This window comes from Manis pentadactyla, chromosome 9, assembly GCF_030020395.1.
Source record: "Manis pentadactyla isolate mManPen7 chromosome 9, mManPen7.hap1, whole genome shotgun sequence".
Classification (NCBI taxonomy): domain Eukaryota; kingdom Metazoa; phylum Chordata; class Mammalia; order Pholidota; family Manidae; genus Manis; species Manis pentadactyla.
The window spans coordinates 127,681,158-127,825,336 of record NC_080027.1 but is presented as its reverse complement, the minus strand read 5'-3'; the positions used below and the strand labels follow the sequence as shown (position 1 = coordinate 127,825,336).

At 42.1% G+C, this 144,179-nt stretch overlaps 1 protein-coding gene and 2 long non-coding RNA genes across 3 annotated transcripts; all 3 read left to right on the top strand.

Moving 5' to 3' along the window:
• Positions 1 to 16,145: 16,145 nt before the first annotated feature.
• On the top strand, positions 16,146 to 17,309 carry LOC118924574 (uncharacterized). The gene is made up of 3 exons (XR_005029660.2): positions 16,146 to 16,198; positions 16,514 to 16,659; positions 16,992 to 17,309. It is a non-coding gene; the product is annotated as an uncharacterized LOC118924574 (long non-coding RNA).
• Positions 17,310 to 35,088: 17,779 nt separating this feature from the next.
• On the top strand, positions 35,089 to 85,411 carry LOC130684991 (uncharacterized). Its single transcript, XR_008999470.1, has 3 exons — positions 35,089 to 35,566; positions 35,648 to 35,763; positions 83,731 to 85,411. It is a non-coding gene; the product is annotated as an uncharacterized LOC130684991 (long non-coding RNA).
• Positions 85,412 to 85,605: 194 nt separating this feature from the next.
• Positions 85,606 to 141,777, top strand: PTPRC (protein tyrosine phosphatase receptor type C). The gene is made up of 29 exons (XM_036909451.2): positions 85,606 to 87,226; positions 90,659 to 90,802; positions 91,539 to 91,619; positions 92,558 to 92,584; positions 94,343 to 94,561; positions 95,706 to 95,831; positions 96,964 to 97,110; positions 103,010 to 103,165; positions 104,675 to 104,836; positions 106,138 to 106,346; positions 110,117 to 110,177; positions 114,405 to 114,513; positions 115,205 to 115,239; positions 117,924 to 118,033; positions 118,536 to 118,626; positions 118,741 to 118,817; positions 122,198 to 122,234; positions 122,332 to 122,429; positions 123,137 to 123,262; positions 124,816 to 124,973; positions 125,152 to 125,287; positions 126,511 to 126,660; positions 130,223 to 130,313; positions 131,532 to 131,665; positions 132,271 to 132,405; positions 133,959 to 134,081; positions 134,287 to 134,465; positions 136,545 to 136,680; positions 138,126 to 141,777. Exons 1-29 carry the CDS (start codon positions 87,016 to 87,018, stop codon positions 138,393 to 138,395), a joined length of 3,738 nt encoding a protein of 1,245 aa, XP_036765346.2. The 5' UTR covers positions 85,606 to 87,015; the 3' UTR covers positions 138,396 to 141,777.
• The last annotated feature ends 2,402 nt before the right edge of the window (positions 141,778 to 144,179 follow it).

Sequence of the window (144,179 nt, the reverse complement as noted above, 5' to 3'; positions counted from 1 at the left end):
AGATAATTTTTTGGGTGGTTATGAGGGAATATGTTTAATCTGTAGTAGAAACAGTTAAATTAGATATTAAACAGCACTGCTGAATTATGTATTGTAAGAAAGGATAAAGTATTACTCATGTTACGCTAAATTTTGAAGCAAAGGCAGTTTAAGAATAATTCTAGCCTGGGTCTACAAATTAAACATTTTTTTCAAAAACAGGGCCTGTCTACCCCTCCAAAAGAAATAATAGTTTTACCTGGGATAATATAGAATATTATTCTATATTATTAGAATTGCTGAAAATAATAAAAGAGAAGAAAGAAAAAAAAACTTAGAGCTCAGTTATGATAAATCCTCAACTCCAATAAATTCCAATTTTGGAATGTCTTCTAAATATCTCAGATAGATAATTGTACAGACACTGAGTTTTTAGCACACCATTTGGTGGAAATTTTTAAGCATTCACCTCTGATTTCTGAATATTACTTATTTAGAAATTTTATAGATTTTCAATGTACTCAAATACAACAAAACATTCACAAAACCTAAAAAATAAATGAAGTAATCCCTTTTACTCTATTTGCAAATGATTCCAAACATTTTAATTTTCCTTGAAATTTTATTAACATGTAAACTAAAATATCAAAACTGCTTTGTTTTCATGAAGGTATATAAGAATATTTTCATATGTGAAAAATATGAAAGTTTCACTATTATCAAAAAATTTTCTGATAAATCAATTCTGATTCTTGGTGGTAACAGCTGTCATAACTGAAAAATATATGCTACACTGATGTATAGGTCCAACAGCAGAAACTGCTTATTAGTAACTGTGCTTATTAAATTATGGTCCTAAATTTCATCTACCAGTTGAGCAAAGGCTTTTGCTGAAATTTATCCATTAAATTCCTTCCATCCCTAATATCCATGACTAGTTGTTGCACAATAATTAGGAAGATTTATAGTCTGGTATTTTTAAATATGAATTTAAAGTACAGAAATTGTGTGGGAAAATCTGTTTAGAAAATGATGCTTATACATTTTTAACAATGCCCTGTCCTGTGTGTCAAAGTAAAGCACAAAAACCAGAAACATTTCATCCGCCCACTCTCATAGTGCAGAGAATCAGCATGTGTGTTGTTGAACCCCCACGTGGTGAGATGTCAGAGGTCTTCAGGATGCAGCCGCCTCCTGGCGGAGACAGAACTCCAGGCCCAATTCTTCTATGAAATAATAGTGTCACACTTCTTTCTCATTTACAAATGGAACGTTCTCGTGTTTCCTTTACCTTAGTGGGCTGCCTGGAGTGTCCCCTGCGTAGGCGCACCCCAATGGACAGACCTCTAGACTGCATGTGAGTCATGGGGTGCTGACTAAATGAATCATACTTTGGGGGTACAATTCTGTGTAAATAGCAAATTTCTTCTTCTACTGAATCAATATCTCCCATCTCTTAAACTCTACTCTTTGGTCTTGGTTTGATTTACTGGAAATGGTAAAACCACATCTAGACTGAGTATGCCAGGGTTAGATGCCACTTTAAAAATCATACAGCTCAGTTTCCATTCAGTTAAGGTATCATGTTGCCAAATTTAGAATGAAAACACAGGGCACCCCATTAAATTTGAATTTTGAATAAAGTGTATTTTGAAGTATATAAATATGTCCTAACTATTTGCAAATAATCAGTGCCTTTATTTTATCTGGTGGCCTTATGCAGGTGACCAGTCTGCAAGGCTTCCAACCTGTGGGTAGCCAGTGTCTCCCTTCTCTAAACAGAAATATTTCTTGGTATATAGGGGAATAGTTGCTTATAAATCAAGTATATGTGTATGTAAACATCAAAATTGGCTAAAGTGACATTTTAACTTTTTCTTGCTCTTTGTTATCAAGTGTAAATTATCTAGTATCCTGACATGGTAGGTCCTCAGAAGCTTTGTGGACTGGGAGCGAAGATAATATGAAAAGTGGATTTAGGTCCCGAAGGTCCATACCTCACATGTCACCAGAGAGGAAGATGAGCTATTGTTCGAGTTGATTATGGGCACAACACAGCGGTGGCTAAGCCGGACCCACAGCATGTGCTTCTGGCCTTCTGGCCAGAGAAAGTCCGCCTCACTGAGCATGGAACAGTCTGCAAGCTCCTGAGTGGATCTAGCCGTCCGTCCAGGACCTCTGCAGCCCCACAGCCGGCTGCCCAGGACTCTGGAGCTCGCATTCACTCTCAAAGTGGCCTCCGAAGGCACCTGTCCACTCAATGCACAGGGAGAAACTCACCTTCAAGAGGCATTCTCAGCTAGTCATGGGGATGGCATACTGCCATCCTAAGTCGTGAATGTGAGTTGGGGGAAGAAGAAAACCTCCTCTAAACTGAAATCATCATTGCAGCACAGCTACATATTCTATGTGACAAATTTGGAGACTAACAGAAATGGGCTATGGAGGCATGTTAAAATGTTATGACCCCAATAAAAATGTCCCATAGTTATCAGCATAATAAAGCCAGTACACCAGGGGAGAACACTCCTGAAATCGGCGAGGCAGAAGAAACATAACCAGAGGTTCAGTTTTGCAAACGAAGCAGGCTCTGGAATCACAGTAGCCGACCCAGGTGGGAGATGGGGGCAGGGGTAGATTCATGGTCTTGTGGCCTGTGCAGCTGCAGAAAACCCAGGACTTGGAAAGGCTCTGGGCTTGGTTTAATGCTCTACTGTTCTTGCTTTGAAAATCTTAACAATTGGATAAGGGGACCCCACATGTCCATTTGTTTTGCAGTGGGTCCAGGAAATCATGTAACCTGTCCTGTGTGGAGGGGATCGATTGGTCAGAGCTGCGGTTCACAGTCAGAGAGCAGAGTTTTCCCATGCACTAAGTCTGCTCCGTGACAGCTCCATGCACACACGGTTTCCCTCATCCAGTGGGAGAACCACATGCACATTAATATCCAAATCAGATCTAAGCTCTGGCTCCTCGTTATCTCTTCTTCCGATCCAGTTGTCACTAGACCTGTAGTTTCTATCTCCTACTATATTTAAATCTATTCCCTCCTCTCTGTTTCCCCTGCTAATGGTTTCCTTCACCTTAGAAGAGATCAACAAAATTAAGAGCTGGGCTTTTGAAAAGATAAATAAAATTGACAAACCTTTAGCTAAGTTTACCAAGAAAAAAAGAGAACTCAAAATTATAACTGAAAAGGAGAATCATTACAACTGATACCATAGAAATACAAATGATGAAAGAGACTATGAACAATTACATGCCAGTAAATTGGACAACCTTGGACAAATGAATAAATTCCCAGAAACATGCAACCTACCAAGGCTGAATCCTGAAGAAAGAGAAAATTTGAATTGACCTGTAACTAGTAAGGATATTGAATCAATTATCAAAAATCTGCCAACAGAGAAAAAAAGTCCAGGACCAGATGGTTTCATGTGTGACTTCTACCAAATATTTAAAGAATTAATGCCAAGTATCCTCAAACTCTTCCAAAAAATTCCCAAACTCATTTTGTGAGGCCAGCATTACCCTGATACCAAAGCCAGAGATGGATACTACAAGAAAATAAAACTATTTTTACATTGTCCCTCATACATACAGATGTAAAAATTCTGTATGAAATATGAGCAAACTAAATTCAACAGCAAATTAAAAGGATCAGACATCATGACCAAAGTGAGGTTTATTCCTTCGATGCAAGAATGTTTTAACATATACAAAGCAATAAATGTGATATACCAAATTAATATAATAAAGATAAAAATCATATGATCAGCTCAGTAGGTAAAGAAAAATCTTTTGACAAAATTCAACATCTTTTCCATGATAAAAACTCTTAGCAAGTGGGTATAGAAGGAATATATCTCAACATAATAAAGTCCATTTATTATACAAGCTCACATACATAGTTAGAATCATATTCAACAGTGAAAGATTGAAAGCTTTTCCTCTAAGATCAGGAATAAGACAAGGGTGCCTATTCCCATCACTCTTGTTTAACACAGCACTGGAAGTCCTAGCCAGAGAAATGAAGCAAGAAAGAGAAACAAAATGCATCCAAGTCAGAAGGAAGAAGTAAAACTGTCTCTGTTTGCTAATGACATGATTTTGCACATACAAAATTCTGAAGACTCCACCTGTTTTATAAAAAACTGTAACAACTAATAAACACACTTAGTAAATTTTCAGAATACAAAATCAACATTAAAAAATCAGTGGTCTCACTGAAAAAGAAATAAAGAAAACAATGCCATTCAGAATAGCATAAAAAAGATAAAAATAATTAGCAATTTAGCCAAAAAAGTGAAAAATCCATATTTTGCAAACTGTAAGATACTGATGAAAGAAACTGAAGAAGATATGAATTAACAGAAAGACATCCCATGGTCGTGGATTGGGAATGTTAATATTGTTAAAATGTCTGTATTGCCCAAAGCCATCTATAGATCCAATGCAGTTCCTATCAGAATTCCAATGGGATTTTCATAGAAACAGAAAAAACATCCTAAAGTTCATATTGAACCAAAAAAGATCCCAAATAGCCAAAGAAATATTGAGAAAGAACAAAACTAGAGGCATTGCATCTCCTGATTTCAAACTACATTACAAAGCTAGAGTGATCAAGCAGACACATGGGCCTCTTGGACAGAGTGGAGAACTCAGAAATGAACCCACACATCCATGGACAACTGATAGTAGAGAAGACAAGAAAACTCGATGGAGAAAGCATAGTCCCTTTAATGAGTGGTGATGGAAAAAGTACATATTCACATGAGAATGAATGAAATTGGACCCCCAAGGTTACACCACTCACAAAAACTTACTCAGCATTGGTTAAGACCTTAAATTAAGACTTTGAACCATAAAATTCCTAGGAGAAAACAAGGAAAATCTCCGTGACATAAGTCTTGGCAATTCTTTTTTTGGATATGACACCAAAAGCAAGCTAACAATCTCTGTACAGCAACAGAGATAATCAACAAAATGAAAAGACAGCCTATGGAAAGGGAGAAAGTATTTGTAATTTATATATCTGATAGTGTTAATATCCAAAATATATAAGCAATTCAAACAGTCAGTAGCAAAACAAAAACAAACAAATAAACAGAAAATAGGATTTTAAAAATGGGTAAAGGGCCTGAATTAACATTTTCCCAAAGAAGGCAAACAAATGGCTGATTAAAATGTGAAAAATTGTTCAACTTCATTAATCATCAGGGAAATGCAAATCCAAACCACACTGATAAATCACCTCACAATTGTTAGATTGCCTGTTATAAAATGATAAGAGATAAGCGTTGGTGAAGATATGGAAAAAAAGGAACCCTTGTGCATGTTGGTAAGAACAAAATCGGAGCAGCCACAATGTGAAACAGTATGGACGGTCTCCAGAAAATTAAGAATAGAACCAGCATATGACCCAACAATACAACTTCAGGTTTTATATTCAAAGGAAATGAAATCTTTATTCAAAGAATGTCTACACTTCCATGTTCATTTCAGCATCATTTACAGTAGCCAAGATATGGAAACACCCTGTATCTATCAAAAGATGAATAGATATAGAAAGTGTGGTACATACAAAGGAATATTATTCAGCCATAAAAAAGAGGTGAAGGCTGTATTAACTAACACCACTGTAATAAGCATTTCTCGATATATAAGTGTATCAAATTATCACACTGTGTACCATAAATTTATACAATGTTACATCTCAATTATATCCTAATGAAGCCAGAAAAATGCATATTAGGCTTCTTGAAGTTATTTCACATTCATAGATGCTATTTTAATTTTTTTAAATTACCTTTCACTGTGTGCTTCATTTTGGATAGTTTTCATTGGCCTGTGTTCTAGTTCATTAATGCCTAATCATCAGCTTACCATATCCAGCGAATTTCTATTGCACACATTAGAGTTTCCATCTCTGCACATTTGACTTGGGTCTTTTTAAATATAATCTATATCTCTACTAAACTTTTTGAATGAATGGAATGCAATTTAATAACTATTTTAATGCTTTTGCCTGCTGATTCTGTCATCTACATTAGTTCTGCATCACGTTTTGCTCAGTATGCCATCTATACTTTTATTTATTTGTTTATTCATTAAGGTATCATTGATATACAAACTTGTGGATGTTTCACATGAGCAATATTGTGGTCACAACATTCATCCATATTATCAAGTCCACCCCACACCCCAGTGCAGTCACTGCCCATCAGTGTAGTAAGATGCCACAGAATCACTACTTGTCTTCTCCATGCTGTACTGCCTTCCCCATGACCCATCTACAGTATGTGTGCTAATCATAATGCCCCTTAATCTCCTCTCCCTGCCTCCCCCTCCCCTCCCCTTTGGTAACCACTAGGCCCTTCTTGGAGTCTGTGAGTCTGCTGCTGTTTTGTTCCTTCAGTTCTGCTTTCTTTTGCTCCACAGATGAGTGAATTCATTTGGTACTTGTCTTTCTCCACCTGGCTTATTTCACTGAGCATAATACCCTCTAGCTCCATCCATGTTGTTTCAAATGGTAGGATTTGTTTTCTTCTTACGGCTCGACAATATTCCATTGTGTATATGTACCACCTCTTCTTTATCCATTCATCTACTGATGGACACTTAGGTAGTTTTCATTGACTAACTTTTATTCTCATCACCAGCTATATTTTCCTGAATTTTGTATATATAGTAAACTTCAGTTCAGTGCCAGACACTGAATTTATCTTGTTGGTGCTGGGTATTTTTATTTCTGCAGCTTACTGAGATTTGTTCTAAGATTCAGTTTCTTAGAAATAATTTTGTATGTTTGAGTCTTGCTTTTCAGATTTGTTAGTTGGCACCAGACTAGTATGTAGTCTAGGGCTGATCATTCTTTTCAAGAAAAGGATCTTTTCTGCACACTCCAGGATGGCTAGTCCTGACCTGGAGATCTGAATTCTTGAGCTAGGGGGTGAGCTTCCTTAAGGGGAGTTTTTGTCTGGATAGGGTAGGTTATGCAGTGCAAACCTATGCCTCAGCATCTCAGAAAAGAGGTTCAGTTTCTTGCTCATACTGCGTGGGCGGCTGGGAATCCATTTCTCTCTGCCCTTTGCAGCCACTCAGAGACCCACATGGACGGCCCCCAGCATCTGTGCAGGGAGGAGGTGACCTGGTGAAGCACACGCTGGCCCTTAACGCTGCCTCCCAGAGGCCACACATCCCTTGCACTCGTTTTATGGACACAACCATGTATGACGGTGGAACTCTTCAGGCTTGAGTAGAGAACAGCAAAACCACATCGTTACACAGATGGTGGTTCTCAGGGTTCATGGCTGGGTTACCGGGCCATGGTTAGAAAAATAGCTGCCGATATCTGGGGCTCTAACAGCTACAGGCTCAATGATCCGAGACCAGAAACACAGGTCAGGAAAGCACCCCGAGAGGGAGAACCCCAAGTGGGACCGAGCTGGGATAAGTTCAAACGCCTGAACTAATAGATGGAAGAGCAGATAGAGCCTCCCAAGGGTGCCTAGAAGCTTCCTGTGCTCATCTCCTCCTCCACCTGATATTTATTCAAATGTTAATTCCAGTGGACGAAGAAGGTCTAGGTAGTCAGAGCCCCCTCGTATTCAAGTCCAGATCCGGACTTCAAAGAACTTTAAACTAATTCTGACACTTTCCAAAGTGTTTCATCATATTGTAAAAATGGACATTTTATTTGACTGTAAATTTTATTTCCACCAGAAATCATTTATCAAGACAGTTATATTTCAGCATCTCCTAATGTTCTCATAATGTGGTTATTGTTCTAGCAATGGAGTGATGAATATTTATGGAGAATTTTCTCTGTTAGACGTTTGATATGAATTATACCACTTGATTCTTGCATAAAGCCTGTGAATTCATCCTGAGGAGTTTGATGCTCAGAGGCTGCTCACCACCTACATACCAGGCTCCAGGCCCTGCACATTCCCTCTTTACATGGCTTATTTCATTTACTTTCACAGCAACCTTAGACAGCTAGGTGACTACACACAGGTGAAGGCACAGAGGCACACAACTGCTTTTCCAGAAGTTACTAAGTTAAAACATAGTGGAGTGGCGTTTTAGGTTAAGTTTGTCCACTTGGTGAACCCTATTATTTACTTCAAGCTTCTTTGTTTATTGGGAAAATATATTAAACTAAGAATAACTAAAAACAATCCAGTTCACCTCATCCTGTGCTGTCCGGTAAGAGCTCGGTCAGGCAGGGCACCTGCCGCATTATCCATGACTTAGCTGCCGCCACTTACTTTCTTGCCTCGGTTGCCACTTGGATGGTCTGCTCTCTATCAGCAAGAGTTTATTTGTAACAGAAACCCCTACCAACTGTCATTTTAAACATGAAGGTATTTATTGCTTTCTTAACAAGAAGTCTGGAAGAGGTGACTTCAGCTTTGATTCATCAAAATCCTGGGTTGGTAGCTTATAATTCTGCAGGGTTTCTTAAGGCCGCCACCCAGAAATGAGGCATCTTTTCTCATCATTAACAACAATGGCTTCTGTACCAGTTTCCATTTATTTCACTCACAGTTTACAGACCCAAGCGAGAATAATGGTGGGCTAGTAGTTTGAGTAAAGACAAGCTAAACCACATTACTGAACCAGATGGTGGCTCCTGGCTCACCCCTCAGAGGCCATGGGCAGAAAGCAACGGGGCATCTAAGAAGGGGCACTGGGAGGAGGAGGCAGCTCTTCTGGCTCTTCTACCAGGTAAGAAACATGTTTTCTAGAAGCGCATGCAGAGGAGCATGCTTTCACTTGCCTCTTATTGGTGACGACAAGTCCACATTACGATCCCCACCTGTAAACGAGGCTGCAAAAGGTAGAATTGGACTGTTTTAAAACTTGCTGTGGGTGGTACTTTTCCAGAACTTGTGGGTGGTGGAAAAGGGGGAAGGCTTAGGGAACCACCTGTGCAGAGCTTAACCAGTTATGACTACCACACGCCTCCCACCCAGTGTTACACCTTTCAGAATGAGTTTATGTTGTTCAGTCCTGGAATACACCCCATTACCTAATTTCAATATTGTAACTATCTTTCAATTCAATCTTCAAAACATTTTGTCATCCAGTTTACCAACAAGTGCTTCCAGTTCTAGTATTTTCTTTTGGTTCCTGAGGTCCTAACATGCCATGAAATTAAGTTTTAATTTCAGCGCAAAAGACTTCCAATTTGAACTTTTCTACCCACAAATCTCACCTCACCCTATCTCTACCATCACATTCCAAGTGGCAGTGTCAAGTCCTGTCAGTCCAACTCAAAATCATATTTACATCCTGTCCATTTCACTCCCCCAACTCTGCCATCCGTATCTCCAGGCACCACCATTTCTTGTTCTGACTACTGTGATTGTGTCTGCGCTGATGTCCTATTTCTGTTCAGGGCTTTTTACTGCAGAGTAGTTAAAGGAGATTTGAAAATGTAAGTTGCTCTTTGCTTAAAACTCTTAATGACCTTCCCACTGTTCAAGTTTCATTCCTTACCGTGGACTACACCCCTCCTGGACGGAGCATTTCTTGAGGGAAGATATTGGGACTCTTTTTGTTCACATCCTACATTTAGCAAAAAGGACAGTGCCAACGATGCATATGTGTGTGTGTGTTAGATGAAAGAATGAGTGATAAAATTGTTATTATTATGATAGTGTAAGATTTGTATGAGGAACTATGAACAAGTTCTTTCTTATCATAGAAAAGATATTGCAAAAAATATTGCAAAGGCCCGTTTGCAATATCCTTTGAATAACGGGGTTATATAGCCAAGGAGACAAAACAGTGTTGACTGACTTAGGCCACGTTAACATTGAGATAATAATGTATATGAGAGCATAACATATCTAAGTAACAGGCTATCTTCAGTTCTGTTATTTTAAAAGACCTTCCTACTTTAAGCATTGAAATCTAAAAATATTAGTTGAACCCACCATTTTACTATTTTAAAATGATACTTCAAAGTTATTCTTTCAACTTTTGATGGAATAAAGCCAATAAAGTAACTAGTCAGGCCGAAAGAAACCTCTACTGTGAAATTCTACTGTCTAGTTGACGAAACAATTTTGCCTGGAATGAACACGCTTTTACTATCTACATAATATAAAAGTTTAACAACAATGGCCTCTGTATTGGTTTCCATTCATTCTCACTAGATTATGGGTAAAAATCTTAGAAGCAATTAATGCAACTTTTTTGTTCACAGCCTGTGATTTTCTTCTTGACGTCGCTCTGTTTGTCTTTTGCGTTGTTCTCTGATCTACACCCCACGTGAACCCAACACGACTCACATGGATGGAGATTTACCTCGGAATCAGTACAAGAATTAAAGGTGATTCTTTGTCTCTCCGCACTTACTCCCAAGTCAGTCCTTTAAAATGCAGCGTCTTCATAAACCCTGAACTCTCCTGTTTTTATCCCGCTTCTCTGCTCTGTTTGGCACCTCACAGGCCAGGCAATAGAATCTCCAGCTGCAGCTGCCGGACACGGAGAGCCTGTGAGTCAAGCGCATCCTTCTTACGTCTGCAAAAGAGGTTTTACTGAGACCGACGTTCATTCCAGCTGCTGTCTGGGGGACCTCTCCCGTTCTCACCCTAGTTCATCTCACCTGTTGCTGACAAAGCTCATTCTCTCGATGCTGCTCCTGCCCTCATAACAGGCACAATAATTAAAAACTACCTGTTTGTAGTTTGTAGTTTGCTGGGATCTGACTATTCAATTTCTGTCCTCTGTCATGTGGTGACAAAAGTGTCCTCTAAGACGCAAAGCTATCACGTGTGGAATGTCGTTGTGGTTGGGAGGGTCACTGTTTCTTTTGATTTCTTATTTTCCCGTTTTTGTGATTATTCCGCTTGTTATGTCACCCCCATCCTCTCCACCATAGTTTTTCTTATGGATTATAGCAAACCCCCTTCTTTAAAGTTTATGTGCCAAGGATAACGCTTGCGAAATGCAATAGGTAAGCTCTATTTTAATTCTTTACTTGAATTAAATCAGAAATTACTCAGTTGCATTGACATCTGTACCATTTAAAAAAATTAAAATGCTCTTAGTAAAAAATATTTTTTAAAGCTGCACCATGTGTACTAGAGATATAAGGTCTACATTAATTGGTTTAATTTTGAAGGCTTCTCTGTGGTATAATTTCAAAGCTGGTTCCTTTTATTCCATCACAAATGAGTGATTGACCTTATCTCATTAAAAAAAAAAATCCACTTCTGATTAAACTCTCCCAAAAAATGAAAAACCCTGACTTCCTACTGAATGGGTTTCTTGTCATCAAGATATTTGGCAAAATTTAAAAATTTGGCCTATAAGAAATTTGGGAAAAAGAAAAACCATCTGATTTTGTGGCTGTCATTGTTTCTTAGAGTACATGGACAAAAATCCTGAAGTTCTAGCCCATAACTAGATGACAAGCACTTATTTTGTGCTAAACTCCATCAAAGGCTCTCAGTCCAGGCAGGGGAGCGTGTAACAATGTCTGGAGACAGTTGGTTTGTGGTGCTGGGGATGGAGGGTAGGTGGTGCCCAGTGGCATCCTAGGGTAAAGGCCAGGGGCCTTCCTGCACACCTCACGTGCCCAGGAAAGAGTCCCCAGTGCAGACTCAGCCAACCGAAACATAAACGATGAGAAAACCTGTATTTGACTGGGCAAAACTACCACTTAAAGTCATCAGAATGTGAGATTTCTGTGGAAATAGTTTGTTCCAAACAAAAGTCTTTTTTTTTCTTTCCTAGATTACTTGGTCGAAATCCAGGTTAAAAGCTGCTCAGAATGTCTGAGTCTCATAAATAGGAAACAAATTGAAGGAGGTGACATCACAGGGGGTGTTTGACCGCGGAGGGGACACAGGACGCCCTGGGGGCAGCCTTTTGAAGAAGGAAAAACCTGCATCTCAAGCACAGTGAGTGTGGCTCATTAGTTAGCTGGCTGGACCCTGCTCTTTACAGGAGGAACTTCCTCTGGGGGTGGGAATGGGGGAAGGGGCGCCCTGGGATGGTGTGGGGGTCAGTTTGCCGTCTGAGGAATACAAATCTTTGAGGTGATTAAATTAAAAACATGTTCTAAAGCTATAAACTCACTGCCCGACCCTGTGGCCTTGGGTCAGAATCCCTGCAGGAGAGCCGGGTCCTCAATGCCTACGCTTGTTAACATTTTCTGGAAGGAGCTGCCCAGGGCTAAGTGAGCTCTGAGCAGGACTCTGCAAGCCCACCTCCCAACAGGACAGCAGGCAGGCCTGTGATGGGGCCGAGGCGGGAGGCGCCCCGGGCACCAGGGTTCTGCCTGGCGCAGTGTGCACAGGCTCAGGGACAAATGGGGATGTTCCGTCTCACTGAAATCACCTTGGGTTCACAAAGCCTATTCTGTTTCACATGAAAAGCAACCAGTTTCTTCCTATGTGTAGGAGGTGGAGATTTCCGTGGGCCACAGAACAACCCAGCCACAATTCCCGTGCATGTGGGGCCAGTTGGCAGTGCCCCGTCCCCCGGGCCCGGTAGCTCAGTGTCCCTTTCTCTTCCTCCTGTGACTATGCTTCATAGCTTTGGAGAAAGAGGAGACAGAATTCCATCGTTGCCCTATGTGAATGGAAAGTGGTTTTAAACCTATGGAAAGTGGTTTTAAACCTATGCTAGGGAAAAGACAGCGCTCTGTTTCTACTGTGTTTGTTTTTTTTAAAAGTCCTAATGCCCAGTCCAGTGGTTTCAGCTGGGGGCAGTTTTACCTCACTCTCTCCCCTATCTGGAGACATTTTGAGTTATTGCAACTGGAAAATCTTACTGGCATCAAGTGGAAAGAGGCCAGGAATTTGCTACAGTGCTCAGGACGGCCCCTTACCACAGTTACCTGACCACAAGGTCCGTGGTATGGGGACCAAGAAACCCTGGCCTAACCCAGTATTAAAACATGAATGGAGTTCAGTGCTTGTCAGTCACCGAATTATTAATATATCAAGTACATATCCCATCTACCTAAGGAAACTTGGTAATAGTACTGAGGTCAAAAGATTTTGCTCCAAACTTCCTGGGCCTTTCAAACATAATATTGTTATAGATCTTGAATATGAAATTAGTTGAGAACTATTTGCAATTCACACTTTTTCAGGCACAGTGCTTCAAGAACACCACTCAGTCAAAACCAGAAAATTAGTTTAAGTTTGTAATAAAGTTATAATAAAGAAAGCTCCGGAACACCAACTTCCATATGCAAACAAAGTCATCACCGAGCCCGTAAGTAAGTTATGTTGTGTGAACTGGAAATGGCAATTTTAACTATAATGCCAGCAATGCCATATTTAAATCCCTTTGTGGCATCATTATTGTGTTCAACTCAAAAGTCTCAGATACTTCAAATAAACCTAGACTATTATTATTTTCAGGACACCCAGTTCAAACCTCAAAAGAATAAATGCTAACTTAAAAATGTAAGTGAACATCCTATGAGCTTGTTCTTATTTTCTGGTTGCTTCCTTTTGAATTATGTGTCTGCATTTTCATAGAGAAAACTGAATGTAAAAGCACAGAAAGCTTGAGAAGAACATTCTTTAGGAAAATACGTACTCTAAATCATTTTGAGTAAAGATTTGTGCACCGTTTTCTTGAACCAAATTGAAGGTCGTGATCCTATAAACTATAAAACTCAGCCGGCATGGCTGGATTAATTATGAATTCCATCAGTGCCCTCTGATGGCTGTGCCTTAGGTGACAGGCTGGCACTGGTTACATGACATCACGATAAAAAATATGTACTTTATGCAATTCATCATGCTTTTGGCATTTTCTTACCGTTGAGTGTTTATCTTTACTTTTATATTTGGAAGTGCTGAAGTACATGACACACATTTTTTTTGCCAGATTTAGCAAAAGCTCTCCATTAATAGTTTCTTTTACACTATATACATAAAGTCTTTGTGCTGATGGGAAGTGTTCTTAGCAACTTTCAGATCCCCACAGGTGGAAGCACATTACTTAGTATGATACTGAAATCATCACCTGTCAAGTGGGCACATGCCATGCCCTGTAATGTGAGGATAGCACTGGCTGTGTAAACTGAACAGCCATTTGTAACATTGTTCTTACTGGCAGACCTTGTTATTAGAGCCTTTCAAGATACTTTGTTTTATGAAATGTTTGAGAAGCAGCCTGTGAGCTCTAAGAATCCGCTGTCTCTATTTACTGCCTGGTGGGTGGGCACTGTAACCATCTCCCCCTCCCCGAGTGTTCTGATCATCCCTGAAGAGACAACGGTCTCTCCAGTTACATCAGATTAAAGGAAAAGGAGAAGTCTAAAATGTTTGCTTGAGATTAGTAGCTAGAAATGGCACAGAAACGTGATTTCACTTCAGACCTGACAGTGATTAGCCATTAGCCATGTACCTTTGGGGGAGACCATTGTTGGGTGTCAGTTGCCTCCTATGTAAAATGAAATAGCTACATAAACCTGTCAGCCCGTGTCATTAAGCATATGCCTTAGAAAACAGTTGAGTGTTTGGGAAGTTATTTTAAATATGGTGGAACTATTGTATTCTTGCTGTCATTATGTATCTATGCACAATCGATATATAACAGTTAATCGTGACACGTAAAACTCTTGTAATGGCTAGCTTTTTAAAAAAAACTGTTATAATTTTGAAATTTTAGGGCTTCCTGCATACTTTTAAGAGATCGACAAAATATTTTATATGCACCATGTAGACATTATTTGTGCTCATTTCTAAAGAGTTCTTCATTGATTGCTTTACTCATACAATGTAAGCAACTAATTTATCAGCCTTTGGTATTTAAACCTGACCTGCCCAAAATAATAATTAAATATGAATAATGAGAGAACTTTCCACTTAGGCTTTTGAGTGAGAATTGTTAAGACTGTTATTTCCCAATACTATTAATTCGTGATGAATTACCTGGTGCCATCAAACACAGCTCTGCTACCTGAGAATCACTATATGCTACCGCCTCAGAAACAGAGCCAAAGATTAAAAAGCTGAAAACAACAAAAAAGGAAGAGGCTTCCAGCTTTCAGTGTGGCTGGAAAGAGGTCCTGTTGTAACAGGCCCTGGACTCTGTGTGACACTGAGGTTCATCTTAGGGACAGAAGGGCATAAAACTGAAACACCTGGGGTGCTGAGGTCCCTTCCCTCCACCTCATGCCCCCTGAACTTCCCCCTCTGCACACTTGCCCAGAGGAATTGTTAGCAAACCTGAACCGGCCTCTCTGGCCTGCTCGCACACCTCTGTCCAAGCCCTGTCCTTGTGCCGGGGGACCCAGCCTCTCTGTTTGCTGAGGGCGATCATCTGTTATCTCCGCTCCTTGGAATTCCAGGCGGTGGACTGGACACGGCCTAGTTCCTTCTCAACTGGAGCCTGGAGAAGAACAAGGTGGGGAGAGGGCTTCCTTCTCCTCTGTTCCCTGTTGTTTCAGCTTCTGTGGTGCCTTTATTTTGTGAGGCACAGGAAATCACAGGGGGAATTTGCGTGAAGACAGAGATTAAAGTCCAGGCTGACAGCAACGACCTCCAGGCCTCGTAGAGCAGGTTTCTGAAACGCTGCGGGCTTGCAGGGGGTACTGGGGGGATGATGGGGAGTGAGCCCAGGGCACCGGCCCCATCCATGCTGTACACTCCCCCATCTAGGCCTCTCTACCCTCTGGCTCTGAATCCTACTTGCTCTTCCTCCGTCAGGAAAACGCTCTGCCTGCACAGAGGAAGGGTTCTCATCTTCGTTCCTTCAGGATCCAAGCAGTCTTGGGATTCCCTTCATGTTCCTTTTCACACGGGAGGTTTGTGTGCACTACAGCGCATCTAAGTCAGCTGGCGGATCTCACTGGCTGCTCTGTGTCTTCCCCTGCACCAGCCCCTTGGGACGGTGCTTCATGAACGTGGTTGTTATTTTAACTCAGAATCTTTTAGCAATAAGGATGTTTGGGGTTGTCATTACCCTCTGCCACACAGCCTAATATATTTATGAGAATGAATGAATTGCATGTAAATAGTGATCCATGCATTTTTGCTGAAATACTCTTGGTATATGAAAGCCAGAAGAATATGTACCTATTGTTTCATGATTTAAACTCCTAAAATTTGCCATTTTCAAAAACAGTGTTTTCAAAAGATTGTACCATTGTAATAATTGTGCTATTTTCTTTTTGGCTGGCACTATCTAAATGCGTGAAGTAAATGTATACGGAAGAAAAGCAGGTGCATCAGTGAGCTATTTCCTGACAGTCTTTTCAGTTGGGTGTCAAGAATTCAGGTCATTTGGGTAACTGAATTTCCTATTTCAAGGCAGGAATTTGAAAAGTTATTCTCTCCTAAGAGATTGTAGTAGCTATTTTCGGAAAGTGCCTACTTTCTGATGAAAATCCTGTCTCTGGAGCATGAATGCAGGGTCTCCTCTCACTTTTTCTCTCTCTTGCTGTTTCTCTTTGTCCTTTCTCAGGAGACGCCTCAAGCTTTTATGATTTGGTTGGTCCTGTTGATCAAAAGGAATACAGAAAGATCTTCTTTTGCAAATTTTACAGAAGAACACAGCCACATAAACACCCTCCTGGGATCACGGAAGGGGCCTGCGCAGGCCAGGGGCGTGAAGCTCCGACCCGAGCAGCCGCAGAGCGCCTCTGCCTCTGACATGAACAGAGGGGTCAATCGCTGCCTGTATTTCCTCCAGGTGAGGGCATGCACCTATATGGGACACTGTCTGGCTCCACAAAGTGACTGGGAGGTAGACAAAAGGGCCCCGGGGTAAGGGGCCCTCCCAGTGTCTGGAGGGTGGCCTTGACCCGGCTGTCCCCGCTTCCCTGGCAGCGGAACCCGCCTCTGCCACACTACACTTGCCCCTCTGGGACCAGACTCGGGTGAGCCAGGCTGGGTGAGAAGGTTCTCTGCCTCGAGATGTGCTGTCCAGTCCCAGCCGGTGCGGCTCTGGACTCAGACCTGGTATATGTTTGGGAAATACAAGTAAAACAAAGACATCTCCGAACCCAAACGCTCTCCACACAGGCAGTGGGGGAAGCAGGCGTGTTTATGATGACAAAGGCCTTACACCAGTGTCCCAGGCTGTCCTCACCATCGCAGGATGTAGAGCCAGCTCCCTCCGGGGACAGCTGTGTAGGTACAGCACCATCACCTACGCACCTTTAAGAGTCAAGACAAAGGGTAACTAGTCTTTAACAGAACTTGGCAGTTACACAGAGTTCCTTCTAACTTTACTGTGATGACTGGAGCCGCCATCTATGGTGCCTGAGTGGCCTTATCCAGAGAAGAGAGAAACCTCTAGCATCTCCGTGGTTGGAGAGCTTTGCGACTTGGACACCCACCAGTCAGGCCCCTGCCCCCCACAGAGATGGGGAGATGGGGTACAATCTCCCTGGATGTTTACATTTCAACAGGGGCTCCCGAGTTCTTGGGGGGGACAGTCCTGGGTCATAAAGCTGACAAGGATCTACCTACTTTCAAAAGGATTCATACACACATTTCAAAAAGGAGAGAAAGGATTGAAAATCACAAGTTTTCAAGGTAGATACTCTAGGGAAAAAGTTGGCAAGGGAAACTCCCCTTCCTTTTGACAGGGAGAATTAAGCCTCTTATGTTTAATCTGCATTTGCCTTACAATGTCACGGATGAAAACCCTAGGTCAGTGAGAGAAGTCTGTCATAACTGCCTCCTGAATTGTCTTTGGGCCAGGACCCTTGCCTCATCTATGTAAGATGTTTATCTTAGATTTTTTTTACAACCACTTCTTTCCAGGTACTCTTTTGATGTTAAAAGCCAAATTACTTATCTTTTTTTTTTTTTTGCTATGGAATTATATAACCTGTCTTTTAAAATGTATTTTAATTATCCCTTATTTTGATGGACATTTCTAGTGACTCTCACATCACTCCTGTAACAGGATCACATCTAACATAGGGTAGATGTTCAATCCAAACTTGTGACTTAAATATGTGTGGATTGATTGATTAATAATGTCCTATATTTATACACTGTAGAGTTTCAGCCTTTTTGATGTATTATCTCAATGGCATGTACTGTGTCATGGAATACTGTATTAGCATTAAGATTCTATAGATCATGGAAAATTTAGAGGCTAGTTATAGATGATTTAGGAGGGTTATTGATGAAGTACAGGCAGGTGGAGTTAAATAAGTGTGTTGTGAAAATACACATGAAGTGTGTTTCCTGTTCCATCTGAAGCAGATGGTCAGAGACACAGGCCCCTTCTACCTGTGAACTCAGCTAGCCTTCCGACGCTCCTTCCAAATTGTTCTGAGTGTCACCAAGGGGCAGAGGCTCCCTCTGCCCTTGACTTGCGTTCATAGCCCCTCGCCCCCAGGCACCTTCAGTTTTCCTTCTTTTCAGCTCTGATGTCATCTCTCCTTCATTCTCATCCTTGTTGAAAATTCCAGTGTCAGTGGTACCTGCCCCTGCTGCTGAAATCCACGGTGTGCACCCCAAGGTGGCTGATGTACACTGTTGAGGATGTTAATGTGTATGTCGAGGACCCTGCGTGTTATCAGAGCTGAAACTACAGGCACCACATCCTCTTGCAGGGGCAGCAATGGGGAGTGGGGCTGTGACACCTTGTATCACACCCTTGTGGGCTTTGGTAGTGTGTTCACTTGTAACCCTTTCACCATTTACAGGAACCCAAGAGATCTAAGCTGAGCTAGATCTGAGCAACAGCATGTGATATTATACAGGGGACAGGACGATGGCCAGGGGGAGATGCAGAAGAAAACGATACAGGAACCCTGGAAACAAGGAAGGATGGAAAGACCTCATTAGCTGCAGGGACGCAGAACAGCCTCCAGAGGAAATTGAAATCACACTGTCATGTGCTGACTGCAAGCAGGCTGTGCACTGGGTCTGCCACAAACAGCCACAGAGAAGAGATCCTTGTAGGAGGGGCTCAGACCTCTGTCATCCTGGTACTATTACAGAAGAGCTGACGGCATCGGAGGAACTGATGTATCTGCCAGGCCCCCAGGCCCCCAGGCCAGATGCCCTTGGGCCCCAGGCTCCCCATTCAGGGAGATGGGCCCTTTGGTTCACCAGTTCTCTGGAGCTGAACAGTGGTTCTTAGACACTTGCCAAGTCCGAATCCCATGTTTTGCAGGTAACAAAATCCACACTTAGGTAAGTTAAATAATGTGTAGAACTCACTCAACTAATTAATAGCAGAAATAAGGTATTTTAAATCTTTGATTTTTCATTGAGGACCCCACCCACCATATCACCAAATAGGGAGCTTTCTTGAAAATGGGTTTGCTCAGAAGGATGGCTGGAGCACATCTAAAGGAAAGGCAGGAATAATGGGGCCATTTCCCTATTTTTTGTGTGAATGACCTGGAGTAACGTCAGATGTACATTTCAATCCACTGAGGAAGCAGCCTGCGAACGTCACCACCTGTTCCAGAAACAGCCATGAGCTCATTGTGCTCGCTGATGGTCGCTGATTTGTGAAATATTTAAGTGTACTCCTTTGTAAGTGGGGTCCAAGTCTAGCCACGGTGAGCGCCCAGTACCTATGGCTGCAGATGTCAAAAATTAAGACGAATTCTATCACTTGAGTAAACATGATGAGGAAAAGTATCAGCTATAATAACATGTTTTTGAGCTCACTGTTTTTCATAATTACTTTCACCTATATGGAATGATGCACGTGCAGTTCATTTATAAGCCCCGCCACGAGGTGAGAACGAAAGCCGAGGACGTCTCTCTGGTTATGCAGGGCTTGCCTTGCCAATGATGCTTCAAATGAGTGCAGAGAGACTCTCACTAAAAATGTAATAGTTTGACTTATTTCTCTGGCTTACTCTGCCTACAGTAGATGAATAATTCTTTCCATAGACATGGAGGAAAATACAGTGTAAGGGGAAGTTATTTATCTTGAATTTCATATTCTTTGAAACAAAACCTCATACTCAAATGCTATCCTACGTGGAAAAGAAACACGAATTTAAAACATAACCTAAAAAGAGCTTAAAGCCAGTGCATTTTTCTTGAGAAAGTCAGTATATCATGTGTGTGTACTGTGTACATAAGACAAGTTTCTGGCCAACAAGTTCATGTATTTCTCAAATGGGACGGGACTAAAGTCAGTGTGTCTATTGTTTACTGTAATATACTTCTGTGTTTTAAAGTGATATAACACTCGATTAAGAAATACAAGACAAAAATGTACAGAAAATAAATCAACTGACAGTACAACACTGCAGATAATCACTGTTTTCCTCTTGTCAAACCTATTTCTGGACATCTCTCTGTGTGTACATCTGTGTTCATGTACATACCATATGCCCACACATTCACAAAATCTTACAAAATGTGCTCTACGGAACCTACTTTTTCCATCCATCACTAAACTTGCCTATTTCACAGGAAGATGGAGAAGTTCATTGCAGTCGTACGTGCTTTTAACCTAGTGGCAAAGTGAGTAATACTGGAAAATATAATACTGAAAAACAATATTTTGAAGGACAAATGTCAAACAGTACAGATAAGATGCCATTAACTGGAAAGCCCAACCTGACAGGTAAATTTGCATGTTTGTTACACTTACTCTTTCCTTAAGATTTATATTGTGAACCTGCCCGACGCACACACCGGTTTTCCTCTTCCGTCATCTCGTTTACCATCGGGGAGTCAATCAGCGCCCCGGCCCAGGGAAAACGCCCTCCCGTCCTCGCCTGTTTCCGCCGCGGCGCGCAGGGATCGCAGGGGTCCCCTCCCCGCCTGAAGGGGGGGCCCGGGCTCCGCGGCGCGCGCAGTAGCCGGGGCTCCGGGCGGGGCGGCAGGGGCGGCGCGGAGGGCGGGTGGAGGGCGCCCACGCCCTGCACCGGGGGCGCCGGGGTTCAGCCCCTGCCGCGGCCCCCCCCACCCCGCTCGGGCCGGGCACCCCACCCCCCACCCCCCCCGGGGCCTCCGCGGTCGTGGTGCCGGGCGCACCCGAGGGCCTGGAGGGCCGGGATTGGAGAGGCGGGAGGGCCTGACGTCAGGAAGGTGGCGTCTAAACACGGGGTGCCCCCGAGGCGCACGTCCCCTCTGGGCGGGGACGGAACGCGCTGGCAGCACAGAGGGGGTCCGGGGGGGCAGGTGCACGGCCGCGGCGGAGGCTGGGATCCCGCGGGGGGAGGCGGCCTGGGCCCCGCCCGCCTCCCGCGCCCCTCGGGCCTGACCGGCGCGGGGCCCTCGTGTCACTCCCTCCCGTGGGCCTGGGGTCCTCGCTGCGCCCCCCGCCGTGCGCCCCGCGGCCTTTCCTCGCCCCACCCCCCACCCCCCGGCTCCCGGCCCTGCACCGGTTCCCGGCGGCCCTCCCCGCCCGCGGCCACCCCCCGCCGCCCGAGCCCCGGCGTCGCTTCCTCCTTCAGGCCGCAGTGTGGCCGCGCTTCCATCGCGCTGCGTTTTGATTATTTGTTTCTAAGTCTGTTTTCACTGCTGGACGGTGAGCCGCTGGTCGGCAGGGACTTTTTCCTGCTCATTTTTGTGCTCTGATGCCCCCTTACCAGGTCTGGCATATGCTTGACAGAACTCTAAAAACATTCGTCAAAAGAGTAAATAAGAAAAATGCCCATTGCTGGCAAGTCTTTTCCCACGTGGTGACTCAGGGCACTGTCTGCGACAACTGCCACAGACTGTGACGGTCTCATTTAAGCAAAGAAGTCAAGTGCTGGCTTACACAAGATTAAAGATTTCGGGGTGTCACCGGAGTGGATCTAAGGGGACTGGGCGCTCAGCGGGGTCGCGTTCTCCCTCCCCCCTCCGTTCCCGGGCCTGCGGGCGCACCGAGGCTGCCGAGGCTGGCTGTCGATCAGATCGGGCTGCTACAGGAGCAGGAGGGGGTCCCCCCCACCCCAGGGGTGCCCTGTTGCTTCAGTTTTCCATCCAGCAGACAGAGAACAAGCCAAGAGTTCTTTGCCAGCAACACCAGTTAGAGCTGCCCAGGCGGACGGGCCCGGAGCGGGTCACACGCCGTGTGGAGCCCATTTCTCCGGCCGAGAGCGGGCTCTGCTCGGGTGGACGTGCCCAGCAGCAAGCGTGTGCAGAGCCACGGGGGCTGAGAGTGGAGGGGCACGTTTCCTACCAGAAGGAGGAAGAATTAAAGCTGGGTGACAAAAACAATAGGTCATATAGGGGGATGAAGGGAACGCTGTTTTTAAACCTAGATTTGGGAAGTGAGGGGCTTCATTAGTTGCCTTAATTTTTAATGTCAATATCAGAAAACTCATCTCCTATTTGGTTTTAGCATAACCTATACCTTTTTTTTTCAAAGGAAAACCTCACTCACTTTGCTAATGGAACTGTATCTATGGCATGAACAAAATGAATTATTTTGATCAATACAGTAAAAATTGTTGGTTCTTATGGCCTGATGAGAAGGGGCATTTTTAAGGGAAAAGAGGAGTGAGGTAGGACAGTGCTTTCAAAAAGTTAAATCGGCTTTTCATCATCATTTTGTGATTAGTTATTTCTGCTATTTATGGCTGTTCAACCAACTATCCCCAAAATTAGGGCTTCAGACTCTTTATTATCATCATATTGTGATTCTGGGGACCAAGAATTTGGATGGGGCGCCGTGCAGACGGCTCATCCTGCCCTCACGTGGGGGCCTCGGCGGGGCAGCACGAGCGTCTGAGGGCTGGAGACGGAGGACCGGCCGGGCCACTCTCTCCCGCCCCCTCTCCTCTGCCCAGTCCCGTCTGAAGCCTGTTATTGTCCAGCCACGGAACTAAGAAAGATTATATTTGTTGATGTTTGAAAAAAATCTGAAGAAGAAAAATGCCCCATGAGGTCTGAAACTTACATGAAATTCACATTTGTACCCATAAATAAAGCTTTATTGGAACCCAGTGACAAATACTTGTTTAGATGTTACCTGCTCTTCATGTCTCACAAAACCTAAAATGCTTGCTCTCTGGTCCTTTGCAGAAAAGGTTGCTGATCTCTGCTTTAAATGATTTCTACATGTGGCTACCTTAGGCTCAAGGCTTCACGAGGGAGTATTCAAGAGACGGGTAATGGAAACTGCCTTTTTCTTTAGGCTTTTTGTATTGTTCAAGTCCTGTGAAAGACTGTACGGCCATCTTTAATCTCTCACACTTGACCAACAACCTCTTTCTAAAAGGTGAATATTTTGTATGGCAGAGGGCATTTGCTGAGTTATTTTTTCTAAGTCAGTGAACATTTTCACAATTATCCTTAGATTATTTAAGTGATGATATCTCTTTCATATTTCAGACTTGGAAAGAAAAATCTAGTATTATCTTACTTTCGCCTTTAGTTTGGAAATGGCCAAATGTAGAATGGAAGATTTTAGAATTCTAATAGCTCTTACAAACTTTAAAACCTTCTGTTTCATCTTACCATACAATATGTTCATTATTTATCCAGATGTTTCCAAACAAGGATAACAGCTTCCTTTTTAATGAAGAAGTTATTGATTATTAAATACTGTCCCCTTGATTTTCATGCCAAATCACAATGAAATGGAATTTTATTACCTGGTTACCCTTTTGTGTTTTCAGACTGGAAATGATGTCTCAGGATGATTCCTTTAACCATTTCCCCCAAACATAATGCTTCCCTCCAACGTTACAAAAGTCAAAACCCCTAACAGTCCATCTGAGCCAATGGATTATATCTGAAAACAAAGTCCACTGGTTGAAAACACAGGTGCCATTGACAGACATGGCGGCCGGTTCTCCAGGTCAGCGATTCTCCAGAACTCACACACGGTTATGAAATTGTTAAGTAAGAAGTTGGAGAAGATGGGCTTGCAGATGTTTGAAACCCATGTTTAAAGATGGTTACTAATTATGGATTGAAGTATTTTGGAAATTGAACTAGAATCTTATTTGGAAAAAGCATTTTAGTTTTTGCCCTTCTAGCCACTATTAAGGTTCAGTAAGAAACTATCCTCATCTTTTTCCAATTGAGGTAATGATGGATTGTCCAATCATTAGCTGAAGAAGCTGTGATGTGTCAGAGATAATCTTACAGGTAAAGAGGTAGAGAGTTTCCCTTAAACAGGAAAAGAGTGGCTAAGTGGTCAGAGAGCCAAGTGGGAGACCCAAGAACAGGAGGAAGGTCTTCTGGTTCCTGGATCAGGGTCCAGATCACAGGCTATGTTTTCTAAGGAACCAGCATTTCTTGATCCCCTTCTGTGTATAAGCTGTTGCCTGGATGCCTGACAAATCATCTCATTTAGTTTACCTCTGAATTCTGTAACATAGTATCCACCCTTTTAAACGGAGGAAACTGCTTAGGAAAGGTGCCAGTAAATGTAGGTAACAAAATAACAATTTGTTTTGACCTCAAAACTTAGTGGCAGCAGTTAAAGTTTTATAAAGTCGACTCAAAATTGTAAGCTGTCTACATGTTATGCTGAATCTCTAAAATTATTTGAATCTTAAAGTTTTCTCATAGGGGAAAAATAAATGTACAACTTTCATTTATTCATTTACTCATCTACTTGTCCATTTATATCATCATTCTCTCCTTTACTAACAGATATGTGCCGGGTGACTTCTAGAACACAGACCTGCTCCTTCCCAGCCACTCAGTGGTGGACAGGCAAGCAGGGCCTTACATTCAAGATGAAAGGCTGGTAACAGACCAATAAAATGTCACAACTATGGAAAAGTGTTACAAAGGAAACAGGAGGGGGTGACGGCCAAGTGGGGTCACACACACTATTCCCACCATCGAGGAAACAAGGCTAATTAAAACTGAAACCTCCCCCTTGGTACTTTAAATGGTATCTTGTCCTGTGGAATTGTACAGGTAGGTGATGCTTTTCCATTTTCAGTCCAGTTCGTTCCTTACTACAGTGTCTTGTTATATTGCTTGGTTCATAATTATCTTTTTTTTAACCACAAATATTTACCGCTTTACATATTAAATATATCAGCTAGCCATAAAAAACTAACATGTCAGGATTATTTGACAGGGAATAAGGTAGCACAAATGTTATGTTTCTCCTATAAAATCGTTAATTTTTAAGGTGATATTCCTTTTGGCACCAAAAACCCCAGTACTTGGTAATCATCTCAAAGGGAACTAAGATAAATTCTTAAGACCTAATCATGAGGGTTTGAACAATCTAATATTCATCAAAAAATTGAACACAGACACAGATGCATGAGTACACACACGTTTGTCCTTGCATATATCCCACACATTGTTTCACAGTCACCTGCATTGCCATTCGCCCCCGGCCCAAACTCCTAGACACACGGATGACACCCTACTTCTTTCATGTGCACTGCACTCTACACAGAGCTGAATGTTTGCACAGTCTCTTGTTTCAACTGCCCAGTTCTCATGGACGTTGCTTCTCTTATCCAAATCCAGGGTATTTGGGGCAGAAATGTCTAGCTGTCTCCTGCCACGTTCACTGATTCTCTGTCCCGTCGTGTCATTGCTGGCTGGTAGACGCCCACCTAGAGCCCACATTTCCCATTAGCCCTCCCCTGAAGCTGGGTCTGACAAGGTGACAAGGTGCTGTCAGTGGATGGTGGCAGTGACGTGTCACTTCCAGGCGTAGGCCTTTAAGAACTGCGTGTGCCTTATCCACGCTCTTTCCCCTTCTGCCGCTAAATGCAGACCCCAGAAAGGGCAGAGAGCGGTGACGCCTCCAGACAGAAAGGACTTGGTCCTGAGTCCCTGTGTGGAGAAAGTCAGCTGCCAGCTCTTTGGTAAAAGAAGCTTCCACTGAGCGGGAGTCTTTATAAATGTGAGGGTCTATTTGTCCCAACAAGCAGTGTTAACCCCACTTAACACAGTGCTTCCAAGAGCATCTGCTAGAGCAGAGCTGTGTGTCTGCAAGATAATTTTTGTTTTCCTTCTCATTATGTTTCCTCCTGCATGCACTGCAGTGACTGTGTCTGTGTAAACAGGAAGAATAAGGTTGCCATACTAAGCGAGCAAAGGAGATCTGACTTTGTGACCGTAATCCAGGGGTCCAAGATTGTCACACTTCATTTTTTTCTGTAACTCAAATTAGAGCTAACCTTCTGCCCATTTTATGCAGGAAAGACAGGCAACAATCCTTATCTCAGGGTTTCAAAAAGGCCCCGAGAATCTTAGGCCTCAAGAAGCATCAGGAAGGGTGCTGTGGTTATGCACACATTTAACAGCTGATCACAGCTCACCTCTGCCCGTGGCTGGAGGAGCAGGCCTCACGGAACACGCAGCTTGGTGGGGGAGGCAGAAATTAATCAAAGAACACCCAAGCCGTGGGACAGGCACCATGAAAAAGAAGCAGCAGCACTGGAAGAACAATGGTCAGCTGTCTGGTCTAATTGGAATCTGGGACGGTCGATGCCGCCTGGGCCATCAGAGGGATGTTGCTAGATAGGGGGGGGCGACATTGTGCGAAGTCCCCTGCTTCGGGAAGGCTTCAGTGAATGGGGCTCCGAGCCCAGGCTTTGCAGCTGAGACGAAGTGATGCTGAAGACGGGCTGGAGGCAGACGAGCCTTGGCCTCTGGGCGCCTTGGCGGTCCTCTTGAATGTGTCTCTTGTCATCCTAAACTTGGTGGGAAAATATTGACAGGCTGGGGTCAGTGCAGTGGATACAACTTGGTTTAGAAAAGACCTCAGTGATTGAAGGGTGGAAAAAGGCCTGGTGAGCGAGAAATCACGTTAAAGCTGGTACAGGGAAGACTGTTAGAAGGCCATTCTAGTGGTTTATTGGAAAAAATGTTGGTAGTTTGGACCGAGATGATGTAGATGGTGAGAAATTGATGGAATTTCAGAAATACTTAGAAGTGGCATGGAGAGAAGTCAGCAATGCCTTGAGGAGGGGAGTTAGGAGCGTCGTCCCAGGGTCTCTGTTCTCACGGCCAGGAGGCTGTGGTGTCCCACCTGCTGGAAGAGACACCGGGACAGAATCATATTTGGGGAGAAAGACAGCACATTTATCTTCATCTTTTCCTGCTGGTTGTGTCCCTTGTGGGCACTGGGCCCGTTTCTAAGCCTGTAAGTCCCTTGAGTCAAGCTGTGTGGCCGGAGGACCAGTTATTGTACCAGGCACTTTCATGACACCTCGGGGCGCTCCTGTTTTAACCACGCCGGGCAGAGTAAATCAGAATCGGGGTAAGAAGTAAACATCATAAAAGGACAGACCTCAGGGAAAGATCAGTGTGGGCTCCCCCACAGGTGACTCACAAAGCCGTGAACCCACACAGTGCTCCCGACTCTCCAAAGGAAGCTGGCTTCTCAGAAACCGCATGCGCACCAGGAAGCCCCTTGGCCCGACTCCGCGGCCCGAGCAGGTGTTACCGCCCTGTTTATTCTCAGAAGCAGCCTGACCTCAGAGTGAGGTCGTGAAGCTGCTACAACTCCCTGTTGGCCACTCTGTCAGACCACGTGTGGTGCTTACACGTGGCATCGTCCTAGTTCCTGTGGGTGAAGTAACCCACGCAGGGTTTGGCATGAAGCGCTTCCTCTTGGCGTGGCCTCAGGCATAATATGACTAAAATACTGCAAAGAGGGGCTGTAGGGAGAGGGTGGGGTGACGCGGATGCCCCAGAGGCGGTGGCATTAGATCTTTGCACAAGTGGGCTTTGGAGAAGCAAAGAAAATGGTGAATTTATGAGAAATTTATGTTTTCCTAATTGTCTTTTTTTAAATACAGGATTCCTTGCCACACACACACCAGCGTATCCCATTTTGTCAACCTAAAGACAGACACAGGATTGCATCTAACTAAAGCCAGCATAAGCAGTATGTGTTGAGGACTTTGGACAGCGTAGAAAATGAGTTTTATACATGTGGCTTAGGGATTGGCCAAAGCAATATGCAAAGGCTCTAAGATGCCGGAACACGAACGTTGAGACATGAGCACACTGAGGTCCTGGGGACCATCCCATCAAATTCATACGTTCTCTCCCGTGTCCAATTTCCTTCAGTTTCACCTAAGTCAGCTGAGTGGGGTCCGATCCATAGCTTGTCTAACACGGTTTACTATGTGACTCGGTGTTTTAACCTTGGGACGCCTGAATGCCTATATTCTTTGAAGTTTTGAGATTTGATATTAGGTTTTTGAAATAATTTTTCTGTTTTTTGTCATTTTTTATTTGGAATAGTTTCAAGTTGCACTCAGAAATTTTAGATGGAAGTGCATATTTTGCAATATTTGCTCCACAGGCTGCAGGTCATTTCCTGGTGTCATGCTGCTGCCCCCAGTGTGGTCCAAACCCCTGCATGATTCAAACATGGGCTTTTAGAGACCTTTTCAATGAAAAGACAGGTAAAACACAGGCTATTATTTAATGCCATTTTCAAACAGTCAGAGTTATCAAGAAAGAAACCGTGTTGAATGGGTGATGAGGAGGTTGAGTCCGATGGTAAGTGATGGAGAGAAGTGCCCGGGCTCAGCAGACCCGGGCAGGTGGGTGGGGCACCTGCTGGCCAGATGCAGTGCGAGAAGCATCAACGGCAGCTGAGATACAGCCGAGGGTGAGTCCTCTTTTGTTTTCTACTTTCTATCTTGTTGACAAAATAATAAAAATATCTTAGTGTTGTTGTGAAACTAAATCAATTCAGCAAGTATCCAATAAATGGTTTAAAGTGAACATATCACACTGTAATTAAAGCATATACAATAGACCTACATAGAGTTGTGATTTCTATTTGATATTATCATATTTTCCAGCATTATGGTTCATCACAAATTTGGAAGCTAGTGCATCTCCTGGGCTGTATTTGCTGCATGTTTCTTTTCAAATGCATCCAGTTACACAACTGGAATAGGCCAGAAAGGAAGTTATCGGTTGCCAGGAGCTGGTGCTGAAAGGGAGGCAGAGAGAGAGAGAGAGAGAGAGAGAGAGAGAGAAAGCTGACTTCCTGCAGCCTTCAGAGGGATCGCCAACAGTTAAGTAAGGCTTGTGATCCGTGGTGTGGGGCCTGAACTGAAACACACTCATCTCAGCTGAGACCTTTTGAGGCAAGAGCAATGTCCCCTCCACAGGAGGCCAGGCCCAGTGGAATACTGACTTGGTTTGTTCCAAGCTGGGAGACTGTCCCAGGGAGGCGGGTTGGGAAACTGGTATTAGAACTCATTCCCTGTATCATAGTTCTTTACACCTATTCCTGGTTATTAAACAGTCTGAACTTATTGAGAGGCAAACATAAAATAATTATACTTTTCTCTTACCTCTGGTCAGATATATGACTGTATTGCATCCATTGTAAGATACACATTTTATAAAATGTATTTTAACATCCCTGAAATCAGGATGTATTCTGCAATTGACAGCGCTTTTAAGTCAACTAAGGAAAACACAAAGTTGAATTTCTCTTTTCTTAAAAATATACAGGGCAGGTCCCCAAACTCCCAAGTTACTCTTGGATAAGAAATAAAATATTCATTCCAGTCAAGTTAAATTCTCCAATGTCATATTCAGTGTAACCCCTTAACCTCTGCTCTTCCTTCTAGATCTTTCCTGGGTGCTTTGCAAAAGGGAGTCAGTACAGTCAGACTCTAGGGGAGTCCCTCTCTTCTTCACTCAGGCTGGAAGGAGTGATAGGATTGGATACTTTATTGTATGTGCTTTTAATTATGACCCAGTGTGTTTGCACAGCACCATTAGTTGAATGCGTGTTTCATTAATCCTAGGCATACCCCTCTAAAAAATGCTTCACTTTATTGCACTTCGTAGATAAAAATTGAAGGTTGGGCAACCCTGCACAGAGCCAGCCCATTGGCACTATTTTCCCAACAGCATTTGATCACTTGGTGTCTCTGTGTCACTTTTAGGTAGTTCTCACAATATTCCCCATTTTTTCATTGTGATTATTATATTTGTTCTGGTGACCAGTGCTATCTGATGTTCCTATTGTAACTGTTTTGGACGCCACTGGCTGCACCTATGTAAGATGAAGAACTGAATGGAGACGTGTATGTGTTGATGGCTCCATTGCTGGCTGTGCCCCCGCCCTCTCCTCAGACCTCCCTATAACCTGAGAAACAACAATACCGAAATTAGGCCAATTAATAACCCAGCGATAGCCTCTCAGTGTTCAAACGGAAGAAGAATTTCACGTCTCTTCAAATCAAAACTAGAAATGGTGAAGCTAAATGAGGGTGGTGTGATCAGCGATGAAGACTCACTGAAAGTTCAGATGATGGTTAGCAGAGCAGCTTTTAGCAATTAAGTGTTTTTTAATTAAGGTGTGTACATGGTTTTGTTTTTAGGCAGCATAGTATCGCACACTTAATAGTCTACAGTGTATTATAAACATAACTTTTATATGCACTGGGAAACCAAACAGCTCCTTCGGCTCGCTTTCCTGGGATATCACTGTGATATTCACTTTGCTATGATACTTGCATTTTTATGGTGGCCTCACTCCAACACTACAATATCTCCGAGGTGAGCTTGTAGGTTAGCTCTTACAGCAACCCCAAGGTAATGCAGTTAGCTCTGTATCTCAGAGATGAAATAACTGCTAGGGTTAGATTTTAGCCCTGTTTCTTGGCCACTAGGCAAAATGTCTTTTTCTTTTTTACATGAGTGCTGTGTTTTTTAATCAGTTGGCATTGATGTGTAGGAACACAGGGGCCAGGACCACCTGAGGCCACCAGGATGTTAAGGGTCTGCTGCCGAATGGGAACATCTGTCGAAGCAACATTGCCTCCCCACCCACGCAGCTTGAAGCTGGTGAGACTTCTTTTTGTCTGGATTTGCATTTTACACAAGACAGAGGCGCCAATTTAGTAAGTAACACTGATTTCTTTGCTCGGTACCTCAGTCTTCAAAAGGCAATATGACAGAAGGCAAGTATGCATTTTTAGAGCAAATCATAAAATTGTAGGAATAGCCCCTCATTTGTACTCTTAGACTATTTTGTTCCTTGACAGCCATGTGTCTCAGCTTTTATAACTGCTGGTGTTAACGTGCTCTGTCATTTATTTAGCTGGTGAACATACCCTCCCTCGCGTGTTTCACAGAGCGAAGTTCCTGGCCGTTCTGCCAGCTCCTGCCCTTGGCCTTCCCCAGTATGGGCCACACCACAGCCACATGTGTAGGTCTTTTCATCCTTTCATTCATTCAACAAATATTATGTATGGTGACAAGGTGTGAAGCACTCCTTAGACCTCATGGTTGACCATCCAGAATACACGTTTTGTTCTAGTGAGGCAGGTGCATGTGAATAAACAAATGCACCCCTAGATTTGGAGAGAACACACAAAATTCTGAAATAGAAAGGAACAGAGGGGCATCTTTTAAGTGGAACTGTCAGGAAACATCAGTGATAAAGGGACAACTAAGCTGCTCCCTGCAGGAAGCTATGTAAAGAGTGGATGGTGGGGTGGGTCGGGAAGTGTCCTGGACAGAATGAAGGGAGGCCCTGCAGTGGGACAGAGAGTGGCATTCAAAGAAGAAGAAGACCCTATGGCCAGAGTAGAGTGTGGATGGGGTGGAGAGAAGCATTCAGTAGCTTGAGGAATGTATGTGGGGATCAGATTCTATTCAACATGTAAAGTAGAAGAATAGTGAGAGGTCTTAAGTCTCTATCACAGCCTGATTTGTGTTGAGAGAAGATCAAGGTGATCGGAAATACTGGGGGGAGATCAGTTGAAATCACCCACACAGGTGTGGAGAGAGAATGAATGGGACTTCTCAGTCAGTCGCACGGAGTCGCCACAGTAAGGGAGAGATGAGAACAAAGCACAGGCTTCCGACGTGAGGAACCGGCTGCGTGCTGGTGTGCTGCAGATATGGACGAGATCGGGAGCTGGGGCAGGTTTAAGGAGCGGCTGGGTCAAGGCTGAGGCGATCCAGTGGACGCGTCAGGGGTGGAGGAGCAAATGTGAGTCCAGAGACATGTGTGAGCCTCAGCAGGAGGGCGCTCCCCAGGGGCAGCGCAGTGGGCCCGGGCCGGGCCTTCTCGCCTCGCAGTTCTTAGAGGCCGGAGCACTAGGACCCTGTACGGCAGCCCCTGAGGTCAAGGGAAATGAGTAGATAATGGTGTTTCGAAGCTGACAAAGATCAAGGCTGGAGAAGGAGAGGTTTAGATTAATGCTGCTGGGAAATCATCTAAGATGAGAAAAGAGAAATAAGTGATGGCACAGAATCCGGCAATCTGGGTGACCTGGCAAGAAGATTCAAGACCAGTGCCTGAAATCCCTCCATAGCTCCCCATTTCTTAGGATGAACACGAATCTTTCAGACCCAACCGGCCCCTGGAAGTCTGGTCCCCAGCCCCCTCTGAGGCCTCACCTTTTTTTTTCTTTTTTATGTCTGATTTCTTCTTTGTAATTGAGATATAATTGGCATATAACATTGTATAAGTTTAAGGTGTGCATTGTGTTGATTTGATGTGTTCTATGTCGGAATATTCCAGGACCTGCTTCTCTGTCTGCCCACCAAACACACCTCTCCTTTAAATACATGATCCTTTCTCCCGGTTCTGTTCCTCATGTCTCCTCACGCCCGCTTAACTTCTGTCATTTTTTCAGGTTTTGCTTCACTGTTCTCTATTTCAGGCAAATTTTCCTGGCCTCACATTGAGACCAGCTCCCCTGTTAGATGTGTAAATCATCACATCAAGGTCTTCCTGGGCACTGGACTAGTCATGGTGATTAATTAGTTATTGTCTTTTCCTCTAAAATAGATTCTACCAGGGCAGGGGACATGTCTGATTTTGCTCAGCGTTTTTTCTTCATATCAGGAAAAATGATTGTCTTATATTAGGAGATGACTATGTATTTATTGAATGAATGACACCTAACATCTGCTTCTGCAGTTAATCTCATGCAATTTGTTTCTCTCTTTATGTAACTTTTACTCCGTGCAACAAAATATGTGAGAAATGGTTAATTTACATAAAATATTTGAAACTTAACATTACAGCTTTAAATAATCTATTGCAAGTCAATCAGCTATGGGTGTGTTGGAATCGTATTGCTCAGACTTTGAGTTTTTTTCGGTGGTAATGTTTCAACCATTCAAAAGGTGCCACATGGTTACTACAGATAAGCTCTGATGTTTCTTCTCAGTCCTTTCCCAGCTTCAGATGTTCTTAAAAAACTACCCCTTTGCAGCCTGACCCACCGTCTCAGAATCAGTGAGAGCGGGTCACATAGGTGGGGCGCAATCATTCCTTCGGTTTCCGTGAGCGTTTCCTGCTACTGGGCGCCGAGGCACCAAGGCTCATGGGGATCGATAGAGCAGGGCGGTGTCCTCGGAGGCCCCGTGGAAGAGCCGGCTGCTCACCAGGCCTAGACATCCAGTCTGGTCCCCTGTGAAAGGGGGAGTGTGCTCTGTCCCCTGGCAGGCTGCTAGGGCCTCCCTGCAGGCCTCCCTCCTGACAGCTTGCATCTGAAATGCAGACTTGAATCTCAAACCTCTGGCTCCCCCTTGCCTCCATTCTGGAGCATCTGAACTGCGCGCACATCTGTCCGCTGCTGTCTCACATTTGCCCCTATTTCTTCACACCTTTATAATATATACAATATAATGTTTCCTAATATTTCCTGTAGACACTCAACTCAATTTTGACACATTAAAATAAAACACATACTCCGATGCATTTGTTGCTGTTTCATGCTTGGGTAGCCTCTCTCCCTACCTGCTTGCAGTGGAATTAAATCTCCTAAGTTACTATTTCTTCAAAGCCATGATTTGCAAAGCCCTGTTTTGAATGTCTTTTTAGGGCTTCTAAACCCCTGTCTTTAGCTTGTTACAGTGTGTTTTATATACTTAACTCCTTTTTAAAGATTATATGTCACACACTTTCTCCCTGGCTTCTTGTTTTACCAAACATGCTTCTGTAACAGCAAGTTAGCAGAACACCTGTATCTGCTTAAATATATCCAGAGCTAAGCCCCAGACAGGTTTCCATTGTGAGTGTATTTTTGGAAACAGGCTGTGGAGCCGAGAGCTTACATCTGTGACCTTGGACACATACTCTTCCTTCGGCCTTCCCACTGAAGAGTAGTGACTCCGTTCACAGCTATTTCATTTAAACACACATTTGTCAAAATGAGAGCAACACCAATTTTGTGGAATCAGTGTGTGATCTTTTGGACATGAAAAGTTATAAAAATACATAGGAAACAAGACTGGGGAGAGAGGTGAGAAAAAGGAAGGAAGATGGGAAGTCAGGAAAGGAAGACGATCTTGGAGGCGGCGTCTGCCCCAGCTGTGAGGCCTTGGACGGGTCCCAGGCCCCCTGAACTCCACTGGCCCAGTGAGGGGCAGAGGCGGGCTGCATCTCAAGCGTTGTTACACGAATTAGACTGTGCAGTTAAAGTGCTCAGCATATTCCTGAACGTGGTAACAGCCCCGTGAACTAGCTATGGTGACAAACCATAATCACAGCAAAAAATCTTATTATCCTGTCGTTATGCAGGATTTAATATGGGGGATTCATTTCCATCTGCACTAAGGGGCGGTGTGCCAGTCAGGCCCTCCTAGCAGCCAAAGGGAGAGTGAAACAAGTAAATTTGTAAATATCAAAAGACTTATTTACTTAAATAGAAGACACCTACAATATTGCTTCCTACCTGGGGTCTGTAGGGTCTCTTCATGGGCTCTGTAAGTCCCCTAAGCATCACCTGTGGTTCAGATAGTGATGCCTTGTGTATGTGTGTGCTATTATTGTTCAGTGAATGAGATACTGTGATGATGACACCAGTTCATCTCATGGCATTGCTAAATTCACGGTACCTGTAGCCGGTCTGCATTTCCTTAATTCACGGGCTTACAAAGAATGCCATCAGAATTATGAAGAGCATTGTAATTTGTTATCTTTTAATCAAAAAGGGTAGGAAAGTATTGCTGGGGGAAAAAAAGGTTAACTTTTGTAAAAGATAGCTCTGGGTTTTCACTGCTCCTCTTTGCTCACCCACAGCGCTCCGTCCGTCCCAAGCCACAGACGCATCGCCCTTTGGCAGCAGGATCCGCGCCCCTAGAAGGGACTTGCTGCTCGCAGTCGCCCGCCACACGGCTCCCTGCGCAGGTCTGGGGCAAACTGGCTAAGTTCTCTGAGGGCACTTTGCATAGGAAATAGGTTTGCCTGCTAACGCGGCCGCATTGCTGGCTCTGATGCCCTCGCGGCGAACGGTACTAGCTGCCAAAAGTAGTCAGACATGTAGCTGCTTATTTGTTCATTAGGTCATTTAAAATCCAACGCAGATATTTTCTACTACCTCAGTGTGTCATCTTGCCCACCCTCCATTCGCTGTACCCACGCTGAACCTGTTCTGTCATCTCTTCAGGAAGAAAGTTATTGATTATTTTGAAAGGATACCATATTGTTTTAAAGTTGTATGAATATTGTTAACAGTGTTGTTTGGATGCTTAAGAAACATCTACCTTGAAGGGGAAAAATGTTACAGGCCTCCTAACTTAGTCTAATTACTGAATTAAGGAAGTCAGATGCCTTCACACTGACTGTGAACAACTTTCTTGACTTCCTGCAAAGAGGACCCTTTACAGTATTTTTGGAGAAGTTACTAAAACCGAACCTGACATCACTACCTAGTGGTGCTGCTGGCAAGTGGTTTGTTCTTAGGGTGACAGAGGAGGAAATTGCTCCCCTTCTGATAAGATAACAGAGAAGAGTATGCGTTCATTTCTTTTATTTTGGATTCAGTTTCACAGAGAAAAACTTTTACAGAGATAACCATTATTCTGCCTTTCAGAAGGACGCATGCTGGTTCCTGGGAATACGGCTGATTTCCAGATATGACCATGTATTTGTGGCTTAAACTTCTGGCATTTGGCTTTGCATTTCTGGACACAGGAGAGTTCGTTACGGGTAAGTACAAGAATATTAATGTTTCCTTCGATATTTTTTACCTTGTAGAGGGACATTGGTTTGCAACAGACGTAGAAGTAAGTGGAGTGTTGGGGACGAGAAGGGAGGAAGTCCACAGAAAAACGGCCACGGCTGCCGTAGCTCAGAAAGACATGGCTTGTTAGGTGAAGAAACAATTGCTTCTGTTTAAAGAGGCACAAATGTTTGGGGGTGGAAATTGCAATTTAAAAGGAAAACATAGTCTGTCTGTACCTTTGTTTAAAAACTGTTCAGTGTTACAACAGCACTTACTTAACTCTCAACGTGCATGTACATTAAGTTTAGGAAAGTCTGAGGAAAGTTAAGTCATGATAAAGTAAGTGACTTTTTATCCTTTTAACAAAAAAATGATTTTTTAAAAAAAGTCATAAAATGGCTTTGGTTGTGTGACGCCACCCCCTCTTTCGGACCAGGAGTTTGCTTCCTCAAATTTTGATTGTTACTGAAATGTTTTATTAAATAATCGACTATATGGTACTTTAAAATAATCTTGGTATTTAATAAACTTTTAACTTTTTGCATATTTTTATCACAGAACGTATTTTTAAATCAAGTTTTTTTGTTCCTGACTAGAAGTTTCAATGACAATTTGCTTTAGAAATTCTGTGGGGCCACCGCCCTTCCTGGGTGATGTGTAAATAGTACAACCCTAACGAGATAAAAATGCCCAACTGTCAGGAATCATGCAAATGCTGTATTCTATAGGAAAATGTAGCAGTTGGACCTCAGGTGCCTACTTAAGCTTGAGATCTTTGTATCTTACAGTCTATTTGATGGACATTTTTTGAACAGTTTCAGTTTGGGTCTTGAGCACATTTCAGCTGCTTATTACATGTAACTAATAAATTGGCATTTTATATTATTACTTATGATGTGGTACCCCAAACCTGCTTTTTATTACTGAAAGGACACTGAAATTGGCATTTTTGTAGAAATTGCAAATAAGTAAAAATTAAAATGAAAAGAGAAAAATTAATTTTTAAAATGTTGCTTATTGGAATTCACTTTGAGACCTTTTTTGAATTTTTCTGTCAATCTCCTTTCCTCTAAAAGGTAAGTCAGTAGTTACCTCCTTATCATGTCACATTGTCAATTTATATTTTGTGTAACCGAGGAGAGTAGAAAGCAGCATAAGATTGTGTTTTTTTTTACTGGCAAAGATGAATTTTTACTTATGAATTTTATTATGAATTTATGTATCTACAGTGTTTTGTCTTAGCACAGAAAATGTTTACCAAGTTACCATCCCTGAAGGTTATAATCAAAAGAAAGTCATAAAGAAAAAATATTAATAAGGTGATAATATGTGCATTATCATAAATAAGAGTGAATTTCCATTAAAAATTCCCACTCAAAAACTTGTGCAAAGCACTTCAGAATGAGAATAAAGAAATACTGAAATATTTTGTAGATCACAGTAAACCACTAAAAATTCAAGTCAGTCTATTAAGGATTTTTACAAAAAGACATATGTTTGAATTTATAATCAAAAAAAGTATAAAGACATCGAGAAACCTTTAAGTCAATTCTGCTGAATATGCACAGTATAAATAAATGGATAGATAAAAAAGATTTATTTAGAAAGTTTAAGTTTAATTTAAATTGTTCACATAAATATTGAGAGCAAACACTTTTCCAAAAGGCACTGATAGTCTTCCTGAAATACACACTTATTTTTTTGGGAAAATTAGAGATATAATTATCTGTGTCTGCAAATCTTATCCTTTTAAGTTCCAGGAGACATTTTGTGATTCAGTGCATAATTTGGGAAGTTATTAATGCTTTCAATATGTATTTTTCTTTAGTAGCAACAAGTGAATCAGATTATTTTATTTTAATGTATTAAAACTGAGTTTAGTGTTTATAGGGAATATTAGACTTTTGGACATCAAATTTGCGTGCTCTTAATGGAATAAAGAAATAGAGCCACATGTATAGAGTGACATCAATGCATAAAACGGGCACAATCTAGATGTGTTATTTCAGAAACACAAATATGGGCAAGGCCGACGCTAGACTTCTCCACAGCAGTGATGGGTCTAGTTTTACACAAAAGTTTGTGATCACTTTGCTCTGTGCGCCTCTTTGCCGTGATAACTGGGAACCAAAGTGTTGTTCAGATCTTCTAATTCTGGAGGACAGAGTGGTTTTGAGAAAAGGTAGAGATGAATGTTCGCAGGCATCACAAAAGGTGTAACACCAGGTGAATCTATTGTCTGTCATGCAACAGTGATGAGAATGTGAGCTGTGTTGTGAGTTACGAGTAACGGTTGAGATTCATTTCCTGGACACAGTTCTTCATTTTTCCACCTACATTAAAAAGAAATAGCTCCTGTAAGAAATACATACTACACCTTGCACATCCCAAGTGTTTGAAACAATTGTAAATTTGATTTGATAAGCAATTGTGTTAAGTTCCAAATACTTTACAATTTAGAGATTTTTGGGGTGTGACTGATTATTTATTGATTGTTTAAAAGTATTTTTCTTATAAAAATCTGCCTGTGGCCCTTCTCATTGCTAGAATTTACAATGCTTTTAGTTAGAAAAAGGGTAGGGTGAAGTGAGGGGCCTGTGTCTCCTCTTCCTCGTGTGCTCTGGGTGACTGAGCTCCGGGTCAGGGCGGCTGCCCTGGTCTTTTCTCTGTTCTGGGCTCTGTGAGAACCTTTCACTGTGACAATAAGCTAGTGTAGGAGTAGAGATATTTCTATGCTGTTCCTATACATAAACATACACATAAATACTCCACTCGTTATTGACTTGTATACAATAGTACAAAATGCAGCCCCACAAATGTGTACGGGTCCATCTCTTTGTCATCCATCGACTGCTTCTCTGTATGTATCTGCTTTTAAGTATTGGGGTTCTATGGGCTTTATCCTGGACTGGTTTTATCCTTGTTTTCCACACTCGCAGTCCCTCATCAGTGCCGACTATTTGTTGATCCTTCTCCATCTCCACACCATCCCTCAGTGACCTGGAAACTACCTCCTTCCCTAAACTACATCTTGGTTTTTTTTTTTTTTTTTTTGCAAAAAATAAAAATAAATGAAAAGCTCCCCAAATCCTGTCATTTTACTTCTTAAAGATCATTAAAATCTTTCCCCCCTTCATCTCCATTGCCATCATTTGAATCTATGCCTTTTCCGTTTTCCACCTGGAGCGTTGTAGCTCATTTCCTGTTGCATTTGCAGTTCCATGCCTTTCTTTCCACACTCCACAGCTTAAAAATACACAGTGAAAGGGGAAAAGACCCTCTGATGCCTTCCCCGGGCCCTTGGTACACATTCCCAGAGCCCTGGGCCCACCCGGGTGCGGGGAGCCGGGCCCAGAGCTGAGACGCGGGCTTTGCTTTCCTTTTATGAAGACAGAAGAGAAGAAGGCAGTTGGGCATCCGGCTCCCACCGTCCTCAAGGCTTCTGGTCTCTGCAAATCCTGTTTCCTCTCTCCTGGTCTCTTTCGTCACTCTTGCCACAAAATAGCTCCACTGAAACTGTCCACTTTTTTTTCCTTTCTTGGCATTTTTCACGTATTGTTTCAGTTTGTTGTTCTTTGGGGCATCATTATTATTTTTATTATTATTTACCAGTCAGTGCATCGATTACCACTGTAGCCAACATGAAAGGGGAAATAGTATCTTATGCCTCTCTTGCGTCATCTGTGCCTGACTTCTTACCAGGCACCCAATAAGTAATGGATATTTCTTGACAAAACTGCAGATTACAATAATGGAGGAGAATGAGGAGGCAGACAGGAAACATTTCAGAAAGAGAAGACAGGAGGAGAAACATGAGACCACAAAATGCAGAGGCCGAGTGGAAGGAGGGAGGCAGCCAGACAATTTTAGCAAGATGTAATAATTCTGCATCTAGACCTCTCTTTGCAGGCTTTGCTTCTTTTTGCTGTCTCCTTCTTTCAGCTCCTTATTTTATGTCTTACCTGGAAAGAGCCTCCTGAGTCCTTAAAACTCCTAAATTTTCCCTGACTTACTCCTCGGACGCTCGTGCTAACGGTTCATCACTTGGCGGGACACTCTCAGTCTTGCACACAAGTGCCCCACAGGAAGAGAAGGCAGGAGCCCCTGTCGGGGGACCATCTGTGCAGGTGCTGGCGCGGAGCTGGTCGAGGGCCGCAGAGCGTCCCCAAGGGCAGAGGGACGAGGCTCACCCTGCATTGTGGGCTGTGTGCACACAGGAAGTTTGTAGCTTCTGGGCATTGTTTCTTACTCGATAAAGTGATAATGAATTTCAGTCTGAGCAGGTAAAGAGCAGAGGTTTGCCATCAGGTTGGTTGATTTTGTTGGCGAGAGAACAGCATTAATGTAGACAAGGTTTTGCGTTCAGATCATGGATATGAGGTCACCTTGGTGCAGAGCAAGAAATTTGTCATCATCACAGACCTTTGATCTTTTTCAGTCATAAGTTTATGGGGAATATTTACGCAGGAGAAAGAGTGGAAATTTAACTTCATCTCAGTTTAAGCTAATTTCAATCTAGTCTAAATAGTTTCATCAGAACTAGATGCCCTAGCGTATACTAGTTGCCTACTACCACAGGATTATGACTTTGTGAACATAAAGATAACACTCTTTAGGGAAGTATAAAGAAAAAATAAAATACTGCAGGCTCTTCTTTATTAATAAGATGTGGTATCTATTTCTACATAATACTGAAATAATCAGAAGTAAAAATAATAGTTATCATTAGAGTTTATGTATATCACCCTAATGTTAGGTTAGAAAATAGCTAACTACTGCCTAACATCTTTAATATGCATTTCTCTTTAATCTTTAGTAGCTTTAATATCATTTATATGTCGATATACTATTTCAATTTCTATCTGTGAAGTGTCCAGGGAATGGCTGTTGTAAGCAGTGTTCTGTGTGTTCAGAAACAGTACCAAGTACAAGAAAAAAATAAAGATGCAAAAATCTTTTTCCTCTTTTACCAAGACACATATAAGTGTATATAAAATCAATGTTAGTGTAATATATATGCTTCTTCTATGTTCATTCATAGTATCTGCATTTGATTCAGTTCTGTAAAGATAATCAGTAAGATTATTGGTGCTTTTATTGGATTCTTACTACAGACCCGAACTCAAACAGACCTTAACATCTTCTCTGATGCTCAGCTCTAGTCTTTAAATATGAAACATTCATTTCCTGCTAGAAATGAGACTTCAGTATCCAAAGGGAACAAGTTACTTTACTAAAACTTCAACTTCTCCTGTATATTTTTATGCATGTGTGGTAAAATTAGGCATAAATGCAATAATTTTCAAGTAAAAATGATCACAATTTATGTATTTACAAATACTTCCAATCAAAATGTGAGCAATGGGAGGAAAATGATCAGCCTTCCAAAAAAGTGATCTGCTCACCCTGGAGCAGAAGTCAGGGCCCAGAGCAACTCTGTGTCACACTCACACTAGGGAGTGAACAGCTGGTAAAGTGAACTTCACGCAAGGCTCCGATAGACAATAAGACACTTTGCTCGTTGTACATTTTAGAAAGTATCTGTCCTGATGTCATGAAAATACATAAGAAAAATTTATATAAATAACGATGTTAAGAGATGATATTAAAAGGATGACATGGCAAAAAGTGCAGTCATCAAATTTTAAATATCTCCACTTATGGGGAAAAAAAGCAAGCACTCTTTTTTACAATCAAAGAAACAGAAAGCATGAAGGAAATGAGTCAGAAGCCAATTTCAAGTTGGAGAATACCATGCCATTTGGAATGGGAAATAATTTGGAAATCAAATCCTATGAATTGTGTAATAGCTTGACTCTAATCATTTTCTATCATTGATATACACTTACCTTGTCTATAACATACTGTAAGCATTAAAAGTGATGATATTTGTGAGCATGCTTGGAAAGCTGTGAGATGCTCAGCAAAGCTGTGAATTTTATTATGTGAGCCTGTGGAATCACAGCAGAGAGCCCTTCACTGTCTAAGCAGGGTTCCAAACCACGTCTGCTGCTTTGAGAGGCTGACAAGGAACAGTTTAAAGCCATGTGGCAGAGGGGCAGCCCTTACAGGTCTTAGAACTTCTTTCAACTTTGTGTCCCCTGTTTTAGGGCTGTCCAGGCTACTCCAGATCCTGCCTTTCAAATAGTCTGCAAGTCTATCCCCTTTCTCTGGTAGAGATTCTTATCATTTCTTAATGAGCAATAGTCTGAAATCTTGCTTCCCCTCAAACCCTGCTGGGTCCCACCTACCCCTACCAGAATAATCTCTGCAAATGGCAAAACTCACTTTTGTTCCTTCTTCCTTCAGTGGTTCTCCACGGGATACAAAATATACAGACCTTATGATTTTTTAAAATTGAAGTATCACTGCTATACAATCTTCTATTAGTTTCAAGTACACAACACAGTGGTTCACCAGGTGCCCACATTATTAAATCCTCGCCCCCTTAGTGTGGTTCCTGTCTGTCAACACAGGAAGATGTTACAGAATCATTGGTTGCATTCTCCATGTGGCACTGCCATCCCTGTGACCAACTTCTATTGTGGTTGAGCATTTCTGTGCCCCTTTAACTCCCTTACCATCCCCTGACCCACCTCACCCCACCCCCACCATGGTGACCACAAGTCACTTCTCAGCATGATTTTGATCCCAAGGATATTTTGACTCAACTTTTATTAAAATAAACACTTACTTAGAATATATCAACATTCTTTAATTTTCCTTGAGGATTGATTTCATGCAAAAAACCCTAGTAAACCAACTTAATTCTCTGAGTATTTTTATACAGCTTGATTAAATCATCACCACATTTTTGTTTATATTTTACTGAATTAATGTTCACCAGCAACCATTTTCATTTAATTTTTACAATTAGTATAAAATTCATGAATCAATTTTTATCCAGTCAACTTTTACTGATTATAATTTATGCCCCTGGGGATTTTCCTTCGTGGTTATTACTTTTCTGAGTGTAATTTTCCTTATAAACAGTACAAATCAAAGTTTTCCAAAAGGGTTTTAATTCTTCTACTTAGCCAGAAGCAACTTTTCCTTGTGTGGAGTTTCTTCCTTCCTTCCTTCCATTTTTAATGTTAACATAGTATATAATTTATGTAATGTAACTTTTCACTTTTGTCAAATTTTAGATTGGGTGGTATTAACCATTCTCAGATTTATTTTGTGTTGCCATCAGTAACATTCACTTTGCAATTGAGAGCTCTTTCAGCAAGATTCATCTTGAGATCTTAAGGGTTTTGGTTATTTGTCAGACAGCCAATGGAGACTTCAGAAATACTCTACTGCTGTGTGATCTAGAATTGTTATATTTAATTTTCATTCATTTGTATGGCATTACTTTATATGCTTGTGCCAATTTCTTATGAATTATTTGAGCAAAAAGTAAAGAGAATAATCAACACAGGGAGTTTACAACATTCTCAGTGTATGATGGTGGGCAAGATCAAAAGAAGGTGTTAGATCATCCGACTCTGAGCTCTGTACATTTGGGGAAAAATGAAAGTATTAGCATGGCACACACAGTTCTCATTCAGTTCCTGTAGATTTCTCCAGCTTTATGTAGCCACAGGGGACAAACAGTATGTACTTCTGTTGTAACTTGCACTTTCCTAAAAATATAATGTTTCCTGTTGTCAAACTGTCAGCCATGCTGTTTTTTTCTTCCCTTCACGAATTTTATAAACTAGGAAAATTATAGTTGCTCTTCAAAGTTTAGTTTAAAGGCCATTTCCTGTGGGCGGCCCACCTGTACCTCTCTGTTCTTCCATCCCCCCCATACCTGGACAGGTGCTCTGCTGCAGGGGTGCCATGGATGGTCCCACCAATCACCCTCTTGGAGATCTTTTCGCTCGGCTGTTTTTCACAATAGCTGGTAGGCTTGTGTTGATGATCCTCGGGTCTCTGCTCTTTACCAGCGAGTCCAATCAGGTTCTTGCAACTTGTTTGTTGAATGAATGGGTGGTTTGTCAGTGTGACCCGGCCCTGTAGGCAGACAGTTCTTAAAAATAATGTTAATTCTTTCCTTTTGTTGTTATTTAAGTGAACCATTCATGGTTGTCTAAATGAACCATTTCTACATGATAGGAAATAGAGGAAGGAAAAAAATTGCTTGAAATCCTTGCTAACGTTCTGTTTTTCTTTCTCTCCCCCACTCTCTCTTCCTCTCCTTCGACCACATGCCATCTCTAAGATTGCATATCCCATCTTTTTCCTAAGTAAACCAAGATTATCCCAGGCAGTATGAGAAATACAGAAATGGATAAATAGGCAAATAAAAATCTCACAGATTTGAAATACCCATAGCCTAAAAACTTTCTGAGTATTTCATTTCACCGAGAGAGCTACATCTATTTATTTATTCATTAATTAAATAAATTGGCCCACCAGCTGGGGACACTGCAATGCCACGCAGTCCTTGTGAAGTCTGTAAGCTCACCGTGACAGTGGGTGTTTGGAGATGGGGTTTTAAATCTTCCAAATTCTTCATAAGCTTCCTCCTCAAAATAATAGTATACCTCTCAACCAACAATTATTTGTGTTCTCAATCTTCTATAGGTTATAAATAAAAAGGTTATCATCTTAAAATCTTCATTCAATATACTAGTTAATTAAAAACTGTTCTTACTAGACTACATCCAAGCTCCTGTTCCAACAAGATTTATTCTGCAGTCTTTCAGTTATAGAGTTCTAGAGCCTCCACTGAGGTGTATAAATCATCAGATATTTAGTAAATTAGAGTACTAAGTTTGAAGAGGAACCAGCCGATCATCCCAGTTCATTTCGGTTTGTTTGTTTTGTGATTTAAGCTAAGCATAAAAGATTTTTTTGGAAAAGTACATTAAAGTAAACACACCTACTCACCACACAAATAAATCCTTCATCTTTTTGGTGTCTTTTCAAAGTAGTTTTCCAAGCTCACCAGCTAGGAGGGAGTGGGAGTTGGGGGTCAGGTCTAAGATTTCATCTGGGTCTATCTGATTTAGGCCTATTCTTTTTCCACTGGGTTACTTCGCCTTTTATTCAAGTAACTGAAGACACGACTGCATGATGTGATGGGCGAGTCACACGAGACTGAGGACTGTGAGTGTGAAGCACGCGTGTGAGCCCCATCCACCTGACAGCCCTATAGGTAACCATTGTGCACTGAGCCACTTCCTTATCTTTAGCAAGATCTAAGTCAGCTAAGACTATGGGTCTGTCATAAAAAGCAAGAAGACATCTTTGATTAGTTTGTCTTTACTATGAATGCTGAGGCCATATTAATAATTCAGAAGTGCTATGGTTCCATCATCTTGAAAAGAAGGTTAACGAACCACAGCATGAGTCTGTCTCGGGGTCAGTGATATGATGGAAAGAATGGATTTTCCCCCACCTAATTTGTTTTGTTTGATATTCTATAACGTAAAAGCTGTTGAATAATTTACCAAAGTATCTAGACTTTTTTTTGTTGTTTCTGAAGTGCAAGGGAAGTGACTTGACCTTTGTCAAACACTTTGATCATGGAAAACACACAAGGTTCTCATCTTGTTCCAGGAAGTGCAGACACTGGATAATCTTTTTCATGGTCATGCATATGAAATGAATCAGGTAGATCAGTTTTGCAGTTTACCACAGGGACAGGTTGGCTATAACTTAAGCAAACATACAGGAAAAATGTGTTTATTGTTTGGTTACTGTGATAAATGGGAGCTGCCAATCAGATAGCTGAGGCCTTGTAGTCTACTTTAATTTCTTAGACTCAGATTTCCAAATACTCTTTTGGTTTCCAAACTGATATTTTAACATAGGCCTAATAAATCCTGAGTCTTTCTAGTTTGCAGTGATCCATGTTTGTATTTTCTGAATTTACTCACTGATATTTTTGCTATGATCAAGACCTATAATGGCTAAGGAAAAATAAATGAAGCAGGAGATATCAGTTACAGTTTTGGCTATGAGAAGTGGTGATAAGAGGAAGCAGATAAGCAAGGGGTAAGGGCCAGGAAGCCGGTAAAATCACTTAAATCCTAGGTAGCACTAGAAATGTTGGTTTCAAAGAAGCTCTATTTTCTTCAGTGCTTCAGAAGTTAGTGTTTGAAATTTAGCCTGGACTCCGTTCTGAGCTTTCCAATCATGAGACTTTGGGGGAAGTTACCTTTCAGGTTCTCAGTTTTTTTATCTGTACAATGGGAATAATGGCAGTCACTCTTGAATGAGCTAGTTTACTCCTTGATGCAGCCATTCTTTAAGAGCCTCTAATATGTGCGAGGAGCTGTTCTAAGTGCTGACATCATAGAAATAAAGCAGGAAAGGCACCAACTTCCATGAAGCCTCCATCTTAGCAAGAGGGACAGTGAAGAAAAATATGTAACAGAGGAAATATGAGATATTGATAAATGCTGTGAACCGACATGGTGTGATATGATAGGGACCGTCCAGACTGGATGGGGGGGTGGCCCTTTAGCCGGAGTGATCAAGGAAGACCTCTTTGAGGAAGTGGCACTGTGCTGTGCCAGGAATGTAAAGACTCTTGTGGAGAGGGCCTGACTGGTACAAGGGCTCTTCATAAAAGCAAAAACGTGGCAGGCTCAGGGGCAGAAGGAGGCCACAAGCTTGCTGTGTGGTGTATAAACGCGGAGTGATGTGGGGAAGCGGAAGGGCCAGGCCCTGGAGGGCCTTGTTGGAAATGGGAGGAATTTGGGTTTCACTCGCAGTGTAGTGGGAAGAATGCCTTTGGAATTTCAGAGCAGAGAATAACCTAATCTTATTTTGGTATGAAAGATACTCCCCTGGCTGCTGTGAGGAGAATAGATCAGAATGTGGTCAAAGCCTGGGGACCGATTAGGAGCCCTTGAGCTGGTGGGAGGGAGAGAGGAGGAGGTGATGGGGCCTGGGCGCTGGCTGTGGGAATGCAGGGAAGGGCGGGTTTACTGAGGATCGAGAGGAACTGCTGTGTGGAAGAGAAACAGGAAGTTAGATGGAATGATTCATTTTTTTTCCCCATGAGCAAGCAGGATGGGCAACACCCAGGTAGGGGTGGGCGATCCAGTGTCCTGTTTTGTCCATAGTATTGCTTGAATTCTCATTAGATATTCAACTAGAAATGCCCAGAATCCAACTGGAGTTAAGACTGTGGGGCTCATGAGGTCTTGACTGGAGACATAAATTTGGAAGTCAGTGTGTACAGATGGGCTGAAAACCAAGGACTGAGTAGGATAGTGTAAGAAAAATGCTCAGATGGGGAAGTACAGAGGACCCAGCTCTGAGCCCTGGGACCATTCTGGGGGGGGTTGGAAGGAGGGGCTAGAAAAAGAAAGTGAAACGAGGTAGACAGTGAGGAAAAGAAGAAAAAATACTTTGCTTTGGGTGGTGAAATAAAAAGAGCTGATGATTGCAAAGCGCTTAGGATGCTTGGGGCATGTAACAAGAATCCAGAAATTCCACATAAAAACTCAAATTCACGTCTCCTCTTGAAAGGCTGATTAAACAGTGATTGTGAACGTCCTAATTATCGCCAATATCCCTATTTAACTGTAATATTATTACACAAGTAAGTATGAAGGAATTTATGACAATATTTGGAAAAATAATCAACATATAAAAAACTGGTAGCAACATAAGAAATTTTGTTTGTATAATTGAGCTAATATATCTGAAAATGGATTATTTAGGGTAGTTAGCTTAAAAAACAGGTACAACTTAAAACAACTTTTTAATAAAAACTGTGTAAAAACATTGAGAGGCTAATGAACTAGAAATTTAACTGAAAACAACTTGAAAAGATAATGAACTGTTGAGTCTCTGTGTTGTATATCTTCTTTTGATGCATATTGATGAAAATACTTTAAAATACTATTTAAGCCAATACTTGGACCAGTTGGGAGATTTGTTGAGAATTAGTTATGTAAAATGTCTTATTTCTAAATTGAATTAAAATTTTTTCATTTCTTTGAGAAATTTGAAAAGCAATTGGTTATCACTAGGCTTTTGTTAGGCAGGACCTATTAGCCCTGGTAATTATACAGTATACAAATTGAGATTTTTCCTTTTGGGAACATATGTGTGTAAGATTTTAATTTCGAGTGTGGAAGATTTTCTTAAAAGAGATATATGTTTTACAGCAACTTATTTTTGTGCTAACTGGTAGTCAAGAAGAAAAATAGCTAGAAAGAAAATAGTGTTTACTGTGTGCCAGCCACTATTCTCAACATTTTTTATAAATGTGACCTCATTTTGCTGAAGTATACAAATCGTATGAAGTCTAGTTTCTACTTGTCTAGGACATATGTTAATTTGTTAATTTATATTTCGTGATACCATAACATTTACTGATTATCATATCTTAAAAAGGAAGTTAAATTTAATTTTCTTTTTCCAATTTTAAGTATTAAAATTGAGAAGGGCTGAGGCAAGGGAGGTAACACTGAGCCCCTCCCGTGCGCCTGGCACTGTGCAAGACGCTTCTCCGCACTGTGCTGTTCAACCTTGGATTCAGCAGATACTCTAAAAAGAGTCAATAAATGTTCAGACAATCCTTGCTCACTAGTCTCAACAGAGGAAAATGAAATTATGGTTAAACCAAAGGCATAAGGAATCTAACTATTATTGATATTTAGTTTTGTATTACGGTATTTTGCTGACGTTGAAGAATGGACATGTGAGATGTCCTGGCAGTTTACCAGGATCTCAGTCATGAAATCATGCTGGAAAGGCCCCGCAGAGGAGAAAGCGGGGCAGTTCTCTATTCCAGGCCTGCTTCGTTTTCGTAAGGATATATAGCAACAGTTCAAGCACATCTGCTTCAGTGAGAGGGAGCATGAGAGAGGGAGGGAGGGAAGCGGAGAACAGCAAGAGAGCTGCAAACAGCACGTCGGCGTGTGGGAAGCAGATAATCACACGCGTAGAGGGGCCACAGTCAGAAAGCATCATTTGCTGTCATGCAGAAAATCTAGCTGTAAACAAAGTGGTAGGAAAATAAAAAGCCTAGTAAACCCTAGTAATCCATTTTCAGATGTGTTAGCTCTGCTCTGCAAGAAATATCACTTTTTTTCCGTTGCCCCTTGTTTCAAGGATAAAAGTCTGAATGGCAGAAATAACTTCCCATCTAAGTAAAACAGGAGCGGGCACCATGCAGACGTGAGGACGCTGGTGCCTCCTCGCTGCAGGGCATCTTCAGAACAAATGGAACCCGCGGGTCCATCTACAGGTTCAAGCAAGAGAGAGGTTCTCACACAGAGAAGGATGAAAGGTATTCTCAGGGTGACCTACGCAGAGAATCATCAAAGCCAGCGAAGTTAAGGCTTACCCCTGTTCCAAGAATAGAAGGTGTGTGGTGGTGAGGGGGCTGGGGGGCGCCGAGGGGGGAGCCCTTGGGAAGGGCCAGGGGGAGATCAAAGGCGAGGAGCGCCTCCCCACTCTGGAAGGGGAACGAGTCAGACACACTAGGAGGGGCACTTCAAAGGCAGGGAAATAAGAATAATAAAAATATCATTAGTTGTCAAATGTAAGATTTCTGCCAGTTCTGTCACATTTTGTCTTTCAGGAGCTCTATAAAACGCAAGACATTTTCTATTAACATCAACTTAGCGATACATATTTTTCTCATCTACCTTAAAGAGTCAGTTTTCTAAAAGGAAAAAAGGAAACACATTATACAAAGAATCCAAAATAACATTGTTTTGTTATGCTTAATAGAATGCCTTCTGTGAAAACTTACTCTTAATACTTGCATTCCCAAGTGCCGGGTTGTCCTGGAGGTGACTGAACGAGGTCCGGAAAAGTGCGGTGAGATGGGGCGGTGCGGGGCTGCTACGTCCTCTGAGCCTGTGGGGCACTAACGGGGTGCAGAACCCTGGTATCACCATGGTAGTCAGCTTCTCTTTGGGTGTTTCACTTTAAGAGTTAGAATAAAATTGAAATCTTGATTTAAATAATAAGAAATAGTTCACATATTCAGCTATAAATTAAGACACGGAACTCTGGAATGTTCGGCCACTCTCAGTGTGGACTCCTGTTTGTCACTGAAGCCTTCTACACACGTGTACGAGCTCGCAGAGGGAGGGAAAGAGAGATTCCATGAGCCAGGATTTTGTGGAATTTTGCCCCAGTTTATGTTTTGTCAGTTTATGAAAGAAAAAGCTTATCATAGATCTGTTTTTCTCTAAAGAGTAACCTTTATATTTTAAATCAAAATATTTGTAGAATGGTGTTTCTGGGAAACAAAAAAGCATGTGTCTTTTATCTTAGCATACCCACTATTCCATTCCACATTTAATTTAGAAAATATTGCTATAATTCCTTTAAAACCAAAGGAAAACCATTCTTTAATAAATCTATTTTGGCTTTTCTTGTCCATGAATTTTCTCTGAAGTAACACTTCTTAAGGATATCAGATGCCATCGCTTGCCTCCATTTTATGGGCTGAACATCTGGATTTGATGGGCGAGAAAGATTTCCTTCCGCTGACTTCTCTAATAATCCTCTCTGACAGATACACATGCTTCATGTTTGTTACTAAAATTGACATGACTTTAGTATCTACTGTTTTAATACACAATGAATTATGGAATTTTCGATGGCTATTTTTTAAAACACATCTTAAGTTCCTTAAAATATAGTATTAAGAGCCACTCTAAAAAGTGTTAGAACCACAGATGTTTTCCTTTGTAGTGTTAATTGATTTAAGATCCATCAAAACGTTGTTAAAATATCCAGAGGTTAACAATAATGATGGCACATGGGTCAGATTAAAATTCTTTCTATGCAGAAAAAAAAAAAAATTGAAATGATAGCTTATTTTCTTCTGATTGAAAAAAGGTTAGTGGAATGAAACAACTGGACAGCTGACACTCCATTCTCTACTCTTATAATGAAAGGGGATTTAAAACTAGGACTTAGGGTTACATGGTACCCCCGATATTTATGCACACAGGTTGTAAGTACTAGTATGGATTTAGTGATGAGAAGACAACTGTGCATTTTCTCTTATCACCTATTGTCCTATTTTCAATTGTAGCGCTCAATATACTGAAATATATGAAATACAGCACATAATAAGCGAGTCTGGTTCTTCACTTGCTCTAAATACACAAGTATTAAGATGAAAAATGTAAAAACAGATCAGTTTTTCTTGCTACAATATTAAAATTACTGAGAATGAATTATAGGTTCATGAATACTTTGGGGAACTTTTATCTCAGGAAATATATCAATGGGTTGTATCTGTCAAACCAATTAAATTAATTCAGTAATGGCACTTGGCTGTTTACACAGCTGATTTTCTTTCATTTTTAAAGTCTTTACTTTGAATGTGTATAGTCAAAATCAGTTAATGTGCACACTAGATATAAAAGGGCCACAAGAACTTGTCTCCCCATTAAAATAATGGACAATGAGGATGACTTTCATTCCAGTCACTTTGTTTTTAGACAACACGTTTGAATTTTATTATGTTATTTGCTGCTTACTGAGAGTCAAGTATTGTTCAAGACACTCAGTTTTTGCTTTTGTTCTGTTTTTTTTTTTTTTAATTAGCAGCAATATCTCCTACCTTTATGTAGGTGAGGATTCCTAGAGAAGAGTTTAAGAAGAAAAAGTAAGGGAATTTTGGAAATTTGGAGATTACTATAATGGAAGGCATCATTATTTATACCACAATACAATTTTAGAGGAAAAAGGGACCTTAGGAATCCTCTATTAAACTGAAACTCAGAAACACGTAAGACTCGCCCTAAGTTATGCCAAAAGCGAGGCGACTTGGTCAGAATTCCTCTAGTACGCCCTGCGGTGCTGACCGTTTGCCTGGTAGAATGAAATGTGCATCCGAGCAGATGCTCAGGACGGGTTTTGGGCCCAAACTCTGTCACTAACCACACTCTGCTTAGACAGAGGCATTTGGCCCGGGACAGTTCATATCACTCCATTAGGCCTCGGTTCCTTTCCAGGGAAACGGGTTGTTTGCTCCAGTTTCTCGGCATTGGCCTGACTGACACTTGGGGCCGGACGCCCGGCTGTCCTGGGCCCTGCGGGGCCTTTAGCAGCGTCCCTGCTCTTTACCAACTGGATGCAAGACTTGCCCACTTCCCCTTCTCTCCTCCACAATCCCGGCGGCCAGAAATGCCTCCAGGCCAAGCGTCCCTAGCCAAGCCGCCGGCCGCCACTGCCCTTGACACCTGCGGGCTTCGTCCCCGTCGTCCCCCCAGGACTCAGCCAGAAGCGGCGGTGCCTGCTCCTGGCCCAGCTGCCCCCTGGCAACACCCTCCCTGAGGTTGGTTGGGTGCTGTTTATAGCGACAGTAAAAGACCAGGAATACTCACTGGTGGGAACCTTACAGTAGCAAGGAGATACGAAATACTAGAAAGGTTTAAGAAGGCTTAATGAAACAACATACAAAACATTCACTGTAAGTGACATTTTATTTCATATTAAAATCATCTATGTATCTATGTATCTAGGGGTATGACAATTGAGTGATTGCTTCATAGATTAATAGGGACTCAGCTCCAATCACGGGTGTTCTTTGCGGGTTTCTAAGGCCATTTCAAGGTGTAGAGCCCGTGTTGGTGATGAGATCAGCTAGAGCAAACATTAAGTGCCTAATAGTTAAAAGGGTCACAGATGTATTTTCATCCTTTGCACATGGAAGAAAAATAGACTCCTATTATCTCCATTTTGAAATTAAAATATATTCTTGCTTCCCTTTCCTTTACATTTCCACCCTGGCTCCCCACCCCCACCACCCCTGGATCTGGGCACCTGCCCATGGGTGAGCCAGTATCAGGGTGGCTGTGCAGGAGCTGCCAGGGGTCGCCAGACGCTAGGCCCTGAATCTGCAGCTCCCTGCAGGGCTACTGCGCCGCACATGGCCGCAAATTCCCTGGGCAAGTTTACTGACTGGTGTGGTTCCAGGAGACGAGCTCCTCGTGGAGGTGGGGTGCGTGGTGAGAGCACAAGGAAAGTGGAGTTGCTACAAAGTAGAAGCTGAGGGCTCACATGAAAGAGCTGTGTTCCGCCAGATGGAGATAAGAATCGAGGCAGGCGGATCCGGTGACCTGAAATTGTTCAGATAGGCAGATATTTCAGGGAGTAATAGTGAAGTGCTGTAGACAAGGGCATTCAATTAGAGGGAAAATCAATTTTGTTAAATTGGAAGAACTGTTTCTTGTCTTTATAGAACATTTTGTCTCCAACAGATGATGGAATGAGGATCATTTTACACTTATTGTATATATGTATATTAATGTCTAGATTAAGTATTTTGATTTATCTTTTCCAGTAGAGCAAAGTTCGGACTGATACCTAAGCTCTTTGGTTGCTAGAGCAGAGCAGATCAGCTGGGTCTTTTTTCCTAATCAGTGTTGAAAATGAGTGTTTCAGAAAATTAATTTTCCCAACCTTACCAGTTGATAAATGTTAATGGAGAAAAGAACCTTTTCTGATACTGAATACTGTCATTAGATATTTTTTTTCCAGTAAAGAAATCCAACTTCTATAAGCCATCCTATTTTCTGTTTTTCTTGGAGTCAAACAGTGGAAATTTTATTTCTCCCCTAGCTAAGATAAAGTATGTCAGGAATAAACTACCTTTTCATTTTAAATAAAGATAGATTCATGATAGACAGTCACCTAAAGCCCCAAACATACCTGAATGAAATACGGTCAGTTTTGTAGGTAAAAATCAATTGTCATTAAAAAAAATTTTCATTTTTAACTTTCTTGCTACTTCTGAGTTCTGAGTCCGGAAGCAGAAGTTGCGAAATATTGTGAGAAAACTTTTGGTCTTGTTTTCTTTAAATCTCCACCCACATGGAAATACCAGAACTCCGGGAGGAAAGTCCATTCTTGTTAAATGATGCCCGTTTTGGTGCTGCAGTCCCAGGCAAGTTTTCAGTCACCCTCCTGCGGCTGCCCTCTCCCCATTCACAATTGCTGACAGCCGGGTCCTCCTCCGGAAGGAATTCTTTTAGCTTTCTTCTTACCATTGACTTCCTCCACAAAGTGCGTCAACCCAGACTGTATCCAAGAAGCCAGTTTCGTGGGGTAGCAGCTCTCTCCCCTTTCCCCGGAGGAGGTGTGGGGGGGTGCAGACCGCCACGGGTCAGCCTTCCGGTCCCCGTCTAGGTGGCATGTCCTTCCTTATCTAACCCCAGGGGCTCCGTACAACACCAGAAGCCCCTCAAAGGAGGGTCTCTTCCTGACTCGCTCTTGTGTCCTCAGGGTGTGACCTTAGAAAGGGCCCTTTTAACATGCTTTTTGAACTAATAGTGAAGTGAATGAAAGGCTTCTATGATTCTTTGAGGTAACTTGGTATCATGGGGATATTTTACACTGTCTTGTATAGATAAGCTGATATGGATGACTGATATTCTGATAGAAAATTAGCAAACTGCTGAGCCTGGGTATTATTTTAATGAGTTACTTTCTTATACATGGAGGGAATAAAATAAGGGAATGGGCACTGTGAATAATGGTACTCATTAAAGAAACGCCGCACACGTGCTTTACTCCTCGAGACAGAACGACATGGGTGGCCTGGAATGTGTGCCTAGACTTCGATCTCTGGTCTATGAGAACAGCATTTTTTCCGTGTGAAGTGGTACATGTTGTGAAGTTTTTGCTTGACCTTTTTCAGATTGAGTTAACAAGTCTCTGTGCCTCTTTCCTGTCCCTCTCCTGTCCCTCTCACCCCCAAAATGATGGCTAACACTGTGGTATTGTGACCTGGGATACTAATGGAACATGTGTCACACACACACACACACACACATGCATACTTACATGACAAGACCTGGTGGAATTGCTCTTCTGTTTTTCTTACACTAGTTTCTGGAAAATTATGAAAGTTCAGGCCCCCTTAAAAGTTTTCCGGTTGCTTTTCATAATCATCAGCAAAGGAACCCAGTTTCCCCTTCCCTTTGGAGTAAAAGTCTTTAGAAGGAAACAGTACTTTTTACTCCAACTATCTGGGGACGTTCAGGTGAGTAAGTGCGAAGCCGGCACCTCATTGGCAGGCAGGGTCCTGCTTTTGGGAAACAGTGAGAGAATGAGAAAAACAACTTTCATCCTAGACAAGATATTTCAAAATAATACTTAAAACAAGTCTTAATGATGAACTTAAAATTAAGGGCCAAGTTACTCCAAGTAAAATTAACACTTTTAGGGATGTGAGGCTGTATTTCCTTAAGGTTAGAAATTCAGAGGCTCTGGGAAGGAGGTACCAGCCTCTTCCTGTTCTGACCTCTGCCTTGTTCTCCTGCCTGTCACCACTGGCCACATACTATGTCTTGGTGATTATTTGCTTATTTTGTAGGAAAGAGACACATCTTTCCTACAAATACTCAACACGTGTGTCACTCTGGGCCAGGGAACAGAGACAAAGCAGTGACCAGAGGCGCGTGCCCCCCCAGCCCCCAGGTGGGACTTCCCGTCTGGGCTCATGCCACGGAGGTGCCCTACTGCGGAGAACTGCAGGGGACCGAAGCTCAGGGAGTGGGCGGTCCATGCTTGATGACAAGCCAATTTGGTCCTGAAGGATATTTTACTTAGTTTTTCTGTGGAGCTAGTTCATTAGTTTGCAGTTGAAGAAGTATATTTGGGCAGCTTTTTTTTTGAATGCACATGATTATACAGAAACCCTTGTCCATAGGTATATAACCATTTCTTCAAGATCCTAGACCTGGAATTTCAGTGTCAAAACCTGGGAACATCTTAACTTTCTTCATGCATATTAACAAATGGCTTTTTGAAGAAAAACTAAAAACAGAAAACCTTGCCTCTGCTCCTCCTGGAAGTGGGTGACAGTTTCCTTTCACATACATTTGCCAGAGTTCAATTTCATCATTTTCACACAGGTGTTAATATTATAGGTACAACTGGTATTTCTTAAAATTTCTATTTTGCACTTAATTTGATTTTTGTGTTTTTTCTCTTTTCATTTGCTTATCCTCATTTGAGTTTTCTGTGAATTGTACTCACATGGTCTGTACATGTATCTTTTGTGCAGCTGTGTCTAAATGTTGATGCAAAGTCACAGGGAAGAGGAGAGGAATGTACATAACATGACACAAATGTTTGACCCAGGACCTTGAGGAGAGGTAACCAGGTCATCGGCTGTGACAGTCTAGAAAAACAACCATATGTGCTTCTGTCAATCTTCCTCTTAGAAAAACTCTCAACTATTAGTTTCTGAATGTTCAGGGCAGACTAGTGCGGCCCTCATGGAAACCTGTCTCCATCCTCAAGAATTATGTCTGGCTGAGAAACTGCCATGTCTGGCGGGAAGCTCTTAAACTTTATCCTCTTCATCAGAACCTGCCGCCAGCCCAGCAACTGGAAGTGTGGCATATCTGCGCTTCCGGTGTGGTTGTCAGGTTGCTGGGATTCTTACTCTCTGCTTCATCCCCAGACTTGCGCCCCCAACCACGTACAAGCTGCACACCTTCACAGCAGCCTTACAAGAGCACGGTCCTCAAGAAGCTCTTGCTGACTCCTTTCACAAGGGAATTGCTCATCCTGAGTCGAAAGAAATCTTAGAGGCCATTAAGGTCAATGCATGAATCCCTTTTACCGCATACTCTTCCTGTTGAGTATTTTCCAAAAACAACTTTTTTTAAAAAAAAAGAAAAGCCTAAGTTAGTAGTGAACAGTTCAAACTACTTGAAATGGGTGGTTTCCAGATTTCCTGCACTATGACTGAAAGTGTGCTCCTCAAACATCCTTAAAAATAAGATAAACTCCATTCTTGAACATAATTATGGGCTCTGAAGTGTTTATCCCTATGGGGGTTACATCTATAGCTACTATAACAAAAACTAAAACTGAGAATTTAGAAGTATTAATTTAATAATGCTAAACCCAGTATGTGTTCATATAGATACATATCTTTATGAAAAATGACTGTATCTTATAAAAGAAGGATTTAACAAGAATAGTGGCATCGTCTTACACTTTTACAAATCTCTTTACTGTCTGTCTTAGAGGAAGATAGCTGGATTCTGATATCTGACTTTACATCCTATCTGTTACAATATCATTTGCCATATAACCTTTGGAAACATTCATTTTTCTACCAATGAGAGAATGGAAGTGGTTTTGCCCTGGAGGACGTGTTGAAAGGTCCCTGGGGACCCGTTGTGCCTCCAGAACACACTTTGAAAACCACTGCTCCAAGCCAACTGGATGAAGTTATTTTCCTTACAGCATCATAGAATAGGATTATGCCTTCTTCCATGTGATATTTCAAGTATTTGAATGTATTTCTTGTTTTCTCGCACTATTTCTTCTTAGGGAAAAATATCTTATATTTTCTTAAGTTTTCTATATTTGGAATGCTGTAGACTCCTCTGACCCTCTGTCCTCAGGTTAGCCTCATCCAAGTGCTCTTGAAATTCAGTTCCATTTATTAACGTGTGGTTTCCTAGACTGATCACAGCATCTCAGGGTCATGGCCGATACGTATCTTCCAAAAAGCTACTGACAAGCTACCACGTCCAACTTGTTTTTCATATTGTATCAAACACCAGCAATCTCAGAATCTCAGCCTAACCAGGTTCAGGTAATGCATTTCCTCCATGCTAGACTGGTTATTTTAATAATAATATCAGTAAAAACAACCATTACATTGCTGACAATGGTCAGCCCCTGAAATATGCTAGATGTTAAGATTAATGCATATATTCCTTCACTCTTCTATGCTCATAATAATCCTGTGTGTGCATATATTTAATATCCCCATTTTATAGGTAAAGATATGAGGTGTAGAGAAATTACGTAAATTGCTTAAAGTTACACAGCTGGCAGGATATGGAGATTTGACCCCAGACAAGTTGATTCCAGAGCCATTTTGACTAGGAATTTCCGGGAGCTGTGTGCTTAGATAAATATATGAAAATATAAATAGAAGCCTACATATACATATACATAAGTATAAACATAAATACCAATATGTATTTTAAACTGGTTGGTCATAAGTACATGTTGCTTATTCGATAGTGACAGGAAGGGAAGAGGGTGGAGAGAAGACTGAAACACCTGAAAAATAGTCCTCTTCTTATTCTGGGCTTTCTGGCCGTTTTCTAGCCGTAAGCCTACCAGCGGCTCACCCCACAGCAGCCAGATTCGCTTTCTCCTCTTCCCATGGAGACCGCAGACCTTCCTAGCTATGTGACAGCTACGTTTGTGGGCTGTTAGCTCACCTGCCTCTGTTAACCACCTCATCTGGATGTTTTCATAGGAATTATGAAAATTACGGCTTCTCGTTTAACTTCAAGGACTTGATATCAAGCCCTCATTTGGGGCTGATATTCCCTTTGTGCAGTTCCTGTAACTATGGCATGTGTCCATTGCACAGATGTGGAGGAAGGGCCTGAATTACCAGGGTCCCAGCACAAACGGAGCATCTGTGTCTTACTCCCCAGGCCCCTGCCCCTAGGAATGCTACAGACTCCTAAGTGTGCTCTGACTCTGCCACTGAATAAAGACATTCTTCAGACACAATGGCGCTGCAGGCAGGGTTGCACTTCTGACAGCTTCTTGCCTGTGATTCTGAATCCCCAGCCCTGAGCCCTGCTGAGTACACCTGCTCTCCTCCGTACCTTGCTGAATTTCATTCTTCTCCTCCGGAGCAGAACCAAGCTGGCTGTGGTAACAATTTGAATAACAATGGTCTTTAACTTTTTATCTTTCATTTCTGAGCGACACTTTTAGCTCTAAGATTCCTTTTATCTCATTAAGGAAACTCAAACTTCTTGTGGGTGTGAAAGGGCACCGGGGGTTTGCAGAAGAAGGAAACGACCCTGAATTGGACAACCTGAGGTACTGGCCAGCTTCTGGAAGCAGTGGATGGTGACTTGGGTTAGGAGGAGCCTAGACTGACAGGTTTCACCCTGACCTGGATGCTGGCCACCTGTCGCCCCCCTCCGGATGCGCAGCTGAACGGTGGCCTTGGAAGAGAGGATCGTTACAAGGCAGTTCTGGGGTTAGTTACAATGGGGCACTTTAATTCCTAGACCTCCTGGAGGTAAATCACAGCTTCCCCACTTCCTGTGTCTCTTGGGAAAGTTGCTTGACTTCTGTGTACCTCAGTTTCCCCGGTAAACGGTGATGATTTGAGTACCTACCTTGCAGGCTGTAAAGGATAAGTGATTGGCATATAGAAAGTACTGAATACATGTTAGTAATTATGTTATCAGTGCTATGCTATTATTCTCCTTATTACTGTTCTTTTTTACATGGTATCATGTTACCTGCCTACCAGCAGAGCAGAACACAAACAAAAGAATTTTTCCACATAAACAATAGGGATAAACACTTGCGATGCTCTGGGGCTGTACCTTTTCCACCCCCAACAGCCTTTAGGTCACAGGAGGAGTAGATCAAAGGGCAAGAATATACAGAGGTGAAGAAAAGGAAAATTATACAATTTAAGGCAGTGTCTCCTTTAATTTTTATATATCCGTATAAGTCTTTAATATATTGATATATTTTATATATTTAAAAAATTAATATAAAATATATGGATTATGTATATGTTATTACATATTATATATTAACATATATTATGTATTATGTAAAGGTATGTGTCTGTATATATATTTTTATATATCGTTGGTCCAAGAAAGTTGCTTGGTGACGGAGACAGAAGAGCCGGTTTGCATTCGGCCTCCTGCAGGCCTGCTCGGCGCGGTCAGGGACAGGCCTTCCCCCACATTTGAGAGGGAACTGCACAAAAATGGGAAACTATTTGTTCAACATGTGCAGCAGAATCCTGCTGCGACAGCAGAGAGCTTGGACAGGGGAAGGAATGGTTTGGTCCCAGGAAGAGGCGGAAAGGTGCTCAGCGCAGGAACATCAGGTGCCCTGCTCAACTCCGGGAACAGCTCTCAGACCACCTGGGGTTCCCTCGTCCCCTTACTGCTGTCCCCCCGGGGCCCGCACAGGAACTGTTTCCCTGTAGAAAACAACTGTTTTTTCCTTGGTCGGCTAACAATTTTTAACACTCCTGGACTTGGTGACCGAGTCAGGCAGCACGGTCTCGAGTGATCTCTGGGTGCTCTTTGAAAGTTAGAAAATTCCAAGTCAGATACACCAACAACCGCTTTCATTTCCGTCAGCTGTTCCCTTGAGGCTCGTGTGTGTGAGGTTCCGGAGGCCCTCTGGGAAAGGGCACGCAGTGCCCTGGGCCTCCCCATGGCCCTGGCCATCGCAAGATTCAAGTCAAGGACTGGCTGTCCCACAGCCCCGGCTGCCTCGTGTCCCTCACAGGCCCGAGCCCGGCGAGAAACGCTTGAGCAGCTCTTTCCTTTCGACCTTGAGATGCTCACATACCGACAGTGGTCTGTGATAAGAGAAAGAAAAATGTTATCTTTATCTCTTAAGGCTGATGTTCTGGGGGACCTAGCATAAAAAATCCAGGTTTCCCAATTTGGAAAGTACCTTTTGAATATGAATGGGATTGGAGCCAGTTACCAAAGGGGACACTGTTAGAACCTCCCTGTAGTCTTGCAGAGCAGTTAATAAATTGTCTGAATATCATTTGTCATAATCTAATACATTTTATCATTTGTGATAAATTGGATGGGTGGGTTTTGACATCAAAATTGGCCAAAGGAGTCAGATAAGACACCAGGGGGAGAGCAGGCTGGAGGTGAGCAGGGCCAGGCGGGGCAAAGGGCAGCTTCCCAGCTCGCTTGGCGGCATCTGCACGGGCAGCGGGCATGGCAGTGAGCCAGATCCCTGCCCGCAGGTCACCGGGGATCCACACAGTACGGTCATCTAGTCTGTCCGCACACTGACGTGTCTCCCAGGATGAGCGTGGTGCCTGTGCCCCTCTTCCCCGCTTCCTTGCCCTCTGGCTGGTAAACACAAGGAAAACATTCAAGCACATTCAGTGCCATGCAGGGCGATAGACACCACGGTGCAGATGGAGGAGCCTGTCTGGCAAAGTGCTGGCAAATCCGTTCTGCCTGGCATAGGAAAGGCAAAACGAGAATATGGAGAAATGTGAGTGAGTCTCTCCCCCATCCTGGAAAGACAACCCCTGTGCTCCTCTCTCCCTGCTGTCATCAGTGTGTCCTTACCTACAGGCACAGCTCTTTATCTTTCATTCTGCTCAAATACTCACGTAAGCAAGTAGGGAGAGTGGGTGATACCCAGAGGCAAGGGAATCAGAAGCAGGCGACTGTGTGTGTCTGGAATTGTGTGATTGTTTCACTTGCACAGAAAGGAGAGGGCAGGAGCCAGGGAGGGGTTCTGCCGGACGTCACAGTGGTCCCAAAACAGATTATTCAGATTTAATAGATGTTTTCTTGGTCAAACATTTTTAGGAACTATTTGTAAGACTGGTTGATCTTGTAAAGAAAAGGAAATAATGAACATTCGCTAAACATGTGTCGATGCTGAGGTGGATGTAAAACTAAAGGGTCTGTTAATCTATTAACTGAGTGTAAGAGATGATAAAAGAGTGGCCTTTAAACGCAGAGGGCTGTAACAGAGACAGACAGATTTTATCCAGGCCTATAGGACCAGACAGAGAAGTTAGGGGCATAAAATAGTCCATAAGCAAAGTGATCTTAATATAACACTATTTTCAAGGTAGTCTGTAAATATTTCAGTCATGGATGTACTTTTTAAAACAATAGATTGATTTTCAATTGTCTTTATAAGCTGAATACAACCTGGCTTGGATACAGATGATTGCAAGAAACCTTAGTAATGATCCCACAGGTTACTGACTGTATCAGTCAGTTTTGTATCCAACTAGCAAACAAAATAAAACTACTAGTGGTTCAAATGAGGAGGAACTATGCAACCAGAGATCTAGAGGCATTTAGACCATGACTGGCACAGTCATAAGGATCCTTAAGCAATCCAACCTCCTCTCGTGTTTCTTTTCTATCATCCTGTTCTACAGGCTTTTGTCCTCATTCTTGCCTTCTCACATGTCATTATGGCTGCTGTGCATCCACCCCTTTCATCTGCATTCCAGGCAAGAATAAAGGGAAGGGAAAAGTGGCAAGATATTTTTTCCTAGTGAGCCTTTTCCTTTCTATTCAAGGCTTGAAACCTTCCCCCAGAGAATTTGTCTACATTCATTGGACAGAAATGCATCGCATGACCCCTCAGGACCAGACCGGGTGGGAGGGAGGCCCTGAGAAACAGACTTTCAGCCCTCCAGCCTCTGTTGTAGGGTTAGACAGGGCAGAATGGGGCTATGCAGGGCCTTTGGGTACCTACTGTGCCTGCTGGCTGCCATGGGTGTAGTCATGTCACATGAGGGAATCTCTATTAGGCCATTTTAACCCAAGCTTCCCAACGTACAAAGATCACAGAAAAACAGTGAGCTCGCCTCAGCTGGGCATCATGCCATCAGTGGCAATGTGAGATGCCCACTTCTCTGGCCCTGTGAGTCTGGAAAGCTGAGACACTGGCCTGCTTGCTTTACTGACTGGCAGCAAGTGGGGGGGTAGGGGGGTGCCGCCGCCCATCCATCATCCCCACTGTGTCAGCAAACCCTCGCTCACCACAGGCAGTCACCTCAACCCGGTGAGAGCACAGAATGCCCAAGTCATGGTCTCCTCCCTGAAAGCATGTTTCCTCCGTTTGTGGGATGAGCGAAGCCACGAGCCACAGCGTGCCACGGGAACAGAGGAGGAAGGTGGCAGCGAGGACTATGGCCCTCAGAGAAATGCTCGGGCAGTTCCTAGAACTGAAATCCCTAGATCTGGATGAGAGGTTTCTGGGTCACAAACGTTCTAGGCAGTGCCCAGCACGAGGGGATACGGTGACAGGGACAGACAGGAGGGTGGGGCAGCGGGGCCTGGGTCTGCCTGTGGAGGAAGTGAGGGAAGGGGAGCAGAGTTCTCAGTCCTGGCTGGTGAACCCTGGTGTGGGGTCGGGGTTCCGACATGCTCTCGTGACCGTGGGACGTGGACTGTGAGCGTGGTCAGCATGGCCTCACAGAGGGGATGTTCAGCAAAGAGCAGAAACGAGAGCCTTAGCCAGAGGGCTCTCTGGGGGAAGAGCATGCAAGGTACACAGATCCAAGGTGAGAATACTGTGTAGTTGGCGTTGCCTAAACACGTGCACGGACTGGCCTGGTAGCAAAAGATAACGTCAGCTAGCTTAGAGTTTTAAGTCCCACTTAGCTAGGTGACAGGAGGGGGTCCCCAGCACACATTGGGAATAGAAGGCGTGAAGACATCCAAGGGGTGGGCCCTCACGCACGCTGAGTACTCAGCTCCCAGCCACTCCTGCGAGTGCACAGTACTCAGAGGTAAGGGGGTCTGCAGACTTACAGAAAGGTCCTTGCATCTGGCAGTAAATACCAATTGAGGATAGTAATTCCAACTACATGGTTTGGAGGAAACATCAAGGGTAAGGTGAGAATGGGCGAGAAGGCATTAAGTGTAGGTTCTGTATCAGGAAAAGTGATTTTTAAAAGGGACAAGAGAAACATGGCACTAGTGAAAATGTATTCCAGGAGAAATCAAAGACTTTTTTCAGAATGTTTGAAAGCAAAAGTAAAGGAACAGAGAAGACCAAAACCTGCATCTAAGTTCTGGAGAAAGAGATAAACATGGGGCCACAGAGGTTTCAGGCCCAAAGGGCATAGGCAGATGCTTTAGCCTTCTAGGATTAGGGCGCCCGTTTCTCCCTGTGGAATAATTAGAGCCCTTTGGTGAGCACACAGGTATTGAGGGGAGAATAAGAGAGATTAACAAAAGCCTGCCACCTGCACATGCTGCAAACAGCAGCAAGACCAGCTGACGGCTACGGTACATTTAGCTAGAAGGCATTCTCATATGTGCAGTAGGTGACATGTCACATACAGGCTGAAACATGTGAAGCTGATATTGGGTCGTGGTTAATGACCTACAAAAGAAATCATTTTATATGATTCAGCCTCATGGCAGTCGCTTCAAAGGAGTGACTTCTGTGCAAATAACATAGTGGAAATAGTACCCACAACTAGCACATAGGGCAGAAATTAGAAAGAAGTCTCTAAGTCTTTGCATAGTGACCACAAAAAAATGAACACACTTATTTTCAGAATTCAAATTGTGGTAGATTTTAGGGTATGGTTGGAAATGACTAATTCTTTGTGCTGTTTCCTCTGCCGCCAAATTTCTGTGCAAGGTCCTTTGTCTCTGACTGGTCACGCTCCCATCGGTGGTCTGCCAGCTCTTGTGGTGCTCACATGTGCCCACCTGCACCCAACATCCTCCTTTTATGCTTTCTGCCCCCCTTGCTTGCACTACGTGGGCCGCGCTACCACCTACGCTGCTATGTGCACATAAAACTAGATTTCTTTGTAAACTTTGACAGTCTTCATTCTTTACTTTCATGAGTCTTTCGTATTGTACATTTAGCCAATTGTTAGGGAATTGCTCTGTTTAGCAGATGAAGACTCTGTGTGTGAGTTTGTGTCTGTTCATGGAGAAAATGATAGATTGCATGTGTGTTTCTGACACTGGAAGTAGTTAAGCTGTTACACACTTAAAAAAATTAACTCCTTCGATTCACAGATGTGAAATAATCTGATGATGTAGAAGTTCTGTCTCTAGGATTCACATGCAGGGAGTTGTAAGATAATTGAATTGTTTGATTTTTTGATAACTGATATAAAAAAAATCAGATAATTGAATCAAGATTTTTTCAAAGTATAAAGCCTAAGACATAAATTGCCTTACTACTTTTGAAATTATGTAAGCAGATTGAGAAGTAAAGTATTTCTTTTAAAATATTTTCCTTTATTTTTAAAGTTTTCACATAATTTTCATATCACATTTCAACCTTTGCCGAACATCCCACCACTGAATCCTACAGATACACAGAAGCCAAGGATGTGACAACTATTTTACTTGCTCCTTCTGTGAAAGGCAGGGCCAGAATCTAACCCAGGACTCATGCCAGGTGCTCCAGAAACCTGGGCAAATGAAAAACTTATTTCTTCTTGGAAGAGATACAATTGGGAAATTTTTAAACACCAGGTTGTATTTTAACTAAATGAAGACCCTTGGCTTTGAGCTTTAAAGTGCACTGAATGGTGGAGTCATTTTTTCCAAATCACACCCTTCTTCTCCAGTTTTCTTCACACTCAGTCAGACATTTCTTTGGCATCACTCAAAGGACCTTAATAAAGAAAAACAAAAATATGTCCCCCTTTTATTTTTTTCCATTGTATCTAAATTCAGACCTGTAAGAACAAATGCTACATTTCTTTTCATGCTAAATGATGCCTGAAAGTATTATTAGTTTTTGCTGTGAATTCATTTTTATGCTTATCTTGAGAGTTTTGACAGACATTTTGTAAATTACGTCACAAGTGAAATCACCCCTGGAGAGCTTGTCTAGGGAACCACATGGCAGACTTCGCCTTAAATACTAATTATGAATGTTTCTATTGTTGACTTTCCTTAGCATTTTTAAGGAAAGACACTGGAAGCCAAAATCTTTGTGACATTTTTATGATAATTTATTATTGTTATATGACCCTGTTAAGTATAAAAATTCAACTTCCTACATATGAAACCTGATCCATTTTGGGTTTAAAGATTGGTTCAAAAGAAACAAACACCATTGAAGAAATACAGAGAAAAAGGGACATATCCAGTATGTAAAATTAAAGACTTAAAAAAAGTTCCCTAATGGAGTTAGGATACAGTAATCTGAAGAAATGCTTAACATTGTTTAAAATCTAGAGGTTTCCTTCCATAGATCCCAAACTGCCTATCATCAAAACACAATTTTGAGAGAAGCAGTTTTAATGACAGCACAATTAGCAAATAAATAGGGGCCTCCCCCCCCTCTAAGCTTCTCTCTGACTTCTCTTCAGGCCTTTCTTCCCCTTCACTGACTCTTACAGGTGCTTCCCGGCCTCTCATCTGCCGCCCCCACTCCCGCTCACCCACCCTGCTTCTTTCTGGAATCTTCTCTCCGCTTGCCCGGCTTCACCCACTTCCATGGCCTCAGCTTTGATTCAGACACCCTGGCCTCCTGCAATAGCCTCCGGGATGGTTATTAGCCTTGGGTGGTGTTTTTCTTGCTCTTGAAGGCTTCATTGTTTTTTAAAGAAATGTGCTTTGTATTCATTTAATTATGTAGCTCACCGGGCCCCTCCATGTGACTTCAAGTTCAGTGGGTGCGGCCTCTGTCCAAAACCTCAGTCCTGACCGGTCGGGGTGGCTCCCCCGGACCCTCCTCCCTCTGACAGTGACCCTGTTTAGGCCAAGGAAACACAGAGGGGCTTTGGGAACCTCGTCCTCAGTCTTAAAAAGAAATGAGAGGAAGGCGAGCCCCCTCTCCCGTCTCGGCTGGCACTCCGTGAGGCTGGCACTCCTCCGTGAGGCTGGCACTCCTCCGTGAGGCTGGCACTCCTCCGTGAGGCTGGCACTCCGTGAGGCTGCAACCCACGAGAGCCGGGTCCCTGCGTGTCCGAGAGAACAGCACGAAGGGGCCTGGGGTCTGATGCCGTCAGTGAGCTGCTAAATTAACCTCTCTTTATGGAATAATAAATTCCTTGTGTTTATTCTGTTTAAATTTTTTCTTTTCCTGTTAGTTGCCGCTGAAAATATTTTAACAGCATTTTAGAAGCACTTTAGAGCCTCCTCCCCCTCACCTGGCCTCACACCCCTGAGTCCAGTCTGCACACTGCAAGGGGCCCCAGTGCCCTGGCATCATCTGTGTGGCCTGGTGGTGACATTCCCACTTCTCGGTCTGGACAAGGAGGCCCTTCATCGGCAGCGGCACAGCCCCCCCAGAAGCGTCTCCACCCCTTCTGTCTAGGTCTTGCCTTCCAGTCATGAACAATGTGACCTCCGGAGATGTGCTGGGTGGTCGGCTCTGCGCCACACTGCTGCCCTCTGTCCCCGGAAGGCTCATCTCCCCGTCTTACCTTCTGCGCGTCCTTCCCCACTTCTCTGCTCTCCCTCCCCCTTATCGCCCAACGAGGAGTCATCACTTAGCTGGCACATGCTCAGTGCCCCCTTGCCCCCTCCACTTGGCACATTGCACACTCAGTGTGCTGATAGCCAGTGGTGAGAAGACCTGGCATGGAGCCACACTGTCCGCACCCAAATGCCATCTCTGCCCATCACAAGCTGAGTCACCTTGGACAGGTGACTTGATGCACCGTAGCATGCTTTCCTCACCTCTAAAATAACGTAATAATTCAAACATACGCCTGTGATCAGAGTGACTGAGGAAGCTTACACACACAGTCCACTTACACAGGAATCAATAATTGGCTACAGCGACCGACTCACAGAAGTGCTCTGACACGTGGGTCACTAGGACTGTACTTGGGCAGCTTGCTGACTCCATTTGGCTCTAAGTTGCTTGAAGCTAAAGGCTGTGTACCCTTAGCACCAAATGGGTGTCGTATGCACAACAGGGATTTGAAACTGTTCAAGTGAGTGAATAAAGAATGAAGTGTTTGTTTTAAATAAACGACCAGATGCTGGTCTGGCTGTTTGTGTTACAGAGACGTAGCCCCACCATCCCCCTCCGTCTGCTGTGCAGAAAAATGAGGGTTTTTTTCCTTTTTAATCACTCATCCAATGATATTAAGGAAAAAAAAATCTCTCGAAAAAATAAAGTATGAAGACAGACTACAGAATAATATACTCTCAAGTACAACAGAATTTCTCCAGGAATACAGTAAAATAAGCCATTTGGTTTGCGATTTTTTAAAAAGATTTTGCTGGTACTTTTTAAAAAACAATCCCAGATTTAAGAACTTTGAAGTTGTGAAGTATTCACAGCATACATCTCTCCAAATGCGTTTTAATTAAATGACTTTTACACCATGGGAAATTTACGTAGTACCTAGATGGGGGCTGAAAACCCCCCAAACAGGCTTCTTTAATTGATTAGTAGACTTCTGTGTATTCATATGATAGACCATAAAGTAGCAATCAAAACTCTTTTGAAAACAATTATATTTATACACTCTCAATTTAATCCAGATTTGTCTTCTTGAAACAAAGCCCTTTACTTCCCTGCATCTACTTAGTCCTTCTATGCAGTAGAAATGACGTTGCCTCTTTGGCCTAAAAATCATGCCCCCTTTCCTGTGCACCTGGTGCAGCATCTCAGGCCCGTTACCATGTCAGTTAGATGACAAATGCCCTACATCCATAATAAGCTGTGAGTGAGTTTTCAATAGAGATGTTTAAGGATGAACTTACACCTGTTGAGTAGAGATTCTATAAAGGAGGTTCATGTGTTAGTAAATGGTTGGGTGAGCTTTATTGTGTCTTTCCATTGTGACACTTATGAATCCTTAAAGATGACACAATGTATAAGTTTTCAGTGCAGGCAGACTTGAAGGCCCTGCCGGCTGGCTCCCAGACCATCACAATAAAGCAAATGAATGTTTTTGTTCCCCAGTGCATATGAAAGCTATGTTTACTCTATACTGTGAGTGTGCAATAGCATTATGTCTAAAAAAGACAACAAACATACCTTAATCGAAAATACTTTATTGCTAAAAATATGCTAACCATCACCTGAGCTGTCACTGAATCACAATCACTGATCACAGATCATCACAACAAACAAAATAAAAAGGAAAAACTCTCGAAATATTGTGAGAGTCACCAAAACATGGCAGAGACAAGCAGTGAACAAATGGTGTTGGAAAAATGGTACCTGTAGACTTGTTCAACTCAGGGTTGCCACAAACCTTCAATTGGTAAAAAAATGCTGTCTCTGCAACATGCCACAGAGGGAAGCACAATGGAGACGTGCCTGGGATGGTCATTCAGGGCTCTGGGTCAAGGCCGTGTGCCAGCTGGGCCGCGAGGCCAAACACTCACCAGAGCGGCTGTGACAGGGCTCCAATCTCAGACGCGTACTCTTTAAAAATGAAAGAATAGTAGCTTCATCTTTCTCTGAACTTCAGAAACAAAATTTGTACAAATAACTTTTGATTTGGGAATAATTTTAGATTTTATAGAAAAGTTTCCGAAAGAGTTCTCACTGACTTTTTACTCAGCTTCCTCTGTTGTTAACGTCTTACACAACCACAGCACATTTGTCAAAACTAAGGAAGAATCACTCAGATTTCACCAGTTTCCCCATTAGTGTCCTTTTCTTGCTACAGCCTCAGGCCCAGGCCGCCACGTCAGACGGACTCACGTGTCTCCTTTTGTCTGCGCAGACAGGGGACCATCTTCCAGGCTTTCCTTGTTTTTCATGATCTTGAAACTTTTGAAGACTTTTTGGACAGATATTTGGTAGAACATCTTTGAATTGGGGTTTGTCTTTTGTACAAACTGAATGTGGAAGCTCTTTTTTGAACATAGATGCTAATCCCAAGTAATTTTCCCAAGAATTTTGTCATTAAAACGTTTTTTAGGACTGAGTAATTTACAAGATTATTGCTGGGAGTATAATTTAGTGTCCACAGTGGCTGAAGTGTGGAGGGCTGTGACCCTCAGTCACTGGCTGCCCACTACGCATGGGGTTTCTCCTTGTCTCCTTGGCATTTGCCATCCCTCTTGAACCTCATGTAGTTGAACATAATACTGATTCCCTTCCATGGATATGAGGGAATACAGATTTCCTTATGGAAACTTCCAACCAATATTTGCTATAATCTTTCTGTACTTGGTCATTTCCTACTTCAAATTTGTGTGAATTTCACAATTTAAACAAAGAAAAATGCTAGATGGATAACAATGTTTAGTAGTTGTTAATAATACCTAATAGTTAATGTTAATGCAATGATGCATATGCTTCTAGATACCCTTCCTCATGCACAGACCAAACTGTTTGTGATGAGTTTACCAAAAACCAGGATATCATTCCTGCCTCAGCGAATGGAATCATACCATAAGCTGAAAAACGATTCGACCAGAATTTCCAGTCGACTCTTAGAGACTGATCATCACCTGCACTCGTTTGCACAACCCTTTAAAAAAGTTATTAACAGTCACACAGCATGTGAATTTCACCTATTTCTCTGGTCTAGAGACCTGATTACAAGGATTTGAAGTAATTGTGATTTTTTGACATGGAGTTATTATTTGTGAGGAACAAACATCTATATTATAAAGAGATGTAATTTTGTTGAGGTAGGTGGCAGATGAACAAAGTATTTACTATAAAAAAAAAACCCAAAGCTTTCTTACTAAATGTGCCTCGAATTTACCTTTATTTCATTGTCAACATTCAGCATTTGGCTTTTATTCTTTGACAAAGTGCATGCCACAGATAATATCCCGTCTACACTAAGAACCTACCTCTTACAGCCTCACCTTCTCCCTCACTGGGGTTAACCAGAATTGATTAGCTGAGCTTCTCATAATAATTACTTCAGCCCAAATTTGCTTTGTTTTGTGACATGCAATTACACACTGTATCAAGATCTGGATTTCTTTGTCATAGGTCATAGATTAAAAAAATCTTTTTCTATCTCTATAAATTAGGTATAAATTATGACTATATGTTAATGGATTGATAATTCAAAACCATGGGTCTCTCTTCCCTGGAAGATCGTATCACTCCAGAGGAAGGCAGACATCTCGTAATGTCCAGCTTCATCCGACCAGTGGCTACAGTCCTGTAGCTGAAACGGGTGGGCTAATTTCTGTTGGAACTTCTGGGTGCATTTAAAAGGGTGACTAGAAAAGAGTAGAAGCATTATTCCAGAACTGTGAAATGACCAGGATATCATTCCTGCCTCAGAACTGAGGCTATAGATGCCATGAGATTAAAATTGCACCATAAGGACCAAAGTAAGTAAGGGAAATGGTTAAACTGTGGGATAGCCCAGTAATGAGTAATTTCACCGAGGCCACTGCACACCCACCCTGCAAGTGTTGCTCCTAAATTGTTTGTCCTGCTTTAGTATCTCAATTCAGTCAAAGCAGTTTGAGTGCAGTGCATGGGGCGTGGATGGGCGTGTGAGTGCCAGGCCTGTGCGGCCCCTGCATGGACCCGGGCTCCGCTGGGGGGACTATGTCAGCACAGGGCTAAGCCCAAGGTGACCTTCTGACTGGCGAATGTCTCAGCCAGTCAGCAAGGAGGAACAGCACACAGAGCAGGAAGCCGGAAAGAGGCATTTTTTCCCGTCCAGCTGTGAAAACTTTGTGTACAGTTGTGAAGCTCCAGAAACAGCAGGCTGGTCCCCTCAGCAGGGGGTGTCCCAGGCAGTCCTCTGGACGGGTACCGGGAACCTGGTCCTGGGGGCTGCTTGGCACCCGCTTCTGAGCTCCTGGGGGCGGGAGGCCGGCATGCAGAACTGTGAGAGGCAGCCATTTGCATCGCTTGCACAGAGCTGGAATCACAGATGATGATAGGGCACTGGAAAATGCTGTATTTTTGAGGGCAGGCATTTTTACTGTCTCTCACAAACCTTGCTTTTGATACAGTTTCTTCAAAGCCCACCAAGGGGCGAGGGGAAATGCAAAAGAAATAAAATATAGCATCGACCATAATGAGCGTATTCAAGCCCAGGGCACACTGAATAGTATAATCTGGGGCTGTCACTCAGATTCTCTTCTTCCTTGCCCAGCACAAATTGCATAATCAGAGAAAAATTATGCAAAAGTCTGGTATTCAAGACAGTAGGCAGATATAGATCCTTACTAAGTCATATAAGTAAAACTAAAATGAGATTTTGTATGACAATTACATGAATAGCATCAGGCTTAGCACCCACAGCCTCTTAAAACAGCTTTAACTATCACTGGATTCCCGAATCTCATTTGAAAATCATTACTACTGATGACCAGCAAGCAGAAAAGACAGAGACTGGTGCTAACTGTAAGGAACAGTTACTCACTCAAGCTGCCTGCATACTGCTGCCCCGTTTGGGAGGCCCTTTCCTGTAATCCTCACATCACCCTGTCCACACACTAAGTGCGGCTATTCTACCCCTACAGACAAGGGGAATAAAGCTCAGAGAATCATTTAACCTGCACAAGCTCCTAACTGGCTGGGCTAGAATTCAAAACTAGGTCGGCGTGAATGCAATGCCGAGGCCAGCTCTTTCTGGCTGCACGTCGCATCCTGCTCTTCACTGCGTGACATAAATACAGATATATAGGAAAACTGGAAAGCATATGACAATACCAAGAGGAAATGCAATGCCCCCTTATGAAATGAGAAATTACACATGCCACATCTTACAATGAGTTTCAAAATTATATTGCTCAACATTTTGTCACCATGGGACCATAGACACAATCTACGCTAAGATGAAAACTAAATATATTTCTTACTTACCTTCCATAAACTAGCCCTTCTGTGGGATACAAAGGTTGCTGATTTCAACAGTGCCTTTAAGAAACACAGAGCAGAGAAGTCAAATGCCTGAAGGTGGTAAACACTATGATGATTTGGCAGTTACAATGTTTACTACCATTTACTGAGCTCCTAGTGAGGAGGTACTCAGTGTTTACTCACTTAAGTGCTTCACAAACATTGTCGAGTCAATAGCCGTATAACAGCCCTGTGAGTAGATATGATAGATTAACTAAAGAGGAACTGATGTTTGTAGAGGGTACGTCAATTTTCCAAGGTCACATAGCTAGAGAGAAGCAAGGGAGAGATTCAAACCCTTCTGTGCTGTTTCCAAAATATATGATCTCCACGGGGCGCTCTGTATAAAGGGAACTAATCAGATAATTCTGTTTATAATACACATCCCCAGGAGTGGGACACCTGATCATGATTCTAAATGTTAGAAGCCCTCAGTGGCCTGGGAAGGAGGAAATAGTCATGACATTGAAATTTGAACCAAGTCTTGAGGATGATTATGATTCAGGTGCATTAAAAGAAGGGAAGATACTCTGGACTAGGGTAAGATTAAACGAAAGAGAAAGAGGGGACGTGCTGACAGCTTGTGGGGTTACAGGAAGTTGCATTTGAACTGAATTTGAAATGAAATTAAGTGACTTCACTTAAGCACGTTTATAATGTTATAGTAAAGGCAGGTTGGGGATGCATTGCAAAGGGCTTTTGATAATACTAATAAAGATTTTGGAATTTCCTACTAAAATATTTTAATAAGGAAGAAACATGTTAGTACATTTTTAAAAGCAGACTGGTTTGGCAGTCTCTAGCATGCATGGGGGGAGGAAGTTGCAGTTTAGAAATTGAGTGTAAAGGTTGGTGAAATAGGGCATGGTAAGTGTTTGGGTGAGGGGAAAATCGGTGGAAAGTGAGAGGATGTCCAGCCCCCAGACACGAGATATCCAAGGACTGTGAACCGACATTGTAGAAACTGATATGAAATGATCAGAAATCTCTACTCCCAGGAGGTAGAATCATGTGACTCACAGGAGAGCCAGGAGCTCTGGCATCTGGTAGACCTGGGATTGAGTTTTTACACTCTCATCACTCTGTATTGGAGCAATTTATTTAAATTGTCAGTGTCTTCGTTTCCTAATTTATAAATAAGAGTGATAACCCTTACCACAAAGAGATTTATTATAAAGATAGTAGGTTCCTCTTTTACTCAAGAGAGAAGAAAACTTTTCTGCCTAAAAAAGCATGAAAAATTGTTCCAATGTGTATTTTTTCTAAATGAAGTAAAAAGTTATTTTGTGACCTTTTCCAGAATTTATAATTTATGGATATTAATATATTATCAATATTTTCTGTGCCATGAAACAATCGTTTTTAGTTAAAACATAAGAGAATTGGTAGAAATACTCAGTGTGGAGAATTTGTTACCAGCCAGGACTGAAACACATCAGATCACGTGGCACTGGGACAGGGCGAGGTGTTCTAGGCATCTCTGTGTTTTCAGGTGTATTACCTTCCATGAGATTTCAGGGGTGCTATTAAGGAAGCCACTCAGCTTATGTAGTTCAGTCCATTTGCTTGCAAAGGTGTGATGTGGGACGACTGGGTGGTAGGGTCGTGTTCCTCCGCGATGACAAAGGCTCTGCACGGACGTGAAATATCCTTGCCTCGACTCTGGTCATTTCATACCCTGAGGTAAGAGGAATGCGAATTCTATTTACAAATAAGCACCTTTGTCCTGTGATTTTTCTTTGCAACCTACTTGCTCCAACTTTCATTATGTAATGAATTAGTCAAATGTAATCGCTAGTCCAGGAGAGGATGATTTCTTTTGTTATTGAAAAGAAGATTGGATTTAACTTTTTTTCTCATTAAAATATAATTTGCCAGTGCTTTTCAAAATGAACTGCTTCTGAAGGGACACAAGTCACCATCCAATAATCAACCTTATCTTTAAAAATCTTTTCATTGAAACAAAAACAAATGAACCCGAAACTACGTGTTTTTTTTTTTTTTTGTAGCAGTTCAGTGTAGGATTAGATGGCTTGGACTTAAACTGGAGAAGTTGTGGTTTAACCCCGAGATAGGGCTGATTATGCTGGTGCTATGGCAACCATTGCACCATTCGGAAGAGCTTGTGCGCCTAACCACAGGAGCTGCGCCTCTTCCTTTCCTATAAAGACTCAGAAAAACAAAAACAGAAGTGCGCCGAGGAGCCCAAACCACAGGGCTGTGAAGACACTGCTGTCGGCGCTCAGCTCTGCAAACAGCAGGCTTGTGAGAACGACACGTCGAAAACCTCTTCTGTTTGAAAGGGTAGCTTTTCCCATTATGGCTGAGTTCTTTTAATGATGCTGAAGGTAAATCAAGTGTTTCTGCTCAGTTTTCATTAAGGGGAAACGAGAAGTTAGTGGCGCATTTATCAGCCCTGCTTTTATTACCCTTCCCTTCAGGAGAGGAGGGTTTCATGCGGCTTCAACGGACATTTGATCCTGTTTGTGAGCTGGGGGGGAGGGTTTGTTAGGCAGACTCGCTCCAACCTAGCGTTTATTTGCTGTTTATTTCTTATTATCTTGTATTTAGCTCATAAAAAAATAGTCAAATTTAGATTTCACTCAGGGTTCATTTCAGAACATTTAAAAACGTTTGTGGCTGGTGCTGTAATTAACTACAGAGCTAAGCTAAACGCAGGGTGCCGCCCACTCCCCGCACCACTTCGGCCAGCTGGGCGCCTCCCCCACCCTCACTTCTGCACCCCACTTCTTTTACAAGATAGAGGTTTGATCAGCTCAAGATTTCTGTTTTTGCTTCAAAGCAGGGACATAATAAAAGTAAACCATGTTCTGTGTTTTCCTTCCTTGAGGATTTGGGTAGAAATACCGAAGGACAAGCCCATTCCACGGTTTCTGCCACAGGCCTGCTCACATCCCCCCTTCTTTTTTACTAAACAATAAGAATCATGGTTCAGCAAGTTGTGCTTTCCAAAAAATAAATTTTAATGTATGACTGACCTGAATCCCATTTTGTTGGTTTGTACATGACAGTTTACTCATTGTCGGTCTCTGATAGGTCTTTAGCACAACTACTGTTTAATACCAGCATTAAATATTTTTCCTTTAGAGTATGGTTAAATAAGCATAGGGCTTTTTAGAGTCACACAGATCTGCATTTAACACCAATCCCTTTTTGCTATGAGCTTTTAGCCTTTAGCCTTAATTTATTTTCTGAGTCTTCATCTGTAAAAAGAGGATAATGTTATTTTCTTTGTAGGGTTTGTGTAATGATTAAATAAATATGTAAAATTATTTAGTGTAGTACCATCTACATAGTAGCTGGTTATTAAATTGTAAATACTGATAGTACTAAAGACACTAATAAATCTATTCTACCACTTGTGCAAGCAGGCTTCGGTGAGTTTTCATATTTGACTATGATCTTACCCTTCCTAGGAAAGCAAAGAGCTATAAAAATCCTACTAAGGGATTAATATAATTAAAAAGTTTTGCGATCTGAAGTATATTTTATAAACTAGGTATTGTTCCCTGAATTTAGATTAATGAAAATGAACATTCATAAGAAACAAAAAGACCCTTGCTATGAGAATACATGTACTCTGGGAAATGTTTTTAGAGAGGAGGTGCATTAGGAAGTGTCTTCCCCAATCCTTACCCCTGCTCCCCGTCATAATCACCATCAGGGCTTTAAGGAAATACCAGGATCTAGATCGCTTCACACCTCAGATCTGCTGAATCAGGTTTTGCAGAGGTGGAGCTCAGAATTTTTAATCTAATTTAATCTGTATTTTAAGATGCAGCATAGCTAGGACCAAACAAATCCTGATTTTGCATTAACCAGGATTGTAAGACTATGTGTAGAATATATACAAACCGGAGTCATAGCCGTGCTCTCGGGACCACTGGGTCTCCATGGTGCTCCTGCTCCGCCGTGTCTGCCGTGTGTCGGTAGGAAAAACGGGTTTGTGGCAAAAACGTTTGGGAGATCTCAGTGAAACAAAGCGACATAAATTTCTCTTTGCCTTTAACACGTTAGCACTTGTTAAATGTCCCTGACGGATGTGCAGCATGAAATCCTTCCTGGGCAGCCTTGACTCTGGGACATCTTAATACACGTGACTCTAAATCAGAGACCTCAGGTTGGCCATCATTGCGCAGGAAGTGATAATCTGTTTTTTTTCTCTATGATTTATGGATAAATATTTTAAGATAGAAAATAAGGCAAAGCAACCAATTTTTTATAGATGGTCATCTTGCATTTATTGATTTTAGTTGATCAACATGCCTGAAATTGATAACATGATCGTTATGTCAAATATAAGGAAGATATAAATGCATGCCTACTTTCAGAGGGGTGTGTGTGTGTGTAGTTTGAGAGTTTAAATAATACTACAGTGCTGTGGTTTATAGTAAATAAGATCAGTCCTTTGCTGCCCTCCTACTCTCCTTCCTTGATTCCTGCTTTCCAGAAGTAAATGAAAACACTTTCAGATATTTTGCCGTCTTTAAATGGTATTTTCTGTTGTACTGCTGTTTCTTCCTTCTTTTATCTTTTTTCAAAGATTTTAGCCAGGATCCGCTAACTTCTTTTCTTGATGTTGGAGTGTTGCCTCATTTCATCCCCTGCTCTTTGTGAATGGATGCCGAGCTCTCCATTTTCTGAGAATATGAATTCTGGGAGGTCTCGGGGCTTCTTCTGCTCCCTGCGTCGTCTCTGTTTCTCCCAAGCCTCTCTTCAGTTTGTTTTGGTCCTGCTCTTGCTGGAGGCTTGGTCTGGTGTTCCTCGGGGGTCTGTGTTGGAGAGGGCGGCCCCACAATAGGCAGGGTGAGATTTTGTCCTCATTGGTAGAGCCTGTAAATTATGGGCCTTTTTAAACTGCAGGAAATCAGAAGGCATTTAAGCTCACTGAGCCTTAGTCTCCGTATCTATCACACAATTACCCCTCAGTAGATACTGAAACCCTATGTTCCTGTAAGAGCAGAACCTGTTCTCTGTTGGTAAACAGCAACTGTTTTATTTGTGGGATTCCAGGCTTATTAACAATATAACCATAAAGGCTGAGTGAAAAATAAGAATATTTCCATGAGACACACTTTCCTTCCAATCTACCACCTGAAGGTAAATGCCTTAAAGCCTCAGTTTCATTCCTTAGAAAACAGGAAAAATAAATGCTAACTCACTGGCTTGCTTAGATGATTAAATGACGTCTGCATAATGTCTGCCACTGTGCAATACTGCGTTACTATGTTTCTGAAATAGTAACATTTTGGTAAACTGTTGCTATCTTTATATTTACTGATAAGCTAATGGAGGGAAAAGATTTTTTTTCTCTGTTTCTCTGAAATCTAGATAATTCCATGCTTTTTGCTTGCTCAGGGTGCATATTCCGAAAATGCTCACTAATTTCATGTGATTTGTTAGAACTGCTGTCTGTATCAGGTTTGAAGAGTACGTCAGCTTAGAATCCTACTATTTTTATTTTATGTGCTTTATTATCATCATACCTTATGAAGCAAGGGAAACTGCATATCTGTTTTAGCTGACCCTTATGTTTTTGTCTTGATTGGTTTATTCCACTTTCGTGTGGCCTTTATGTTTATGGGTGTCGGCCACGCATTCTCAAAAGCCTGAAACCACGCCACTGTTTGCTGTCAGGCAGAAGCCGAGAGTACGTGTTCATTTCATCTATTCCATTTCACCCTTCTGTCCTTGTACTTCTCTTAGATTGACTGAACCAGGCCGGTTTAAAACCCTTTGGAAGGACATCCCATTTCTCTTTTTTTGGGCGCGTGTGTGTGTGTGTGCCTGGGGGTGGGTAGGAGGTGTCATTTCACTCAATTGATTCTAATTTTTGCTAGGATTTCTGATCAGGGACTTAGAGGTATGACTTCAAGGTAACTTTGATTTGTGATCACTTAAACGTTTTCATTTGTGAAGGAAACATGTTGGGAAAGGTAAATCCAGTAACAATGCATGTGTTAGAATAACACAGCTTTGAAGATCAAGTGCTCTGTTAGCTACATTTTCATCTGTTTAATGTATCTGGTCAATTCCACTGGTGATTCCCAAGATGAGAACGGGGAACGGGAAGAGAACAGGAGGTAAATGACTTACAGGTTTTTGGTGCGATGGTGCCCCCTACTGGAATAGTTCTCGCCATTCCTTTGTCTAAATAAGGAAAAGATAGGCAGGCACTTGAGTGTTAAAAACAAAAAATGTAGAAAATGTGGTCCCAGAAGAGTAAAGTGAAAAGATAGTGTACAGAAACACTAAGCATATTACTGTGGTCCGTTTTATTGTATTTGATGTGTTTATAGAATTTAAAAGAGCTCAATGGAGTTCCTACTTTCAGAAATACGGATACCTTCTGTTTGCTGTGCACACCTACGCATGTGATCTTATTTCGCAGGGTTTTGTTTGGCTGCTTCCCACACCCTCGGAGCATTGCCATCTATAACATTTACATATGTTGCAGTGCTATTTATAGTCATATGATCTTCCAATATCAAATGGGTATTATCGTGCCCTAGCTATTGAGTACTTTATGCAGATGATTTATTTGCTTTTTCCAGGTCTCTTTGACTAACAGTATATTCTTGCTCTTAAGCAATACATGAACTACGGTATAAAGAGTATGGAGCTGCCTTTAATGTCAAACAACTGAAATAACTACATTAATTCTTTTGCTTTTTGTTGGTCAAGTGGACCACCCTGTGACCATGTAGTGCAGCAAATGGGGAGGTCATGACATAATTAAATATTGCCCCCCACCAGGCTTTTTATTTAGCAATGAGAATTCAGGTCTTCTTGCCCAGTGATAAGGATTTGGTGCAGTCCCTTCTACCTGTGATTTCGGTGATGTTCTAGAATTGTCTGCATACATGAAATGCAACAATTGAAGTCATTGTTCACGTAATGTGAGAAGAGATAGGGACAAATTACTGCACACATTTGGTAGTACAGTCTCCTGTAAATATTTAAGTAACTTCAGCTATCTTCTCTTTATGTCACATACAGAGACAGCCTCCCTGGGAATATTTGTTAGTGTACTGCTCACACATATGCAAAAGCCATTAGATGATTTATGTGTTAGGGGGGATATGTCCTATAGATATTAGTTAGATTTTTAATTAGGCTATTTCATGTAGGTTGCCTTAAACGTATTCCTGCTTTGATACCGGTAGTTAAATTTTTTTGAAATTTTAAAAAATAGTTGAAATAGTGTTAAAAATGTATGTAATCTAGTGGATCTAGCTTATTGAAATTAGTTTTACTTCAAGTTGCATTGCTAAAGTACCTGGACATTTTCTCAAGGACATCAGCTTAAATTTGGGAGTGACTTGCATTCTTCAAATTTTATTTTAGGGTCATAGATTTTTCTGAGAGCCCAGATATTTTCCTGTGACTTATCATGTTGAGTGAAAGTGCTCCTGTGGCCGCAAATCTGCTAATAGGGATTTTGTGACCATGAGGACAAAAATTTTTAGTCTTACACTGAGTCTAAGCTGTGATGCTGAAGGCTTGAAATTTTCTTACAAAAAGATAAAAGGTTGTGCGTGTGTGTGTGTGTGTGTGTGTGTGTGTAATTCTGAATAAAGAAAATGAAATAAACTTGAGATATGCTACAGTATTTTAATGTAGCCTAAAAATCACTAAGTGGGAGAATTTAGAATCAGATTCTGAGATAAAAAGTTGCAAAAGAAAGTGCATATTCAACTTGAGAAGCCTTTATGGGATGTAAGCATGAACATAGAAGAAAATGTGTTCGATCTTTAGTTATTGTGTTGTTTTCCATAAATCTTAAATTTTCTCACATTGAAGATTAAAGGACTTGGGGAAATGCTGAACAAGGCCATGTTTAGACCAGAAATATATAGAAATATTGATACAGATATATAAATATATAGATTTATTTATTATTATTTTATTGATTGATATTTAAAAAATAAGTGCTTATTTTTATTTATTTATATATTATATTATTTTATTTTTTATTTTTATTATTATTGCTACTATTCTATTCTTGAGCTCCAGACACCTATTCTCAGACAAACTAGAGGTCTGTGAGTGGTAGCACTTTTGTTTGATGTTATTGCAGTTTATTTGACTTAATGTCAAAATGATACTCTAATTCATTAAACTGATGGACCTCGGAGTTTTCTGTATTATTAGTACCATACATAGGGCACTCAGCAGTCTATAGTTTCTTTTAGCATTTGTAACACTATTAACCATTTACTTTGTAGTCCAATTCTGATCAAGATTTTTTTACCTACTTTATGAGCTTTTAATAAACAACGTCTATGGAACCTAAAACACCTGCTAAGAGAATTTCTGTGCTGAAAGCACAGGGGTTAGAGGAGAGGCGGTAGGACAGGTAATGAGAAAAGCAGGTTCAGGTCAAGAGTGTGACTTGCAGAGTGTGACAGGTGCAGAGAATCCCGGACGAGCAGGTACTGGCCTCGGGAGCAGAGCCACAGCACCGGGCTTCTCTGGGCTTCACAGGCTCTCTGTGATGCCTAAGAGAGAAAACAAAAGCCAAGCACTTAGTATAGTGCCTGGCACCCAGTCCTTCTCAATACATATTAGCAATTAATAATAATAAAATATCACGTCTGAATTATTCTTTTAAAAAGATACAGCTCTAGAAACTGTCTCCTCCACTTTGGTAATTTACCATGCTTTCCTTCTCAAAGCTCACATTAAAATACTGTATATCACCTATTTCCTTAAAGAAAAACTCAGTTGCTTTTGAACCAGCTGTAATTGAAGTGGTATCTCCGAGACACCGCGTTTGTGTGTGGTCTGAGGGCCGGTCCGCCAGCTGGGAACATCTCTAGCTCAGTTTCTCTTGTCTTCCTGGTCTTGTGTCACAAAAGAAATAGCTGGCTGACTGTCCCAGCATTGCTGTTCTTGTTTGCATAATAAATATGTGATGAATCGTAGTTCCTTTTTATGAAGTGTTCTGTATAATTTGTAGCCCCTATTTTGGGGACAATGAACTGATGAATCAGGACAGTAGGGCTCAGTGGTGGTGGCGTCAGTGACGGAGCTGGCGCAGGCGACACCAGGATTCCTCTTTTCTCTGCCTCTCTTTTATCCTCATCGGTGGGTCAGCTTCCGTCCCTCTTGGGAGACATGTGGTCTCTGCCCCATGGGCTGCTATGCTTGCTTTTGGCTTTTCTACCAAAGCTGTAGTTTGGGGACCTGTCTGATTTCTCCCTTGCACCTTGGATGCCCCAGATCAGTCAGCAATCATTCCCGCCCACTTACTACATGCAGGACTCCGAGATGCCCAGCTGTGGCTGCCTCCCTCCCCCCGCCTCCCCTTCTGATGAGGCGGAAGGCATTTTCATCGTCAGCTGCAATCTAGCACATCTATGACCAAATATCTGTAAACTACCGGATTAAAAGTTTTTCCAGGATAAAAGACCATGTTTTTTGACACTTGAACTCAGCACCTAATAGCATACCAGCAGAACCATAAATATTTTCTGAACCCAACTGAATGAGAATTAACTTGTTCGAAGTTCCAGTGAATCAGACGTTTATATCGAGAAGAAGAATATCAAAATAGTTTCAGGTATTTAAAAGCTCATATATTTCTCAGATAAAGAGGAGAGTTGTATTATATGAAATGTGTTCACACACTCAAACTAACTTGCATATTTTGAATGTAGCAATATGCTAAATTCTTTACAAACAATTACCATGAAGGTTATTTTTCCTTTCACTTAAAACACAAGAGCAGTTATTTACTGCTATACTGATATCTAACTGTTCATATTCTTTTGCAATTCAAAACAATTCCAAGAACTTAACTTACAAGGAAAGAAAAATATATGACAGGAGAGGGAAAACTATTAACAGGAAAAACAAAATAAAAATATAAAAATGGTATTTTATATGGATAGAAAGATGAAAGCTGAGCAAAAGAGGGAACAAAACGCAAATAATGTAAATCAAAAACAATACTTAATATGAATGATTAAGAAAAATTGGAGAACTATAATGACAAAATAAGAAAATATGTATTTAAATAATTACACACATTCTACATACTATACACAATATATATACAGTACAAAAATACATTTTATTTCAAGGGAAAACCAGGGAATGTCATGGAAGAATATCGGGTCACACCTCTCTGCTGGTCAGAAAATATTTTCAGACCAGTTTGTCTTCGGAAAATAAAATCTCAAGGCTGGAAGGTGATCAGCGCTGCGGATGCGTCCACCACCCGACGCCGGTCCTTGTCATCAGCGGCCGGTCACTCGGGGGGACTTGACGGTGCCTTTAAAGGTCATCCGCTAAGACGGGATGCGCACACGTCCCACCCACTGCAGACTGACCCTTCCCTCTCGGGGACACCGGCCTCCCCACCTTCCTGCCGAGCCCGGGGACAGTCCGAGGACCCGGGCGGGCCTCATCTCCCGGATTCCAGCCATTTCCTTCTAGAAACACGCGGCCCTCTGCACCCTGCTGACTCCGGTGCCCCTCCTGCAGAGAGGGTGAGGTCACTTCAGTACTTAGCCTAGGGGTTCTAGCCTGGGCCCCCCTATCGTGTAAGCTGGGGGTCCCCCCGCCCCGACGGCTGGCCTGTCGCCAGGGCCCAGACGCACGTCCCGAGCCACCCGCCCCCGCGCCCAGCACCGCCGCCGGTTCCCGCGGAGCCCCGGGCGCACCCCTGAGTCTGCAGCCCTGCCCGCTGGGCCCCCGGGTTCGCCGCGCCATCCTGCTGACCATTCCCTTTTCACTCCTTCTCCACCTTCCTCGCCTCCCAAGGCTGCGACGCCCTCGTGCCTGCTTCCCACGCGTTTCCTGGGTCATTGCTTCACCCCTGCCTTTTTTCTTTCTTTGGTACATTTTCTTCACGTGGGACATCATCTCTTCCTTTCCGCTTGAGCCTCCTGGCTTCCCTGCCCCCAGCTTCCCCTCCGACGGCTTCTTCTCCATCCCGCAGCGTGGCCAGGCCGAGGCCGAGATCCCCTCCCAAGGGGCTGCCCGAAGCTCGTGAGATGAACCCCGACTTCCTACTCCTCTAGGACTAGGCTAGCCCTCCTGAATCCTTTAGGTCACCGCTTAACGTATCCAAGCAGCACCTCACACCCCCACCAGCCAGCCACCAACCCTGGAAGTCCACACTCCGTGACCTCCTATGTGCCTTTATAAGCACATTTTGTCTCATGGGCCACCACGCTCTAAGGCTTTTTATTTTATTTTATCTGTATCTCACGCTGAACTGAGCTCACAGGGGATGGGGAATTTCTGTGTTTTGTTCATACTATGTCCCTAAGATGTGACATGATGCTTACCCCATAGTACGTACTCAGTAAATAATCATTACCTAAATAGATGAATGCATTTGGGAAAAAAATTTTCCAAAAGCCCTTCCAAAGTCTTTTGCAAGCTTGAAATTTATTCCAGTAGCTTTATTATTTTTATTTTACCAGAGAATTCAAAACTAATAACATTGTTTTGACACACATGGGCTTTGTAAACATGACATTAAGAGAAGGACTGTAAGTTTCATTGAGGTAAAAAGCATTGAAATTTGCCACTTTGTGAATGTCAGCTAACATAGAGATATGTGTATTTATATATATAAATCTAACTCTTATTTACATGCATATGTATGAAATATGAAGCATTCTAAGAGATGTTTGTTTCCGTTTTTGCAGGGCAAACTTCACATGTGCCCAGTACTGGTAAGAATTAATATTTGCATTTTACTTACTTTATTTTTGTTGCAAAGTTTGTATATTTAATGTTGTTAGAATTTTCTATTATTATCTAATGGAATGATTTCATAAGGAGAAACAATAATTATGGATGATTCTTGACATTTTCTTGTTTTTAATATTCCTGCTTATAAGATATAGTTTGATTACTACCTAAACATACTATTTATATAAGTATTGTTGTGTATAAATTATAGATTTTCTTAAACTTGACAGTAAATGGCATGGTAGGATTCCATCTCTTTTTAAATGTTAACACTACAAATAAGTTATATCATAAAATTTTATAGGTCAAGAATGGGTTAAGGAATTATCTGAGAAATTGTCATTCTAAATATATATATATATATATACATGCAGACATATATTCTTTCAAAAGAAAATCTTCGAGACTATTAAGATATTTTGTAATAATCATTTCCCAATTCTGCTCTCACACTGAATAGTCTTAAGAAATGTCCTAATCCTGAGATTAATTAAATTTAAGCAATGAATAAATAAATTCTTACATCTACCATATAAAATGAGAGGGACAAGTCAGATTGTAGCTCTTAAAAATTAACTACATCACTTGAATGTAATTGAAAATGTATTTTGATTTCCTGATCGATCGTACAGCTGGCGGTTATGCATCAAGGCAAGTCTGATTTCATGACTGCAGGGCTCAGTTGTCACTTGAAATGCACATTTAAAATGTTCTGAGAACTGGGTTATTAAAGGAATTATTTTTATAGTTAAATGAAAATTCATTCTGAACTATGGAAACTAAGAACTATGCAAAAAGTAACAGAAAGCACCTGAATCTGCAAAGGAGCATATTCTCTTATGTTTTAAAAGATATGGTATTAGAATTTTATAGTTTTGTAATATGGCAGTGAGGTCTTATAAACGTATGAAAGTCAATAATGCCTTGCGGACTAGGATGGGTTTATGCCACGTCTTCACGTGGGACTTAGCATCTCTACCTTTCATAGCAAAGTTCATCGCAACCCTATAACCTGCTTATTTTTGCAGGAGGGGAATGGGACTGGGGTGGAATGGGGAGTGAATGTTTAAAATGGTAACTGACTCATAGCCTTGTTGAGAGCGTTTCCACATCTCTGTACTGACTCTCTTATAAGAAGCCTCCAAATGATGAAACCAGGTAAGTCAAGACAGTGACCCACACTGAGGACCCAAATGTCTCTCCCAGACATGGGGCCAGTGAGAACGTCATCAATGGAAACTCATAGCACCTCCGAGGCAAGAGCGTGAGGACAGTGCATGTCAGCATCTGAAGCATGTTTTCTAATCCTAAATAAAATATTACTTATTGAACTTAGGAACGTGCACTGAGCTTAAGTTGTATGCAAGGATATTAAGGCTTCTAGACAGGAGGGTGATCCTCCCAACACCTGTTCTCCACACGCCCTGGACTGAAGTTGTTTGACTCCAGGTCACCCCCAGGAACGCTCCTCCTCAGGCGGGACAGGGCTGTCCTGGCGGGAACTCAGAGTGATTTTCCTCTAGTCTCTTTGTAATTCGAGTCTAACAAAAGACTGGGGGTGCTGATAAAGGAAATATGCTGCAAGATTTCTTTCAGAGCAAAAGGGGTCATTGGAAACCTGCCAACACCAAACTTCAGTTTCCTAAAAACAACAAGCTAATGATTGGCCGTCTGTAACAGTGAAAGTGAATTAATGCTACTGGACAGAACTTTAAGCGCCTCTCTCCCTGTCTTCCTTCCTACCTCTGGCTTTGCTCCTGTCCCCCTTCCCTCTTTCCAGCAGCATCGAGCAGGTGAGAGAAGGCGAAGGTAGATGATGGTTTCATGCAGAAGACGGGAAGTGGCTCCTTGCCTTTTATGTACTTGGGTGTGTTGCTATGTAATTATCAGTTGGTTAGTGAACATATTTATTTGTGAGTTATTAGGTTATGAAATTCCAGAGGTTGAAGTTCTTCCTTGGAAAATAACACAGAACAACCACACTATCACTTTGGATTTCTGCAGTCACGTAGCAGTCGGGCAGTGTTCCGTGTGCCCTGCACGGGGGCATCTCCCCATGGCTTGCTTAGATGGTTTTTATCTGTATTTAGTGAAAGTTGGTTTCCACTTACCTTCAACATAAATGAATGAAGCCAGGACTGTGTCACTTCTGCCCCCTTTCTAGGTCCTCCCATTCTCGCCTTCGCCATTTTCATGCTGTTCCTTCTTACCCAGTCCGGTTGGACTGAATTCATAAAATATGCCTACGATGTAACACAATTTTTCACTAAGTATTGAAAACACAAATTTTGCTATTGACAGAAATGAATCACGTTAAACATAGAAAATGGAGACATTTTCAATTTCTGGATAATCCCAATATCCAGAGATCACAGTGGGGTTTTTTTTTTTTTTTAAGATACAAATTTGGTGTATTCTCCCCATTCTTTTGTAAAGAATTACACTTTCTCAGTAGGAGAGCACAAAAAACCCTGAAAGTCCTTTAATACGTGGTGGTGCTCCGCCTCACAGGAGGCCTTCACCCTTTGTAAGCTCCTGTCAGCTCGGCATGTTCCTGTTGCACCAGCACCTTGTCCCATTTTTCTTCTCTAAAGTGAATTCAAACTGTGGAAATGATATTTCAGTGTATCTCAAATCGTGTTTCTTTTGAAAACACATTTTCGTAGACTGGGTCATTTTTGAAATTTGTTTTCCAGTCTTTGCTTTGCTTGGATTTGAGTTATTAAAATAAAAATTCAGTGTGTATATAGAACTTTAATCTTTTTTTTACTGTTGGAACCCTAGCCTTCCTAGTAATCTACTCCCAACTTCATCTACCTCTATTTTTTTCTTCATTGATAAGTCTTTTACAATCTCTTTTAATTCTCTTTATGCATTGTGCTTCATTCTTCTGAATCCAGTTGCTTTGGGTGGTTGAGAACCCAGCAGGCAGAGGGCAGGGAATAGCTGTTTTCAACTTTGTTTCCCTATTTTTATCTTTAGCCACTATTCTGCAACTTGTTTTATAACTAAGTCTAGACAGTATGTCTACACGTCTGTAGGCATCTGTATTTTATCCATGCATGGGTATGTACATAATATGTCTGTATGTATATGCACTTACAAATATTCACATACACACTATATACAGGCAAATACTATCCATCATATCTGTATGGTGTGTATAGGGAGTTAATTAACTCAGATGAGTATATGTTTCAGGAGATGATTCACATATTTATGTTTTCCTTCTGTCTCCCATGGATATAACAGGACTGAATGGAACAGAAAAGTCCAGTACTGCACCTCCAGATGGCCCCTTACCTGCTCACACCACTGCATCCTCACCCACAAGCACCTCAGAAAGAGGAAATGACTCCTCAGAGACCACGTCTCCTCTTACCCCAGACATTACTTCCACTGAAGTGCCCCTGAGCTCTTTGGAAAACGCTAGTATTGCTGATGTGACAGGTTGGCACAGAGAGGTTCACTGATGTGGGGTTGGGGAAATGTGTCTCTTTTTTGTTTTGAATTCTTAAGTTACCAGAACAATTTTTCTTTATACTTTGTTGGAGTTTCTGTATATGTGATTGCATTCTGGCATATGAAACGTAGGACAGCTAGGTGCTGTGAAATACTGGGTGACTGACGTCATGGATGCTCGTCAGGGAGATGGGGTGGGGAGAAGGGATGCCCCCTAACTAACCCCAGGGAGCCCATCTCCCCACTCCCCTCTGGTGGGCACACTCTGCCCCCTCTTGCGGCTCCGGCCACCGTGCTGTTCTGCGGCCCTGACAGGTCAGATCACCCTGCTGCAGGACTCTGCCCAGCTGGGCCTCCCTGGCTGACCCCCCAAAGTACTCTTCCTTTGTTTCATTCCAGATTCTCAATATCAGAAGGTTATTGGAGCAGACAATTTATGTTTTAGAAAAGCCACACTGAAGATTAATAATCCAGCTTTGTTATCTGGACTTCTTCCAGGGATATTCGTGGGGTTTTTCTCAGTTGGGTAGTCAAGGCTGTGAGTACTGGTGGTGGAATTCAAGGTCATGGGGCCTTCGCAGCAAACCATCAGAGTGATGTGGGGGCTGTTTTTCTCAAAAGAAGACCACCAGGGCTCCTCAGAATCCCAGCACATCACTGATTTGCTCACCCTGTTGAACATTAGTTTAGATTCGGCACATAAGTCGCAAAACATCGATATGCAAGTGTGTGTGTGTATAATGTATTTCATGTACACTTTACACACACACAATGAAATTATTATCTCCCCAAATCCTACTCTCTAAAGATAGCATTTTAACCATGGTGGTAGATCGTCCAGACTCCGGGCATTTGATTCGGCCAGTGGGTGAGGGCATGCAAACATGTCCCCACTTATTTTTCAACAGTAGGTATTTTCAGTCTTTTTAAATGTTGCCAGTATAATAGTTAAAATTATTTCATTTTGATTTCCATTGTCTAAGATTTGCCATAATGCAGATCCCGTTTGCATATACCTTCTGGCTCTCGTATGTCTTGGGTAGGTGTCTGTGACTGTCTGGCGCATTTTGCTGTTTCTCCCTGTCTGTGTGGTTTGTAAGAGACCCTTGCAGACTGGGGGATCCTTTCCCCGCTCTGCCTCCCGAGGGAGGTCCGGCCTTCAGTGTGTGGGGCTGTCGCAGAATCGGAGGCTCAGAGGGGCCGGAGGGCCCTGCGCAGAGGGCGGGCGCGGAGGGCGCAGCAAGCAGCCCCCCACGGCAGGGAGGGCGCCGAGGAATCGTGACCACAGTTACATCGCATTTTCAAAAACTGGAAAAAATACTTGATGCTCATATTCCCAAACGCCAAGACTCACTCTCTCCAGAGTCTCTGTCCATCATTCCAGCGCAAAACGTCCCTCCCCTGCCTTCCGAGGTCAGCGGCTGCATCACGTCCCGACGCCGTTTTCAGCCCGGGAGGGACGCGTGTTCCCGGCTGGGGAACCGCACGCCCGCGCCCCCGAGGCCTGAGCGCCCGGCCGCCCGAGCGGGAGCAGGCGGCGTGCAGGTCGGCCGGGGAGCTGGACTCGCCGCTGCGTGCGGGTGCTCAGCCCGTTCCTGGGCGTCGGAAGACAGCAGGCGGGCCACAGACCAGGCCCCACACGCGGCCAGAGGACCGCCCCGCCCCCCGCCGTCCGACCCCGCTGCCTGGGAACCTCGTGCGGAGACCTGGAGATTCCAAGCTGTGGACGGCGGGGGCTGTAAAGTGACCGAGGGCGGCAGGCCTGCGGGGCCCCTCGCTGCCTGAACGCGTCTGCTTTGCTCCGCCGCTGGATTCTTCCTCTCACTGCGGCTAATTGCACCGACTGAAATCTATTAGGATTAATTCATCTGATCATGATCATAGATGCCACTGCCAAGCCGCCGCTGAGGTCACCCACACGAGGGGAAAGTAGTTTTCGTAGGAGGAGAGAAGGTCGGGAACTTGGAGAGGGTGGGGGGACCTGGGCGGAGCGAGAGCACGAGGGGCTCCGGGACGGGCGAGGAGGACGGGCCGTGGAAGGGGGGGCAGCAGAGAGCGCAGGGCCCGGCTCGAGACGGGCGCCGCTGGGCTCAAGGCTTCGCAGAGGCCGGTCCTGTTCTCTACATGCTTTTTAAAGGAAAAGGATAAACCTTGCGGCTCCCCTCCTTGTTCTGTCGGACCCCTCCTCTGACGATCTGGTACTAAGACCTGGGGTTCATGTCATTCATTCTCTTCTACGGTTTAGTTCAATTTGAGCTGAGAACCTCGGAATTTTGGAAGATGCAGCTTCACTTCTAAGGGATGCGTGTGAAGTTCGGATGGTACCCAGCTGGTAACTGGAGGATGCCGGCATCAGAGCTGTATCCGGAGTGTGCATGCGTGCGGTCACCGGGCTGAACCACCGAGGATCTCTCTGCAAACAGAAGATGTATCTCATATCACCAAACCGATGACCCCAGGGACCCCGACAGACGAGCTCAAACGGGGCCAGTGTGTATTTCTCTTGCTTTGGCCGTGGCAACGAGCACAGTGCTAGTGGTCTAGTAGGCACCCAGTTAAGACACCTTGATTGCTCGCGCCGTGATGCTGGGTGGGACCTCTGGGGGAAGTGGTGACATGCATTAGATGCTTTGAAGCTTGACAACGAAAAGTCCCAACCAAACCTGATGTGTGCAGTTTCTTCGGCCACCACGCTTGATTCTGTACCACTTAGTCCCGATGTGATTGTAAAGTAAGGGAATGATGTCGGTGTCACATGGAAGTGCTTTTGGTTCTAAATCAGTTTGATTTTTCCTGGCAAGCAGATTCTACATAGTGAAAGTAGCATTGGAAAAAACTTCCGCCGGAAAGGAAGGAGAATGCTGAGCCCAGCAGCTGTGCCATCAGGAGCCCATTCAGCTCTATTTTAAGAAAACTAGAACTAAGCAGCTGCCCCCAGGGTTTTCTCCCCAGAGAGGCCCACCGCGTGGGGCACTCCGCACGCGGCAGGTCGCACTTCCTCCTGTGCCAACTTGAACGCCGCCTGTACACGCAGAGCTCTGCTTCCATCCACGTGGGCAGTCTCAGCACCGCCAACCAGCTCCCCACAGTATCGCCTGGGGCATTCCCAGTACCGCCCGAGGCGGCCCTCGGCCAGGAGGCCCGGCCTCCCTGGGCTGTCGGGCCATCTTCTGGGGTCTCAAATGCTTTTTAAGTCTGTGTTCTGATTACAAAGCTGCATAGGTTTTGAGCTGTCTGCCTTAAACCAGTCTCCCGGTGAACCTTGCTGTGTTCTGTCTGGTTTGGCAGAGCGCACGCGTGGTGGAACAGCAGAGGTGTGGAGCGGCGGCCTTAGCTCGCTCCCCTGTGCGTGCTGGCTGGCCGGTCGTTGCCCTCGCGTGCACTGGTGGGTGACGGCGCTGATGGCTTTTCTGATTGCAGGTGTTCCGGAAGAGAGGACTCCATCCAGCACCTTGCTCACAGACACAACTTCCACACCGGTAGCCCCCCTCAGCCCTGCACACACCAGCTCTGCTGCTTCACCTTCACGCACCCCCAGCACCCCCAGCACCGCCAACTCCTCAGGTTTGACTATGAAGCTTCAGGTGCCTCGGCTTACAGATAAGGAAATGGAAACTGAAAGTTCAAGGCAGCAATTTTATTTCACACCAACTGTTATTTGCACATTTCCTGTTTCACACATTTTCACAGATTGATACTAAGTTATGCAAAAGAAACATACCAGTGAGCTTTTTCTGGGCATATTTCATTGTAGCATGCAGATTGCAGAAGTTCATGGCAAAGGGGAAAGGTAATAGACGTTGACGTCATGTAGCCCTGGGATCGAATCCAGCCTCCTTAGCTTTCTAGCTGACATTAGCACAAGTCACTCATAACTGCTGTGCATCTGTTTCCCTTCTGTAAAAATGGAATAATCATTTCATGGGACTGATCTGAGTGTTACAAAGAGTAAGTAGCATCCTTTCCGCAGTTAAAGTGAGGAGACTTGTAGTTGGAAGGGAAGGAGCAGGCCGGGGGTGACCGCACAGCAGGTAAGGATTCCACTGAGGAATGCACAGTTTTCTCTGAACTTGTACAGTGCCAAGCTCAGACCATTTGAACTGTTAGTCATCTTTGTAGATCATTAGTTTATTTGCAGATAAGTCTTTGATCCTTATTTTAAAAACAAGCAAGTGTGAATTCAAACGAGGGCTCCTACTGCAAAGGCTGGGTCAGGGAATTGCTGTTGCTCAGGAGTGTTCCCTGGCCTTTCAGTATGAGGAGGTCATTAACTTCTACTCTTCTGTTCATTTCCTTGCAGATCTGAGCCTTCCCACCCCTGCATCACCCACTCTGAGCCTTGCAGCCGGCACTCTCCTCACAGACACCCCCACAACAATAGGTGACAACCTTACCCCCAGTCATGCAGCCACACCAGCACCCCGAGCCAGGGGTGTGCTCACAGAAGGGTCTCTGTTAGCTTCATCCCGGGCTCCTTTCTTTAAGGGGTTCTATGGCGTGTTCTAGCCGTGAAGGCTGTGGAACGGCCGTCAGCTGGAAAGGCCAAGACTGGCAGCGCAGCAGCTGAGATGAGGGCCCAGCACTGGGGCGGTGGCCTGTCGTGTCGCTGCAGTCACATGCCCCAGGAGTCGTGTGCTGCAGGGAGACATGTAGAGAAATGATCATATATACTAGAACATATTCCTCTAAGAGCGGGTTTAGGTCTCAGTATGAAGAACAACAGTTGTGCCAAGTGGACTATGCATTCCGAGGGGTGAGAGGCAGACAGGTGCTCCCGGGGCTCCTGTTCTTCAGGGAGACAGGCTCACCGAGATACGCCTCAGTTTGTGCAGAGAGTGACCTGTCACCCCGGGTCTAGAATGTGTGCGAAGAGCTTACAGGTTCCACAGGAGAGTGAAGTGGCCCTTGCCATGTTCTGTTTTTGTTTTAAACAAAGGTATAAACAGAACTCTAAAGGGTATAAGCATTTCAACTAATTTGAGAGGAATTGAGGGCATATGGGCCTTTAAAATGTTTTTGGCTTCATAACCAGATGTGTGCCCCAAAAGTCCTAATATGATTATGATCACAGTCATGTTTATTGGGTAAATTCATGAAAGTGGCTTGAACCACTAGCTCGTTAGTGTATAATATTTGGAGTTTTGCGATTAAAACACTGTACTAGGTACTGTACGTCCTGCATTATCTGATAACCCAACTCTATGAACATTACAGTTTCTGAAATTGAAACATTGTAAACGCCCATTCCTAAAGTGACTATTGCAGAGATACTCTAAAATGAAATTTTTTAAATTTGCATGCTCTTTTCTTCCTTTACAGCTCCTACTACACCTAAGCAATCGTGTGGTAAGTTTGTTTATACCTACAGGCCGCATATATCATTGTAGAATAGCGCTTAATTATTTCTGAGCTGCCAACACCCACTACCGAGCTAAACTTACTAGTTTTAATTTCTCACCAATGATAAGCTCCAAAATCTGAAGAGCCTGTGTCCTTCAGGGCCAAGGAGCTTTGATATCATATTCAGACCCAGTTTTGAGTGCCCAGATTAATGGTTGCTAGCTGAACAACTTTGGTGAAACCACTTAAGTTTGGGTATTTATGAAATGGAATAATAGCAAGTTCATTTGGGGTGGGGGCAGAGGCAGGGATTCTGTGAAATGACAAATGTAAATGTGGATAAGACCTCAAGGCTTATCAAGAAGAAAATGATCTGCTTCTGTCCCTCTTGTTCTCTCTCTCTCTCTTGTTCTCTGTCTCTCTGTCTCTGTTTCTGTCTCTCTGTCTCTGTCTGTCTCTGTCTCTCTGTCTCATCAAGTTCGGCTCAAAGCAGAAGCTTGAGACAGTTTGCAGCCATCCCGCCCCCATCTTCCTCCTGCCCTGTCGGGGGAAGCAGAGTCCCTGCTCACGCCCGGGCTCTCTCCCCGGATGTTTCTGAACCTCACGGCTGAGGTGCCTGCCTTCGGCGGCTCTCTGTATGTTTACTGTGAAGATGCGTGTCCGAGCGTCTCCTTGGTCAGTGTGACTGTTTGGGATCAGGCTCCTGCCTTGTCGCTTCTCCGTGCTCTTCGCTTAAGGAACACGGAGCCGCTCTCAGTCTCTCCAGCGCGCCGTGTTTCCTCCCGTCCTGTGCTCGTTCTGCTCGCCTGGAAGCGTCCTCTGACCCAAGCTCCACCCCATCTGCACCCACTCCCATCTGCCGCGTCCATGGTTCTCTGTCCTGCTCAGTTTTAAAGTGCAAACTGAGCCACCTCCTTCGGGAAGCCTCTCCTATCCCTGCAGTCTGAGTGGATTTCTCTCCCTCTTTACTCCTGTATTATTTTGTGTATAATCTTCTTTTAGGTGTTTACATGTCTTCTGATATTCGTGCCTGTGTCTGGCTCCACTTCCCACTTCTAAAAGCTGATCATTTGTATTCCTAGGCTTGGGACAGTGTCTTAAACATAAAAAGGGCTTAATGATTTTTGTTGGGTTAAAAGATGAGTAGTTAATATTTCTTGAAAAGATATTTTTACCAATCAACGGGATTTATTTTAACAAATGTGAAACTGTGAGATGATGCTAAGAAAAGAGCTTAGGATAGTAATAAAATCACTATCAATGATTCTATATAAGTAAAGGAATAATGAGGCTTGTGGTCTTTACATGATTAATGTGTCATGAATTTGCAGAAACACATAATCAAGAACTACATTTTAGAAAGCAAGGGAAGTTCTAGACCAAGAAGAAGAAATTTCAGGGGCATCCTTCATTCGTACATCCATTCAACAAATGACTCAGACTAGGGAGCGTCCACTAGGGACGAGCTGTGTGCAGAGACCTGGAGTTGTGGCAATGAGCAGAGGAGACTGGACTGTTTTCACAGGACACGTACGCAGTCCAGTTAGGGAGACAGACATTAACCCAGTGATCACCCAAATATGAGCATCTGCACTGCGGACCTGAGCAGGGAGGGGAGATAAAGGGAGGCGGGAAAGAGTAATCTGGCGGCACCTTCTCTCCACACTCCTGGGGATACCTTGTTAATGATTGGATGTTTTTGAAAGTTTATTCATTCTGAAAAGTAAAAATGAGAAACCTCACTGTTCTGTTATTTCCTTTCAGCTGACAAATTCACAGAAATCTCTGTGGACTATGAGTATAACTATGAAGATAAGTCCTATAGAGCCAGACTAAATGCCAAGGGCGACGTGAACTGCACAAACGCCGCATGTGTGAAGAATGTGCTCCACAACCTGACAGAATGCGAACATAAGCACATTACTATATACAGCAACTTATGTGCTGAACCATACAAGAATGTGATGTTGGATGTACCACCAGGTAAGGGCAACTTGATTTCTAGTTGTATATTCACAAAAACGGTACACTATCCAAGGGTGGGCTGTTCTAGGTCCCAGATGTCCGTCAGGTGCGAGAGCCGGGCTGAGGGGAAGGCGGCGTGTGAGCAGGGGCAGGGGGCGGCCTTCTGCCCTCCCAACTCGCTGAGAACCGTAAACTCGCCTGAGCCTTCTGGTTTTACCCCTCTGCCCTCTCTCCACCTCTTTCGCAGAGTGGTTCGTGAAGATCACGTACAATTTATCCTGCGGAGACGTAATTATCCACAAGCTTTCTTCTTCTCTACTTAAGTCATTAGCTATATATGTGCACATATTTATCCTTTTAAATACAAGTGTGTCTGGAATATATTGGGGAAAATCACAAAGTCAAGGTGTGATGTCTGTGGAAAGAACATTTTTTCATAAAAAAAAAAAAAAAGACAGTTGTAGTTATATTAATGGGATCTGGGTGGTTTTGCCAGCTCAGCAACTGCCCAGGGAGAGATGGGGCCAGGGCAGCGCGCGATGCCACAGAAACATGTCCTCTTGGGTGCCCTTTGGGAAAGGGACTCAGGCGCTGTGACTTTGTCAACTCTCTCACATCATTTAATCATTAAAGATCATTGATCAATTTATTAATTAACATTTAACTAGGTTAAAATCTGATGTTTTTTTGAAAAATGCCATTTAGTTTATTCATTTTCTCAAAAAATTACAGAAACAGATTATCTATTAAAAAAGGAAAATGACAATATAAAAAATTGCATTCCCCAAGAAAGAAGCTCCCATATTCTGTGTCATAATCATTCAATGAAAAATTAAAGAACGAATGAAAACATTGAAGATAGGAATAAGAAAACAAAAGGGAGTGCTTTAAAATATGCAAAGAAAAATGCAATTTTATTTAGACATTTGCTTGGGTTCCATTTTTTAAAAGATAAATTCTAAATGAAATGCTACCCAAATATGATGTTAAAAAAAGAATGAACCAAATAATCAAGAAATGCAAAACCCTTATTAGACTCGTTCAAGAGGAATCTAAGTGCTTGCCTAAGTTTGAATTGTGAATCATTTCAGTGACTCTAATTGAGCACACGGTACACAATATAAAATGGTGATCATCTGTTTCTATATCTTCTTCTTGACAGATCCTAACAAATTTCAGTTGACTAACTGTACACTGGATGAAAAAGCAAATACTTCTATTTGTTTAAAGTGGGTGGAAGAGGACTTCAGTTGTAATAGAAGTAAAATTACATACAAGTTTAAATGTGGTAAGTAGATAGCATCGATGAGAGACTTTGGGAGGTAGAAAGTTGTCCTAGACACCATCTAATTCTGTCACACACACACACCCCTTTCTCTGTCTGTACCTGCATCTTCCTTTCTGCCTCCCCACCTCCCAGGCTCCCCCCAGGACCCCCTCCCTCCCTTTCTTTCCTTCTCTCTCTCGTCTGTGACACGATTGGAGTCGAACCATCGCATTCCCTATGCCACTCAAATTCACAGGAGACAAATACTCCCCTTGAAGAATCATCTTTGAAATATTGAAAGTGATTTTACAAGAATTTCCTTGGCGACTGTTATACACAAGGCTTGTTAAAGAGATTATCTGAGAAGGGTGTCACACACGTAGTGTCAGGGTGAAAGAAAAACAGATATAAGATGGCTTGATTCCAGAATGTCCATGGTCAGCCCTCCACCAACACAATTCATAAACAACTCTGAGAACATTTAGGTGGGAGAAAAGTAGAAATCAAGTAGTAAGTCCTGCTAGGAATATGTTTGGGTTCCTAGGGCAGGAGGAAAAACTTAAGATAGGCTTTCTTTTAAGCATTAGTGAGTTAATGATTTCTTACTTCTTTTTATTTGAATTACTGAGGGGGAATCACCCTCCTGGCATGAAGCCATCTGCTAGGCCGTACTTGGCAAGACAGACAGACAGACAGACACACGCACACACACACACACACACACACAGGACAGAGCACGGCACCTTCTCCTCCTTATGGGAACGATGCACGGCTATGATATGAGCAGTATTAGGGGCACAAGAACGAGCCCATGATGCACTGGTGACTGGACAGAGATGTGTCTAGAGCATCTGTGAGGCAGAGGCCGGCTCAGGCACACCCTCTGCTTCTGGTCAGAGAGCAGTAACTGACGCCTCCTTCCATCAGTCAAAGGCACTCTCAAATTTACTATACTCCCTAATTCTTTCTTTAAAATTGACCGTTTCAAAATCATGCATTATTATAGCAGTTTTCAAGACCTTTTGCTTATTATTTTGACTATTTGCCTAAGTTTTTAATCTAATATGTATGTTAAGTACATATAGACATGAATTCTAAAAAGATTAAGTATGATATCCTGTATTAACATACTCACATGTGATGCTCCTTTCAGGTAATACGAGCCCTAATTTCTCTGAGAACGGAAAGGCTGAATTTGGAAACCTTCATCCCAAAACTAATTACAGTTGTGTTTCAGAAATACTTTATAACCACCATAGATTTAATAGCCAAGAAATAATTATTGAAACAGATTTTGGAGGTAAGTGTGTTATTTTACATCTATATGTAAAATTTCTCCTCTTTTTATGTTCTTATGATTCTTTAAGAATCACAGAAAAATGTTAGGGATTTGTAGAAAGGGTTTCAGATAATGGATTGGTATCAATTTTTAAAGTAAAATTTTGAAATAAATGACAGAGGATCCAAGCCTTGGACAAGTGTGTGTGTGAACTAGAGGCTGCTGTGAGATTGTGGTGAACACAAAACTATGAGATTCATGACCCGTTTTGTTCACTCATGTCCCATTCCCTCCTGTAGCATTGTTCCCTTGGTGGTGTCCTCATGCACCTTCTGCCCTGTATCAAATCCTGCCTCTGACAGAAGTGAGCACATAAGCCAATAAAATACAGTGTTAAATCTAAGCATTGGTAACAAATGATAATTATTATTAAATTACTATTACTAAAACACTGGCATTATAAATAATAAAAAGACTATAATAACTAATAACAAATTGGAAAATAAAATTCTGGAAAATAATAGCATTTGGGAGAAGGAACAGAGTAGGAAGTTGGAAAGCACCAAGATTCCACTCTGATTCAGTGCAAGTACAGAGGTTCCAGCTGGATTTAGGGTTCTGCTAGAAAAATACTGTTATTATATGTAATAATTTATGAGTAACCACTGAAAAAATAAGAAAGAGATAGATGGGATTGCCTGTAAGCAACGCCTATAAGTAATAAAAGCAAGTTACAGAATTTAAAAAAATCCATGTTAGAGGAGGAAGATGAGAAAGAAGAAAGAGGAGGAAGTGTGGAGGAGGGAGAGAGACAGAGAGAAAGGAAGTTAGAAGAGGGAGAGGAGGAGGAGAAGAAGGCAGGGGCACAGGGGTGGGCAGGAGGGGAGATGAGATGCCAAGCAGAAACGGTAGGTAAGACAGCAGAAACACACAAAAGTCACTATAAATATAAACGGCCTAAATTCGCCTTTGAAACACAGCTACTCAGATTTCAATAAAGTATAGATGTATTTGGGAGAATTTTGTAGCCTTAAGGAAGATCAATGATATTTTAGGGGAAAATTTATCACTTTGCTATACATCAAATGAAAATCAGTGGAGAGTGCTTATCAAAAAACAAGAAACAAATGCAAAAGTAACAGAAGGGAGAAAAATTAAAATTCAGAGTAAAAATTATTGAAAGAGAGAACAAACTAAAATACTAAGAATTTATTAACACATTTAAAGAATTGTTTTTGAAAGGAATAAAAAAATAGGCCTCTGACAAAACAATCCTTCCCCATGGATGAAAATCAAAACTACAAATACAGTATAAACTTCACAGATTATAAAGCAACTTTGCATCAAATATGAGAAATCAGATAAAGTGGATGATTTTCTAGGGCATATGAATTGCAGATGTTTATCTAGGTAGTATTATAAAGTAGGAACTAAAATATGGTACAATATCTGTCAATACACTTTACACTCACCATCCACTTATCTTACCTGCCCAACAGTGCGATACCACTGCACACATAGTAGAATGTCCAGAACGCAGAACAGTCGCAATACCAAACATTGGCAAAGATGTGGGGCAACGGCAACTCCACTCACTGCTGGTAGGAATGCAGAATGGTGCCGCCACTGTGGAAGACACGGTGACAGTTCCTACGAGTCTAAACATACTTTGGCCATAGAACACATCCCTCACACTCCTTGCATGATTTACTCAAAAGAGTCAAAAACTTACATCCAAACAAAAACTTGCACATGCATGCTTATGGCAGCTTTATTCATAACTGCCAAAACTTGGAAGCAACTGAGATGTCCTTCCACAGGTGAACGGGTAAACGGTAGTATATCCACATAATGGAACGTTATTCAACACTAAAAAGAAATGAGCTACCAAGCCACGAAAAGACATGGACAAACCTTAAATAGATATTACTAAGCGAAAGAATAGCCCATATGAAAAGGCTACAAACTGCATGGTTCCAACTATATGATATTCTGGAAAAGGCAAAACTCTGCAAACAGTGAAAAGATCAATGGTTGCCAGGGCTGGAGGGGAGGAAGGGATGAATAGGAAGAACACAGAAGATTTTTAGGGCTGTGAAAGTATTCTGTATGATAATGTAATAATGGATACATGTCATATTATATATTTGCCCAAACCCATAGAATGTATAACACCAGGAGTGAACCCCGGTGTAAACTATGGAGGCTGGGTGATAATGATGTGTGAATGTAGGTTCATCACTTGTAACAAACGGACCATTCTGGTGCAGATGGTGGTCATTGGGGAAGCTATATGTGTGTGAGGGCAGGGGCTGTATGGGATATCTCTTTACCTTCCCCTCAATTTTGTGGGGAACCTAAAAAGTGCTCTAAAAAAGTAAGGTCTTGATTAAAAAATATATTAAGATTTATCCCAGTAATGCGTAATCCTTCAGACTTAGAAAAATAACAATTGAAGCATTTTACATATTATTTCATTCAGGAAAGAGGGAGGATTTTTGCAAGACCATTGCAAGATAAACCATGTTTCTAAAAAAAAATGTTTAATATCACCTACTAAATGATTCTCATTTAAATTGTACAATTCAGTGGTTTTTAATATTTGAGTTGTACAATCATCACCAGAACCAACTTTAGAACATTTCATTACACCAAAAGAAACCCCGTGTTTGTTAGCAGAAACTTCCCACTTCCTTTCTACCCCTTATACCTAGGCAATCACCAGTCTACTTCCTGCTTTGATGAATTTGCCTATTCTGGACATTTCATATAAATGGAATCATAAAAATATGTGACTGGCTTGTTTCACTTAGCCAAATGTTTTCAGGTCACATCCCTATTGAAACATGTATCAATACTTGTTTCTTTATGGCCTAATAATATTCCACTTTATGGATATACCTTTTTTGTTTGTTCCTTCATCAGTTGAGTGATATTAAGGTTGTTTCCACTTTTTGGCTATTATGAATAATACTGCTATGATAACATTCAGGTATAGGTTTTTAAGTGGGCATATGTTTTCATATCTCTTGTGTTTATACCTAGGATTGGAATTTTTGGGTCACATGACAACTTTATGTTTTGCATTTTAAATGATTGCCTATCTGTTGTCCAAAGTGGCTTCATCATTTTACATTCCCACCAGCAGTGTGTGGGAGTTCAAATTTCTCCACATCTTCACCAACACTCATTATTGTCTGTCTTTTTTATTTTAGTCATCTCACTGGGTGTGATGTGGTATCTCATTGTGATCTGAGTTAATGACTAATGATTTTGAACATAGCTTCAGATGTTTTCATCATTTGTGTATTTTTATCTGTTAACATTAGTATGATGTGATATAGGGCTCCAACTTCATTCTTTTGATATAGCTACCCAGTTGTTCTAGAACCATTCACTGAAAAGACTATTACTTCCTCATTGAATGTTCTTGCTACCTTGTCAAAACTTAATTAATCGTAATTATGGGCCTATTTCTGTACTCTTGGTTCAACTCCCGTTAGTCTGCATTACCTATCTGTATGCCAATACCACACTGTTAATTATTGTTGCTTTGTATGAGTTTTGAATTCAGAAAGTGAGTCATCCTTCAACTGTCTTCTTCTTCATGATTGTATTGGACATCTGATAGGTCCCTTGAAATTCCATGTGAATTTTAGGATTGACTTGTCAATTTCTACAAAGTCGACTAGGATTCTGACAGAGGTTGTGCTGAATCTGTAGATCCATTAGTTTAGGTCTTCTTTAATTTGTTTAAAAAACATTTTCTAGTTTTCAATGCACAAGTCTTGCATGTCTTTTGTTAAATTTATGCCTGGGTTTAAATTTATTCCTGTTTATAATGATAGTGTTTTCTTAATTTTATATTCAGATTGTTTATTTTTAGCATAGAGACATACAATTGATCTTCTGTATTGGTCATGCAAACTGCCACATTGCTGAACTTGTTTATAAATTGCAATAGTATAGAATTTTTGACAAAACATACTAAAGGTGTTTCGAAATTTCATGTGGAAGGGATAGCAGGGGACTAAGGGAGCTGCCTGAAGCTATGTCACCTAATAACCCTCTAAAACAATTCGATACTGCACAGAGAAAAATAAAGCTACATAAAAACTACATCTACAGCATAACTAGGAAATTTTAATACTCTTTGGATATTAAATATTAAACTCATCAGTCCTTATAAATCAATGTTACCAAATAGAAATCCCAGGAAAAAAAATAATTTTTAAAAATTAAAGTGTGAAGGCAATTCAATAGGGGAGAAGAGAATTTTTTCACCAAATGGTCCAAGTTTCCCTAGGAAAAAATGAACAGTCCTTATCTCTTAACAAGCACAAAAATTAACTCAAAATAAATTTCAGATCTAAATACTAAAGCTAAAACTGTAAAATGTCTAAACAAAGATGTTAGAGAAAATTTTTTGCTACTTTACTGTAGTCAAAGATTTCTTCAGACATTAAAAGCAAGATTCATAAAATAAAAAGAAATTAAAACTTGGACTTCATCAAAATTAAACATTCCTGCCCTTTGAATAAAGCCATTAAGGGAAAAAAATATCAAACCATACATTGTGAAAAAATATTCAGTTAATGTTTTCCACAAAGAAGTTCTTTCTAGAATACATAAGAATACTTCCAAATACAAAACAAAATGTTAACTAATCCAATTAAAAATGAGCAAACATTTTCAACATATGCTTTACAAAAGAAAATATGCAAATGGCCAATAAACACATAAAAAGATCCTCAACCTCATTAGTCAAAGCAGAGATGCAATGATGAGGTGAGGTGATGGCTTGTAGTAACTTGTCACCACAGCTTGAAATGAGGGGTGTGATAAATGCTTACATCAAAGTTATGCGGTGCAATATGAATATTCAACAACAATCAAAGCAACAATGACATGGTGATGACATTACATATGCACTAAAATGGCTGAAATTAAAAAGACTGGCAATACTATTAGCACGAATGCAAAGCAACAACCCAGAAATTTCACTCCAGGCATGTATCAAGGAGGAAAGAACATGTCCACACAAAGACTTCTGCACAAATATATTCACAGATTCACTCAAAGTAGCCAAAAGCCTGAAAACGACCCTAATTTCCATCAGTTGAATGAACAGATAAAATGGGGGACATCCTTGCAATGGAACACTATCCACATATACAAAGAACTGACTGCTGACACATGCATCCGTTGGAATGAGTCTCTAGAACATAATGTTGAGTGCAAGGGGCTAGACATAAAAAGGTACTCGCTGTTTGATTTTTATCAAATGGAAGAAAAGACACCTTTAATCTGTAGTAACAAAGCAGTGCAGAGGTTGTCTGTAGGGGTGGAGGAGCTGAGTTGACCAAGTGGCACAGAAGGACTTCTTTGGAATGTTGAAAATGTTTCTATTGCTTGATTGTGAGGGAGGTTAGATAGAAGCATATGTTTGTCAAAACTCCAACTGTACCTCAAATGGGTGTGTTTTAATGTAAATTGCTCCTCATCAACTTGATGTAAGCATTCATTACATCCTTCATCTCACACTATGGTGACTAATTATTAGAAGCCCTGCCAAGTGCTACTCCCAATAATGACCATTACATTTACCAGTGCTACCAGGGCAGATTTGCAGCACAGTGATGTCTAAAAATCCCAAGACAGCTGGACAATGATCCTTAGAGAGGAAGAGGGGTTCTTAGATATCGTCAAGTCAGTGGAATGTTCAGGCTCCACAGTGGGCTCTGGAGTGACATTTACTCTGCTAGGTGGCAAAGCAAATTTAATAAGACCCACTGTCTTTTGATTTCATTATTAATTCATAATTAATCAAAACGTGGCAATTAAGAATTATGCTCATAATGTGAGGAAGTTTTCTTCATTTCTCCACATCTTACTCTTTATGTTCTTATTCTTTCCACAGTTCCAGGACAGCCCCAGAATCTCAGGTGTAATGAGAGCACTGCAGAGAGTGTGATGATCACCTGGGACCCCCCTAAAAACATCACAGATGAAGGAGTGATGGTTACCTGGGACCCACCTTTTGATGCATACTGTCTTAGTTATCAGAATTCATCAGGTAATTTGTATAGAATTTCATACATATCAGGAAAGAAAACTCAAGAATTAGAAAGTACTAGAAATGTGGACAGAGTAGGAGAACGAGGCAGTTTTCTGCGTAGCCACAGTGAGGGCGTCCCGTATGCCATGATTTTTCCAGCTGCACTGCTCACTGTGGACTCTCCAGCCTTTTGCACGGCTAAAGCCCAAAACACCCCCAATATTTGCCTGTCTTTCTTGATCTGTCTTTGTTCCAATCTTTACACTCCAAAGCCTGGAGAAAGACAGTCCTTGGAAGACAATACTTACTACTATCTTGCAAATATCAAATAAATGAATTGCACTGGTTTGAACTCATTCAGGCCCACAACCAGAAACACACCTTTCAAAGCCTGCTCCAGCTGATTCACCCTGGAATAACTGGGTGTATTAATTGGGTGACTATAAGCGATTATATACACACTTAGCCACAGAGGCCAGTTTGATGGGAGGTGGAATGTTGGAACACGGTTCTAGTTAGAATTAGACTTCTGCAGAAATAAATATACTTCCAAAAATGTGCTATGACTAGGTCCACCATAAGTCCTCCACATGAGAGGCTATTTAAGAGAACACACATCTTCTGGACAACTTAAAGTTACCTAAAATGCTTGTGAGCATCAGCGGACCACCTCAGAGCAGACTCAGCAGGCAGGAGAGCCCACCTGCCAATCCTTGACCTATAGCTCGAGGTCGGGTGGGGCTGACAATCTCAGATGCCATGTCTGCTTTTGCTGGGAAAGAACCAGACATTCATTTAAAGTTTTGAAAAGTAGCGAACCATTTCTCTTTGTTGTTTTAAAGTTTGAAAACATGTTGCTTCTCCTGGTTCTTTGAATCTTAATAATCAAACTCCTAAAGGAAACTTAAGCATACGTAGTTTTCAAATATAAGAAGATTCAAAAGCTACGGAGAAGAAGTATGTGTCATGTTTGTGAAGTTAAGGTCATTTTCGTGGTTAGGTGTAGGAGAAAGGAAAAATGGAAGCTGTGTGAAGATAGTCCAGCCAGACAATCAGATACTCCGCCTCACGGGCGCCTCTCGTGCGCACTCTGCCTGGCTTCGGCACGGAACCCACGTGTGGTTTTCATTCCTCTTCTCTGGTTATTCATTACCGTATTTCTCAGTTTCTGTGTTCCCTCTACTGCAGAGTATTTTGAATGCTACAGGATACAGTAGCAGTGCAGGCTGGTGTTCACTGCTCCTTATATTCTGTACAGATTTTTGAAAGCCCGTGTTTGCGTAATCAGGTCAAGGAGGGTGAGATGTAAATTTTGAATATTTGAGTTTATTTGTAATCACTGAATTTGAATCATTGTTCAACACATGTGCTAATTAATTATATGTGTTTCTGAGCACCAAGGATGTGTTTATTTCTCAATCCCTCAGGTTGGAGTTGGCCTGGAGTGTGTTTTAATGTAGAGACCAAATTAAATATGTGGTGTCCTGACTTTTAACATCTTAATAAATGTTTCCACTTTTTCCTGAGGTCAAATAGGATGCTTCGATGTGAAGAAAGACAAAACCACATACAATTTGCAGACACTGAAACCATTTACAAATTATAGCGTGTCAGTACTCGCCTTCATCAACAGGACGGTGCTCCGTAAGGGCCCTGCAGCGATATGTAAATTCCAAACACAAGCGGCAGGTAAGTCCTGCGTATCGGCGCTTCCTCCTGAGATGGGCAAGGAGTAAGTGTGGCCCTGCCAGACCAGGGCATCTCTCTAGGCTTCATTTGGGGACCCATCAACCCGGCACAGGGGTTAACATCTAGGGTTTTACGAATTTAGCATACAATAACTTAGAAATTATTATCCTGGGTTCTCAATATTCTTCAGGTGAATCATAGAAGTGTAAGACTGAAGCAGGAGGGTATACTAACTGGTACAATTTATAAGATTTTAGGCAATTAAGTACCTAAGCAACTTAGATAAAAATGCACCATTTTCTGTTTTCTTGAAGTATTCACTGCAGTCAGACACCCAGTGAGGTCTCACTCATAAGGAATGAGACAAACGCCTGCTTACCTGACCAACACCTCATAAAACATAATCTCTTGCTAGTGTTTTCTTCTCTTTTACACCAAACTACCTACTCCTTTACTTTCTGTCCCATTTTCCATTCAAGTTTCCTTTCGATGGCACTTGGCTCTTTCCACCCGCACGGCGTCCCCAGTTTCTGGGCCCAAAGCTAGATCAGTGTCTGAGGTGAATGCTGGCCCAGGGAGGTCAGGGGGTCAGGGGAGCCTCGCTCCGCGTCAGGCGGCCTCCAGAGATCCTACCTGGCACTGTGTGCATGAAGGATGATTGTCTTACTCAGGGCCAGACAGAAATGCTCTTATTGTCATTTATTTTGGTTTAAAAAGTCCAGGTTTATGCTCCTGTTACTTTCCTGAATTTCTGTGATATCACAGTAAACAAAGACAACTCGTTGCTGCTCCTGGGGAGCCCAGCCAAGGGGCGCTCACCAGGGCCCAGTGAGCCCTGCGAGAAGGGAGCCCCGGGATCGTCTGTAGGCCTCGGCACCCCCCACCCCACTTCTCCGCACCCATCTCTGCTTTTCTCTCATCCTGCGCACCCTCCTTGGGGCACTGCACACACACACACACACACACACACACACACACACACACACACACACACACACACACACACACACACACACACACACACACACACACACTGGTACTTACGGACCAAACTTGCGCACCCTCCTTGGGGCACTGCACACACACACACACACACACACACACACACACACACACACACACACACACACACACACTGGTACTTACGGACCAAACTTTCCATGTCTGTTCTGCGGCAACTTCATCCAGAAACCCCAAATGCACACTTAATATTGCTTATATGTTACACACATACGTCATCAAGGGATTGAAGTATGCATTTACCAAAGGATTGAAGTAACAAAGTTTCCTCCTCCCGATAGCCCCAAGCAAGGTCAAGAACATCATTGTTTCGAGGATATCTGATAACAGTGTGCGCGTGAGGTGTACTGCTCCCCAGTTCTTAAATGGCCCAGAGACACTCTACAAGTTGCAAGTCAAAATTGGAGGGCGTGTGGTTGACAACAAAACAGAAAAGGAGTGCAGATTCCTTGTGGAAAATCTTCAGTATTTAACAAAATATAGGTTTGAGGTAAGATCATGATTTCCGTAATGACTAGGGTGCTGATATGCACTATGACGATCATTATGTGTTCCTTAATCGGTCCCCAAATCAGCGCTCGCCTGAGCTTGAGAAGCTCCGATGTCTAATGCAATCACACTTTGAAAGCCTTGAGAGTTTGACTCCAAACTCTTTATCTCAAGTACAGAGAAACAGTGGTTTAAGGCAAATTTTTGTTAGAATACTTTTGACCTTCATTATGATTTACTTGTCATTAAATTACTGCTCCTGTGTCCAGAGGCACAACATTTTATGCCCCATCGATGAGCACTTGGCCAAGTCTTTTATTTATCTCACTTTTTGTCTTTCCTAATGTGACTTTTTTAATGACAAAATTGTGTACAAGTACACTGAAGTTAGGAAATAGAAATAAATATTAGGAAATGCCAGTGGGGAAAGAGAATTCAGAGGCTCACCCATAAGCTCCCTGTCTGCTGAGTTCGTCCCGTGTCTGTCCTCACACGGGAGCGCTCGGCCTTTCCATGCTGCTGTCGGGAGAGCCCTCGGCCCTGGCCGCCTGCCGCCTGGGATTCTCGCCTGTGAGTCTCTTTCCTGGTCATGTGGATCATTTTACTTCTGTCACTTCTGGCCACCAAATGTGGGGAGGTTTTCCCCCACCTCTGGCAAGTCTCTGTGACACCAGTTGCATGTCCTACAACTTATTTCTGACAGCTCTGCCCAGAGAGAGCATCAGATCCCACGGGTTAAGGGTTCGGGTCCACAAGACTGTCCCAGATGCCGGTTGTAAATAGTAGGTCCCCAGTTTACCCAAACTTCTGACTAACTTGGCTACAAACTGGGGTTCCCACAACCCCCTCTTTGGGTTCCATTAGTTTGCCAAAACGGCTCGCTGAACTTAGGGAAACACCTTTACGGTTTATTAAAGGATACGATAAGGGAGACAGGTGAGCAGCCGCATGAAGAGACACACAGGGTGAGTTCCAGGGGGTCTTGAGCTCAGGAGCTTCTGTCACTGTGAAGCTGGGGTGCATCGCCTTCCTGGTGTCTGTGTCAGCCGACTGGAAGCCTTCTGAAATCTCCCTGTAAACCGGGGACTTTATGGGGGTGTCACCATACAGGCACTATCTCATTAACTCTATTTTCTGTTCCCCCTTCTCATGAGAATGGGGTTGGGGCTGAGAATTCCAGCCTACTGATCACGGCCTGGCCTTTTTGGTGACCAGCCCCCTCCAGGAGCTCCCCCAGAGCACCTGGGTAGAATGACAGATGCTCCTGTCACCCAGAAAATACAAGGGTTTTCAGCAGACCAGGCCAGGAGCGGGGGGCAGGGAGCCATTGGGTATCTTCCTGGATCTCACGACTGCCATGATATGTGACACACACTTACACACATCAACGTTCTGAGTATGCAGTTTGATAAACTGCACTTTTTATAACATGAACCAATGTTCAAGACATAGACATTTTTCCGTGTTGAATATTCTCTATGTAATTTTTAATGGTTGGACACGATTCTATCACATTCCTTTATCACATCTACTAACTGTGCTTTTTCTGATCTCTGTTATAAAGAACAATCAGTTCTTTTATATAGCAAAATCTTTGACTATGTCTTTAATCAGGTCTGTTTGAATAAATCCTGGAAATGGAGTTATTGGATTAAAAGAATTTCCAGGTATTTTAAGTTGATTTTTGGTAACTTTTTTTTCCTGTAAAGTTTACCAAATTACCCTTCCCTGAGCAGTGTGTGTACGTCATTCTCTAGGGAGTCTCACCAGCCTTGGTCACGCCGTTTCTCTTTGATGTTTCATAGGTGAGATACCCTATCTCCTTTTGTTTTAATAGTTTCTTTACTTACTGTCAGGATATAGTTTTTGTTGTTACTCTTGAGGTAACATACTCTATGTCCAGTGCTCTTTGGGGAAGCCTTTTGAATATCAAAACCTTTGTTATATGAGTTGCAAATTTTGTTTCCAGTATATAGTTTGCATTTTTTTATAGCACTTGAAGTCATATGCAATTTTCCCTTTTATTTTTATTTTTTTATTCAGTCAAATCATCACTTTTCTTTCTTGTTTAATGGAATTTCCATAGTTGACTGTTGAATACAATGTTGACAACTGGCTTTATATCCATTATCACTTAAAGTATTTATGTATATATATAAGCTTTCTTATTTTTTTAACCGGAAGGTTGGCCTCTAGCAAATGTGTTTATGGTGCTATATTCGATGATGAAACGATGTGATTTGTGATATGGTGAATTATAGTGATCGGTTTTCTAATTGCTAAACTATTGTCACAGTCTAAGACAAAAATCCTCCATTGCTGTGTATTATTCTTTTAAAGTATTATCGAAATCAACAGCTTAGTACTTTATGAAGTCTTTATGAATTGCCATTATAAATGAGCTCAGGTTCAGTAAGGGGTAAAGGTGGTGGTAGAACGGTCTTCTGTTTTTCACCGAAGTTCCCATAATTTGTTTTTAAGCCTTCTTTTAGTCTCCATTATTACATTTACCTCCATGAGGAATAATCATTTTAGCCTTATTCATCATTGTGATCTCTGGTTAATAAATTAATAGCTGTTTTTATTATTGCTAACTTTTTATATTTCTTCTTTGTAGGTTTATTTTTATGTTCTTCTGGTAGTTTTGGGATTGGAATTAAAAAAAAATTTCTCTCATTTTGTAAACTGAAAAATAATTAAAATTATGAATTGTCCTGTGGTAAAATATTCACTGTATCCCATGTCTATAGCATTGATCATTAATTTTTCAAGGACTGACATAAAATGTAATGAGTAGATCTGTAGAATAGAATGTTATTATTTGATGATTTCTAAAGAGTTGGTGATTGCAATTTGGAAGAGTTAAAATTTTTTTTTTAAGAGAGTGCCTCTACACTTCTGGTTCTTGAACTTCTTGTTGCTATTCATTATTAGTTTAGCAACACTAATTAGCTTTTACAACCTCTGCCTTTTGGAATTCATAGGGTATTTTTTTTACAGTTCACTGTATGATAAATGTTTATGAGTATTCTATGAGTACTGGAGAAATTACATATCGTCCATAGGCTAATATATTTTCCAGATTTGTATTTATCATTAGTTCCTTTTAGTGAAATAATTCAGATCTACGTTTACTTAAATTTGATTTTTGTCAAAGACTCCTACTGATTTCTTTAGCTCCTTCCAGTTTTCCCTTATATGCATCAATTGTTTTAGCTTTATTTCTACTCAGTATTATTAAATGCAGGTATTTATGCTAGTTACATCTATACTGTAGATTTTAGGCTGAACCACTTCAGGGCATCAACCTGTATCATTTTAACCTTTGTGAGCTAAATATCACTTTAATATAAATATTGTGATTTTGTACATCATGTTGTTTCTGTTTACCCTTAAAAATGTTTATGTGCACTTGGGTATAACTTATAAACCGCATATGTGGTAGAATATCCTTTTTAAATACAGTGTGGAGGTATAAAGCCCATCAAGAGGGACTTTTAACTTTAAATCAATAATATTTTGGTGTCTTGGATTTTATTCCTTCAGTCGCACTCATTCTTGCTCATATGATTTATCGTCATCATTATTATTGTAACTAAGTGAACTAGGTTTCTTTCTACCTCTTCAGGGCTAAGTATTTTCTCTTAAAAAATGTTTGACAACAGAATACTGACATAACCTTGAAGTTCAACTTGAAAACTAATTTTCCAATTTTTCAATTAGAAAAACTATTTTTTTCTTTTCTTTTTTTTTCCTAATGCTGAAATTCAGGTCCTTTTTGACAATGGGAAGTTTTCTGGGCCTCCAGATGGTGTTTTTCAATCAACATCTTGTAAGTTGTTACTTGGCTATTTATTATATTTTTATTAAAATATATGTGAACACTTGCACAGCTTTATTTTACAGTCATGGTCATATTTAATTATTACATGATTAAATTATATATTTCCCATTAGTATAATACTTTTAAGTTGCCTGAAAAATCCATATGTAGAGGTGAACATCATATTAAAATACAGTATCTTAAATTTAATTCAGTTATTAAAAGATTGTTGGTTTCATAAAATAATTCATAAGAGGATTGATCTGCCTAGACTGTTTTGATGATGTTTATGATATTTCTTCATGTAGTAACAAACCCATTTGTTCTGTGGACTGTTTAAGGGATTGTGACCTGTTTTATTCTGTCTCTCAGAGGCATGATTGGCAACAGCAGGTGTAAGACACAAATCTGTCCTGAATCACCTAAAGGAAGCTAAGAAAAGCATCCCTTAAAAAAAAAGATGGCTATTTAACATTTTATTATTCATGTTTAAAAACATTTTAACCAAATACAGGTGCATATAGGAAAAATCACTTCAAGGGAAATGGCACTATAACAATGAAAACAGCAGCTCCGGGCCCCACCCCCAGGACCACCGCTTGTCCCCTCTTGGGTTCTCAGTTCTCCTATAGTTTCCTCCATTTATGTACAATATTGCTTGCTGCTCTTTCTAGGGTTGTAGCATTGCTGATAGCCCCCCACGGAAGGACATCTTATGCTGGTTTAAGCCTTCTCTACATGTTAGCTTTGAAAATTAAATTAAATGATTTAAAGGTAACTGAGGGGCACTAATCAATTTAGGTAATGACAGGTGCTTTAACAGATGAACCCTCCAGTCCCAGTGACAGAATAGACAGGTATTTCACACTCCACACGAATCGGTGGTGGGTGTGTGCATGTAGAGTACGTGTGGAGGGTGGGCTCTGTTCTGCACACTCGTTCAACACACCAGGCTGACAGAGGGACACCCGCTGCCTCATGTGGCTTCTGAACCTGCTGTCATGACCGACACCCAGCCCCCAGCACAGAGAGGACAACTCCAGAGGGTCCCCAGAAGTCTAAGCACCAGCCCGGAAGTGGCATGTGTCACTTCTGTCTTTATCTCGTTCCATGGCTGCACTTAACACAAGGAAATTGGTCCAGAAGGAAAGGAACAGTGGAACAGTGTGGGGGTGGGGGTGTGAGAGTGAACCCATCCTGACATGGGCAGAAGGGTGAGGAGGGGCAGGAGGGCAGGAGGCCTGGTGGTCTCAGATACACTGAACTATACTGACTGACCCCAGGCAAAACCATGGGGTGGGCAATGTTCCGTGTTAGTTTTCCATTGCAGCCTAACAGGTCCCCACAAGTCTAGTGACTTCACGCAGTACCTGTTCACTAGCTCACAGCTCTGCAGGTCGGGGCGACACCGTGATCTGCCCAGGGCATCACAGAGCCGAGCCGATCTGGAAGCTCTGCAGAAAAATGCTTCCTTCTCATTCAGGCTGACAGAGGCCACTTCCTTTCTGTCTGGGACTGAGGACCCCATTTCCATGGGGGCTGCTAACTAGAGGTCACACTTAGCTCCTTAGTTCACAGATTCCGCCCACAGGGCCTTCTCACTCTCAGAGCCAGCAAAGCATGTCGACTCATTCTGTTGCTCTGAGTCTCTGACGTCCCTTTGCTTTTAAAGGACTCAGGATTAGGTCAGGCCTACGCAGAGCAATCTTCATATCCTAAAATCTCAACTGAGTTAGACTTTAATACTCTCTGCAGATCTCTTTACGGCGGTACCTAGATTGGTGTTTGATTGCATTTCGAGGACCGGGACATGATGGGTCCATTTTAGAATTCCACTCACCACATGTTTTCTTCAGAATACCCAGTGTTCTCAGCCTTCCCCTGCTTCAAATGTACTCAGTTCTGTCTTGGAAACATGGTTTAAAATGATTGCTTTTCAGTTTCCTCATCTGAAATACCGAGAACCCCAGTTCCCCGCCTGCCGGCATTAACCGTAGCAGCCTTCGTCAGCGCTGAGGCTTAGCTCTCCGCTCCCTCCGGACACAAGTTCACAGTCAGGGTTCTGATCGCTCACGGGACCCCTTGACCCCATCAGCCTGCCAGGCGCACTGATGCCGCAGCCTTCTCCTGTCTCCTGCGTCATTGTTTCTGCCCCTGCCGGGGCCTCACGGGTGCCCAGCTGTTAAACACAAAGGGCAATATCCACAGTGGTGCTTGGGGCCTATGTCCTCTCCGGCTACCACCCTATTTCTTCATCCCCCACCCCTCCCAACAGTAAGGAACTATGAGAAACGACATCCTGGCTGCTGTGGCTCTGCTTTCCCTCGGCCTGACACCCACCCCACTGACCCTGCTCTTGTCAGGCCGGGTGATGGTGCCCCTGACTGGAGTCGGGCCAGTGCCTGGTCCTTGGCGAGCTGGGCCTGCAGCCCCGCGGGCCACCACTGCTCGCCTGTGGATGGCCCCTCCTCCTTGAGACGCTTGCTCTCTGGCTGCCAGGGCCTTCTCCCGGCCCCATTCGGCCCCCTTGGCCAGTCCGTCTTCCCACTCCACCCTTTCAGTGCTGGAGTCCCAGGACTCAGTCTTGGGGTTTCCCTCCTCTTATCTAATTTTAATTTCCTGATGAATCATTCAATCCTATAGCTTTAAATAACAGCTCTATGTTGAAGACTCTCAGACTTATGTCCAGTGCTAGACCCTTTCTCACAAGATTTATGGTCTAAGTGTCCAGATCTGCACATCCAGCTTCCTGCTTGGCATCTCCACTTGGGTGTCTAATAATTATTCTTTCAAACCATCAAATCCAAACTTCAGCTCCGGTTCTCCCCTGGAGCCTGGTGCCCCCACAGCCGCCCTGATCGCCACTGTGATGCCACAGGACTATTTCCGCTGACTTCAGAGCTACCAACCTGGCCTGAACTGGCCATATTTTGCCTTGGAGGATGGTGTTCTCCACAGTGCCGTTAAAATCTGTATAAGGCATAAGTCAGAGCATCTTTCTCCTCTATTCAAGATTCTGCAGGTGCTTTAACTAACACATTTAACTCAAAACCCAAGGTGTCCTTAAAACGGCTTACAAGGCCCTGAGATCTGGTCCTTGCCCTCCACCACTCCCTGCCCCCCTCTCAGGTGGCATCTTGTGCTGCCCCCTCGCTGGCTCCACTCCAGGGACACTGGCCCTCTTGCCCACCTTCACACCTGCCGGGCCTGCTTCCGCTTGCAGGTACTCACTGCACCATCCCCTGCCTGGAACGCATGTCCACAGATACTTGCTCACCGAGCGCCTTTCCACCGTCTCTATCATCTTCACCGTCTGCTTGTTTATTGCATATATTGCTCACTGTCTGCCTTTCCTCCCAGAAGATGAGCTCCAGGAGGAAAAGAATCTTTGCATTCTCCCTAATCTCTTAAGTACCTAAGTCAGGGTTTGACACACAGAAAGAGCCAAAATATTTCTGTGTGCCTCATGAATAACTAGTACATACTATTTCCAGGCACTGTGTTCACTGTGAATCAACTCATTTCACCTCATTTTAGGAGTGTGGGAACAGAGACACAAAAATAATAAGGATTCCGGCCAAGGCCCCAACTCGGCAGTGGTGGGACCTGGAACCTAAGCTGTCCGGCTCCAGAACTCAGGCTCCAGAGTCGCTGCCCTGTGTTCCTGCACTTTCACTGTATAGGAAAAGCGTGCTACACTGATTCAAGGCCAGGGCTGTTTCCGAGACACTCCTCTGCCCTTTCTCCAGGGAAGGGCATGGTTTCACTTAAACTGTAGTGAAACTTTATGTCAGGGTCAGTCTGACCTTAACTGGAATGAAGCAGGTTTCATCCCTTTGTTGATTGGTTTTATGCTACAATGAACAGGTGAGAAAGTTTATCTTTGGGGAGTGGAGTTCTTTCTGGTCCTCTTAGGAGGCTACCCACTTCTGAAAAACAATTACATCTAAACGATAGTATCTCATAAAAGGCCATCATTTAATGGAAGAGAATTTCTCTTTTATATTCCATTTATCCCTTAAGATACAAAGTGTTTTCATTGGTTCTGAATAATAGAGGCAAAATCCACAAAACCAGGAATTTATTGCATTTGGTCTCATTCTAAAGATTTTAATTTTGAAAACCTCTGAAGAAAATCAAGATATTAAAATGTGAGTTCTTTAAAGGTGATTAGTCAAAGACCTAATAATAGTGGCATTGGACATAATAAGCTCTCTTCCCGTGTTGTTTTTCTAGATAATTCTAAAGCACTGATCATATTCCTGGTGTTTCTGATTATCGTGACATCAATAGCCCTGCTCGTTGTCCTCTATAAAATCTATGACCTGCACAAGAAAAGATCCAGGTAAGAAGCGATTTCAACATGAAAAAATAATAATAATAGTGAAGTAATAGCCATGAAGGCAGCTATCTCCACGAGGTGTGTGGAACCAGTCGGTGCAGGAGGAGATGGCGGGAGGAGTCCAGCTCGCTGGGTGTCCCATCAGACTGTCAGGTGAGGGCCCCGGGGTCATGCTGAAGGTCATAGTCTCTACGTCCGCTGATAACGTCCCGGGTGTCTTCAGCGGTGACCAGCGACGGAAACGTGGAGGGGGTGGCAGTGGGCCCGGGTGCCTGTTCCTTTAGTGCAAAGTGGGCCGGACGGATCTAGGGGCAGCAAAGGCAGAAGAAAGGAGGGGCGTCCCTGGGGAAGGTATGCTTTTGACTGTATTTTATGGAAAAGAAGTTTTGCAATAATTTAGTCACTTTTCTGAGTTTAGCAGACACCCCTTGGCTGCTTCCTCCCTCCCTCACCTTCTTACTCCCCTCCCCCTTCCCCCTTCCCTCCCCTCCCCCTCCCCTCCCCTGCCATCAATCCCTCCCCTCCCCTCCCACCAATCCCCCCCTTTCCCTGCCCTCTTCTCCCCTCCTCTCTTACCTTTTTATCCTCCTGCTTCTATCCCCTCCTTCCTGCAACACATTTACTAAATATAAATCGAACACCCACTGAAATCTGTTTCTTAGGACTATAAAACTTTGATTTCTTATTTTCACAGCAATTTAGATGAACAACAGGAACTTGTTGAAAGGGGTGAGTACGCTTGCTGTTTGCTGGTGACGGTCCCCCACATGTGAATGCATCCATCTTAAGTAAGGATTCAGTATTTACTCTCTAACCAGGGCTTCCTCTGTTGAAACAGTAATGACACTTGAATCCATTTTTTATTTATTCAGTTGGCGGGTATCTGTGCGTTCCCCAGTGTGTGCCCGGCACTGTACCGGCCTTGAGAATACAGGGGTGACAGGCCACGGCTCTGCTCCTGAGAGGGATTAGAACCTAACAGGAACAACGAAATATCGACAAATATGACAGCAGTTCAATGTGGTTCTATGGAAAAACAGGAGAGGACAGAAACCTGTGTGTGGGGAAGGCAGGAATCTGGGTCTTTAAGGTTTTGGGGAGACAGGCCAACAGTGGGGGGTGGCGGGGGGACGAGCAGACGGGAAGCCCCTCAGCTGGGCAGCAGTGGCCCCAACCCCTGCAGAGGGAGGGTGGTTTTCCCACTCAAGCCCGCTTAAGGGCATGATGAAAAGATTGCAGTTTGACTTAAGAGATGAAAACAAACTCCATTTTCTCTCTTTTTTTCAACTTTTACATTTTTTAATTTCTTTTAAAAACTGTGCATAAAGGGGGATGGCGTTAAAGAATTAAAACAACTTACAATAAAGAAAATGATTTGTTTTCTCACGCTCAAGGCAGGAAACCTTAAGCTCGCCGCCTTGTTTTAGCGTGTCTTTGCAGGGCTCCCTGGGCAGGAGCAGGTGCCCGCTTGGAAGCAGGGACCTGAGTGTCCTCGGAGCACCCTGCAGGCCATACTTGCCCCTGCGGCCTCGGCCCCTGCTGGCTTGTGCTGTGCTGTTCCTTTGTCTGCTGTCCCCCCTCCCCCAACCATGATGGAAGCTTTGGGAAGGCGGGGACGGGCGGGTGGGGGGCGACGGGCTCTGTCTCTTTGCTTTATCTGCATTAAATCAGTATCAGTGGAAAATAACTGACATGAAGTGTCCTGAGGAGTCGTTCTGATAGGCGGCAGGAAGAAGGCAGGTGCCAGGTGACAAGTCCCCAAACACTGAAGGGAAACCCATTTCAGGGAGTCAAGGCAGACAGGGAGGGTCAGAGACGCGTCTTATCCAGCATGGGATGCTGATCTCCCCTGGGAATGCACTAGAACTTACTCGAACCCTGTAAAATCCCGAAGATGGCCCTGAGTTAAGAATGAATGAACACCAGAGATCTCCAGCTACCCAAAGAGCCACTGGACATGGCCAGTCTGACACTTGTGATTGGATAGGAAGTCTCTGTGGGCAGTGGGACAAACTGGGACCCTATGGGACATCTTTCTTCATCTAAGAACCAGGGGACGTTACCGTGAATCCTGAAGGAAATACTGCCAACAGTAGGCGGAACAGCAGGAGGAACATACTTTTATATGTTTAACAGCTTAGTCTCTTCTTCTTTTGAAGCTGTTGGTTTTCAGGATCCATATGTAACTGTAGCTATTTATGGGTGATGTGTACTTTTATTCGTTAGTAAGTTATCTTACAGGCATAGCATTCAATGTGTTTCAAACTCTGGAAGCATAACATATCAATACGATCTATTCACAGTCTAGTAAAAGAAATTATCAAATAAAACTGAGTCCTGGGTGTAAGGGTATCAATCATATTCTTATTTGTAAGTTTACAATATTTTACAAGTTAAAAATGAAAATAATAAAAATAAAAAATAACAACTTTGATACAGAAACATAAGTATGGTAATTGCTGTAAAATGCATGTAATCAAAAAAATGTGGATATCTATACAATGGGGATATTTGGTCTGGAATCTGTTCTCTAGACAAAAACATAAGGAGGGACATCGTAGGTAGAGAAAGGAACATGTGGGCAGAGACGTGTGGGCAGGACCAAGCGTGAGGCCCTGGAGAATGTTTGTGCACAAGGTGTAAAGGAGGAGGTCAGGGCGCAGCGTGGCTGAGCTCCGTCGGGGGGTCCTGGAGGAGCCCCTCACCACGTCAGACATTCACACTTGAGCTTCAGGCAGGGGGCGCGAACAGGAGTGTTGGAGTCTTTTTTATTTTTATTTTTTAACAGGTAACATTCTATGCTCACATTTGCATTTCAGAAGACTAATTTGTGGCAGTTCCAAAGCCAAACCAGAGCAGGAAAGACTGGAGACAGGGAGAGGAGATAGGAAGGTGTAGTGACGTGGCCCAGGAGGAGGGCGCGGACCTGACCAGGGATAGAAAACCCCTGGTGACCTGCTGGGTATCAGGAGACAGAGGCAGAAATCTTGGATAACTTGGAAGTTTCTGTCTTCAATGGCTTTATGAATGGTGATCTTGTTTCCTGAGATTTGAAGTGCTAGAATAAAGGAAAATGATTTTTACTTTGAACATCTTGACTTTGAGGTGCCTATGAGATAATTGTGCAGAAGATCTCAAAGTCAGAAAGCTTAATATAAAGCCCAGAAGAGGGCTGGAGCACAGCATTTAGAAGTCATGGGTTTATAGTTGAATCTTTCTATGAGAGTGAGATTTTCCAGGTGGGATGTATCTGAGGAGGAAAGAAGCAAAACATTGAATCCAAAATAGAAATTTAACAAAATTTGCACAAACATTTGAAATATATATATATATACACACACATACACACATATATATATATATATACATAATATCTATATAACACTGGTCATGAATCCTTACTATGTTTAAAGATGATGAGAAGCAACTGATGACTGTGGAGCCGATCCACGCAGACAATTTGTTGGAAACTTACAAGAGGAAAATTGCTGATGAAGGAAGACTTTTTCTGGCTGAATTTCAGGTATGTGCTCTTCTTGATATACGATGAGACATTTTACTCAATTATCAAGAACATTTTAAATGTATAACCATTTACCTTTATAAGTTACTCCACATAATACTGCAACGTGGTGAAAGCAAAGTACTTATTAACAGATATTTACAGACTGGAAGAGAGACTCAGAGTTGTGGACCTCGTAAATATTTCAAAGCAGTGCTTTACTGTATGAAGTTGTGTCATAAGACATATTTGGCTGATTGTGTACTCTAGGTAACTATCCAAGTGTGTATTTTAAACGAGTTTTAAAGTGGAAGGCCAATTAATTATTTTCTCACTCATGGGGTTCATTTTCAAACTAGTCCATCATTAATTTTTTTTTTTTAAGTGGCTTTGGCATAATTCCTAGTCGTGTTGATTTCAAGTTAACACAGTACAGGGCGTCTCATTTGCTAAAATGGTGAGCAAAGGAGAAAAGATTTCCTCTTGAATCCTCTGTGACCCAAAGGATGCTTGTGTCTTGCAGAGCATTCCACGAGTGTTCAGCAAGTTTACTATCAAGGATGCTCGGAAGAGCTTTAACCAGAACAAGAACCGTTACATTGACATTCTGCCTTGTAAGTCACATCGAGAACTGGATATCCATGTATTCAGGCTACTTGGCTATTGAATAATGAATTACTGCATAATAAATAATCACCTCACTTATTATATTTCTTTTCTTTGAACAGATGATTATAACCGTGTTGAACTCTCTGATGTGAATGGAGATGCAGGGTCAAACTATATAAATGCCAGCTATATTGATGTGAGTGAAATGCACAACTGACGTTTTACGGCTTCATTGCTTGGTCACTGATCGTTTTCATTTCTCTTGTATCGGAGCATTCCACTCAGTTCTTTCTTTGTCATGGCAAAAAAAATTTAAAAATATTACTAGAAACAGTATGAAGTAAGCTCATGTCATTGATATTAGCAAGAAAATCACTGATATTTGCAAGAATAATTATTTGTTATTTGCTATCATTACCAGGTTACAATATAAGATTTTTCTTTACAAACAAAATGATACTAAGAATTGAAATACTCTGGTGCCTATTATGTGCTGGACATTAGGTTAAGTAATCTGTGTGTGCATTTCTCATAAGCACCCCATGTTTGCCCTGGCCACGGGCACTGTGCTTACTGGAGTGGTGAGGACTGGGGGGCTTCGTTAACTAGTTATCTTGCCCTTGTTCATTTAGTAAAGGTCTGAGTTGGGATTTAACTCAAGTCTGCCTGACTCCAGGCTCTTACACTTAACGACATAACATTGCATTTCAGCGGGAATGCTGCTCATTGACCCAAATCACCGGTTCGTTGGATTTACCAAAACCAAATATCATGCATAGTTAATTTGCCCACAATATTTTAAAATATAATTTATCATAGGATTAAATAAGTAATGCATCACACAAATTTAAAAAATTTAAAAAAGTATAAAAACATAAAGAGACTGAAAAAATCTTCCTCCCGCCCAACCCACTCCCTGCCCAGGGTCCCACCGACTGGACAGGCGGCCTGTACACTGTTTCTTGTTTATCCAGCCAGAGTTCCTTTTAAGCAAGGAAACACCCACATCGGTTATGCCCCCTTTATCCAAAAACGTTAACATAACGTTCACACTGTGCTGTGCCACGCCTTTTTACCTAAAACATATATGCTGGATATACACAGTGTCCCTATAAAGAACAGGGACAAGCAAACTTTTCCTGTAAGGGACCATGTAACAAATATTTCGGGTTTGTGGGACATGCCGTCCGAGGACGGCTACTTGTCTCTGAAGTTAAGTGCCTTCACTTCCAAGGACTGTGATCAAAAAACTCTACAAAATCAGGCTGAATTTGGCTCACAGGCTGTGGTTTGCTGACCCTGGACATAAAGCATTTCTCTGTCTTTCTTTCATATTTTTAGAGTAATTCATGGCATAGCTGCATTGTGATTTATCAAATCAGTTTCTATATTAATGGGCATTAACTGTGTCTTCTTATCTATCACAAACAATGACTTAATGAATAATCTTGATTCACATTACTTCACAGTGGGTAACAGTATACCTAGAGGTAAATACCCAAAAGAAGAATTGCCAGGTAAAAGTTAATATGCATTTGTAATTTTAAGACATTTCCAAATGGTCTTCCACTGGGGCTGACCGTTTACATTCCTGCACAAAGTATGAGAGTCCTTATTTCCACACAGACTGTGGAAAGAGCAGGTATCAAAAAATTTTTTGACAATCAAGTAGTTGACAAAGTGTGTATTAGCTGGTTTATAAGGTAATTCTCAACATTTTCTTAAAGAAAAAAACAGCTGAATTGGAGGTTTTATTTGTTTTGATCTACATGAATATATAAAGTTTCAGTGGAGTAGTTGAAATGGTCAAATTATAACTATTTATTTAGACAGCATAATAATTTCCTAGGGATGACATATCTAAGCACCACAAACTGAATGACGTGAAAGAACAGAAATTCATTCTCTCACAGTTCTAGAGGCCAGAAGGGTGAAATCAAGATGTCGGCGTAGCCGGGCTCCCACTGGAGGGTCAAGGGGACTCCCCTTGCCTCTTCCTAGTCCCTGGCGGCTCCTGGCGGCCCTTGGCTTTTCCTGGCTTATAGCTGGATGGTTCTTGTCTGTGCCCCTGTCATCGCAGGACCCCCCTCTCAATCTCTACGTCACTGTCTCCTTCCTCTTATAAGGTCACCAATCACTGGATTTAGGACCTGTACCTGTCCAGTGTGGCCTCATCTTCCACAAAGACCCCTTTTCCAAATAAGGTCATTCTGAGATTCCGAGTAGACGTGAGTTCTGGGGGAACACTACTCAATGCACTATACACAGTTTGTGTATTCTTATCTATAAGAAAGAAATGAAAAAATTATTTTTACCAGCAACAAATATCTCTTCTCCTAATGTGTGTTCATAACACTAACAATTCAATTTCTTATTCTGTTCTTTATTTCCTGTGATCCTCAAAAGCCTTGTTTACCATGACAGGCAACACTTACAAATGTGAGAGCATAGTCATTGTCCGAAAAAATTACTAATACTTTGTCATAATTCTCTATTTTAACTGATTCTGTAGATCTTCCCAATTAGCACCAATCAACTTTTAGTGTAGAGTGTCTTTTCCAAATAATAATTTGTTCTTCAAAGTGAAGTATTTGAGAACAGATTTTTAAGGCTTTTAGGTAGCCTCTGGGGAAGAATGTAACTTAAATTTTTTATCCAAATATACACAGTGATTGTGGTATGGAGTTACACATGTTTCTCCAGCAAGGCTGGGAGCTCCTAGGAAGCTGTGTCTCAAGCAGTATATACTTGACATACTGAAGCTACTTGATAAATACTTGTTGAATGAATGAATGCATGAATAATACTAGTAATGAAATAAAAGTTTTAAGAAGTTACTGGAATTTATCATGAATTCTTGTGGCACATGGAACTAAATTTCATCTAATGGCAAAGGTTCTCTCTCTGAAAGGCTTCTCTGATTGCTGAGGTGAATTTAAGGAATATGAGATAATTTGGAGAAATTAGCATAATATCTTATCTGCCTCTGCCTCATTTACCTTGGTAACAGGTTTGGGGTTAACAGACATTTTGTAGGTAATGAAATGAGTTATTGTCTCTCTTATCTAGAATGGCAGGGAAGTTGTCCAGGGAATCAGTGGTTTATCCAACACTTGGTAAAAGATAAAGTGTGGGGGGAAATCTTCAGAGGATTCACTGAAAGACATTGAGTGAAAATCCAGAAAGGAGCTCTATAATTGATAAGGACTTTGAATTGTGGCAGATGGTGCCATAATGGTTGGCGGGATATAAAATATAGGAATGCCTGGGTTACTCTTGTAAATTGCTGCACCATCCCAGGTGAAGATGAAGTCTAGTTTTTCAAATCTTTTGGATATACATCAAAGACACATAAAAGTCCTGAATATTGTTTGTAAATGGTAAATAATGTGGTTCTCACAGTTAAATACCTGATCAAGAAAGAGTGAATAAAATCCCCTTGTAACTTGAAAATAACCAAGGACATCTGCAACCAAGAAATGGTGGATCTAAAGCAACTTCCTCTAACTCATAATTTTTTGTGTAAACCAGTCGAGTGTTCTGTGAATGACATGCGTTTGTGTGTGTTTTGAACAGGGTTTCAAAGAACCCAGGAAATACATTGCTGCACAAGGTAATTTATCTGATAGTCCAATATTCTTTTTGAAACATTGTTTCATAGCACTTTTAAGAAGATGTTTCTTACCAGTTTGTGTTTATTTACCACCTAGGTCCCAGGGATGAAACTGTCGATGATTTTTGGAGGATGATCTGGGAACAGAAAGCCACAGTTATTGTCATGGTCACTCGATGTGAAGAAGGAAACAGGGTAAGGACCTGGAAGATTTACGGGGTGAAGGTACAGGGATTTATAGGGTAGAGGTCACGGTTAAGAAAAGAGAGCGCTGAGTTGCACTTTGAAAAGCCACACATGTGCTTGATGACAAAAACAGACAGTTGTCCAGTAACGCTTGATTAAAATTTTTTCATACACATAGAAAAATAAAATTTGTACATATATTGATATATGTATATATGAATAAAATGTAAATGTTTCTACTTAACTGCTGGACTTCTATTTGATTCCTATATCTTTGCAATATTGTTACAATTTCAGAACATTCATATGTTCGGATTTCACAAGCACTTGTGAATAATTGAAGAAAAAATGACATTGGGCAGATAGATGGTAATTCATGTAATGTGACTTAAGGAAGTGTGAAATCCTCTCCATCCTCCAGCCTGAAATTAACCACGTGCAACCACACAATTTCTGCTCACCCTGAAGCATATCTTCTTTTGATAATACAGCTAAGCTGGGGACGATCTGCTAGGTAGTATGAAGGGAATTCTGGACACAGTGGGAAATGGAATATATTTCGATTATCACAACTTAAGGCATGTAAGTGTGTAAAGGAGAATACACAAATGTTTTGAGTATTTCAGATGAATAACTTTTCATTTTTTAAGAGAATGTTTAATAAACACGTTTATTTAAATGAAAAATGGAAGCTTTAATGGTTTTTTAAAATATAGAACAAGTGTGCGGAGTACTGGCCATCGATGGAGCAGGGTACCCGGGCTTTTGGAGACATTATTGTGAAGATCACTGAGTACAAAAGATGTCCAGATTATATCATTCAGAAGCTGAACATCACAAACGTGAGTTTGTTTTATTACACAATTTTTATTTTCATACTTTCGGTCTGAAAATACAATTATGGAATTTTAAGTATGAGAAAATACAACTGGGAAGAATTTTTTAAATGATAACAGGAGGAACAGGTGGGTTAGAATAATAACCCAGCCAACAGAGTCAAGTTAAGTCACTGGTGAAAATAGTATTTGTCCACATCACACCAAAAGTATTTATCATGCTGTGACCCTTGAAGTATAAAGAGAAAAGCCTATTAACTGTATTGAATAAATGATTAAATTATTAAATGAGTGATTTAATGGTCTGTATTTTCAATGGGTTTATTGCCATTATGGAAATAATATTTATACCAATGGCACAGCTAGAGACTGCAATGAGAAGTACAAAGCTCTAATAATGTAGTAGAAATAAAATAAATTTAGTTCAGGAAAGGAAACTATCAGTGTGGCCTTAAGTAATAGCTGAAATGGAGGTCTTCACACATGTAACAGGATTCCATTCATAGGAAAAGTCCAGAATAGGTAAACGTATAAAGACAGAAGGTCAAATATTGATTGCTTGGGACTGAGGGGGGTGGAACAGGGTTGGGGATGACTGCTTATCGATGAGGCTTTCTTTTCGGGGTAATGACAATGTCCTATAATTTGAGAGTGGTGACTATTTAACAAGTCTGTGAATATAATAAAAATTTATACTTTAAATGAATGAATTTTATGGCATGTGAAATATATCTTAATACAAAAATGTAGGGACGAAACACTGTGTATTTCTCCCAAGGCTTTCTAAGACTCCCACAGCACATTAACTGTGTGCTCATGGAGGGCTGCGGAAGGGTCCCAACTAGGGTCGTGGCTAACGTGACGGACCAAGACACAAAGCCCCCCAGCCCGTAGGTATGGGGGAAACGCAGATGTCGGTGGGCATCTGGTTATGTCGATCAGCCTCCCATTATTCTGCTTCATGAATTCAGTTATATTCCATCAGAAAACCACGACCAAACAAGTCATGTGGTTTCCTCTGTTATCTAAATGCAGATGATCATTCTTCGCACCTGGTCCGATAACTGTGAATTCGCATCTTGTCATACTTGCCTCGAAACTGGGACAGATGTGCGCTGTAGTCCAGCGCTGACCTTCCTCAGCTCTGCGTCTCCAGTCTGAGCTGACATTTCTCACATGAGAGGGTCTAACAAATACAGCATCAACCACATTAACAAATCAGACTTTCTTCACACGACAAATAGTCCTGTGTGCAGGCCTGCCACGCAGAAGTATTTCCAGCAGCTGTGAGAATGGCCCTCACGTCTTGTCACCCCCACCCACCGCCTCTCATTTCTGTGTGTGTGTTTGGTTTGGCTTCTTTTGTTCTCGTCATGGTGGCATGGGCCTTCCTGCAGTTTGATCCACCCCCACATGCCTCACTCACCTCCTGGCCAGCTTGCAGCCCCGCACCGCGTCTCAGTGACAGGTCATCCGCCAGGAAGGAAGACGTCCTCCCAGCGAGGGGCGTCAGTGCGAGAAAAGAAATGACCTCCGTGAAAATATGCTCTCTTAACTAGAAAAGAGAAAAGGCCACCGGAAGGGAGGTGACTCAAGTCCAGTTCACCAGCTGGCCGGACCACGGGGTGCCGGAGGACCCGCACCTGCTCCTCAAGCTGCGGAGGCGAGTGAACGCTTTCAGCAACTTCTTCAGCGGCCCCGTCGTGGTGCACTGCAGGTACCCGGGGCGCCCCCGCCGTGCCAGGCTCCCGAGGCTCGGAGCGGCAGCCTCCCCTTCGGCAGTTGCTACTGTGGCTAACGGCCCGTGCGGAGGAACTCAGATGCCTTCCTCGGCCTGGCCTCTGTTGGCCTTTGCGTTCTTTGCCTCCCATGACCTGCCTCCACTCTGTTTGTAGTGCTGGCGTCGGACGCACAGGCACCTACATTGGGATCGACGCCATGCTCGAAGGCCTGGAGGCGGAGAACAAAGTGGACGTCTACGGCTACGTGGTCAAGCTCCGGAGACAAAGATGCCTGATGGTTCAGGTGGAGGTGTGTCCTCATCTCCAGCCGCTTCTCACCTCTGCTTTGTCATGCAGCCCTTTCACGGTGGGAGGGGGGGTTTATTCACCCTACAGAGTTATGGCAGAAAGGATTTAGTCCAAGTAAAGCCTCTAGCTAAGTCTCCGGCACACGTATGTAGTCAGTTCATCTGACCTAACGACTCCCCGCATGTGTATATCCCCAAGAGAAGCCCTTGCAAATGGGTACAACCAGAAACATGTGCAAGAATGTTCACCGCGTTCAGCAGCGTTAGAACAGCAAAAAAAAAAAAAAAAAAGGAAACACCCAGTTATATGTTTAATACATTATGTGTTTAAGATAGCAATAGGAGAATGGGAAGACCAAATGCGGGCATGGGAACTCCGTAGAGCACACGCTCTGCTGCAGCTGCAAGAACGCGCCGGGTCTAAACCTGCCTCTGTGGTTAGATGTTCAGAGAAAACCGCGAGTGAGTAAAGCCACCCAATGGGACACACAGGACACAGTTTACGTAGTTTTTAAGAAAGCACACCAAAATGTACAATGTTTATAGATACATAGTGCAGAACTATAAAAACAGAATGTCAACCAGAAAATAAAAAGTTATTTCCTGTGAAAAAATAAAAGGTTATTTCCTGTGAAAAAATAACTCAGGGGACTAGAGGTAGTGGTGAAAGAGGCTTGAACTCTGTCAGAAATACGTCATTAAAAAAAAAAGTTGATTCAAATATGATAAAGGTTAGAAGTTGTTAAATCTCAATTTGGCATATCGTGCTTTTTAAAAACAACTTTCTCTATTTTGAAAAGTTCTAGAAAACTCTTTTAAAGAAGGTGTTCTATGGAATATCACCTTGCTTTATTTCCTATCAGATATAGTGAGGAATTTATTATGATTTTATAGATTAGTAATTTGACAACTGATTCAACTGATTCAGTCACTAAAGTAATGGAAAATGTTTTTTTTTAAATTTTAGGAATAAAATAAAAACTATGCACTACATAATAGATGCCTAATGTATTTAGCAAGCTATTTTTTTCTGGAAAAGCGATCTGAGATGGAATTGGCTCATATTCCAAAGAACTGTGACAGCCAACTTCCCGAATATAAAGTTTTCTTTTCCATGCATTGTTCCAATATGAGCAAAATTACGGGAATATGTGATTCATTTACATGTGATTTATAGGACTGTAAGTTACCAGTTAATTATCCGTATTTTTCTTTGAACCTGTAGGCACAGTACATCCTGATTCATCAGGCCTTGGTGGAATACAATCAGTTTGGGGAAACAGAAGTGAACTTGTCTGAATTACATCCATATCTACAAAACGTAAAGAAAAGAGATCCGCCCAGTGAGCCATCTCCACTAGAGGCTGAATTCCAGGTAATCAATCATAACCACAGGTAGCTTTGGTTGAGAGCTGCTCTTTCCCAGGGCTGTGCTGCGGACTTGACCTGGTTCTGCGCTCGGGCCTCGCCGTGGCCAGGCGAGCACAGCGGAGGAGGCCAGGGCACAGACGTTGATGGGAAATGCCCGCGAGTGCACAACCATCATGCGGGAGACTTGTTTAAACCTGGCGATCTAATGCCACAGCCGGCGCTCCTCCCGGTCACTCATTAAGCTGGTATAAAATAAAGTGTCAAAGAATAGTATATAGCCACAAAATTGGTCCGCCAAATGCCAAGTCACATTTCACCTTTAAAAACTACATCTGCTTTTGGTTTGTAAGGGAAATAATTAGAGGAGTTTATGGCTGCTTAGGAAGCTGAACCGGTGGGAGCCGGTAGACAGGAACGAAAGGATACATGCATGTGCCCCAACCTACTTATTAGGCAACTTCCCTGAAAGCTATCTTAGGACGTCATTCCCTGTGATTTCAGAGAATTGGCATAGCTATCTCCAAATTGCTCAGGTGTCTAAAACATGTTTTATAAATTTTCTCTTTCACCTGTGATTTCCAGTTTACTGAAACTTTCTGTAAACTACTGAACTGGTCAATTCAGATGGTTTCACAACAAAACCAGAAACGTGCTTTTAATCAGATGCAGAACCATTTGTTTTGAATCAAAGTGGGGCTGAGGTGGGGGTGGCTAGGAAATAATCACCAGGTAACACAATCTTTCGGAAGGTCTGGACTCCAGAACGAGTAGGCCATCCAAGCGGGCTTGATAAGGGGTGTTTATTGCTCTTTTAGCTGATAAATCAACCACGTTCAATGCGCTCGGCCAGCTAAACTGTATATACACACATGCTGTGTGGGAACACATTGGATTCAAACATTGATATGTAAAGTCCCTAAAGAAAGTGAATTCTTTATTGACCAAGTATGATTGAGTCTTTGTCCTGAGTACAATTCTAGGCTCAAAAATCAAAGTGATTTGCAAGGAGACAGGGGGAAAAAATGTCATCCAGAGCACAGGTAGTGACCATAACATTGATAGAAACAATAGAAGTTTTCCGCTGAAGCATCGAGATAGACAGAAGGTGAGAGTAGACATTGGCTAATAGATTTGGGGATGGAAAGTGAAGCATTTCTTGTCTTTCTCAGGAAAACATGAAATAAGATCATTGTTGGGAGTTGAGGGGACAGGAGTGAGGAGAGCAAAGATGAGCTTATGCTTCCAGAAGGAGAAAGAGTGTGAAATTGTTACGTCAAAGTAGGAGAGAGCGCTCCCTGCACAGGGACGTGGGATCCCCAGGCATTAGTGCTGGATCGTTTGGAATGTACGGACATGAAGTTACAGAGAGTCAGCCACTTGTTTTTTCTTGCCTTCTGCACCAACACTGGAAGAGGCTGGATAAGCAGATAGTTGGGTTAAACCCACCCAAATTTTTAAAAAATGACTATCTGAAAGTCAGGAGGTAAATGAGTTGAGTTGAGGGTGTTTGCAAACGAGTGATAGAACGGTGGGCCCTGGAGAGCAGACCGGTCACAGGAGGACAGGAGGCATGTAGAGAACTTGATAAGGACAGTTTGATGATAGTTTTGATAGGATTTTAGGTTGTAGATTGAAGATATGAGAGTGAATGGCCAGGAGGAATAAAGGTGATTTTCAGTAACGGGGACAGTTGCATTCACAGCTCTTAAAGTGATGCAGTGTTTGCCATAAACCTACAAAGGTGCAGAGGCAGGTGGCTGGGGAGTGGGGTGAAAGGTCGCAGGAAGGAGTACCCGAGGGCTGCCGTGCCGCACAGTCGTCTGGTCGCTGCTGGATAAGCAGAGATGCCGACAGGCCTGGAGGGGAACACACCTGAATTGGGGGGAGCAGTCAGAAATCAGCGCCGGACACCTCTACCTGAAGGCCAGAGGGGAAGCAGGGAAATCAGAGGAGGTGGGTTTTGTGATGAAGAAATGGGTAGAAATGGTTTGGAGGCAAAGAGAACGCACGTCTTTTCTTCAGGCTGTGAGGTAAACGGGGAGCGAGGAGGGAGATCGGCCTCTGACGGAGTCATTACGTTCTTGGTGGTGTCAAGGGACCCCCAGGTTTCCCTTGGTGTCCCCCTCCCACCTCCAAATATAAAAGGAGCAGAGGATTAAGGTGGATGAGATTTCCTGGTGACAGGCCGTGAGGCCGGGGCAGGGGGGGAGGCACTGAAGGGTGAGATCGGTGAGACGGGCTGTGCTTGGGGTGTGAGACGTCACTCAGGACATGGCGCCCTGGGAGGCCCGGACACAGAGCGGCTGCTCAAACAGGCAGGGATGGCGGTGTGGACAACCCTCTGTGTCCTAGAGGGAAGTGAGCCGTTAGTTCCACCCACACGCCCAGGCAGGGCCCCCTGGTGACCCTCCTGACAAGGGCCGAAGGTGCCGCGATGTTTCCCAAGGCACCTGCACCATGCAGCTCCCTGGTGGTGCCCGTGGCCTGGCAGGGGGTGAGGGCTGTGTTCATTCAGTTACACAGGAATAAACGGGGTTTGAAAGAGGGCACTGTATCAACACACACAACCCGTGTAACATCCTGGGTTGTACATGATGAGCTGTCTCAGTTTGGAATATTCACCCACGGGACAAATATTTAGGGACCCTCGGGAGGAGAGGCCTGCAGGCAGGGGGACCTCCCAGGAGAAGCTGCCACTTAAACTGACCCCCGAAGGGCAAGAGGAAGTCAGCAGAGTGACGGAAAGGGGAGAAGAGGGGCCCTGGCAGAGAAGATGGGCATGCGTGTGCCTAGTGTGAGGGCTTGGCCCCCTCCAGGGGCGGGGAGCAGGGGTTTGGCCGGGCGCCGACGGCCCAGCAGGACATGAGGCTGGACAGACAGTGCGGGCAACCCCGGGGGTCTTGTGAAGGACTCAGATGTGTCCTGAGGATGATGAGAAGCCGCTCAGGAGTCTGGGGTGGATGGGCTCTGGTTTATTCCGGGAGGATCAGAGCAAGTGAGAATGAAGAGGAAGAGGCCAGTTAAGGAACGGTGGCTGTTTTCAAGGGAGAAATGAAAGTGGACTGGACTCCACAGAATGAGAGAAAGTCACAGGATTCGGCAGCTTCCCTGGGGGGACCGGCCGGCCCTGCTGGTGGTGGGCTGCGGGTGGCAGGGGGGCAGCCTGGGCGGCATTACAAGGGACGGAGCCGCTCTTGGGGCCTGAGCCGTGTGCTCTGTGCGGGCTGTGCCTGGAGAGTGTATTTCCCATCATTTGAAATAATTCACCATATTATCCAATATGGACGAGGGTCAGCATCTGTGTGGTGCTTTCACCTTACACAAGAGCAAACCGCGTGCTGTCACACACTCGGGTGCATCTAGTTCACACTCACCGTGTGTTTAAAGGCCTGAGCAATTAAAGGAAACATTCAGAGGCAAACTTAAAAACCGCGACCTTTAAGGAATGTATGCAAATTTCACATTTGATGAAATGCCTTTCTTCAGGGAGCAACTTCTGCCACAAAAATAAAGTCAGCATTGCTTCCATTTTTCAAGGAGTTTTCTGTTTTCTGTTTCCCCCTCAGAGACTTCCCTCCTATAGGAGCTGGAGGACACAGCACATTGGGAATCAAGAGGAAAATAAAAGGAAAAACAGGAATTCTCACATCATTCCATGTATGTAGCTTAGTTTTCATATCAAAGTTAGGATCTCTGTTAGAGTGTTTTAAATGTCAGACACATATACACACAACTGATCTTGAAGCAAGTTTTCAGCTAACACTGGGCTGACAGCAGAGAATGCTTATTAGGCTATTTAAATTTTAGATACAGCAAGTAATACTTTGGATCCCAATCATTCATAATGGACTTTGGAGGACAGACCGTATTCGGTGTTTTCTTTCTACCAGTTATTTCAGAAATGGGTGTCACAAAGACGTAACCTCTGAAGCTGGGGGAAAAAGGTCAAGTCCTTGTCTCCAGTTCTTTCTCATCTTTAGTTTATTCCAGTTGTTTACTCCAGGGTAGCTACCAAGTAGCAGTAATTACTGCCTTTTGTCACCTTCTTGTTTTCTCTTCATCTGTTCCCTGTATGTGGGGGACAGAAAGTAGGGGAACAGTACTCTATACTCTGAATCATCAAACTTAATAGACCAGAATATGCAGTTTTCCATACATGAATTCTGCTACTGAAGAATATCGATAGCGCCACATCTGGTCCAAATGTATTTCAGTTTTATAATAAAATTAGCATGGAGAAAGTATGAGCCAAGCAAAAAAATTAGATAACCTGATAAATCAGATCAGTGCAGGGCTGACCCAGGAAATTTCTGAGGAAGCCCTTACGGACATAGTTTAAAACATGGAATCGATGGTGAGGTAGCTAATGAGACCATTTTATCAGGATATGATAAGTTAAAGAAATTGAGAAACAGTGAGAAATTAGAGATTAATTTTCTTGATTAAATGTCATCTATGACACCAATTTAATTAAGATGGCTCATTTCATATTAATGGATATAATTGAGAAATTAGGTTTTTACCAAAGTATGTTTTTTTTGACTTATATAAATATTTCTTTTAATTTATATAAAGCAGAATGATGATCTACCGTGTGTCAAAGACTGAATAATCATATGGAATGTTATGATACTATTTGTTGTTTAACATAGAGTTAAGTCTCATTTTTTTCCTGAAATCCTTTTGAGAAGTTCTTTTTCTTGGACTTGTTGTTTATAATTTGTTCATCAATAAAAACTGAGTTTCATGTCATGTCGATCAATACATTTACATAATGTTATCTGTCACTTCTAAATTACATTCTAATTTCCACATGACAATCAAAGCAGATTTGACTTTTTTAAGGAAAGACTTATGCTCCTTTGTTTTGCACAGATGACTTTAACAGAGTGCCACTCAAACATGAGCTGGAAGTGAGCAAAGAGAGTGAGCACGCTTCCGACGAGTCTTCCGACGAAGACAGTGACTCTGAGGAGACAAGCAGATACATCAATGCGTCTTTCATAATGGTAGGTACTCGAGTTTCCAAGCCCAGGACTTAACCTTTTGAAAAATGTAGCTACGTTATTATCATTCATTATGTGATTTTATAAAAGAATGAGCTTGATGATAACTCTACATGGATGGCATGAAAGTGTCAATCTTCAATATAATCCTTCAAAATGAAAAATAACATTTGAGAAATACAAGTATTTGTAAACACATACTTGTAAACAAATACACTCTTGGATGTACTTCTTTTCCAAATTCTCCCAAGGCACTTATGCATAGAATATTAGTTTAATTATGAGCTATTGTAAGATTTTATAGATATCAAGTAGAGATGTGATAAACAAAATTTGAAATGCTTATGAAATTTCTTTTTACAATCACATTAACCTTTCTGGAGGGAAAGAAAATAATTTTGGCATTGTGAGATAGTATGTTCTAAACTAGACTTCCCATGAGTAGCTAAGCATTATTATTAAGTAAATAAGTACATAGAGATCACATTGTTCCTTGGACCTAAGAATCTTCATGTTTTTATGTAACAGCATTGATAGCAAATTAAGTGACTGCATTTCCAAAGGAAGTTACAGGAGTAACAGAATCCCACCTATTTTTTTCTTTCAAGAGTTACTGGAAACCCCAAGTGATGATTGCTGCTCAGGGGCCACTGAAGGGGACCATCGGTGACTTCTGGCAGGTGGTATTCCAAAGGAAAGTCGAAGTCATTGTCATGCTGACAGAGCTACAGAATGGAGACCAGGTTTGCATTTGCAAGACTCTTTTTAAAAAAAGTCTTTCTGTCATAAAATACTGTTCTGCATTCTTGAATTACTGACTTGATCCTAAACCCAAGTCTTTCTGGTTCCCCGTCACACAATGCCATTCGTTCTTACATCTTCCTTCCACGTGTTGGCCCCCGACACCTGGTGTCTGGGTTCTGACAGCCTCCCGTGTCTGCCCCTCCCCAGCCCCACACACCGCTCACAGAGCACCTCAGGCACAGCGATCCTGGTGACACCCTTCGCTAAAAACAACAAACAGGCACATTTTCCTATTTTCTTCAAGATAAAATCCCAACTCCTCAGCCTGATATTCAAGACACTCAAAAACTGGCCCTTGCGTATCTTTCCATTTTATGTATGTTTTTATGTTTTTCATACTTTCATTGCCATACAAATAACTTTTCTGACTGAATCCTAACATGCTGTTTGCATTTCCATCACCGAGTCTTAATTTGCTGACATTCCACGTATCTGACTGTGCTCTCTCACATTCTGAACCTACTTGTCTAGCAAGACAAAACTCGCACGAGGTTCATCTAAATCCTGCCTTCTTTATGTCCATGTAATATTTATTATAAAATTCTATAGGTGGAGATGAGCCTAAGATCTAATATGATCTTCCGTTTAAGGCCTGTGACATAGATTTGATTCTTTCCTTAATACCTTAACTTATTAAAATGTGCCTGGCAATAGGTCTTTCTTAGTTTTAGCACCTAATGCATTATCTGACATATGTTAAAGCTTATTTAATGAATACCCTCAGAAGCATGCAATTACATGTCTTCTCTTTCTCTTTTCTGTGGTCCCCTGCCTATGGACATGAAAAGCTTTTTCTTGTTTTCTTTTTTAAGAAATAAATATCTGTTCCTATTTCTAGCATGGAATGCTAGCTCTCTTTTCCCTCATCTAGACTGTGAAAGCTAGGAACGGGGAGGGGCACTCAGGCAGCAGTGCCCGGTGTCGCCAGGAGCTGTGGGACTGTGGGTGGCGGAGAGCCATCCGCAGGGAGAGGACACGGCTCTGTGACTCACGGCTCTTCAGTCTGACCCTTTACTCAGAGATTCAGTCACCTTACATAGAGCTGCTCATGGTGTTACGTCACCAAGATACAAAGTTCTACAAGATGACACCTCCTTCAAGGACAGGAGAGGGACAGTGAGACCCACGTCACTGCAGGGTGACCACTGACCTCAGCACAATCCATATGTTCCAAAAAGGTGGTGATACGAATACAGAGGGAGGAATGCGTCCCAATGACCTCCAGCCAGGGTGACAGGGCTGTCCCGCCATGGCTATTCCTAGGTTCTCTTGATTTGCACAAGGAAATGCCATGTATTTGTTGAATGAATGAAGATTTTAGATGTTTATGGGCAGGTTTCAATTTTAGGGCACAATGAATAATTTCAATTTAGTAAAACAAAGGGAAAGAGGAGAGAGACATAGAGACAGAGACAGAAAAGTGCTCTCATACTTTGAAGAGCAAATGGAATCCTGGTGGGCCAGTCACTGAATTGTGCTTTTTCTTATCCAGGAAGCCTGTGCCCAGTACTGGGGAGAAGAGAAGCAGACGTTCGGAGACATAGAGGTGGACATGACGGACACCAGGAAATCTTCAGCCTACACCCTCCGGGTATTTGAACTGAGACATTCCAAGGTATAGAAACAATTTCAGGAGTTTCCTTCAGGACATCTTTGATGTCATTGATGTAAAATCCAAACAACTAAATCTATATAATGTTTTCAGAATAAAAATTTTAAATGATTTATATATGAAAATAACAGCGAAGAAAACATGACTGTCCAATCATTAAAGGGACAGAACTGCAGTTGAATTGATGGTCCCTTCACTTCTGTTTCAGAGGAAAGATCTTCGAACTGTGCACCAGTACCAATATCATAACTGGAGTGGGGAAGAGCTTCCTGCAGAACCCAAAGAATTAATCTCCATGATTCAGACGCTCAAGCAAAAGCTTCCCAAGAAGAACCCCACCGAAAGGAATAAGCATCACAAGAGTGCCTCTCTCCTCATCCACTGCAGGTGGGTGGGGTTTGATCAGATCTGCTCTGAACGTCATCATCATGCTTGGCTTCTTGGTTCCAATTCCTGGGAAATTCTGTCTATCCTGATGCATAAAATGCATGACCACTGTGAGAGCCTCTGAGGCGATCAGTCATTCTCTCTGTTATGTTCAGACAGCCTGATGACTATGAAATTAATGGAAATGATTATATTATACCCTTAATACCAGTGTTAGGTCATCTTTGATTCCCTGACCCCTGACATTGAACCTGGAAAGTCACATATCCTAAATGAATTAATGAATGAGTAGAGGGTGCATGAGCAGATGAATGAATATTACATTTTATTTATGCTTATATGCATTGATCCACCCTATTGGTATTAAAAGAATCTAATGGATTGAACAATAAGCATATTGCCTTCCATATCCATTTTGAGTTATATAGTAACTGAAACCTCAATGTTTAGCAACTTGGATTTGAAATCCATCATTTGACTTTCTAAACTGACTCAAGAGGCAGATTTTAATAATGTATATAATAATACTTAATTTTATTAATTTCTGTTATGCAGACCCTTAACTTTCATCTGTGATGAGATGACTACATATCTAATATAAATAAAAGATATTGAAATAAGGATGCATAACATAAAATATTCACATAAAAACATTAAAGTATACATATACACAATGGAATATTATTCAGCCATAAGAAAACAAATCCTACCATTTGCAACAACATGGATGGAGCTAGAGGGTATTATGCTCAGTGAAATAAGCCAAGCGGAGAAAGACAAGTACCAAATGATTTCACTCATATGTGGAGTATAAGAACAAAACAAAAACTGAAGGAACAAAACAGCAGCAGAATCACAGAACCCAAGAATGGACTGACAGTTACCAAAGGGAAAGGGACTGGGGAGGGTGGGTGGGAAGGGAGGGAGAAGGGGAATAAGGGGCATTACGATTAGCACACATAATGTGGGGGGGGCATGGGGAAGGCAGTACAGCACAGAGAAGACAAGTAGTGCCTCTGTAGCATCTTACTACACTGATGGGCAGTGACTGTAATGGGGTATGTGGGGGGGACCTGGTGATGGAGAGAATCTAGTAACCACAATGTTGCTCATGTAGTTGTATATTAATTATACCAAAGTAAAATAAACATTAAAATAAGTGAGAAATGATAAATGGCAAAGTAAAACGAGAAATGTAAATCTAGTGAAATGCTTTTAGAATTTTTGGGAAAGCCTTATTATTGTTATTGGAACTGCATATACTAGAATCAAGTCCTTAGAGCTATACTACCTTTTAGCATTTATTTGTGCTTTCAAAGGTGAGATTTATGTGGGAAAAAAAAGCTAGAGAAAGGAAATTCAGGCTCTAAAACTGTATGTGTTTCTTAAGATATTGTTGAATATCTACTATGTGTTCCTTAGTTATGTAATAAATAATCCCTATTAAAAACATATTCTTTAATTGAATCTTTATTATAACAATGTAACATACCACACATGGTATGGCAAATCTTTTTTTTTGCCTTCTTCTTAGTGAATAATTCCATTAGACATCATTTTTCTATCTACACACAGCGTAAACATTTGTAAAAAGCACTGGAAACGCAGAAGAGAGGAGAAAAAGCAGGTGGTCTAGTAACTTTCAAAATATCAGGTCCAGTATTCTGGCCATGCCTTTATCTTCCCTAAATTTCCACACCCTCATCCATCAGGTTGGCCTGATATTTGTCTTAACGACTTCAGATATAGACAAAAATGCACTATAATCTGTAAACTAACACAGAAAAGTATATTTTTAAAGCCTAAGACAAATGCTTTTTAAACTGTTGAACAATTATTTCCTTTGACAATTATTATACTCCCAAATTTTAAAAGTTTAAAATTTAAACTTTACATTTAAAGTTTGAAAGTCCAAAAATGCATTTAGCAGAAATGTTCTTCTCTTAAAAGATGGGAATAAGATAATTACATAAACATGAAGTGAAGACTGTATTCTATATCTGCCTTTCAATTTGTATTCTAATACTACTTTCTCCATAAAATGTAAAATTGGTTTTTTATCTTTTCTTTCATTTACAGAGATGGGTCTCAGCAAACAGGAGTATTCTGTGCTTTGCTAAATCTCTTGGAAAGTGCAGAAACAGAAGAGGTGATAGATGTTTTCCAAGTAGTAAAATCTATACGCAAAGCTAGGCCGGGGATGGTTCCCACATTTGTAAGTATATCTCACTATTGCTTTTTAATGTGTTTTGCATTTTTACTTCAACAATTTTTTCTTCTCTCTCCTTCCCTCTTCTGATTCTCTCCTTTTTACTTCTGTCCTATTTATGTTTCTATTCCTTCTTATCTACCATTATTACATGATAATTCCTATTACATTATCACCGATACAAATACGAGACCTGAACAGACTTTGTCAGCAGTTCGGTGGGTGGTTCATCAGGAACATTCCTTTAAATATTTGTGAGTGCCCTAAATTTCCCCACCTTTAATCTTGTATCAATCTGTGTTTCTGTGTAACAAATGACCACAAAAATGAGTGACTGAAGAAAGTAACACTTACTATATTTATTAATTCATAGACTATTAATATGTGCATATAATATTACAGATTATTAAGTAACCTGTTTGATTAGCTGACTAGTTCTGCTGATCACATCGGGCTGGACCAGGCTCACACACGCGCCTGCTGCCTCTGGTGAGCTCCGCCTTTGGTGGTTTGGACCAACCAAAGGGTCCTTACCCGCCAGCAGGCTGGCGGTTGGCTGGCATTTAGCTGCGGCAGCAGGGTGAGTGGATCACACGTCTGCTCATCCAGGAGGCTAGCCCGGGCACACGCACGCAAGGGCAGCCGCATCCTGAGAGTGAGGGCAGCAGAGCAAGGCCTCGTGAAGCCCAGGCTAAGAACTGGCACAACATGTCTCCCTCTGCATTTTATTCCCAGCAAGTCACAAGGCCAGCTCAGAGGCAAGGGTGGGGAAACAGATCACCGGCAATGTCATGTTGCAGAGGTGTGGGAACGGGGTACTAAGGATGGCGGCTTTGTAATCAATCGAACATGCACCCTCTGTACGTGGTAGTAACCACAGCCCGGGAGTTAGGAACTAGTCACAGTGTAAACTTAACTACTCACTATATGCAGCTTTCAACTGTATCTGGCACCGAGCTTGTATATGTAGATTTTGAAATGCTAAGTGCCCACTGTGTGCTCTTGCCATTAAGAGACTTACTGTGTGTGGGCAAGGCAGATATTTATGAAACAATATGTTAAGGGAAATGACAGGAATTACAAGAAGAGCACGAAGGAGGGCACCTCCCTTAACCTCTGGGGATCAGGTGACTCGCGCTCAGATCCTAAGCCAAGAGGAAAAGCCCATAAAGGGTCAAGGGGCAGAGGCTCGGGAATGAGGCGCCCCAGGGCCTGGGGGGGCGGAAGGTTTGGTGCTGGGAGAAGGGAAGTTTTGCAGCCTGCCCTGCGACCAGTCCTCTGAAACTGTGGGGAGACAAAGCCATGTAAAAGGTTCTTTCTGTGAAAACATATGAGCAGTTTTCTGTTTGCCAGGACTTCCACAAGCAAATGATTAGTTCTTGCCAATTTTCATCTAATGTAAAAATAGTTATAAAAACTTTATGTAATTTCGTGCTTCTCTCCTTTTCTAGGAGCAATACCAGTTCCTATATGACATCATTGTGAGCACCTATCCAGCCCAGAATGGACAAGTGAAGAAAAACAATCCAGAAGATAAGATTGAATTTGATGATGAATTGGACAGAGCCAAACAGGACGCTAACTGCGTCTGTCCGCCCGGAGCCCAGCAGGCCGATGGGGGCAGCGGAGAGGGCGAAGGGCCCAAACCCACGAGTGGCCCCGAGGGGCCAGAACATGCCGCCAATGGCCCAGCGAGCCCAGCTCCAACTCAAAGTGCGTAGAAGACATAGACGGGACACCTCAACACCGCGCGTTGCTGTTATTTCTATTTTTCTAGGAGTAGGCAGGCCCGATAGATCACTGGATTAATGAAGTGCATTGGACCGATATTTGTGGGAGCTTCTATGTTAACTACTGTAGAAAAATATTTAAGACAGTTCAGCTAAAATTTTTTGTACAGTCTTATGCTTATTTTAAAATTTCATCTATTGTTCAGTAACGTAACTTCTTTCTAGTCTGTGCATGTGTGTGTGTGTGTGTGTGTGTATGTGTGAGAGAGAGACAGAGAAAAGATGCTTTCAAGTGAATCTAAATGCTCTTGAGAAACTTTGCCTTTTTATTTTTTTGATGAAAAAACACATTTTATACTGGAAGTATTAACTTAGCTTAAGGGCTCTATTTTTTAAATCATAAGTTGTGTGTGGCTCTAAGAACAGCATGTGCATTTCCTAGAATGACCTCAAGGTGTCCTCCTTGTTCTATTCATAAATATCCTGTAGCTTTTAGGACTTCTGCAAATAGACATAGTGGCTGGCATGTGTGTGTATGGTGACCACAAAACAGTTAACTAAATTAGCATTTGGAAACCTTATATTCCATATGTTAGCATTTAGTCCAGTATCTTTTCAAGCTTATTTAATTTAAAATTTTCGAGTGAGCCTAGCTTGTTACAGTCACATGGTATTTACAATTTTGCAGCATGTACCATTCTCTGTATAATATGTGAAATTCATTGCTTGATACTTCTGACCAAAAATTATGTTTGTTATAGTTGGACTTAAATAAACATCTTTAAACAAATGCAATATATATTACTATCTTTAGGATAAAAATGTGGTCATACAAATGTGTTTCTGCTAAATATTTACATGTGGAACCTAACAGTGCTATTTTTATGGAATACAACATTGATATGAAAAGAATAATACTGTATATGTATATTTTCCATGTTAAATCTCACCCTTGAATTTCTCAAATACTTAAGACTGCTTTTACCAGAAATTATATCAATAATCATAATAAAATTCGATCACCTTTTCTTACACATAATATATTAAATGTGTTACATGTTCATATATGAATTGTGTAAGCACCAATTAAAATAAATGCTTAATGCAATTGACATTCGTAGGAAAATTTCACAGGTCTCAATTTAAAAAAGAAATCTATAGTTTAATAATTGTTTAGGATATACAAAAAAAGAAAAACGGTTATTTTCCAAAAAGTATTAAGCAAACTCGTTTTGGTGAATTCTGCATTAGCTTATTAAATATAATAACGTTACATGCTACCTTTTCATTCTCTTTGTCTTTGCTCTCCTGATCTTAAATAACTATACAACATCAAATGCTTTCCATTATTCAACTCATATTTATCTTGTGCTCATCCTCCTCTTTTATTTTACACAGGAAGTTAATAATTAATTCTTGATTATTGTGTAGCATTTTGTCATTAACGTATGAAAAGGAGTGGATTTTAGAAGGAAGCAAGAGTTTCTAATTTACATTAGGTTTACTTAATATCTGTACTTATTAGTGAGCAAAGGGGATTGGGAATCATCAATTATGGGCACCGGAAAGTTTGCATATCCTTTTCTCATTAGTCCCTCAGGTTTTAGTGCCTGAGTCTGTCCAGTTGGAACCTGATCAGTTGCCATTTACTAGACACTTGTTAAAAGTTCTCATGTTCAGGAGACTAGTGTTGTTATGTGTCTATTTTATCTGTGAGCTGCTTCAAAATACAAGCACTAAAATTCTAAGTTAAAAAAATTCAACAAGTAAAGTGTTTTTTCTCAGAGGTTCCAGCAGTGAGTGACATTTCCAAATGTGGGTGTTGTGTGTTTTAAATGTGTATTATCTACTAGAGTCTATCCTCTCAAAACAAATACTTAGAAAATAAAACTATAGTAATTTCTATTAGTTGAAGAAGCAAGCCGAAAACAGTTTTTTCCTTCTGCAAATGAGGAGTGGTAAAGGGAGAGACAGGGCAGTGGGGCTGGCAGCCCCATCACTCCTGGGGATACCTAGCAACCAGAACATGGGGCCTGCACACTAATGCAGGGGATCATAGGTCTACACCTTTTATGTTAAAAAAGAAAATAATATGGAATTATAGACCTATGCCTGTGACTATGTGTTGCGTTCCTAGGGAATCTGCCATGAGATGCCAGGCATTTATTTCCTAGTTTGGCACTGTCATTAGTAATTCTAAGACCTAGTCAGAAAAATTATGCAAAACGTTTTAAGTAAAAACCTGGTCCATTTTAGAGGTAAGCCTCTGGGTACCATTGTGTATATATTGGACAGAAAGAAACTATGTTATGTTTCTTCTGATGTTTGTTCATTTCTAGTACCAGAATTCATTGGGAATAAAGTATGCATTCAGTATTCTTCAAATTTAGCTTCCAGTCCATTAATTTTTTTGCAGTGACAAATATTTGCACAAATGGGATATATGTTTTAATATTTCCTTGCAGTGATTAGCTGAAGGTCTTTTCAGTGATAATCTGAAAGTGTAAGCCTCTGCTCAGAACTTGAACACATATACAGTGACATTTCCCTATCTAAACTTGCTCCTTTCCCCTAAAACATCAAATATAAAGTTTATTATTTCTCATAACTAATTGATCTTAATTTTTAATTTACACCAGAGATTTGTTATGAAGTGTTCTCATTGCTCTGTATTAAGTCTACATAAGTGGGTGGTAATTGCCCCGGCTAATTGCAACACATTTCTTAATATAAAAACCTTCAAATGCACAACTTCAAAGGGAAAGAGTTTGTGTTGAAATGAACAGAAAAGGCTGTGCTTTGAATCTCATACAAATTCTACAACTGGAACCACCAGAAGTTTCTTCAAAGAGATCTTTGGGCTTTTTTCTTATTTCGGGTGATAAAAGTTATTCTGCTGAGGGTCCATTTTCCATAATTATTTGTTTGTAAACCTCTTTACCCTTCTCTTTACATATTTTTGGTTCAATAGTAACCCAGTCACAGGCTATGCCTCCTGTGTCATTACTTATAAATCAAAATAATAATAATTTGTGTAATAGCTTGATGTTTACTAGGCATAATACATGCCTGGCATTTTACTGTTGTACCTGCATCCATGTCTCAAGAGAACTTCCACGCAGCACCTGCCCTTAGATTCCCGGTGTGCAGATGGCGACCTGGGGCTTGGAAGTCTGGCACCTGGCCTGTGGGAACACACCCCACGGGCGACAGAGCCAGGATGTGAAGCCGCTCTTGTTGGAACCGTCGCTGCATTCATGACCTGCTCTTCTGCCTTCCTGAGTATCAACCTGCTCCTGTGTTTTGAAAAATCAGTAGAGAAAACAACCTGAATTAATTTTTGTCTTTTCTTTATCCCACGATTTAAACAAAACTGTGTGTGACACACGCCCAGCACAGTAAGCGCACAGCATTGAAGCTATTCTACAAAAATAAGCACTCTTATACATGCACGGGAAAGGATGTTTTCAGGATGCACATGAACAATGACCGCCTCACCGCTGAAGGGAGGGCCCGGAAACGAAGCCCAGCAATAGAGCGCGAATGCCATTGTCCCACTGCCCCTCAGATGGCCTTCAGAACCAGTTCCTACTGTTCGGGTCACATTTCAGTACAGGACCCATGGATCAGAATCTGAAACGAGCTAACGACACCGCGCAACGCAAACCAGTTCATGGAGAGTATGACTCCCTCTCTCTGGTGAGTGAGGCCAGGGAGTGTGGTTTTCTGACCTAACTGTCCCCAAATTTGGGATGCCAGGGGCTGGAAAAGGACTCTTTATGTAAAATAACATAGCATTTCCCCTAGAAAAACCGCTGCTTTCTTGATTTCCCTTTATAAAGGAGTTTCCATTTATACTGAATTATTTGCTTCCATTGCGTTCCTAAAGACAAGGATGGTGAATAAAGAATATTCAGAATATTTAAAATGAAAAGTTTGGATATTTTTTTGTTAAGGTTTACAGAAATAAAAAGCTAAACTGACTCAATGGTCATCTGGCATCTGCTCTGAGTTACTGTGAATTGACTTGGCCAGTAAATTTCCCATCATTTCTCAGTTGGCTACTTAAGGTAACAGTAAGGTAATTAGCAATGATTATTTTGACATAACCTTTTTAAAACATACTTTTCCCTGCACACTATTCTTTTCTCATAGGGATGTGCTCTGGTTAAGTTACAGGTCTTTAATGACTCGTAAGATCTGTGTCCTAAAAGCTGATCCTGACTTGGAGCCCCCCACTATTGTGGAATATCCTGTAGTCCTAAAAAACTGCATCTCTCTTGAAGGACACAATAAAGCCCTAAAGAATCACACTTAGTGTGATCAGCATACAAATAGCACTTTTTTACAATAGCTATAAGTCATGTGAATTATGTGAGAAAATATATACCAGTGATATAAGTGCAGAAAATTTTAGTCTGGATGTGTGTGTGTGTGTGTGTGTGTGTGTGTGTGTGTGTGTGTGTATGTGTGTGTGTATGCATGAGTGTGTGTTTCCCTTAAGATAGTCTAATGTTTCTGACCTGGGCTCACAGTCAGTTTTAGTTTTATAAAATGACCTTTTAAATGAAACACGTTATTTTTTTTAAATAAAACATACTTTGGCATTTTTCTTTTTGTTTAAAGCAGCATTAAGTCATGCAAGTCAAATTTCTCTTTGATGAGCGTCAGTGGGAAATAAACTGTATTTGTTCTTTCAAGAGGTAGCAAAATATTTGTTCACAATTTAAATGCAGAAAGTTGAAAAAGGTCAAAATCAGTCAACCCAATAACAAGTTTAGTTAAATTACTAAAACCCACTAAGTTTCTCTCTACAGATTTTTACATTTCAATTCAATGCTCTGTAGTCATTCGAAGAATATACTAATTTCAGAAATAAAACCAAACCTATATTTATATAATATCAAAGGAAGAGATTAATTTTATTTAGCATCATGAGATGACATACTTTGCAGGCTATTCATTATTTAACATAATTCTATGGAGATTTATAATTATCTTTCTAGGGATATTACCTGAGATTTGTGTTTTGTGATTTTATGCAGCGGCTGAAACTATTATAAGTGTAAGACATGTTTTAGAATTAATTTTCACAAAAGAAAACAAAACAGAAGGAATAACTGTCTGGAAGGTCTAATGGCATCATGGAGAACCCTCGTACTCCATCCTGCCCCAATTCTTCTCTTTTCTATGCCGGCTTCAAGAGCTCATGCGGAAGCATCTTCAGTCCCTGCCACCGCCTGGGCCACCACGACGCCTGCTCGTGGTCAGATCTCTCCTGGCTCCTTCCCCACTTCTACTCCTGCAGCTTCTCTGCTTAGAACTACTATTGTTTTTAATAACTTACCTACTTACTGTCACCATTAGATACAGATAATTCCAGAACTGATTGAAGGCCACAGTGTGGTGAGTGGATCATCTCCGTTTCAAACTGATCTCCCTGGGGATCTTCCAAGTCTGAGCCCTCGCCATGGCCACTGCTTTGGTCAGATCACACGGCCTCTTTTGCTAAAAGCAGCAGCAGAATCATCTGCTTGCCTGAATTCTTTCCTATCCATTTAAAAATATGTCCCCAACCTTGCCATGCTCCCCTGTCCCCTCCTGTCTCAGGAGAAAGTTCCCTTTATTCTATTTAACTCTCCTTCTGTGGTATCTATACTTTCTAGAATAAGTATTGTTTTGTAAAACTCATACATTCTTATCTAAGAACAAGCAATACAAAAAAGGCACCAATAATAAAGTAAAAATCATCCCAAAGCCAATTGAAAATCAGTC

Excerpts from the sequence above, each read along its gene's own strand:
- PTPRC (XM_036909451.2), top strand. The coding sequence starts at position 87,016 with ATGGATATAACAGGACTGAATGGAACAGAAAAGTCCAGTACTGCACCT. Across the intron at positions 103,166-104,674 it reads TAGTTATCAGAATTCATCAG|GTCAAATAGGATGCTTCGAT; the intron begins GTAATTTGTATA and ends CTTTTTCCTGAG. Across the intron at positions 132,406-133,958 it reads AGCTACAGAATGGAGACCAG|GAAGCCTGTGCCCAGTACTG; the intron begins GTTTGCATTTGC and ends TTTCTTATCCAG.